The sequence below is a fragment of the Chiloscyllium punctatum genome, unplaced genomic scaffold (genome assembly GCF_047496795.1).
Source record: "Chiloscyllium punctatum isolate Juve2018m unplaced genomic scaffold, sChiPun1.3 scaffold_143, whole genome shotgun sequence".
In the NCBI taxonomy this organism is placed as follows: Eukaryota; Metazoa; Chordata; class Chondrichthyes; order Orectolobiformes; family Hemiscylliidae; genus Chiloscyllium; species Chiloscyllium punctatum.
The window spans coordinates 587,192-711,384 of NW_027309877.1; the positions used below are offsets into that span (position 1 = coordinate 587,192).

At 54.9% G+C, this 124,193-nt stretch overlaps 1 long non-coding RNA gene across 1 annotated transcript; it reads right to left on the reverse strand.

The window, feature by feature from the left end:
- Positions 1–13,688: 13,688 nt before the first annotated feature.
- On the reverse strand, positions 13,689–120,887 carry LOC140471649 (uncharacterized). The gene is made up of 3 exons (XR_011957142.1): positions 120,689–120,887; positions 69,215–69,436; positions 13,689–13,855 (listed from the first exon to the last, which is right to left on the reverse strand). It is a non-coding gene; the product is annotated as an uncharacterized lncRNA (long non-coding RNA).
- Between the last annotated feature and the right edge of the window lie 3,306 nt (positions 120,888–124,193).

Below are 124,193 nucleotides of genomic sequence, written 5' to 3' on the forward strand. Positions count from 1 at the left end.
ATCACGCTGACTTTAAACTTACACAATGTACATGCTGTGGGTCCTAAAATGTGATAGCAGATGTGTTATCGCGGATTTAAAGGAACAGGTGTTGATAAGATTTGACTTATCCCAGTGTTTTATATGTGTGCAAAATTAATATGAATGATATAACTGAGATTAATACTTTTGTATTTCATAATAATGGGATTAAGAATTAGAGGAAAGGAAACGAAGCCATCTTTTCATTCTGATGGTTCTTTTTTTTTCTGAAGGGGGGTGGTGTTATGAAGCCGAAAGCAGGTCAGGTCACTTTAAGACAGAACGGGTTTTGTTGAATGCAAAGTACAGCACAGATGCCAGCTAAATGTCTGATTGTTCCATATGTCACAATTAGCTGGGAAATGATACCTGGGCTTTGGTTGCTGTTTTGACAACAATTCAAATACAACCAAAGAGTTTAAATAACGTTCAGGATACCAGAAGCCAACGGAATTTGAATATTACTGTTTGGGTACCTGGAAAGCAATCAAATGTGAGAATTATTGTATCATTGGAAGTATATAAATCCAGCATTTTGAACACTCGAGGGAGAGCCACTGCCATCCAACAGCAGAGTAACTGCTGTAGAGCAGGAGTGCTAACTGACCATCCCAAACACTCTCTATCAAAGATACATGTTCATGTAAACCTACTTGCAATAAAAACATGACCCAGGGAGATCAGCAGCTGGAAGAGTGAACACAGCAGGGAAGATAGAGACTGTGTGGTCTTGAGATTGTAATGTTTCATATGTGGGTTGTTGGAACAGCAGATTTTGACAGAGTCAGAGTCAGATAGTAAGTAGCTAAGAAAAGAGGGGCTTGTATTTGTGAAGCCCCTCTAGTGTTCACTATTAAAGTTAAGAAACTAACTTGTTAATTTTTGTTTAAATAGTGGAATGTAGGAGATCGCTGTCGCTCATATTTTAACAGATTACGAGGTGAGGCGAGCTTTTCTGGGTGTTTGGTTTTAATTAACAGAGGGGTTCGAGTCCACCTTGTAAATATCCATCCACGCTAACCCCAATTCCCTGCAGTTGGCCAATATCATCCTAGACTTTTCCTATCCACATATTTATCCAAATGCTTTTGAAATGTTGTTAATGTACCCCCCTCAACCACATCTGCTGGCAGCTCATCCACGTCCCAGCCCTCTGTGTAAAGAAGTGGCCCCACAGGTTCCCTTTTATTCCTTCCCCTTTAACCTTAAACTGGTCCCCTCTAATCCTCGATTCTCTACACCTTGGAAAAAGACTGAGAGCATTAACCCTACCATCGTGATCTTATTCAGCTCTATAAGGACTCCCTCAGTCTCCTTCACGCTAAAGAAAAGGTGCTAGCTTGTCCAAACTCTCCCTATAACTCAGACCAATGGGTCCTGGCAACGTCCTTGAAAATTTCTTCTGCACTCTTTCTAATTTAATAGCATCCTCCCTATAACAATGTGACAAAACTGAACACAATACTCTAAGTGCAGCCTGACCAAAGTCCAGTATAACTGCAACATAACTTCCCAGCTTCTCTGTACTCAATGTCCTCCCTGATGAAGGCCACTGTGCAAAAAGCCTTCTTCACTGCCCTGTCTACCTGTGACTCCACTCTTAGAGAACCGTGCACCTGAACTCCAAGGTCTCTCTGCCCACTACACTCTTGAAGATCTTTCCATGCACCATGAAACTCCTACCTTGATTTGATTTCCCAAAATGTAAGACATCACCCATCTATATTAAATTCCATTTGCCATTTCTCGGCCCACTTCCCCACCTGATTAAGTCCCTGCTGCAATTTCTGATAAACTTCCTCACTGATCACGCTACCAGTTATTTTAGTGTCATCTGCAAACTTACTAATCATACCTTGTACATTCTCAACCAAATCATAGATAACAAACAGCAATGGGCCCAGCCTCCGGTCTGACAAACAACCTTCCACTAAACCCTCTGCTTCCGACCATCAACCCAACTGTGTATCCAATTGGACAGTTCCCCCACCATTCCACGTGATGGAACCTTCCTGAGCAGCCTGCCATGTGGAACCTTCTCAAAGGCCATACTGAAATCCATAGAGACTACGTCGACTGCTCTGTCCTCATCAACCTTCCTGGTCACTTCACCAAAGAACTCTAAGAAATTTGGGAAGCATGATCTCCCACTCACAAGTCTATGCTGACTGCTCCGAATCAAACCCTGTGTAAGTAATGGGTGCAGTCAATGGTATGCTGTGCTTCATTGTAAGATGATTCGAGTACATAAGTAAAGGCATCTTCCTGCTGTTGTAGAGCCTTGCTGAGAGAGCATTTGGGGCACTCTGTACAGATTTGATCTCCTTTGTAAGGAATGATCTCCTTACCACAGACATGGGTGATGGTAATATGAGGATAGAGTGAATAAGCTGAGTGTTTAATCTGTAGAGCTGTGAGAGACGAAGAAATGGTGATGCTGAAACACGAGGAGTGGCAGCGATCACTTATTTCCAAAAGAGACATTGATAGGGAGAGAAATTCCATACTTTACCCAGGATTGATTGGTTTGATTTATTGTCACGTGTACCTCAGTACAGGGAAACACGTTGTTTATGAGCAGTGGGGGAAGATCATATTAAGCAAGGCCAGACAAATCATAGGGTGGAAATAGACTTGGACAAAGTAAGGCACACAGGTTACACTGAACAGGACATGCACTAGACAAGGTCAACATGAACAAGATCACCATTATTTGAACTTAGAGAGTCCATTCATCAGTCTATCGTGACTTTCCTAATAGTTTATTTGCCTAAATTAACTCTCCCCACGTTATTGAGCAGTCGGCGTGTGAACCCTGTACTGAACATCAGGTTATTCACAATCCCCAACAGCAGCCACAATACCTTCCATCGGAAACAGGTAGCCATTCCCACCAGCTTCCACCCTACATAGAGAACACCAGGCAGCCTTCTCGGAGATGGTACATGCCTTCTTGAGATTTCACACAACACATATGATTTCCCTGCTCACCGTGAGTAACCCACGTTAAAGTCCCACATGTGTATCATGAGCGTTGGCGCCACGAGGTACAACGTGGAGCAGTCTGTTTGTGCAGCCTCTGCTCCAATTGTTCATCACGTTAGAGCATCTATTAGGAGACAGTGAGGACTGCCCATGCTGGAGATCAGAGTAGACAGTGGTTTGCTGGAAAAGCACAGCAGGAGAGTCGACATTTTGGGCATAAGACATTCATCAGGATCAGCATCAATTACCCTATTCTGCCCCCGTGTAAGTGCATTGAGGTGGAAATGGCCTTCTACTGTTCCTGTATAAGTGGCTCAACTGGCTGAATGGCCTCCTCTTGTTCATGTGTAAGTAACTCAAGGGGCTGAATGGCCTCGTTCCGTTTCTGTGTAATTGACTCAGGGGACTGAATGACTTCTTCCTTGTCCAATTGGACAGGGCCAAGGGCCTGACCTTTTACCCCTGGTTCCTGTTTGAAAGCTCGATGTACTGACAAGTGTGATGATGCTGCAGCTTTAAGAGGTTATTTTGTCCTGGTTTCTTTTAAGAGAGAGATTGAATGATCGTTACCAAGCTGGTTAGTTAAGACCACTTGAGTAAACAGCGAGGGAGGCCTTGGGTTTATTTTAATGCAGCCTGAATGGGTGTGACCAGCTCTCACAGATTAGGATCTTTGAGTTTGTGGCAATCTGTGACTGAATATTCAGTTTTGCCAAAGGCTGTCTTTATGGGATTTTCGTATATCGGAACAGTTCATTAGTAATATCTCCACGCTATATTATTCTGATAACTTGTCCTATAGAATTAAGTTATTCAAATTTCCTTTTTCTTTGGTTTCATTTTATCTTTCGTGTTTAAATAGTGTTGAGCTTCACACCGAGTATTTTGACCAGTCACATTGCATCTGGAACAGAGAATTTACATTCCCTTTAAAATAAGAAAACATTAGAGTCTAGGAGACTGCCTTCCAATATTTTCGAGGGGCTCTGGTGTGGCCCATCACACGAGACTCCTTCTCTTCCTGAGTAATAGGCTGGAGGCACTGAATGGGCTGTCCCTGTTCTTCTCCAATAGTGTCAATGGGCTGAATGGCTTCCTCATATTCCTGTGAAACTAGCGTGAGGTGCTGAATGAACTCTTGTTTTACTGTGGCAATGTGCAGTGCCAGGCAGTGCTGTTACATGAATGTTACTGATACTTTAACAGCACAAGTCTCAATGGAGTCAGGGTCTTGTTGCACATGAACACAGACCAGTTCAGGAGCTGAGAGGGGAACAAAATGTTCTGAACATAGTGGAATCTTCAGTGACCATCCCCACTTCTGATCTTATGTTGCGGAGGGTGAGGTTGGGGAGACATTGATGAAGCAGCTGAAGATGTTTGTGAAGAGGAAGCTACCCTGAGGATCTCCCACAGAGCTGACCCAGGACTGAGATGATGAACATCTTCCTTTGTGCCATGTTTGACCCCAAACACTGGAGAGTTTACTCTGATTCCCATTAAGTTCAGTTTTGTTAAGCTTCTAGACGTCAACAGAAGCCAACCACAGCCTTGATATCGGGGCCAGTCATTTTTACCTGAACCCTTGTCTCAACCTCTTTTGTGCACATCAATAAACCATGATATAGGAGCAGCAAGTGTTTTCTTCAAACAGGTGGGATTGAATGTCAGGATTTCTCTTCTCAAGAGTGTTCGGGGAGCGAGATGTCTGAAAGTATTTGAAGAGGATGTAGATGGATATTGATCTGACAGAGAGGTGAGGGCTATGAAGAGTTGGATATGAAAGAGGATTTGAGACCAAGAGCAGATCAGTCACGATCTTAGTGAAGGGCAAGGCAGGTTTGGGGAGTGAATGACCTGCCCCTGTTTCTGATGTTCTCCCATTCTGTTATTGGAGTGTTAGTGGGTGTTATTTTCATGAATGTGCAATTACTAAATATTGCAGTAAGGGAGACCAGATGATTTTGTGAGCCAACTCTGGTTGAGGTATGGGGGCTGTATTCACAGTGAATCTGGGTCTAACCATGACCAACAAATGAAGCTCAAGTTGCAGAGAGGGGAAGCTCTGTAAAGAGAGATGAGGGGCCTCTTTCATACCCGTGCCTGGGCTTTCCAATTACATTTCCCAAATCACCTCAAAGCATGTGTAACAGTCTTGAGAGGCTGAATGGTCTCCCCTGTTTCTGTGCAACAGGTTATAGGAGTAAATGGCCTCCAACTGCTCCTGTCTAGCAGGTTTGATGGGCTGAATGGAACACAGAAACATGGGACTGAGGAGCAGGCGTGGGTCATTAGATACTTTGAGCCTTCTCCACCAGGCACTAAGATTGTGGCTGATCAAGTTGGGGTCTCAGCCCCACTTTCCTGTCTGTGTCCCATTATCTGTGACTCACTTCTCTGTCAAATATTTAACTAATGCAGCTTTCAATCAATGTGAACATAGAGGCACGATAAAGTTCCACTGAAGAGAATTCCCACTTGAAAGGTCCTTTCAGAATTTTTCGTCATCCTTCTTATAGAATCAGACAGTCATGCAGAACAGAAACAGACCCGTTAGTCCAATCTGTTCACTACGATCAGACATCAAATCTGATCCAGTCCCATTTGCCAGAATTTGGCCAATATCCCCCTTCTTTCAGATACTTTTTAAATGTGCAATTTTAACCGCCATCACCACTTCCTCTGACAGCAATTTCTGTACACACACCACTCTCTGTGTGAAACATTTATCTTCAGGTCCCTTCTAAATCATTCGCCCTCTCCCCTCCAACCTCTGCCCTCTTGTTCTGGACTCCCCTATCCTTGGGAGCAGAACGTGGCTGTTCAGAATATCCATGCCCCTGATGGTTTTATAAACCTCTATAATGTCACCCTTCAGCCTCTGACACTCCAGGAGAAAGCACCTCAACCTAATCAACCTCTCCTTAAAGCTCAAACCTCCAGTCCTGGAACATCTGTGTGTCAGTCATTTCTGCAGACAACCAAGTTGTACGCAGCATTCTTAAAGTGGCCTCACCAACATCCTGTACAGATGCACCATACCACCACAACTCCTATACTCAATCCTCTGACTGATTAAGGCAAATGTGCCAAATGTGTTCTGCACCACACTGTCTATCTGCGACTCCAGTTTCAAGGAACAATGCACCTGCAGCCCTATGCCCCGTTGTTTCACAACATGCCCCAGGACCTTACCAACAATTGTATAATTCCTGCCCTGGTTTGCATTTACAAAATGCAAAACCTCGTATTTATCTAAATTAAACTTCATCTGTCCATCCATGCCCCTTTGTTCCATCTAATTGTGGTCTTGTTGTAATCTGAGATAATCTACTACACCACCTTTCTGATGTCATCTGTAACCTTTCGAACTATGGCCCCAATATTCACATCTAAATCCATTACATAAATGATGAAATGCAGTGAACTCAGTACTGATTCTAACAGCACACTGCTGCTCACAAGCCTCCAATCTGAAAAATATCCCTCTTCCTTCAAGCCAATTGTGACGAGCTTCCTCTGTATCCCATGTGACAGAAAGTTACTAATCTGTCTACCAATCGGAATGAAATACTAGCTATGAAGAGAGGCTGAGTAGGTTAGGTTTATTTTCACTGGAAAAAAGGAGATGGGGTGGGGGTACCTGATTGAGGTTTACAAAATCATGAAGGGTATAGACAGGGTGGATAGAGAGGGGCTTTTTCCCAGAGTGAAGGATTCAGTAACGAGAGGTCGTGCTTTCAAAGTGAGAGGTGGAATATTTAAGGGGGATACACGTGGTAAGTACTTCATACAGAGGGTGGTGGGCATTTGGAACGTATTGCCTGCAGAGGTGGTCGAGGCAGGCACGGTCGATTCATTTAAGATGCGTCTGGACAGATGCATGAGTCGGTGGGGAGCAGAGGGATACAGATACTTAGGAATTGGGCGACAGATTTAGACAGTACATTTGGATCGGCTCAGGCTTGGAGGGCAAAGGGCCTGTTCCTGGGCTGTAAATTTTCTTTGCTCTTTGTTCTTTAAATGAACACCTTGCTGAAGCCCATATAGACAATGTCTACCAAACTGCCTTCATCAATCTTCTTTGTCACCTCTTCAAAAAACTCAACCAAATTAATGAGCCATGATTTCCCATGCAGAAAGCCACGTTGTCTACTCTGAACAGCCCTTTCCTTCCCAAATGTATGTAAATGCTATTCCTCAGAATCCCCTCCAACAACTTACCCACCACTGACATCAGGCTCACCCGTCTATAGTTCCCCGGCTTTTTGGGGTCACTGTTTCCTTTTCTAGTCCCACTCCTCCACTGCTCACAACAAATGTTAAATGTAACCAGGTTGGTGATATGGCCGATGATATTGGTCTCAGACTGGGTCAGGGTCAGTTTTAGGAACAAGTCAGGCTAGTTTCTTTAATCTGCTCAAACAACACGTTTATGATCGAGAGCAATGTTACTCCAACTATGGTGGAAAGATTAATGGCAAAGTGTTTGGGTATTGCAAATATATAATCAATGGCTTAGAAAGGATGGATGCTAAGAAATTGTTTCCGTTAGGCGAGGAGACTAGGACCCGTGGATACAGCCTTAGAATCAGAGGGGGTCAATTCAGAACAGAAATGCGGAGACATTTCTTCCGCCAGAGAGTGGTGGGGCCTGTGGCATTCATTGCTGCGGAGGGCAGTGGAGGCCGGGACGCTAAATGTCTTCAAGGAAGAGACTGCTAAATTCTTGATGTCACAAGGTATTAAGGGCTACGGGGAGAATTCAGGTAAGTGGAGTTGAAATGCCCATCAGCCATGATTAAATGGCAGAGTGGACTCGATGGGTCCGATGGCCTTACTTCCCCTCCTATATCTTATGGTCTAATATTTCCCTTTCTAAACACACATACACAGACACAGACACACAGACACACACACACACACAGACACACACACACACACACACACACACACAAACACATGCATACACACACACACACACACAGATTAACAAAATTTCCGCAATTTTAACTTGAAACAACTTTGTCCAGATATTATTGTAACTCCTGATAAAAGTAAAAATTGAGATTGTCCAAAACGTTATTCTGCTTCTGAAGATATTGTACTCACACAGCTGCTAGCAATGGGATTTCATCCTGGGAGAGTTGAATTTGGCTGAATTCCCTTTGGTTTAGGCAGTGAGGAGATTCCAGTGAATTCGGCTCAGGGAGCACCCAAAGGGTAGCACGGTGGTTAGCACTGCTGCCTCCGAGCACTAGGAACTTGGGTTCAATTCCAGCCTTGGGTGACTGTCTCTGTGGAGTTTGCACATTCCCCCCTTATCTGTGTGAGCTTCTAATGGGTGATCCAGTTTCCTACCACAAACTGTGTAGGTTCGGTGGATTGGTCACGCTAAATTGTCTGTAGTGTTCAGGGATTTTTAGGTTAGCTTCATTAGTCAGGTGTAAATATAGGGCTATGGGTTGGGAAGGTTGGTATGGAGTTGCTGGGCCGAAGGGCCTGTTTCAACACTGCAGGGATTCTATAAAAATAAGAATGGTAACGATGACTGCAGATTTTTTTTTAGCTCACGCACGTTGCTGTGATGAGGAACCCCAAAGGAGAGAGTGCAAGAGGCCATTCTTTTTCGGGCAGATTACAGTTTCTCCCTCTCTGAGTTGAATCACACAATAATATCATCCTCTCCCAAACTGCACCATGTGAGGTCTCCTTGTACATTGTCAAAACTATGTCTCCATCACATTCCCTGTTCCATGTAGGTACATCATTGCTACTGTCATACACCGAGCCATATCCTTAGCAGAAAATGGTCTCGGCCGATTTGAAATATGTTTACATGGCCCTGCATCAATAAAAAATAAAATAATTAATGTATTCAGAATACCTGTGTTAAAATGCATGCATTTTGTAACAAATACAGAAATTTGCTGGAAAAGCTCAGCAGGTCTGTCAGCATCCAGATGCCTTTTACATGCAGTAGTCGGACCAGCCTCCATCACTTCCTCTGGCAGCTCATTCCATACGCACACCACCCTCTGTGTGAAAAGGTGCCCTTTAGGCCTCATCAAAACTTTTCCCCTCTGGTTCAGAGTCAGGGACACTACCCACTACACTACCATACCCAGACTTGGGTCATATTTTAGTGCCCACTTTCAGCTCAGTGTGGATTTATTATAATCAGGTTCCCATGACTGAACTACACAAAACACTTTGTATTGTTAAACAAATACAAGATATTTGTCTCAACTGTAGGATATTGAGTGTACTTGCTATGCTATCAAAGTTAACTATAAACATCTTTAATTGCTATTATCTGTAGTCTGCAATATTAAGGAAAGAAATCCTGCAAACACACTCTGCCCAATGAAGAGTCTTAAATAGATATTTATTACTGAACACCAGAGACGAAGGAAGAGCTTAATTTCTGACTCCAAAACACCGATCACTCTTACCCACCTCTAACGTGCGACTGCCCTCTTCCTAAAACCATGAAGTGACACCAGGCCGCTGATTACTGTCCAGCCTCTCCTCCCCACTGACTGTGTCTGCAATCTGTCCCTCCTCTCCCTAACCACACAAGGCAAACCAAGCTCAGGGTCTTTGTGATAATCAAGGCCGGAGTGTGCAAGCCTCCTGGAGAGGGAGATGGGCATTTTAAAATTGAAGGGTGAGGGGGAGGTGACAGTAATATCACACACTGGGCTGAGGGGTGGCAGATGGAGTTTAGTTTGGATTAATGCGAGGCATTGGATTTGGTAAATCAAACAAGAACAGGACCTATACAATTAAAAGTAGGGACTTTGTCAGTGTTGTAGAACAGAGGCCTAGGCCGTCAGGTTTAATTCTTTAAAATTTGCATCTCATATAAATATTGTGGTAAAGAAGGTGTTTAACACACTTTTCTTCATTGGTCAGACCCTTTGAGTATCGGAATTGGGACGTCATGTTGTGGTTGTACAGGACATTAGTGAGACCTCTTCTGGAATACAGTGTCCAGTCTGGTCATCCTGCCCGCTCATTCCATAGGCACACCACCCTCTGGGTGAAAAAGCTGCCCCTAAGGTCACTTTTAAATGTTTCCCCTCTCACCTTAAGTCTATGTCCTCTAGTTTTGGACTCCCTGTGCCCTAAGAAAATACCTTGACTCTTCACTTTAATATTATTGACCTTGATATTATTAAACTGGAGAGGGTTCAGAAGAGTTTAACCTGGATGTTGCTGGGAAAGGAGGGAGTGAGCTACAAGGAGAGGCTGGGTAGGCTGGGACTGTTTTCACTGAAGCATATGAGATTCTGCGGTAACTTTACACAAGGGCTGATGTCTTTTCCCTAGAGTTGGGGATTCAAAACTGAGGGATATTTTAAGATGTGAGGAAAAAGATTTACAAAAGTCAGGAGAGGTAATTATGTAAGACAGAATCTGGCTTGGGTGTGGAATGAACTTCTAGAGGAAGTGGTGAAAGCAGGGACAGTTACAACGTTTAAAGGACATTTAGATCAGTCCATGGATAAGACATCAGTTTGGATGGTGCTGTGAGCAGCTGCCTTCTCCCTCCCCCTCTCTGAATGAATCTCTGTTGGTTTTTACCCTCTGCCAATGTCTGTGCAGTGGCGTGGGGAGGCCAGCAGAGGGTGGCATTGCATCACTTTAAGCACCACAGAGACTGCCAGACCTGCCCCACACACAGACACACAGATACACACAGCAATTGTTAGGACACAACATTGAGCTCATCTGGTAATATAAACTAAACATAAAGAAACGCTCAATTTGCCTTGTAAACTGTTAAAATATGAGTGACAGAGAACTCCCAAATTCCACTGTTTAAACAAAAATATCAATTTATTTTTTAACTCTGAAAGTGAACATTTTACATCAACTGTTCACAACTCTGAGACCCCCTTTCTCTTAACTGCTTATTTCCCCATTCCAACTCTACAGCAATTACATAAACGTAATTTCAAAACCACACAGCAGCTGTTGTTTCATCTGACCTCACACCAAGATCCTTTTTTCCCATCTTTCCTGGGAAGACTGGCTCATGTTACAGGATGTTATCGAAGTGTCTACATTTCAGCATTCTGAAACCTGGGAACACATCCTTCCATGATACTGTCTCTCAGTTTCCCCCTCTCTGTCTATTTCCTAAACCCCTCCCATGTGGTGATATTTAAACTGAGTCCCCCGCCATCTCTCTCTGGCAGTGAGGTTCATACCCACAGCACACCCTTGTTAGGGCAACAATGGAGAGATGGAGCTGTAAATGGGTGGGAGCTGCACATCCTGTCACTTCCAGCCCGGGCTGCAAGTTTCCCCACACTGGGCAGGGATCTAACACAGTGTTACTGAGCAATGCCCTGGGGTGGGGTACAGAGCTCCACATGCTGGGAGGGTAACTGCTCCTGGGTTACAGATCAATGCACTGGGGTGGTGTACACAGTCCTACATGCTGGGAGGGTAACTGCTCCTGGGTTACAGATTAATGCAATGCGGTGGTGTACATAATCCTACATTCTGGGAGGGAAGCTGCTCCTAGTTTACAGATGAATCCATGGGTGATCACTGCACAGGTCGCTGTGCTGGTCAGACTATCTAGTTGAGGTTTATAGATAACACAATGATGTGGTTTGTGCAGCTCCCAATGCTGGATGGATATTTGTTTCAGGTTTAGACATGAGTGCCCTGTTCTGTTTTGCAAAGCTCCCCATCCTGGACAGATATCTTTTCTGGGTTTATAGATCAATGCACTGCTGTGGTCTGCACAGCTCCCCGTCCTGGACAGATATCTAGTCCGGGTTTATAGATCAATGCACTGCTGTGGTCTGCGTTGCTTCCCATGCTGAATACTTGCTGGAGGAACACCGCAATCCAGGCAGCATCAGGAGGTATAGAATTTGATGTTTCAGGTGTAGCCCTCCTTCAGGATCCTTACAGAATGGTTACACCTCCTGATGCTGGCAGCATTGCTGTGTTCTCACAGCTTCCTGCCTGTCTTCTTTGGACTCTAGCATCTGCAGCTTTTCTCTCTCTATCACAGCTTCCAAAACTGGACAGATGTCGAGCCTGCGTTTGAAGATAAGTGCCCTGATCTGATCTGTGTGTAGTGTTCCACTCTGGACAGATTGCTGGGTTGTATTGACCAGTGTAATGGATGAATCTGGACAGATTGCTGGGTTGTACTGTCCCAGTGTAATGGATGAATCTGGACAGATTGCTGGATTGTATTGACCAGTGTAATGGATGAATCTGGACAGATTGCTGGGTTGTACTGAGCAGGACACTGTCCTGGTCTACACAATGTTCCACGGTGAACAGATATCTCCCTCTGGGTGTATGGTTTCTGGGCTGGTTCTGTGAGGTGGATTGAGAATGTGGTATAACTAACCATTTCAGCTGATCTGGGAATGCCTTGAGTTCCCATTCCTGTGATTGGACCTTCCGTCTCTCACCCCATTAATGTTACAGTGTGTCCAGGCACAGGACATCATGTTTGTGGGGTGGATAGGGGGGAAAGGTCATGGACAGGTCAAGGGGTTAGCTAGAACGTTCTGTCCCCAACATTCTATAACTGACATTCCCCGGAACGTTCTGTACCAGACATTCTATAACTGACATTCCCCGGAACGTTCTGTCCCTGACATTCTATAACTGACATTCCCCGGAACGTTCTGTCCCCAACATTCTATAACTGACATTCCCCGGAACGTTCTGTCCCTGACATTCTATAACTGACATTCCCCGGAACGTTCTGTCCCCAACATTCTATAACTGACATTCCCCGGAACGTTCTGTACCAGACATTCTATAACTGACATTCCCAGGAACGTTCTGTCCCTGACATTCTATAACTGCCATTCCCCGGAACGTTCTGTCCCTGACATTCTATAACTGACATTCCCAGGAACGTTCTGTCCCCAACATTCTATAACTGACATTCCCCGGAACGTTCTGTCCCTGACATTCTATAACTGACATTCCCCGGAACGTTCTGTCCCTGACATTGTTTGTGAACGGCCGGATGTCAGTGAATTGAACAAACGATAATATCCCGAGGGAAGAGATCCCGTTCCAGGGAGAAGGAGACACTGTTCCGAAGGCCCCTCGGGCAGTTAAAGGGGTGAATACGTTTTCCCTGTGTTTACATTTCTCCACGACACAGGATCGACCACAATTTAGACCAAAATACAGGAATTCCCAAACTCCGTTTGTCTTCAGGAAACTGGGAGAGAATCCTTCAGGACAGCAACGTTTCCACCCTTCGTATTAGGAACTGGGAAGGAGTGACCTGTGTCTGCTCTCGAGTGATCGAGTGTGTGGGAATGTTCTAGAAACCATCTGTCCTTTTGGATGTGTCTCTGTGTGTTTGGGGAGGGAGGGTTTCTTGTGGTTTATGTCACATTTTTGTCAGTAATTCCGACCTTCCCATTTGTTATTCTAGCTCCAATTATTTTAATAAATCCCTGAATACAGGGACACATTTGAAAATCTCACTGGGTCCCCGATCAAACGGGTCCCTTTGCCTCCAGGCTGATGGATAATGGGTTTGTTTTCCTTCCTCACAGTTAACGTAGTGACCATCTACGTCCTGCTTTATAAAGATTGTGGATTGTCTCCATGTGTCAGACGTTACCTGGGGGCCATGGCAGCGGCGGATCTCCTGGTCATTATCCTCGACCTGATCCTGAGACACATTCCCATTGTCTATCGGGAACAGTTTTATTTCCTGAAGGACTCCGTCCCCGTGTGTAATATCCACGCCGTCCTGCTTTATGCAGCCACTGACTGCTCTGTCTGGTTCACCGTCACTTTCACCTTTGATCGGTTTGTGGCCATTTGTTGCCAGAAGCTGAAAAGTAAATATTGCAGTGAGAAAACGGCGGCTGTGGTTCTGGGAGCAGTGACTGTGCTGAGCTGTTTAAAGAACATTTCCTGGTATTTTATGCTCGAGGCTCGGTATCGGCTGATGAACTCCCCCTGGTTTTGTGATGTAACAGTCGCTGTTCTATTCTCCAGTGTCTGGGTCACAATCGAGTTCCTCCACCACATTCTAACCCCGTGTGTCCCATTTCTCCTGATTCTGCTGCTCAATGTTCTCACCGTCAGACACATTTTAGTGACCAGCCGAGCCCGCAGGAGACTCCGCACTCACACCAATGGGGACGCTCAGTCTGACACTGAAATGAGGAACCGAAAAAAATCCATCATTTTACTGTTTGTGATCTCGGCCAATTTCATCCTGTTATGGTCAATGTTAATGCTGTATTCTATATGGTACCGGATGTTGTTTATTGGGTATCGGTCTGTGTATCTCCATCCCTTTGTGCAGGATTTGGGCTTCATGCTGCAGCTCCTCAGTTGCTGCACAAACACCGCGATTTATGCCGTGACCCAGACTAAGTTCAGGCAGCAGCTGAAGAATGTGCTGAAATATCCCTTCACCCAAAACCATCCATCCATCAAATTCCCTCATTAATCAATCCATCCGGGATTTTCTCATTTCAGTTCAGTGTTTCAGCGATGAAGATCACTTCCACTTGTGAACAATAAAAATGTTGATTAAAGCGTGCCGAGCAGCAGAGTGACCGATGTTGTTGTGTGTCTTTGTGTTGGAGAAGCTGAGCTGGAGAGAGACAGACTCAGCTCCAAGTCCTGGTCCTCAGGGAAGGGGAGGGCACCGAGCCCTGAGCTCAGGAGCTGGGTTTAACTCCCTATGTCCCCTCCTCCCCAACCTGCACTCCCCATTTCATCTTCCCCACCACTTTCTACTCAATTCTCTCCCTTTCTCACATCACCCTCCTCTTCACACTCCCTCGTTCCCCCTCTCTCACACCCGCCAACCCCGGTTTCTGCACCTGCCTACACTCTTCCCATTCCCCTCACCCTCATTCTCTCTGTTCTGCCGTCTCTGCCTCCCTGAGCAGTTCCATCTACACCCCATTTTCCCCTCCTCCTACCTCCCACATCTCCCACCCTCCACCACAGGCAGCCTCAAGATCAACCACACCCCCACCCCCCAGTCTCTGGGTCAGAGGAAGTGGGAATAACCAGGGAAACAGAGTGTGTCTGAGAGAGAGGGAGGGAGGGTGAGAGATTCAGTCAGATAGAAACAGATGGAAGTGGGGAAAGCAAGAGAGGGAGAGAGAGACACTGATTGAGGGGGGTCAAGAGTGAGAAGGTGGAGAGAGAGTGAAGGAGTGGGAGGAAAGAGAGAGGGGGCAAGGGAGAGATAGGGTGAGATACTGGAGGGCGATAGAGGGGAAGGAGGGAGGGGAGGGAGAGACAGAGAGGGAGGGGGAGGGAAGATCAAGAGGGAGGGAGAGGGCTAGAGAGGGGATGGGAGACGGGTGGAGTGCGAGAGAGGGGGACGGCGAGAGACGGGGAGGGCGAGAGTGGGGGAGAGTGAAAGAGGGGGAGGGCGAGAAAGGGGAGAGTGCGAGGGAGGGAGGGGACGAGAGAGGGGATGGAGAATGGGGAGGGCGACAGAGGGGAGAGCTTAAGAGAGGGGAGGACGAGACAGGGGAGGGAGTGAAGGGAGGGCGAGAGAAGGGGAGCGCGAGAGAGGAGGATGGCGATACAAAGGAGGATGAGAGACGGTAGGGGGAGAGGGAAGGGCGAGAGAGGGGAGACCAAGAGAGGGGAGGGAAGGGAGGGGAGGGCGAGACGGGGTGAGTGTGAGAGAGGGGGAAGGCGAGTGGGAGGGAGAGGGCGAGAGAGGAGAGGGCGAGAGGGAGGGGGCGAGAGAGGGGATGGGAGAGAAGGGGAGTGCGAGAGAGGGGAGGGCGAGAGTGGGGGAGGGCGAGAGTGGGGGAGGGCGAGAGAGGGGAGGGAGGGAGGGAGGGGTGGGCGAGAGGGAGGGAGAGGGCGAGAGAGGGTAGTCTCAGAGAGGGGGAGGACGAGAGAGAGGGGAGGGAGAGGAGGAGGGCAAGAGAGGGTAGGGAAGGAAGGGCGGGAGGGAGGGAGACGGTGAGAGAGTGGAGGGAGGGGGAGTGCGAGAGGAAAGGACAGGATGAGAAAGGGGATAGGAAAGATAGGGAGCGCGAGTGAGGGGGAGGGCAAGCGAGGGGAGGATGAAAGAGGGGGAGACGGAGGGGAGGGCGAGAGGGAGGGAGAGTGCGAGAGAGGTGAGGGAGTGTGGGAAGGGCGAGAGAGGGGGAGAGGGAGGGGAGGGAGAGTGGGGAGAGGTTGAGAGAGGGGACGACGAGACCGGGGAGGGAGGGAGGGGAGGGTGAGAGACGAGGAGCGTGAGAGAGAGTAAGGCGGGAGAGGGGAGGGCAAGAGAGAGGGGAGAGCGAGAGAGGGGGACGGAGAGAGGGGGACAGAGAGAGGGGGGCAGAGTGAAGGGAGAGAGAGATGGGGGGACCGAGAAAGGGAGACTGAGAGAGGGGGACTGAGAAACGGGGACAGAGAGAAGGGGGACAGAGAAAGGTGGGACGGAGAAAGGTGGGACAGAGCGAGGTGGGACAGAGCGAAGGAGGGACAGAGCGACGGGGGACAGAGACGGGGGGATAGAGAGAGAGGGGACAGAGAGAGTGGGGACTGAGAGAGGGGGACAGAGAGAGGTGGACAGAGAGAGTGGGGACAGAGAGAGTGGGGACAGAGAGGGGGGTCAGCGAGAGGTTGACAGCGAGAGTGGGGAAAGTGAGGGGGGAACAGAGAGGGGGGGACGGAGAGAGGGGGGACCGTGAGAGAGGGGAGAGTAGGGGGGACAGAGAGGCGGGACAGAGAGGAGTACAGAGAATGGGGGGACAGAGAGTCGGGGACAGAGAGAGGGGAGACAGTGAAAGGGGGGACAGCGAGGGGGAACAGAGATGGGAACATAGAGAGGTGGACATAGAGAGGGGGACATAGAGAGGGGGACATAGATAGTAGGACATAGAGAGGGGGCATGGGGGGGACAGCGAGGGGGGACAGCAATGGGGGTTCAGGTAGAGCGGGAACAGAGAGGGTCACAGAGAGAGGGACAGAGAGGAGGGGGACAGGGGGGGGACAGCGAGAGGGGGACAGCGAGAGTGGGGACAGTGAGGGGGGATAGAGAAGAGGGACAGAGAGGGGGGACAGAGAGTTGGTTAAGACAGTGGCGATTGGGCGACAGAGAGAGTGGGGACAGAGAGGTGGCAGAGAGAGAGGGAGCAGAGGGAGACGGGGACAGTGAGACGGGGCCAGTGAGAGGGGGACAGAGAGAGTGGGGACAAAGAGAGGGGGACAGAGAGAGGGAGCACAGAGAGGGGGCACAAAGAGAGAAAGGGGGTCTTAGGGGGGCAGAGAGGGAGGTTCAAGGAAAGCGGGGTCAGAGCGAGGGGGGACAGAGAGATGGGGTGAGGCAAGGGGTGGAAAGAGAGAGGGACAGAGAGGAGGGGGACAGAGAGGAGGGGGACAGAGAGAGGGGCAGAGAGGGAGGGACAGAGTGAGGGAGCAGATAGAGACAGGGACAGAGAGTGGGGGACAGAGAGAGTGGGGATAGTGAGAGTGGGTCACAGAGTGGGGACAGAGAGAGGGGGGACAGAGAGGGGGGGACAGAGAGGGGGGACAGAGAGAGGGGAGACAGAGAGAGGGGGGACAGAGAGAGGGGGACAGAGAGAGGGGGACAGAGAGAGGGGGGACAGAGAGAGGGGTAATAGAGAGGGGGGGACAGAGAGAGGGTGTTCAGAGAGAGGGGAACAGAGATATGATGGACAGAGAGAGCGGGACAGAGAAAGGCACAGAGAGGGGGGCAGAGAGAGGGGATACTGAGAGTGGGTCACAGAGTGGGGACAGAGAGAGGGGGGACAGAGAGTGGGGGGCAGAGAGAGTGGGGATAGTGAGAGTGGGTCACAGAGTGGGGACAGAGAGAGGGGGGACAGAGAGTGGGGGGCAGAGAGAGTGGGGATAGTGAGAGTGGGTCACAGAGTGGGGACAGAGAGAGGGGGGACAGAGAGAGGGGGGACAGAGAGGTGGGGACAGAGAGAGGGGGGACAGAGAGAGGGGGGACAGAGAGAGGGGTAATAGAGAGGGGGGGACAGAGAGAGGGTGTTCAGAGAGAGGGGAACAGAGATATGATGGACAGAGAGAGCGGGACAGAGAAAGGCACAGAGAGGGGGGCAGAGAGAGGGGGATACTGAGAGTGGGTCACAGAGTGGGGACAGAGAGAGGGGGGACAGAGAGTGGGGGACAGAGAGAGTGGGGATAGTGAGAGTGGGTCACAGAGTGGGGACAGAGAGAGGGGGGACAGAGAGAGGGGGGACAGAGAGGGGGGGACAGAGAGAGGGGGGACAGAGAGAGGGGGACAGAGAGAGGAAGACAGAGAGAGGGGGGACAGAGAGAGGGGGAATAGAGAGGGGGGACAGAGAGAGGGTGTTCAGAGAGAGGGGGACAGAGATATGATGGACAGAGAGAGGGGGACAGAGAAAGGCACAAAGAGGGGGGCAGAGAGAGGGGGATACTGAGAGTGGGTCACAGAGTGGGGACAGAGAGAGGGGGGACAGAGAGAGGGGGACAGTGAGATGATAGACAGAGAGTGGGGACACAGAAAGGGACAGAGAGAGGGGGAAGAGAGAGGAGGATAGAGAGCGCAGGAAGTTAGAGTGAGCGGACAGAGAGAGATGGTCCAGAGAGTTGGGGCACAGAGATGGGGGACAAAGAGAGAGGGGCAGAGGAGGGGACAGAGAGAGCAGGATAGAGAGGGGGGTAGAGAGAGTGGGAACAGAGAGAGGGGGGTCAGAGAGACGGGGGACAGGGGACAGAGAGGGGGGACAGAAAAAGGGGGAACCGTGAGAGAGGGTACAGAGGGGGGTCAGAGATAGGGGGGACAGTGAGAGAGGGGACAGAGAAAGGGGGACAGAGAGACGGGAAAGAGAGTGGGGGAACAGGGGGTACAGAGAGAGGGGGACTGAGAAAGAGGGACAGAGAGAGGGGGACAGAGACACGAGGACAGAGACAGGGGACAGAGAGAGGCGGGACAGAGAAAGGGGGACAGAGAAAGGGGGACAGAGAAAGGGGGGACAGTGAGTGGGGACAGAGAGAGGGGGCAGAGAGAGAGTGGGACAGTGAGAGATGGACAGAGAGAGTGGGTCAGAGAAAGGGGGGACAGTGAGTGGGGACAGAGAGAGGGGGCAGAGAGAGACTGGGACAGTTAGAGATGGAGAGAGTGAGGGGGACACAAAGAGGGGGGACAGAGAGGAGGGGGGACAGAGAGAGACTCGGACAGTGAGAGATGGACAGAGAGGAGGGGGGACAGAGAGAGACTCGGACAGAGTGAGGTGAACAGAGAGAGGGGGGACAGAGAGAGGGGGACAGAGAGGAGGGGGACAGAGGGGGTGGACAGAGGGGGGGACAGAGGGGGGGACAGAGGGGGGGACAGAGTGAGAGTGGGTCATAGGGGGCACAGAGAGAGGTTCAGGGAGAGAGGGGACAGAGAGAGGGAGACGGAGCAAGGGGAGGACAGAGAGAGGGACAGAGAGAAGGGGGACAGAGAGGAGGCGGACAGAGAAGGGCAGTGAGTGGGGGGCAGAGAGAGGGGGACAGAGAGAAGGGGACAGAGAGTGGGAGACAGAGAGCGCGGGCAGAGATAGACTGGGACAGTGAGAGATGGACAGTGAGAGGGGTCAGGGAGAGTGGGGACAGAGATAGAGGGGCAGAGAGAGGGGGACAGTGAGAGGGGCGACAGTGAGAGGGGCGACAGTGAGAGGGGGACAGAGTGAGCGGGACAGAGAGATGGGGACAGAGAGAGGGGGACAGAGAAACAGGACAGAGAGAGGGAAGACAGAGAGAGTCTGGGACAGTGAGAGATAGACAGAGAGAGAGGGTCAGAGAGAGTGGGGGCAGTGAGAGTGGGACAGACATAGTGGGACAGAGAGAGGGGCGACAGTGAGAGGGGGGGAGAGAGATGGGGACAGAGAGAGGGGGACACAGAGAGAGGGGGGACAGAGAGACAGGACAGAGAGAGGGGGGCAGAAGAGACTGGGACAGTGAGAGATGGACAGAGAGAGGGGTAATAGAGAGAGGGGGGCAGGGAGAGGGGGGCAGAGAGGGGGGATAAGAGAGGGGGGACAGAGAGGGCGGTCATAGAGAAGGGGGAAAGAGACAGGGGACAGTGAGAGGGGGAGAGTGAGAGGGGGACAGTGAGAGGGGAGACAGAGAGAGGTGGACAGAGAGAGGGGGGACAGAGAGAGGGAGGACAGGGAGAGGGGGGACAGAGAGAGGGACACATAGAGAGGGGGACAGATGGGGCAGAGAAATGGGTGACAGTGAGACGGGGACAGAGAGAGGGGACAGAGAGAGGGGAGACAGAGAGAGGGGCGACAGTGAGAGGGGGACAGAGTGAGGGGGACAGAGAGATGGGGACAGAGAGAGGGGGCACAGAGAGAGGGGGTCAGAGAGACAGGACAGAGAGTGGGGGGCAGAGAGAGAATGGGACAGTGAGAGATGGACAGAGAGAGGTGTGACAGAGAGAGTTGTGACAGAGAGAGGGGGACAGTGAGAGTGGGACAGACATAGTGGGACAGAGAGAGGTGCGACAGTGAGAGGGGAGACAGCGAGAGGGGGACAGAGAGAGGGGGAAAGAGAGAGGGGGACACAGGGAGAGGGGGACAGAGAGACAGGACAGAGAGAGGGGGCAGAGAGAGACTGCGACAGTGAGAGATGGACAGAGAGATGGGTAATAGAGAGAGGGGGGCAGAGAGAGGGGTGAGAGAGAGGGGGGATAGAGAGAGGGGGGACAGAGAGGGAGGTCATAGAGAAGGGGGAGACAGAGAGGGGATTCATAGAGAAGGGGGACAGAGAGAGGGGACAGTGAGAGGGGAAAATGAGAGGGGGTCAGAGTGAGGGGGCACAGAGCAAGGGGCTACAGAGAGAGCGGGACAGAGAGAGGGCGACAGAGAGAAGGGGACAGAGAAAGAGGGACAGACAAAGGGAGACAGAGAAAGGGGACAGAGAGAGGGGGACAGAGAGAGGGGGGACAGAGCGGAGGGGACAGAGAGAGGGGGGAACGTGAGAGGGGAACAGTGAGAAGGGGACAGTGAGAGGGGGACAGACATAGTGGGACAGAGAGAGGGGCAACAGTGAGAGGGGAGACAGTGAGAGGAGGATAGAGAGAGGGGGACAGAGAGAGGGGGGCACAGAGAGAGGGGGACAGAGAGACAGGACAGAGAGAGATGGGCAGAGAGAGACTGGGACAGTGAGAGATGGACAGAGAGAGGGGAGACAGAGAGAGGGGTAATAGAGAGAAGGGGGCAGGGAAGGGGGACAGAGAGGGGGGATAGAGAGAGCGGGGATAGAGAGGGGTGTCATAGAGAAGGGGGACAGAGAGAGGGGACAGTGAGAGGGGGACAGTGAGAGGGGGACCGTGAGAGGGGAGACAGAGAGTGGTGGACAGAGAGAGGGACACATAGAGAGGGGGACAGACGGGGCAGAGAAATGGGTGACAGTGAGACGGGGACAGAGAGAGGGGACAGAGAGAAGGGAGACAGAGAGATGGGCGACAGTGAGAGGGGGACAGAGTGAGAGGGACAGAGAGATGGGGACAGAGAGAGAGGGGGTCAGAGAGACAGGACAGAGAGTTGGGGGGCAGAGAGAGAATGGGACAGTGAGAGATGGACAGAGAAAGGTGTGACAGAGAGAGGTGTGACAGAGAGAGGTGTGACAGAGAGAGGTGTGACAGAGAGAGGGGAGACAGAGAGAGGGGGACAGAGAAAGGGGGATAGAGAGAGGGGGACACAGGGAGAGGGGGACAGAGAGACAGGACAGAGAGAGGGGGCAGAGAGAGACTGCGAAGTGAGAGATGGACAGAGAGATGGGTAATAGAGAGAGGGGGCAGAGAGAGGGGTGAGAGAGAGGGGGGATAGAGAGAGGGGGGACAGAGAGGGGTGTCATAGAGAAGGGGGACAGAGAGAGGGGACAGAGAGAGGGGGTCAGAGTGAGGGGAGACAGAGCGAGGGAGTACAGAGAAAGCGGGAAAGAGAGAGGGCGACAGAGAGAAGGGGACAGAGAAAGAGGGACAGACAAAGGGAGACAGAGAAAGGGGACAGAGAGAGAGGGACAGAGAGAGGGGAGACAGAGAGAGGGGCAACAGTGAGAGGGGAGACAGTGAGAGGAGGATAGAGAGAGGGGGACAGAGAGAGGGGGACACAGAGAGAGGGGAACAGAGAGACAGGACAGAGAGAGATGGGCAGAGAGAGACTGGGACAGTGAGAGATGGACAGAGAGAGGGGAGACAGAGAGAGGGGTAATAGAGAGAAGGGGGCAGGGAGAGGGGGGACAGAGAGGGGGGATAGAGAGAGGGGGGACAGAGAGGGAGGTCATAGAGAGTGGGGACAGAGAGAGGGGACAGTGAGAGGAGGACAGTGAGAGGGGGACAGTGAGAGGGGAGACAGAGAGAGGTGGACAGAGAGATGGGGGACAGAGAGAGGGGGGACTGGGAGTGGGGGACAGAGAGAGGGACACAGAGAGGGGGACAGATGGGGCAGAGAAATGGGTGACAGTGAGACGGGGACAGAGAGTGGGGACAGAGGGAGGGGAGACAGAGAGAGGGGCGACATTGAGAAGGGGACAGAGTGATAGGGACAGAGAGATGGGGACAGAGAGAGGGGGACAAAGAGACCGGGGACAGAGAGAGACTGGGACAGTGATAGATGGACAGAGAGAGGGGATACAGAGAGAGGTGTGTCAGAGAGAGAAGGACAGTGAGAGTGGGACAGACATAGTGGGACAGAGAGAGGTGCGACAGTCAGAGGGGAGACAGTGAGAGGGGGACAGAGAGAGGGGAAAAGAGAGAGGGGGACACAGAGAGAGAGGGGCAGAGAGACAGGAAGAGGGAGGGGGCAGAGAGAGGGGTGAGAGAGATGGGGATAGAGAGAGGGGGACAGAGAGGGGGGTCATAGAGAAGGGGGACACAGAGAGGAGACAGTGAGAGGGGCCAGAGAGGGGGGAGACAGAGAGGGGATTCATAGTGAAGGGGGACAGAGAGAGGGGACAGTTAGAGGGGGACAGTGAGACGGGGACAGTGAGAGGGGGGACAAAGAGAGGGACACAGAGAGAGGGGGACAGATGGGGCAGAGAAATGTGTGACAGTGAGACGGGGACAGAGAGAGGGGACAGAGGGAGAGGGACAGAGGGAGGGGGACAGAGAGTGGGCGAAAGAGAGAGGGGGACAGAGAGAGGTGGTCAGACAGATGGGGTACAGAGAGAGGGGGTACAGAGAGAGCGGCAAAGAGAGAGGGTGACAGAGAGAGGGGGACAGAGAAAGGGGGACAGAGAAAGGGGGACAGAGAAAGGGTGACAGAGAAAAGGGGACAGTGGGAGGGGGGCAGTGTGAAGGGGACAGTGAGAGTGGGACAGACATAGTGGGACAGAGAGCGGGACGACAGTGAGAGGGAAGACAGTGAGAGGGGGACAGAGTGAGGGGGGACAGAGAGAGGGGGACACAGAGAGAGGGGGGACAGGAAGACAGGACAGACAGAGGGGGGCAGAGAGAGACTGGGACAATGAGTGATGGACAGAGAGAGGGGGGACAGAGAGAGGGGTGACAGAGAGGGGGGTCATAGAGAAGGGGGTCAGAGAGAGGGGAGAGAGAGAGATGGACAGAGAGAGGGGTAATAGACAGAGGGGGGCAGAGAGAGGGGGACAGAGAGGGGGGATAGAGAGAGGGGGGACAGAGAGGGGGGATAGAGAGGGGTGTACAGAGAGGGGGGTCATAGAGAAGTGGACAGAGAGAGGGAACAGTGAGAGGGGGACAGTGAGAGCGGGACAGTGAGAGGGGCACAGTGAGAGGGGAGACAGAGAGAGGTGGACAGAGAGAGAGAGGGGGCAGAGAGTGGGGATAGAGAGCGGGGGGACAGAGAAGTGGGGTCATAGAGAAGGGGGACAGAGAGAGGGGAGACAGTGAGAGGTGGACAGAGAGAGGGGGGACAGTGAGAGGGGGGACAGAGACAGAGGGACAGAGAGAGAGGAACAGAGAGAGAGGGGAACAGAGAGGAAGTGGGACAGAGAGAGGGGACAAATGGGGGGCAGAGTGAGGGGGCAGAGAGACGGGTGACAGTGAGAAGGGAACAGAGAGACGGGGACAGAGAGAGGGGGACACAGGGAGGGGGACAGAGAGAGAGGGGGACAGAGAGAGGGGGACAGAGAAAGGGAGACAGAGAAAGGCAGACAGAGAAAGGGGGACAGAGAAAGGGGGACAGAGAAAAGGGGGACAGAGAGAGGGGGCAGAGAGAGGGGGACAGAGAAAGGGAGACAGAGAAAGGGGGACAGAGAAAAGGGGACAGAGAAAAGGGGACAGAGAGAGGGGGCAGAGAGAGAAGAACAGAAAGAGGGGGACAGAGAGAGTGGGACAGAGAGAGTCTGGGACAGTGAGAGATAGACAGAGAGAGAGGGTCGCAGAGAGATGGGGACAGAGAAAGGTGGGACCGAGAGGGGGGGACAGAGAGGGGTGGACAGAGAGAGGGGGGACAGAGAGAGGGGGACAGTGAGAGAGGGACAGAGAGAGGGGGGACAGAGAGAGGGGGACAGTGAGAGGGGGACAGAGAGAAGGGGAAAGTGAGAGGGCGACAGTGAGAAGGGGACAGAGAGAGGCGGACAGTGAGAGGTGGACAGTGAGAGGGGGGCAGTGAGAGGCGGGACAGAGAGCGCGGGGGACAGAGAGAGGGTGTCAGTGAGAAGGGGAAAGAAAGAGGGAACAGAGAATCTGGGACAGAGAGACGGGGAGAGACATTGGGGACAGAGAGAGGGGGGACAGAGGGAGGGGGGACAGAGAGCGCGGGGGACAGAGAGAGGGGGACAGAGAGAGCGGGGGACAGAGAGAGAGTGTCAGAGAGAAGGGGACAGAAAGAGGGGACAGAGAGTCGGGGACAGAGAGAGTGGGACAGAGAGAGTGGGACAGTGAGAGGGGCGACAGTGAGAGGGGCGACAGTGAGAGGGGGACAGAGTGAGGGGGACAGAGAGATGGGGACAGAGAGAGTCTGGGACAGTGAGAGATAGACAGAGAGAGAGGGTCAGAGAGTGAGGGCAGTGAGAGTGGGACAGACATAGTGGGACAGAGAGAGGGGCGACAGTGAGAGCGGGCCAGAGAGATGAGGACAGAGAGAGGGGGACACAGAGAGAGAGGGGGGACAGAGAGACAGGACAGAGAGAGGGGGGCAGTGAGAGGGGGACAGAGAGGGGGGATAGAGAGGGGGGACAGAGGGGGGGGTCATAGAGAAGGGGGACAGAGAGAGGGGACACTGAGACAGGGACAGTGAGAGGGGGACAGTGAGAGGGGAGACAGAGAGAGGTGGACAGAGAGAGGAGGGACAGAGAGAGGGGGGACTGGGAGAAGGGGGACAGGGAGAGGGACACATAGAGAGGGGGACAGATGGGGCAGAGAAATGGTTGACAGTGAGACGGGGACAGAGAGAGGGGACAGAGTGAGGGGAGACAGAGAAATGGTTGACAGTGAGAGGGGGACAGAGAGATGGGGACAGAGAGAGGGGGACACAGAGAGAGGGGATCAGAGAGACAGGACAGAGAGTGGGGGGCAGAGAGAGAATGGGACAGTGAGAGATGGACAGAGAGAGGGGAGACAGAGAGAGGTGTGACAGAGAGAGGGGGACAGTGAGAGTGGGACAGACATAGTGGGACAGAGAGAGGTGCGACAGTGAGAGGGGAGACAGTGAGTGGGGGACAGAGAGAGGGGGAAAGAGAGAGGGGGGGACAGAGAGAGGGGGAAAGAGAGAGGGGGACACAGAGAGAGGGGGACAGAGAGACAGGACAGACAGAGGGGGCAGAGAGAGACTGCGACAGTGAGAGATGGACAGAGAGATGGGTAATAGAGAGAGGGGGGCAGAGAGAGGGGTGAGAGAGAGGGGGGATAGAGAGAGGGGGGACAGAGAGGGGTGTCATAAAGAAGGGGGACAGAGAGAGGGGACAGTGAGGGGGGACAGTGAGAGGGGACAGTGAGGGGGATACAGAGAGGGGATTCATAGAGAAGGGGGACAGAGAAAGGGGACAGTGAGAGGGGGACAGTGAGAGGGGAGACAGAGAGAGGTGGACAGAGAGAGGGGGACAGAGAGAGGGGGGAGATAGACAGGGGGACAGAGAGAGAAGGGAACAGAGAAGAAGGGGGACAGAGAGAGAGGGACAAATGGGGGTGCAGAGAGATTGGTGACAGTGTCAGTGGGACAGAGAGAGGTGACAGAGAGAGCAGGGACAGAGACAGCGGGGGACATAGCGAGTGGAGACCAGAGAGTGCAGGGTACAGATAGATCGGGGGAAAGAGAGGACGGGGGATCGAGAGAGGGGGTCAGAAAGAGGGGGTACAGAGAGAGGGGCTACAGAGAGAGCGGGACAGAGAGGGCGACAGAGAGAGGGGGACAGAGAAAGGGAGACAGAGAAAGGGATACCGAGAAAAGGGGACAGAGAGTGGGGGGACAGAGCGGAAGGGACAGAGAGAGGGGGCAGAGAAAGACTGGGACAGTGAGAGATGGACAGAGAGAGGAGAGACAAAGAGAGTGGGGCAGGGAGAGGGGGGACAGAGAGGGGGATACAGAGAGGGGGGACAGAGAGGGGGGTCATAGAGAAGGGGGACAGAGAGAGGGGACAGTGAGAGGGGGACAGGGAGAGGGGGGACAGAGAGAGGGACACATAGAGAGGGGGACAGATGGGGCAGAGAAATGTGTGACAGTGAGACGGGGACAGGGAGAGGGGACAGAGGGAGAGGGACAGAGGGAGGGTGACAGAGACAGGGCGAAAGAGAGAGGGGGACAGAGAAAGGTGGTCAGACAGATGGGGTACAGAGAGAGGGGGTACAGAGAGAGTGGCACAGAGAGAGGGGGACAGAGAAAGGGGGACAGAGAAAGGGAGACAGAGAAAGGGTGACAGAGAAAACGGGACAGTGGGAGGGGGAGAGTGAGAAGGGGACAGTGAGAGTGGGACAGACATAGTGGGACAGAGAGCAGGACGACAGTGAGAGGGAAGACAGTGAGAGGGGGACAGAGAGAGGGGGGACAGGAAGACAGGACAGAGAGAGGGGGCAGAGAGAGACTGGGACAATGAGAGATGGACAGAGAGAGGGGGGACAGAGAGAGGGGGGACAGAGGGGGATCATAGAGAAGGGGGACAGAGAGAGGGGAGAGTGAGAGATGGACAGAGAGAGGGGTAATAGAGAGAGGGGGGCAGAGAGAGGGGAGGCAGAGAGGGGGGATAGAGAGAGGGGGGACAGAGAGGTGGGATAGAGAGGGGTGTACAGAGAGGGGGGTCATAGAGAAGGGGGACAGAGAGAGGGAACAGTGAGAGGGGGACAGCGAGAGGGGGACAGTGAGAGGGGAGACAGTGAGAGGTGGACAGAGAGAGGGAGGACAGAGAGAGGGGGGACAGAGACAGGGGGACTGAGAGAGAGGAACAGAGAGAGAGGGGGGAACAGAGAGGAAGGGGGACAGAGAGAGGGGACAAATGGGGGGCAGAGAGATGGGTGACAGTGTGAGTGGGACAGAGAGAGGGGACAGAGAGAGCGGGGGAAATAGCGAGTGGAGGACAGAGAGATCGCGGTACAGATAGATCGGGGGAAAGAGAGGACGGGGGACCAAGAGAGGGGGTCAGAGTGAGGGGATACAGAGCGAGGGGGTACAGAGAGAGCGGGTCAGAGAGAGGGCGACAGAGAGAGGGGGACAGAGAAAGAGGGACAGACAAAGGGAGACAGAGAAAGGGGACAGAGAGAGGGGGACAGAGAGAGGGGGGACAGAGCGGAGGGGCCAGAGAGAGGGGGGAACGTGAGAGGGGAACAGTGAGAAGGGGACAGTGAGAGGGGGACAGACATAGTGGGACAGAGAGAGGGGCAACAGTGAGAGGGGAGACAGTGAGAGGAGGATAATGAGAGGGGGACAGAGAGAGGGGGGACAGAGAGAGGGGGGACAGAGAGAGGGGGGACAGAGAGACAGGACAGAGAGAGGGGGCAGAGAGAGACTGGGACAGTGAGAGATGGACAGAGAGAGGGGTAATAGAGAGAGGGGGCAGAGAGAGGGGGGACAGAGAGGGAGGATAGAGAGAGGGGGGACAGAGAGGGGGTATAGAAAGGGGTTTACGGAGAGGGAGGTCATAGAGAAGGGGGACAGAGAGAGGGGACAGTGAGAGGGGGAATGTGAGAGGGGGACAGTGAGAGGGGAGACAGAGAGAGGTGGACAGAGAGAGGGGGGCAGAGAGGAGGGATAGAGAGAGGGGGACAGAGAGGGGGGTCATAGAGAAGGGGGATAGAGAGAGGGGACAGTGAGAGGGGGACAGTGAGAGGGGGACAGTGAGAGGGAAGACAGTGAGAGATGTACAGAGAGAGGGGGGACAGAGAGAGGGGGGACAGAGACAGGAGGACAGAGAGGGAGGGGAACAGAGAGGAAGGGGGACAGAGAGAGAGGGACAAATGGGGGGCAGAGAGATGGGTGACAGTGTAAGTGGGACAGAGAGAGGAGACAGAGAGAGCAGGGAAAGAGAGAGCGGGGGACATAGCGAGTGGAGGACAGAGAGAGCGGATTACAGATATATCGGGGGAAAGAGAGGACGGGGGACCGAGAGAGGGGGTCAGAGTGAGGGGGTACAGAGAGAGGGGGTACAGAGAGACCGGGACAGAGATGGGCGACAGAGAGAGGGGTACAGAGAAAGGGGGACAGAGAAAGGGAGACAGAGAAAGGGGGACAGAGAAATGGGACAGAGAGAGGGGGACAGAGAGAGGGGGACACAGAGAGAGGGGGGACAGAGAGACAGGAGAGAGAGAGGGGGGGTGCAGAGAGAGACTGGGACAGTGAGAGATGGACAGAGATAGGGGAGCCAGAGAGAGGGGTAATAGAGAGAATGGGGCAAGGAGAGGGGGACAGAGAGGGGGGAAAGAGAGAGGGGGGACAGAGAGGGGGGTCATAGAGAAGGGGGACAGAGAGAGGGGACAGTGAGAGGGGGACAGTGAGAGGGGAGACAGAGAGAGGTGGACAGAGAGAGGAGGGACAGAGAAAGGGGGGACAGCGCGAGGGGGGACAGCGCGAGGGGGGACAGAGAGAGGGACACATAGAGAGGGGGACAGATGGGGCAGAGAAATGGGTGACAGTGAGACGGGAACAGAGAGAGGGGACAGAGGGAAGGGGAAAAAAGGGATGGGGACAGAGAGAGAGGGACAGTGAGAGTGGGACAGACATAGTGGGACAGAGAGAGGGACAACAGAGAGAGGGGAACAGAGAGAGGGGGACACAGAGAGAGGGGGGACAGAGAGACAGGACAGGGAGAGGGGGGCAGAGAGAGACTGGGACAATGAGAGATGGACAGAGAGAGGGGGGACAGAGAGGGTGGACAGAGAGAGGGGGGACAGAAAGGGGGGTCATAGAGTAGGGGGACAGAGAGAGGGGACAGTGAGAGGGGGACAGTGAGAGGGGACAGTGAGAGGGGAGACAGAGTGAGGAGGGACAGAGAGACGGTCACAGAGAGGGGGGAACAGATGGGGGCAGAGAAATGGGTGACAGTGAGACGGTGAGAGAGAGAGGGGGGGACAGACAGAGGGGGACAGAGAGAAGGGACAGAGAGAGCGGGGACAGAGAGAGGGGGGACATACCGAGCGGAGGACAGAGAGCGCGGGGGACAGATAGATCGGGGCACAGAGAGGACGGGGGACCGATAGAAGGGGTCAGAGAAAGGGGGTACAGAGAGAGGGGCTACAGAGAGCGCGGGACAAACAGAGGGTGAAAGAGAGAGGGAGTCAGAGAGAGGTGGACAGAGAAATGTGGACAGAGAAAGGGAGACAGAGAAAGCGGGACAGAGAAAAGGGGACAGAGAGAGGGGACAGAGAGAGGGGGGACAGAGAGGAGGGGACAGAGAAAGGGAGACAGTGAGAGGGGAACAGTGAGAAGGGGACAGTGAGAGGGGGACAGTGAGAGGGGGACAGTGAGAGGGGGATAGAGAGAGGGGGACAGAGAGAGGTGGACACAGAGAGAGGGGGGACAGAGAGACAGGACAGAGAGAGGGGGGCAGAGAGAGACTGGGACAGTGAGAGATGGACAGAGAGAGGGGTAATAGAGAGAGGGGGCAGGGAGAGTGGGGCAGAGAGGGGGGTCATAGAGAAGGGGGAGAGAGAGAGGGGACAGTGAGAGGGGGCCAGTGAGAGGGGGACAGTGAGAGGGGAGACAGAGAGAGGTGGACAGAGAGAGGGGGACAGAGAGAGGGGGGACAGAGACAGTAGGACAGAGAGAGGGGAACAGAGAGAGAGGGGAACAGAGAGGAAGGGGGACAGAGAGAGAAGGGGGACAAATGGGTGCAGAGAGATGGGTGACAGTGTGAGTGGGACAGTGAGTGGGGACAGAGAGAGCAGGGACAGAGAGCGCGGGGGTCATAGCGATTGGAGGACTGAGAGTGCAGGGTACAGATAGATCGGGGGAAAGAGAGGACGGGGGACCGAGAGAGGGGGGAACAGTGAGAAGGGGACAGTGAGAGGGGACAGACACAGTAGGACAGAGAGAGGGGCGACACTGAAAGGGGAGACAGTGAGAGGAGGATAGAGAGAGGGGGACAGAAAGAGGGGACACAGAGAGAGGGGGGACAGAGAGACAGGACAGAGAGAGGGGGGCAGAGAGAGACTGGGACAGTGAGAGATGGACAGAGAGAGGGGAGACAGAGAGAGGGGTAATAGAGAGAGGGGGCAGGGAGAGGGGGGACAGAGAGGGGGGATACAGGGGGGGGACAGAGAGGGGTGTCATAGAGAAGGGGGACAGAGAGAGGGGACAGTGAGAGGGGGACAGTGAGAGGGGGACAGAGAGAGGGGGCAGAGAGAGGGGACAGAGAGGGGGTCATAGAGAAGGGGGAGAGAGAGAGGGGACAGTTAGAGGGGGACAGTGAGAGGAGGACAGTGGGAGAGTGACAGTGGGAGGGGGGACAGAGAGAGAGGTGGACAGAGAGAGAGGAGGGCAAAGAGGGGGGGGGACAGAGAGAGGAGGGACAGAGAGAGAAGGGTCACAGAGAGAGGAGGACAGAGGGGGCAGAGAAATGGGTGACAGGGAGACGGTGACAGAGAGAGGGGGACAGACAGAGGGGGACAGAGAGAGGGGACAGAGGGAGGGGGGAAAGTGAGAGGGGAACAGTGAGAAGGGGACAGTGAGAGGGAACAGTGAGGGGGCAGTGAGAGGGGAGACAGTGAGAGGGGGACAGAGTTTTGGGGACAGAGAGAGGGGGACACAGAGAGAGGGGGGACAGAGAGACAGGACAGAGAGAGATGGGCAGAGAGAGACTGGGACAGTGAGAGATGGACAGAGAGAGGAGAGACAGAGAAAGGGGTGACAGAGAGAGGGGGGACAGAGAGGGGAGGACAGAAAGGGGGGACAGAGAGAGGGGGGACAGAGAGGGGGGTAATAGAGTGAGGGGGCAGGGAGAGGGGGGATACAGAGGGGGAGTCAGAGAGAAGGGGGACAGAGAGAGGGGACAGTGAGAGGGGGCAGTGAGAGGGGGACAGTGAGAGGGGGGACAGAGAGAGGTGGAGAGAGAGAGAGAGGGGTGACAGTGAGAGGGGGGACAAAGAGATGTGGACAGTGAGAGTGGGACTGACATCGTGGGACAGAGAGAGGGGCGACAGTGAGAGGGGAGACAGTGAGAGGGGGACAATGAGAGGGGGACAGTGAGAGTAGGACAGACATAGTTGGACATAGAGAGGGACGACAGTGAGATGGGAGACAGTGACAGGGGGACAGAGAGTGGGAACAGTGAAGGGGGACAGAGGGAGGTGGACAGAGAGAGGGGGACACAGAGAGGTGGGGACAGAGAGAGGAGACAGTGAGAGGCGGACAGTGAGAGTGGACAGAGAGAGGGGAGACAGAAAGAGGCGGATGACAGAGAGAGGGGGGACAGAGAGAGGAGGGACAGAGAAAGGGAGACAGAGAAAGGGAGACAGAGAAAATGGGACAGAGAGAGGGGGAAAGAGAGGGGGGGACAGCGTGAGGGTGGACAGAGAGGGGGGACAGAGAGGGGGGACAGAGAGAGGAGGGAGAGAGAGAGGGGACAGTGAGAGGGGGACAGTGAGAGGGGACAGTGAGAGGGGGACAGTGAGAGGGGACAGTGAGAGGGGGACAGTGAGAGGGGGACAGTGAGAGGGGGGACAGGGAGAGGGACACAGAGAGAGGGGGACAGATGGGGGCAGAGAAATGGGTGACAGTGAGACAGGGACAGAGAGAGGGGACAGAGAGAGGGGGAAAGAGGGAGGGGGACAGAGAGAGGGCGACAGAGAGAGGGGGACAGAGAGAGAGGGCCAGAGAGAAGGGATACAGAGAGAGGGGGTACAGAGATAGCGGAACAGAGAGAGGGGGCAGAGAAAGGGGGGATAAAGAGGAGGGGATAAAGAGAGGTGGAAAAGTGAGAGGGGAACAGTGAGAAGGGGACAGTGAGAGGGGACACAGTGAGAGGGGGACCGAGAGAGGGGGACAGAAAGAGGGGGACACAGAGATGGGGGACAGAGGGACAGGACAGAGAGAGGGGGGCAGAGAGAGACTGGGACAGTGAGAGATGGACAGAGAGAGGGATGACAGAGGGGGGGGGGACAGAGAGAGGTGGAACAGAGAGGGGGGACAGAGAGAGGGGGGAACGTGAGAGGGGAACAGTGAGAAGGGGAAAATGAGAGGGGGACAGACATAGTGGGACAGACAGAGGGGCAACATTGAGAGGGGAGACAGTGAGAGTAGGATAGAGAGAGGGGGACAGAGAGAGACTGGGACAGTGAGAGATGGACAGAGAGAGGGGAGACAGAGAGAGGCGTAATAGAGAGAAGGGGGCAGGGAGAGGGGGGACAGAGAGGGGGGATAGAGAGAGGGGGAACAGAGAGGGGGGTCATAGAGAAGGGGGACAGAGAGAGGGGACAGTGAGAGTGGGACAGTGAGAGGGGGACAGTGAGAGGGGAGACAGAGAGAGGTGGACAGAGAGAGGGGGGACAGAGTGATGGGGGACAGGGAGTGGGGGGACAGAGAGAGGGACACCTAGAGAGGGGGACAGATGGGGCAGAGAAATGGGTGACAGTGAGACGGGGACAGAGAGAGGGGACAGAGGGAGGGGGGCAGAGGGATGGGGACAGAGAGAGAGCGAAAGAGAGAGGGGGACAGAGAGAGGGGTTCAGACAGATGGGGTACAGAGAGAGGGGGTACAGAGAGAGCGGCACAGAGAGAGGGGAGACAGAGAGAGGGGCGACAGAGAGAGGGGGGACAGGGAGAAGGGGACAGAGAGAGGGACACAGAGAGGGGGGGACAGATGGGGGCAGAGAAATGGGTGACAGTGAGACTGGGACAGAGGGAAGGGGACAGAGAGATGGGGGAAGGTGAGAGGGGAACAGTGAGAAGGGGACAGTGAGAGGGGGACAGTGAGAGGGGGACAGTGAGAGGGGGGCAGTGAGATTGGGACAGACATAGTGGGACAGTGAGAGTGGAGACAGTGAGAGGGGGATAGAGAGAGGGGGACAGAGAGAGGTGGACACAGAGAGAGGGGGGACAGAGAGAAAGGACAGAGAGAGGGGGGCAGAGAGAGACTGGGACAGTGAGAGATGGACAGAGAGAGGGGTAATAGAGAGAGGGGGGCAGGGAGAGTGGGGCAGAGAGGGGGGTCATAGAGAAGGGGGAGAGAGAGAGGGGACAGTGATAGGGGGCCAGTGAGAGGGGGACAGTGAGAGGGGAGACAGAGAGAGGTGGACAGAGAGAGGGGGACAGAGAGAGGGGGGACAGAGACAGTAGGACAGAGAGAGGGGAACAGAGAGAGAGGGGAACAGAGAGGAAGAGGGACAGAGAGAGAAGGGGGACAAATGGGTGCAGAGAGATGGGTGACAGTGTGAGTGGGACAGTGAGTGGGGACAGAGAGAGCAGGGACAGAGAGCGCGGGGGTCATAGCGATTGGAGGACAGAGAGTGCAGGGTACAGATAGATCGGGGGAAAGAGAGGACGGGGGACCGAGAGAGGGGGACAGAGTGAGGGGGTACAGAGAGAGGGGGTGCAGAGAGTGCGGGAAAGAGTGAGGGCGACAGAGAGAGGGGGACAGAGAAAGAGGGACAGAGAAAGGGAGACAGAGAAAGGGGGACAGAGAAATGGGACAGAGAGAGGGGGAAAGAGAGAGGAGGGACAGAGCGGAGGGGACAGAAAGAGGGGGAGGGTGAAAGGGGAACAGTGAGAAGGGGACAGTGAGAGGGGGACAGACATAGTAGGACAGAGAGAGGGGCGACACTGAAAGGGGAGACAGTGAGAGGAGGATAGAGAGGGGGGACAGAGAGAGGGGACACAGAGAGAGGGGGGACAGAGAGACAGGACAGAGAGAGGGGGGCAGAGAGAGACTGGGACAGTGAGAGATGGACAGAGAGAGGGGAGACAGAGAGAGGGGTAATAGAGAGAGGGGGCAGGGAGAGGGGGGACAGAGAGGGGGGATACAGGGGGGGGTCAGAGAGGGGTGTCATAGAGAAGGGGGACAGAGAGAGGGGACAGTGAGAGGGGGACAGTGAGAGGGGGACAGAGAGAGGGGGCAGAGAGAGGGGACAGAGAGGGGGTCATAGAGAAGGGGGAGAGAGAGAGGGGACAGTTAGAGGGGGACAGTGAGAGGAGGACAGTGGGAGAGTGACAGTGGGAGGGGGGACAGAGAGAGAGGTGGACAGAGAGAGAGGAGGGCAAAGAGGGGGGGGACAGAGAGAGGAGGGACAGAGAGAGAAGGGTCACAGAGAGAGGAGGACAGAGGGGGCAGAGAAATGGGTGACAGGGAGACGGTGACAGAGAGAGGGGGACAGACAGAGGGGGACAGAGAGAGGGGACAGAGGGAGGGGGGAAAGTGAGAGGGGAACAGTGAGAAGGGGACAGTGAGAGGGAACAGTGAGGGGGCAGTGAGAGGGGAGACAGTGAGAGGGGGACAGAGTTTTGGGGACAGAGAGAGGGGGACACAGAGAGAGGAGGTCAGAGAGACAGGACAGAGAGAGATGGGCAGAGAGAGACTGGGACAGTGAGAGATGGACAGAGAGAGGAGAGACAGAGAAAGGGGTGACAGAGAGAGGGGGGACAGAGAGGGGAGGACAGAAAGGGGGGACAGAGAGAGGGGGGACAGAGAGGGGGTTAATAGAGTGAGGGGGCAGGGAGAGGGGGGATACAGAGGGGGAGTCAGAGAGAAGGGGGACAGAGAGAGGGGACAGTGAGAGGGGGCAGTGAGAGGGGGACAGTGAGAGGGGGGACAGAGAGAGGTGGAGAGAGAGAGAGAGGGGTGACAGTGAGAGGGGGGACAAAGAGATGTGGACAGTGAGAGTGGGACTGACATAGTGGGACAGAGAGAGGGGCGACAGTGAGAGGGGAGACAGTGAGAGGGGGACAATGAGAGGGGGACAGTGAGAGTAGGACAGACATAGTTGGACATAGAGAGGGACGACAGTGAGAGGGGAGACAGTGACAGGGGGACAGAGAGTGGGAACAGTGAAGGGGGACAGAGGGAGGTGGACAGAGAGAGGGGGACACAGAGAGGTGGGGACAGAGAGAGGAGACAGTGGGAGGCGGACAGTGAGAGTGGACAGAGAGAGGGGAGACAGAAAGAGGCGGATGACAGAGAGAGGGGGGACAGAGAGAGGAGGGACAGAGAAAGGGAGACAGAGAAAGGGAGACAGAGAAAATGGGACAGAGAGAGGGGGAAAGAGAGGGGGGCACAGCGTGAGGGTGGACAGAGAGGGGGGACAGAGAGGGGGGACAGAGAGAGGAGGGACAGAGAGAGGGGACAGTGAGAGGGGGACAGTGAGAGGGGACAGTGAGAGGGGGACAGTGAGAGGGGACAGTGAGAGGGGGACAGTGAGAGGGGGACAGTGAGAGGGGGGACAGAGAGAGGGTGGACAGAGAGAGCGGGGTCAGGGAGAGGGGGGACAGGGAGAGGGACACAGAGAGAGGGGGACAGATGGGGGCAGAGAAATGGGTGACAGTGAGACAGGGACAGAGAGAGGGGACAGAGAGAGGGGGAAAGAGGGAGGGGGACAGAGAGAGGGCGACAGAGAGAGGGGGACAGAGAGAGAGGGCCAGAGAGAAGGGATACAGAGAGAGGGGGTACAGAGATAGCGGAACAGAGAGAGGGGGCAGAGAAAGGGGGGATAAAGAGGAGGGGATAAAGAGAGGTGGAAAAGTGAGAGGGGAACAGTGAGAAGGGGACAGTGAGAGGGGACACAGTGAGAGGGGGACCGAGAGAGGGGGACAGAAAGAGGGGGACACAGAGATGGGGGACAGAGGGACAGGACAGAGAGAGGGGGGCAGAGAGAGACTGGGACAGTGAGAGATGGACAGAGAGAGGGATGACAGAGGGGGGGGGGGGACAGAGAGAGGGGGAACAGAGAGGGGGGACAGAGAGAGGGGGGAACGTGAGAGGGGAACAGTGAGAAGGGGAAAATGAGAGGGGGACAGACATAGTGGGACAGACAGAGGGGCAACATTGAGAGGGGAGACAGTGAGAGTAGGATAGAGAGAGGGGGACAGAGAGAGACTGGGACAGTGAGAGATGGACAGAGAGAGGGGAGACAGAGAGAGGCGTAATAGAGAGAAGGGTGCAGGGAGAGGGGGGACAGAGAGGGGGGATAGAGAGAGGGGGAACAGAGAGGGGGGTCATAGAGAAGGGGGACAGAGAGAGGGGACAGTGAGAGTGGGACAGTGAGAGGGGGACAGTGAGAGGGGAGACAGAGAGAGGTGGACAGAGAGAGGGGGGACAGAGTGATGGGGGACATGGAGTGGGGGGACAGAGAGAGGGACACCTAGAGAGGGGGACAGATGGGGCAGAGAAATGGGTGACAGTGAGACGGGGACAGAGAGATGGGACAGAGGGAGGGGGGCAGAGGGATGGGGACAGAGAGAGAGCGAAAGAGAGAGGGGGACAGAGAGAGGGGTTCAGACAGATGGGGTACAGAGAGGGGGGTACAGAGAGAGCGGCACAGAGAGAGGGGAGACAGAGAGAGGGGCGACAGAGAGAGGGGGGACAGGGAGAAGGGGACAGAGAGAGGGACACAGAGAGGGGGGGACAGATGGGGGCAGAGAAATGGGTGACAGTGAGACTGGGACAGAGGGAAGGGGACAGAGAGATGGGGGAAGGTGAGAGGGGAACAGTGAGAAGGGGACAGTGAGAGGGGGACAGTGATAGGGGGACAGTGGAAGGGGGTCAGTGAGAGTGGGACAGACATAGTGGGACAGAGAGAGGGGTGACAGTGAGAGGGGAGACAGTGAGAGGGGGACAGAGAGAGGTGGAAAGAGAGAGGGGGGCACAGAGAGAGGGGGAGAGAGAGACAGGACAGAGAGAGGAAGGCAGAGAGAGACTGGAACAGTGAGAGATGGACAGAGAGAGGGGAGGCAGAGGGAGGGGTGACAGAGAGAAGGGGGAAAGAGAGAGGGGGGACAGAGAGGGGGGGACAGAGAGAGAGGGGACAGAGAGGGGGGTCAGAGAGAAGGGCGATAGAGAGAGGGTCAGTGAGAGGGGGACAGTGAGAGGGGGACAGTGAGAGGGGGAATAGAGAGAGGGGGGACAGTGAGAGGGGGAATAGAGAGATGGGGGACAGGGAGAGGGGGTACAGAGAGAGGGACACAGAGAGAGGGGGACAGGTGGGGGCAGAGAAATGGGTGAAAGTATGATGGGGACAGAGAGAGGGGACAGAGAGAGAGGGGGACAGAGGGAGCGGGAAAGAGAGAGGGCGACAGAGAGAGGGGGACAGAGAGAGGGGGAAAGAGAAAGGGTGACAGAGAAAGGGAGACAGAGAAAGGGAGACAGAGAAAGGGGGACAGAGAGATGGGGACAGAGAGAGGGGGGAAAGAGAGGAGGGGACAGAGAGAGGGGGGAAGGTGAGAGGGGAACAGTGAGAAGGGGACAATGAGAGGGGGAAAGTCGGAGGGGGACAGTGGAAGGGGGAAAGTGAGAGTGGGACAGATATAGTCGGACAGAGAGAGGCGAGACAGTGAAAGGGGGACAGATAGAGGGGCAAAGAAAGAGAGGGACACAGAGAGAGGGGGGCAAAGAGAGACTGGGACAGTGAGAGATGGACAGAGAGAGGGGAGACAGAGAGAGGGGTGACAGAGAGAGAGGTGACAGAGAGAGGGGGGATGAGAGAAGGGGGAACAGAGAGAGAGGGGACAGAGAGGGGGGTCAGAGAGAAGGGCGTTAGAGAGAGGGTCAGTGAGAGGGGGACAGTGAGAGGGGGACAGTGAGAGGGGTGACAGAGAGAGGTGGACAGAGACAGGGGGGACAGAGGGGGGAGAGGGAGAGGGGGACAGAGAGAGGGACACAGAGAGAGGGGGACAGAGAGGGGGGTCAGAGAGAAGGGCGTTAGAGAGAGGGTAAGTGAGAGTGGGACAGTGAGAGGGGGACAGTGAGAGGGGGACGGTGGAAGGGGGACAGTGAGAGTGGGACAGACATAGGGGGACAGAGAGAGGGGCGACAGTGAGAGGGGAGACAGCGAGAGGGGGACAGAGAGAGGTGGACAGAGAGAGGGGGGGCACAGAGAGAGGGGGGAGAGAGAGACAGGACAGAGAGAGGAAGGCAGAGAGAGACTGGAACAGTGAGAGATGGACAGAGAGACGGGAGGCAGAGAGAGGGGTGACAGAGAGAGGGGTGACAGTGAGAGTGGGGACAGAGAGAGGGGATACAGGGAGAGGGGGTACACAGAGAGAGACACACAGAGAGAGTGGGACGGGGGGGCAGAGAAATGGGTGAAAGTGTGACGGGGACAGAGAGAGGGGACAGAGAGAGGGGGGATAGGGAGAGGGGATACAGAGAGAGAGACACAGAGAGAGTGGGACAGGTGGGGGCAGAGAAATGGGTGAAAGTGTGACGGGGACAGAGAGAGGGGACAGAGAGAGGAGGGACAGAGGGAGCGGGAAAGAGAGAGGGCGACAGAGAGAGGGGGACAGAGAGAGGGGGAAAGAGAAAGGGGGACAGAGAAAGGGAAACAGAGAAAGAGAGACAGAGAAAGGGGGACAGAGAGATGGGGACAGAGAGAGGGGGGACAGAGAGAAGGGCGTTAGAGAGAGGGTCAGTGAGAGGGGGACAGTGAGAGGGGGACAATGAGAGGGGGGCAGTGAGATTGGGACAGACATAGTGGGACAGTGAGAGTGGAGACAGTGAGAGGGGGTTAGAGAGAGGGGGACAGAGAGAGGTGGACACAGAGAGAGGGGGGACAGAGAGACAGGACAGAGAGAGGGGGGCAGAGAGAGACTGGGACAGTGAGAGATGGACAGAGAGAGGGGTAATAGAGAGAGGGGGGCAGGGAGAGTGGGGCAGAGAGGGGGGTCATAGAGAAGGGGGAGAGAGAGAGGGGACAGTGAGAGGGGGCCAGTGAGAGGGGGACAGTGAGAGGGGAGACAGAGAGAGGTGGACAGAGAGAGGGGGACAGAGAGAGGGGGGACAGAGACAGTAGGACAGAGAGAGGGGAACAGAGAGAGAGGGGAACAGAGAGGAAGAGGGACAGAGAGAGAAGGGGGACAAATGGGTGCAGAGAGATGGGTGACAGTGTGAGTGGGACAGTGAGTGGGGACAGAGAGAGCAGGGACAGAGAGCGCGGGGGTCATAGCGATTGGAGGACAGAGAGTGCAGGGTACAGATAGATCGGGGGAAAGAGAGGACGGGGGACCGAGAGAGGGGGACAGAGTGAGGGGGTACAGAGAGAGGGGGTGCAGAGAGTGCGGGAAAGAGTGAGGGCGACAGAGAGAGGGGGACAGAGAAAGAGGGACAGAGAAAGGGAGACAGAGAAAGGGGGACAGAGAAATGGGACAGAGAGAGGGGGAACAGAGAGGAGGGACAGAGCGGAGGGGACAGAAAGAGGGGGAGGGTGAAAGGGGAACAGTGAGAAGGGGACAGTGAGAGGGGGACAGACATAGTAGGACAGAGAGAGGGGCGACACTGAAAGGGGAGACAGTGAGAGGAGGATAGAGAGAGGGGGACAGAGAGAGGGGACACAGAGAGAGGGGGGACAGAGAGACAGGACAGAGAGAGGGGGGCAGAGAGAGACTGGGACAGTGAGAGATGGACAGAGAGAGGGGAGACAGAGAGAGGGCTAATAGAGAGAGGGGGCAGGGAGAGGGGGGACAGAGAGGGGGGATACAGGGGGGGGACAGAGAGGGGTGTCATAGAGAAGGGGGACAGAGAGAGGGGACAGTGAGAGGGGGACAGTGAGAGGGGGACAGAGAGAGGGGGCAGAGAGAGGGGACAGAGAGGGGGTCATAGAGAAGGGGGAGAGAGAGAGGGGACAGTTAGAGGGGGACAGTGAAAGGAGGACAGTGGGAGAGTGACAGTGGGAGGGGGGACAGAGAGAGAGGTGGACAGAGAGAGAGGAGGGCAAAGAGGGGGGGGACAGAGAGAGGAGGGACAGAGAGAGAAGGGTCACAGAGAGAGGAGGACAGAGGGGGCAGAGAAATGGGTGACAGGGAGACGGTGACAGAGAGAGGGGGACAGAGAGAGGGGGACAGAGAGAGGGGACAGAGGGAGGGGGGAAAGTGAGAGGGGAACAGTGAGAAGGGGACAGTGAGAGGGAACAGTGAGGGGGCAGTGAGAGGGGAGACAGTGAGAGGGGGACAGAGTTTTGAGGACAGAGAGAGGGGGACACAGAGAGAGGGGGGACAGAGAGACAGGACAGAGAGAGATGGGCAGAGAGAGACTGGGACAGTGAGAGATGGACAGAGAGAGGAGAGACAGAGAAAGGGGTGACAGAGAGAGGGGGACAGAGAGGGGAGGACAGAAAGGGGGGACAGAGAGAGGGGGGACAGAGAGGGGGGTAATAGAGTGAGGGGGCAGGGAGAGGGGGGATACAGAGGGGGAGTCAGAGAGAAGGGGGACAGAGAGAGGGGACAGTGAGAGGGGGACAATGAGAGGGGGACAGTGAGAGTCGGACAGACATAGTTGGACATAGAGAGGGACGACAGTGAGAGGGGAGACAGTGACAGGGGGACAGAGAGTGGGAACAGTGAAGGGGGACAGAGGGAGGTGGACAGAGAGAGGGGGACACAGAGAGGTGGGGACAGAGAGAGGAGACAGTGAGAGGCGGACAGTGAGAGTGGACAGAGAGAGGGGAGACTGAAAGAGGCGGATGACAGAGAGAGGGGGGACAGAGAGAGGAGGGACAGAGAAAGGGAGACAGAGAAAGGGAGACAGAGAAAATGGGACAGAGAGAGGGGGAAAGAGGCGTGGGAAGCGTGGACAGAGAGGGGGGACAGAGAGGGGGGACAGAGAGAGGAGGGACAGAGAGAGGGGACAGTGAGAGGGGGGACAGTGAGAGGGGACAGTGAGAGGGGGACAGTGAGAGGGGACAGTGAGAGGGGGGACAGTGAGAGGGGGACAGTGAGAGGGGGGACAGAGAGAGGGTGGACAGAGAGAGCGGGGTCAGGGAGAGGGGGGACAGGGAGAGGGACACAGAGAGAGGGGGACAGATGGGGGCAGAGAAATGGGTGACAGTGAGACAGGGACAGAGAGAGGGGACAGAGAGAGGGGGAAAGAGGGAGGGGGACAGAGAGAGGGCGACAGAGAGAGGGGGACAGAGAGAGAGGGCCAGAGAGAAGGGATACAGAGAGAGGGGGTACAGAGATAGCGGAACAGAGAGAGGGGGCAGAGAAAGGGGGGATAAAGAGGAGGGGATAAAGAGAGGTGGAAAAGTGAGAGGGGAACAGTGAGAAGGGGACAGTGAGAGGGGACACAGTGAGAGGGGGACCGAGAGAGGGGGACAGAAAGAGGGGGACACAGAGATGGGGGACAGAGGGACAGGACAGAGAGAGGGGGGCAGAGAGAGACTGGGACAGAGAGAGATGGACAGAGAGAGGGATGACAGAGGGGGGGGGGGGACAGAGAGAGGGGGAACAGAGAGGGGGGACAGAGAGAGGGGGGGGAACGTGAGAGGGGAACAGTGAGAAGGGGAAAATGAGAGGGGGACAGACATAGTGGGACAGACAGAGGGGCAACATTGAGAGGGGAGACAGTGAGAGTAGGATAGAGAGAGGGGGACAGAGAGAGACTGGGACAGTGAGAGATGGGCAGAGAGAGGGGAGACAGAGAGAGGCGTAATAGAGAGAAGGGTGCAGGGAGAGGGGGGACAGAGAGGGGGGATAGAGAGAGGGGGAACAGAGAGGGGGGTCATAGAGAAGGGGGACAGAGAGAGGGGACAGTGAGAGTGGGACAGTGAGAGGGGGACAGTGAGAGGGGAGACAGTGAGAGATGGACAGAGAGAGGGGAGGCAGAGGGAGGGGTGACAGAGAGAAGGGGGAAAGAGAGAGGGGGGGACAGAGAGGGGGGGACAGAGAGAGAGGGGGACAGAGAGGGGGGTCAGAGAGAAGGGCGATAGAGAGAGGGTCAGTGAGAGGGGGACAGTGAGAGGGGGACAGTGAGAGGGGGAATAGAGAGAGGGGGGACAGTGAGAGGGGGAATAGAGAGATGGGGGACAGGGAGAGGGGGTACAGAGAGAGGGACACAGAGAGAGGGGGACAGGTGGGGGCAGAGAAATGGGTGAAAGTATGATGGGGACAGAGAGAGGGGACAGAGAGAGAGGGGGACAGAGGGAGCGGGAAAGAGAGAGGGCGACAGAGAGAGGGGGGACAGAGAGAGGGGGAAAGAGAAAGGGTGACAGAGAAAGGGAGACAGAGAAAGGGAGACAGAGAAAGGGGGACAGAGAGATGGGGACAGAGAGAGGGGGGAAAGAGAGGAGGGGACAGAGAGAGGGGGGAAGGTGAGAGGGGGAACAGTGAGAAGGGGACAATGAGAGGGGGAAAGTCAGAGGGGGACAGTGGAAGGGGGAAAGTGAGAGTGGGACAGATATAGTCGGACAGAGAGAGGCGAGACAGTGAAAGGGGGACAGATAGAGGGGCAAAGAAAGAGAGGGACACAGAGAGAGGGGGGCAAAGAGAGACTGGGACAGTGAGAGATGGACAGAGAGAGGGGAGACAGAGAGAGGGGTGACAGAGAGAGAGGTGACAGAGAGAGGGGGGATGAGAGAGGGGGGAACAGAGAGAGAGGGGACAGAGAGGGGGGTCAGAGAGAAGGGCGTTAGAGAGAGGGTCAGTGAGAGGGGGGACAGTGAGAGGGGGACAGTGAGAGGGGTGACAGAGAGAGGTGGACAGAGACAGGGGGGACAGAGGGGGGAGAGGGAGAGGGGGACAGAGAGAGGGACACAGAGAGAGGGGGACAGAGAGGGGGGTCAGAGAGAAGGGCGTTAGAGAGAGGGTAAGTGAGAGTGGGACAGTGAGAGGGGGACAGTGAGAGGGGGACGGTGGAAGGGGGACAGTGAGAGTGGGACAGACATAGGGGGACAGAGAGAGGGGCGACAGTGAGAGGGGAGACAGCGAGAGGGGGACAGAGAGAGGTGGACAGAGAGAGGGGGGCACAGAGAGAGGGGGGGAGAGAGAGACAGGACAGAGAGAGGAAGGCAGAGAGAGACTGGAACAGTGAGAGATGGACAGAGAGACGGGAGGCAGAGAGAGGGGTGACAGAGAGAGGGGTGACAGTGAGAGTGGGGACAGAGAGAGGGGATACAGGGAGAGGGGGTACACAGAGAGAGACACACAGAGAGAGTGGGACGGGGGGGCAGAGAAATGGGTGAAAGTGTGACGGGGACAGAGAGAGGGGACAGAGAGAGGGGGGATAGGGAGAGGGGATACAGAGAGAGAGACACAGAGAGAGTGGGACAGGTGGGGGCAGAGAAATGGGTGAAAGTGTGACGGGGACAGAGAGAGGGGACAGAGAGAGGGGGACAGAGGGAGCGGGAAAGAGAGAGGGCGACAGAGAGAGGGGGACAGAGAGAGGGGGAAAGAGAAAGGGGGACAGAGAAAGGGAAACAGAGAAAGAGAGACAGAGAAAGGGGGACAGAGAGATGGGGACAGAGAGAGGGGGGACAGAGAGAAGGGCGTTAGAGTGAGGGTCAGTGAGAGGGGGACAGTGAGAGGGGGACAATGAGAGGGGGGCAGTGAGATTGGGACAGACATAGTGGGACAGTGAGAGTGGAGACAGTGAGAGGGGGTTAGAGAGAGGGGGACAGAGAGAGGTGGACACAGAGAGAGGGGGGACAGAGAGACAGGACAGAGAGAGGGGGGCAGAGAGAGACTGGGACAGTGAGAGATGGACAGAGAAGACTGGGACAGTGAGAGATGGACAGAGAGAGGGGTAATAGAGAGAGGGGGGCAGGGAGAGTGGGGCAGAGAGGGGGGTCATAGAGAAGGGGGAGAGAGAGAGGGGACAGTGAGAGGGGGCCAGTGAGAGGGGGACAGTGAGAGGGGAGACAGAGAGAGGTGGACAGAGAGAGGGGGACAGAGAGAGGGGGGACAGAGACAGTAGGACAGAGAGAGGGGAACAGAGAGAGAGGGGAACAGAGAGGAAGAGGGACAGAGAGAGAAGGGGGACAAATGGGTGCAGAGAGATGGGTGACAGTGTGAGTGGGACAGTGAGTGGGGACAGAGAGAGCAGGGACAGAGAGCGCGGGGGTCATAGCGATTGGAGGACAGAGAGTGCAGGGTACAGATAGATCGGGGGAAAGAGAGGACGGGGGACCGAGAGAGGGGGACAGAGTGAGGGGGTACAGAGAGAGGGGGTGCAGAGAGTGCGGGAAAGAGTGAGGGCGACAGAGAGAGGGGGACAGAGAAAGAGGGACAGAGAAAGGGAGACAGAGAAAGGGGGACAGAGAAATGGGACAGAGAGAGGGGGAACAGAGAGGAGGGACAGAGCGGAGGGGACAGAAAGAGGGGGAGGGTGAAAGGGGAACAGTGAGAAGGGGACAGTGAGAGGGGGACAGACATAGTAGGACAGAGAGAGGGGCGACACTGAAAGGGGAGACAGTGAGAGGAGGATAGAGAGAGGGGGACAGAGAGAGGGGACACAGAGAGAGGGGGGACAGAGAGACAGGACAGAGAGAGGGGGGCAGAGAGAGACTGGGACAGTGAGAGATGGACAGAGAGAGGGGAGACAGAGAGAGGGCTAATAGAGAGAGGGGGCAGGGAGAGGGGGGACAGAGAGGGGGGATACAGGGGGGGGACAGAGAGGGGTGTCATAGAGAAGGGGGACAGAGAGAGGGGACAGTGAGAGGGGGACAGTGAGAGGGGGACAGAGAGAGGGGGCAGAGAGAGGGGACAGAGAGGGGGTCATAGAGAAGGGGGAGAGAGAGAGGGGACAGTTAGAGGGGGACAGTGAAAGGAGGACAGTGGGAGAGTGACAGTGGGAGGGGGGACAGAGAGAGAGGTGGACAGAGAGAGAGGAGGGCAAAGAGGGGGGGGGACAGAGAGAGGAGGGACAGAGAGAGAAGGGTCACAGAGAGAGGAGGACAGAGGGGGCAGAGAAATGGGTGACAGGGAGACGGTGACAGAGAGAGGGGGACAGAGAGAGGGGGACAGAGAGAGGGGACAGAGGGAGGGGGGAAAGTGAGAGGGGAACAGTGAGAAGGGGACAGTGAGAGGGAACAGTGAGGGGGCAGTGAGAGGGGAGACAGTGAGAGGGGGACAGAGTTTTGAGGACAGAGAGAGGGGGACACAGAGAGAGGGGGGACAGAGAGACAGGACAGAGAGAGATGGGCAGAGAGAGACTGGGACAGTGAGAGATGGACAGAGAGAGGAGAGACAGAGAAAGGGGTGACAGAGAGAGGGGGGACAGAGAGGGGAGGACAGAAAGCGGGGACAGAGAGAGGGGGGACAGAGAGGGGGGTAATAGAGTGAGGGGGCAGGGAGAGGGGGGATACAGAGGGGGAGTCAGAGAGAAGGGGGACAGAGAGAGGGGACAGTGAGAGGGGGACAATGAGAGGGGGACAGTGAGAGTCGGACAGACATAGTTGGACATAGAGAGGGACGACAGTGAGAGGGGAGACAGTGACAGGGGGACAGAGAGTGGGAACAGTGAAGGGGGACAGAGGGAGGTGGACAGAGAGAGGGGGACACAGAGAGGTGGGGACAGAGAGAGGAGACAGTGAGAGGCGGACAGTGAGAGTGGACAGAGAGAGGGGAGACTGAAAGAGGCGGATGACAGAGAGAGGGGGGACAGAGAGAGGAGGGACAGAGAAAGGGAGACAGAGAAAGGGAGACAGAGAAAATGGGACAGAGAGAGGGGGAAAGAGAGGGGGGGACAGCGTGAGGGTGGACAGAGAGGGGGGACAGAGAGGGGGGACAGAGAGAGGAGGGACAGAGATAGGGGACAGTGAGAGGGGGACAGTGAGAGGGGACAGTGAGAGGGGGACAGTGAGAGGGGACAGTGAGAGGGGGACAGTGAGAGGGGGACAGTGAGAGGGGGGACAGAGAGAGGGTGGACAGAGAGAGCGGGGTCAGGGAGAGGGGGGACAGGGAGAGGGACACAGAGAGAGGGGGACAGATGGGGGCAGAGAAATGGGTGACAGTGAGACAGGGACAGAGAGAGGGGACAGAGAGAGGGGGAAAGAGGGAGGGGGACAGAGAGAGGGCGACAGAGAGAGGGGGACAGAGAGAGAGGGCCAGAGAGAAGGGATACAGAGAGAGGGGGTACAGAGATAGCGGAACAGAGAGAGGGGGCAGAGAAAGGGGGGATAAAGAGGAGGGGATAAAGAGAGGTGGAAAAGTGAGAGGGGAACAGTGAGAAGGGGACAGTGAGAGGGGACACAGTGAGAGGGGGACCGAGAGAGGGGGACAGAAAGAGGGGGACACAGAGATGGGGGACAGAGGGACAGGACAGAGAGAGGGGGGCAGAGAGAGACTGGGACAGAGAGAGATGGACAGAGAGAGGGATGACAGGGGGGGGGGGACAGAGAGAGGGGGAACAGAGAGGGGGGACAGAGAGAGGGGGGAACGTGAGAGGGGAACAGTGAGAAGGGGAAAATGAGAGGGGGACAGACATAGTGGGACAGACAGAGGGGCAACATTGAGAGGGGAGACAGTGAGAGTAGGATAGAGAGAGGGGGACAGAGAGAGACTGGGACAGTGAGAGATGGACAGAGAGAGGGGAGACAGAGAGAGGCGTAATAGAGAGAAGGGTGCAGGGAGAGGGGGGACAGAGAGGGGGGATAGAGAGAGGGGGAACAGAGAGGGGGGTCATAGAGAAGGGGGACAGAGAGAGGGGACAGTGAGAGTGGGACAGTGAGAGGGGGGACAGTGAGAGGGGAGACAGAGAGAGGTGGACAGAGAGAGGGGGGACAGAGTGATGGGGGACAGGGAGTGGGGGGACAGAGAGAGGGACACCTAGAGAGGGGGACAGATGGGGCAGAGAAATGGGTGACAGTGAGACGGGGACAGAGAGAGGGGACAGAGGGAGGGGGGCAGAGGGATGGGGACAGAGAGAGAGCGAAAGAGAGAGGGGGACAGAGAGAGGGGTTCAGACAGATGGGGTACAGAGAGAGGGGGTACAGAGAGAGCGGCACAGAGAGAGGGGAGACAGAGAGAGGGGCGACAGAGAGAGGGGGGACAGGGAGAAGGGGACAGAGAGAGGGACACAGAGAGGGGGGGACAGATGGGGGCAGAGAAATGGGTGACAGTGAGACTGGGACAGAGGGAAGGGGACAGAGAGATGGGGGAAGGTGAGAGGGGAACAGTGAGAAGGGGACAGTGAGAGGGGGACAGTGATAGGGGGACAGTGGAAGGGGGACAGTGAGAGTGGGACAGACATAGTGGGACAGAGAGAGGGGTGACAGTGAGAGGGGAGACAGTGAGAGGGGGACAGAGAGAGGTGGAAAGAGAGAGGGGGGCACAGAGAGAGGGGGGAGAGAGAGACAGGACAGAGAGAGGAAGGCAGAGAGAGACTGGAACAGTGAGAGATGGACAGAGAGAGAGGAGGCAGAGGGAGGGGTGACAGAGAGAAGGGGGAAAGAGAGAGGGGGGACAGAGAGGGGGGGACAGAGAGAGAGGGGACAGAGAGGGGGGTCAGAGAGAAGGGCGATAGAGAGAGGGTCAGTGAGAGGGGGACAGTGAGAGGGGGACAGTGAGAGGGGGAATGGAGAGAGGGGGGACAGTGAGAGGGGGAATAGAGAGAGGGGGGACAGGGAGAGGGGGTACAGAGATAGGGACACAGAGAGAGGGGGACAGAGAGAGAGGGGACAGGGAGAGGGGGTACAGAGAGAGAGACACAGAGAGAGTGGGACAGGTGGGGGCAGAGAAATGGGTGAAAGTGTGACGGGGACAGAGAGAGGGGACAGAGAGAGGGGGACAGAGGGAGCGGGAAAGAGAGAGGGCGACAGAGAGAGGGGGACAGAGAGAGGGGAAAAGAGAAAGGGGGACAGAGAAAGGGAAACAGAGAAAGAGAGACAGAGAAAGGGGGACAGAGAGATGGGGACAGAGAGAGGGGGGACAGAGAGAAGGGCGTTAGAGAGAGGGTCAGTGAGAGGGGGACAGTGAGAGGGGGACAATGAGAGGGGTGACAGAGAGAGGTGAGCAGAGAGAGGGGGAACAGAAGGGGGACAGGGAGAGGGGGGAAGGTGAGAGGGGAACAGTGAGAAGGGGACAGTGAGAGGGGGAAAGTAAGAGGGGGACAGTGGAAGGGGGACAGTGAGAGTGGGACAGACATAGTCGGACAGAGAGAGGGGCGACAGTGAGAGGGGAGACAGTGAGAGGGGGACAGAGAGACAGGACAGAGAGAGGAAGGCAGAGAGAGACAGGGACAGTGAGAGATGGACAGAGAGAGGGGTGACAGAGAGAGGGGTGACAGAGAGAGAGGGGGACAGAGAGAGGGCGAACAGAGAGAAAGGGGACAGAGAGAGGGGGGACAGAGAGAGGTGGGATCAGAGAGAAAGGGGACAGAGAGGGGGGTCAGAGAGAAGGGCGTTAGAGAGAGGGTCAGTGAGAGGGGGACAGTGAGGGGGGACAGAGGGGGGACAGGGAGAGGGGGGACAGAGAGAGGGGGACAGGGAGAGGGGGTACAGAGAGAGGGACACAGAGAGAGGGGGACAGATGGGGGCAGAGAAATGGGTGACAGTGTGATGGGGACAGAGAGGGGGGACACAGGGAGCGGGACAGAGAGAGGGCGACAGAGAGAGGGTGGTCAGAGAAGAGGGGAAAGAGAGAGGGGGGAAAGTGAGGGAAACAGTGAGAAGGGGACAGTGAGAGGGGGACAGTGAGAGGGGGACAGACATAGTGGGACAGAGAGAGAAGTACAGAGAGAGAGGGGGGAGACAGAAAGACAAGATAGAGAGATGGGGGCAGAGAGAGACTGGGACAGTGAGAGATGGACAGAGAGAGGGGAGACTGATAGAGGTGTGACAGAGAGAGAGGGACAGTGAGAGTGGGACAGACATAGTGGGACAGAGAGAGGGGCGACAGTGAGAGGGGAGACAGTGAAAGGGGGACAGAGAGAGGGGCAAAGAAAGAGGGGGACACAGAGAGAGGGGGGCAAAGAGAGACTGGGACAGTGAGAGATGTATAGAGAGAGGGGAGACAGAGAGAGGGGTGACAGAGAGAGGGGGGACAGAGAGAGGGGGGGACAGAGAGGGGGACAGAGAGAGGGGGACAGAGGGGGGTGGCAGAGAGAGAGTGAGTGTGAGAGATGAAAATAGAGAGGGGGGAACAGAGAGAGTGAACAGAGATAGGGGCTGAGAGAGGGGGCAGAGAGAAGGGGACAGAGAAATGGGGGACAGAGAGAGCGGGGAAATAGAGAAGGGGGACAGAAAGAGGGGGCAGAGAGGTAGTACAGAGAGAGGGGACAGAGAGAGGGGGGGTACAGAGACCGTGGGAACAGAGAGATGGGGACAGAGGAACGGGGTACAGAGAGAGGGGGAAGAGAGAGGGTGCAGAGAGAGAGGCGGACAGTGAGGGTGGACAGAGAGAGGGGGACAGACGGGGTGGCAGAGAGAGAGTGAGAGTGAGAGATGGAAATAGAGAGGGGGGACAGAGAGACCGAACAGAGATAGGGGCAGAGAGAGGGGGCAGAGAGAATGGGACAGTGAGAGGTGGACAGAGAGCGGGGGACAGAGAGCGGGGGACAGAGTGTGGGGGACAGAGAGGAGGGGACAGAGAAAGTGGGGACTGAGAGCATCGGGACAGAGAGATGGGGTCAGAGAGATGGGGGACAGAGAGGGGGGCAGAGAAAGGGGGGGACAGAGAAAGGGAGCCAGAGAAAGGGGGACAGATAGAATGGGGGCAGAGAGAGGGTTGACAGAGAGGGGGACAGAGAGAGGGGGGACAGAGAGAGGGGGGGAAGGGAGAGGGGGGACAGAGAGAGGGACACAGAGAGAGGGGGGACCGATGGGGGCAGAGAAATGGGTGACAGTGAAACGGTGACAGAGAAAGGGGACAGAGAGAGAGGGACAGAGGGAGGGGGACAGAGAGAGGGGGAGACAGTGAGGAAGGGGGGACAGATGGGGGGCAAAGAGATGCGTGACAGTGAGAGTGGGACAGAGAGAGCTGACCGAGAGAGCGGCGACAGAGAAGCAGGGGACAGAGAGAGCGGGGGGCCGAGAGCGTGGGGGACAGAGAGAGTTGGGGACAGTGAGAGAGGGGGACAGATAGATCAGTGGACAGAGAGGACGGGGGACCGAGAGAGGGGGACCGAGAGATGGGGACAGAGAGACGGGGACAGACAGAGGGGGACAGAGAAAGGGAGACAGAGAAAGGGGGACAGAGAAAATGGACAGAGAGAGGGGACAGATAGAGGTGGTCAGAGAGACAGGGACAAAGAATGGGGGACAGAGGAGGGGGACAGAGAGAGGGGGACAGAGAGGGGGGGACAGAGAGAGGGGGACAGTGAGAGGGGTGACAGAGAGAGGTGGACTGAGAGAGAGGTGACAGAGAGAGGTGGACAGAGAGAGTGGGGACAGAGAGAGTGGGGGACAGAGAGAGGGGGACAGAAAGAGGGGGCAGAGAGGCAGGACAGAGAGAGGGGACAGAGAGAGGGGGTACAGAGACCGTGGGAACAGACAGATGGGGACAGAGACGCGAGGTACAGAGAGAGGGACAGGAGAGATGGTGCAGAGAGAGAGGCGGACAGTGAGGGGGGACAGAGAGAGGGGGATAGCCGGGGTGTCAGAGAGAGTGAGAGTGAGAGATGGAAATAGAGAGGGGGGACAGAGAGTGCGAACAGAGATAGGGGCAGAGAGAGGCGGCAGAGAGAAGGGGACAGTGAGATGTGGACAGAGAGCGGGGGACAGAGAGCGGGGGACAGAGAGTGGGGGACAGAGAGGAGGGGACAGAGAGAGAGGGGGGACAGTGAGAGGGGGACGGTGAGAGGGGGACAGTGAGAGGGGGGACAGAGAGAGGTGGACAGAGAGAGAGGTGTTCAGAGAGAGTGGGGACAGAGAGAGGCGGAGAGAGAGTGGGGACAGAGAGAGAGGGACAGTGAAAGGGGGACAGCGAGGGGGGACAGTGATAGGCGTGACAGAGAGAGGTGGACAGAGAGAGAGGTGACAGAGAGAGAGGTGGACAGGGAGAGGTCGTCAGAGAGACAGGGACAAAGAATGGGGGACAGAGAGAGGGTGTACAGAGAGAGGGGGGACAGAGAGTGTGGGGGCCGGGAGAGGGGGCACAGAGAAAGGGGGGGACAGTGAGACGGGGACAGTGAGAAGGGGAGAGTGAGAGGGGGGACAGTGAGAGGGGTGACAGAGAGAGGGGGACAGTGAGAGGGGGACAGTGGGAGGGGGACAGTGAGACGGGTGACAGAGAGAGGTGGACAGAGAGAGAGGTGACAGCGAGAGAGGTGGACAGAGAGAGTGGGGACAGAGAGAGTGGGGACAGAGAGAGTGGGGACAGTGAGAGGGGGACAGAAAGAGGGGGCAGAGAGGTAGTACAGAGAGAGGGGACAGAGAGAGGGGGTACAGAGACCGTGGGAACAGAGAGATGGGGACAGAGAAACGGGGTACACAGAGAGGGGGAAGAGAGAAGGTGCAGAGAGAGAGGTGGACAGTGAGGGGGGACAGAGAGAGGGGGACAGAGGGGGGTGGCAGAGAGAGAGTGAGTGTGAGAGATGAAAATAGAGAGGGGGGAACAGAGAGAGCGAACAGAGATAGGGGCTGAGAGAGGGGCAGAGAGAATGGGACAGTGAGAGGTGGACAGAGAGCGGGGGACAGAGAGCGGGGGACAGAGTGTGGGGGACAGAGAGGAGGGGACAGAGAAAGTGGGGACTGAGAGCATCGGGACAGAGAGATGGGGTCAGAGAGATGGGGGACAGAGAGGGGGGCAGTGAAAGGGGGGACAGAGAAAGGGAGCCAGAGAAAGGGGGACAGATAGAATGGGGGCAGAGAGAGGGTTGACAGAGACAGGGGGACAGAGAGAGTGGGGACAGAGAGAGGGGGACAGAGAGGGGGGACAGAGAGAGGTGGACTGAGAGAGAGGTGGACAGAGAGAGTGGGGACAGAGAGAGGGGGAGAGAGAGTGGGGACAGAGATAGGGGACAGTGAAAGGGGGACAGCGAGGGGGGACAGTGATAGGAGTGACAGAGAGAGGTGGACAGAGAGAGAGGTGACAGAGAGAGGGGGGACAGAAATAGTGTCACAGAGATATGGGTGACACAGAGAGGGGGACAGGTGGGGGCAGAGAGATGGGTGACAGTGAGATGGGGACAGAGAGACGGGGACAGAGAGTGGGGAACAGAGGGAGGGGGCAGAGAGAGCGGGACAGAGAGAAGGGGGACAGAGAGAGGGGGGATAGAGAGAGGGGGGATAGAGAGAGAGGGGACAGTGAGAGGGGGGACAGAGAGAGGGGGACATAGAGAGGGGGACTATGAGAGGGGGACTGTGAGAGGGCGGACAGAGAGAGGGCGGACAAAGAGAGGGTGGTCAGAGAGAGTGGGGACAGAGAGAGGGGGGACAGTGAGAGGGGGGCAGAGAGAGTGGGACAGAGAGAGTGGCAGAGAGAAAGGGGTGACAGAGAGGAGGAGGACAGAGAGAGTGGGGCAGAGAGAGAGGTGGACAGTGAGGGAGGGGCAGAGAGAATCAGGGACAAAGAATGGGGGACAGAGAGAGGGGAAAGAGACACGGGTACAGAGAGATGGAGGACAGAGAGAAGGGGACAAAGAGACGGGGGACAGAGAGAGGGGGGACAGAGAGAGCAGTGACAGAGAGAGGGGGCAGAGAGAGGGGGACAGAGAGAGGGGGGACAGAGAGAGGAGTGACAGAGAGAGAGGGGGCAGAGAGAGGGGGACAGAGAGAGAGGGGGCAGAGAGAGAGGTGGGGACAGAGAGAGGGGAACAGAGAGAGGGGACAGAGAGAGGTCGTCATAGTGAGGCAGGGAAAAGGGGTTCAGGGAGAGAGGGTACACAGTGACGGGAACAGAGAGAGGGGGCAGAGTCACAGTGACAGAGATGAGAGGAGGACAGAGGTGGGGGGGACAGAGAGCAGGGCAACCGAGAGATTTGGTGGACAGAGAGAAGGGGAAATAGAGAGGGGGACAGAGAGAGGGGGAACAGAGAGAGAGGGGGGAGACAGAGAGACAAGATAGAGAGAGGGGGGCAGAGAGAGACTGGGACAGTGAGAGATGGACAGAGAGAGGGGGGACAGAGAGAGGGGGACAGAGATGGGGACAGAGAGACGGGGACAGAGGGAGGGGTCATGGGGGGAGAGTGAGGGACAGCGAGGGGAGACAGAGAGATGGAGACAGAGAGAGGGGAACAGAGAGAGGGAGACTGGGGGGACAGAGAGAGGGGGTACAGAGAGAGGGGGGACAGAGAGAGGCAGACAGACGGGGGGGACAGAGAGAGGAGGACAGAGTGAGAGGGATAGAGAGATAGGGGGACAGAGAGAGAGGGACAGAGAGAGGGGGACAGAGAGAGAGGGTGACAGAGAGAGAGGGGGACAGAGAGAGGGGGACAGACGGGGGGTACAGACAGGTGGGACAGAGAGAGGGGGGCAGAGAGAGGGGGACAGAGAGAGGGGTGCGGAGAGAGGGGGACAGAGTGAGAAGAACAGAGAGAGTTGGACAGAGTGTGGGGGACAGAGAAAGGGGGACAGAGAGAGAGGGAGGAGAGAGTGAGTGCGAACAGAGGGGGGGGGACAGAAAGAGTGGGGACAGAGGGGGGACAGAGAGCGGGGCACAGAGTGGGGGCGACAGAGTGTGGGGGACAGGGGGGAACAGAGAGAGCATGGAAAGAGAGAGGGCGGACAGTGAAGGGGCCAGAAAGAGGGCAACAGAAAGAGGAGGGACGGGTGGACAGAAATGGGGGACAGAGAGAGAGGGGGAGAGAGAGAGGGCAGAGAGGGGGGAAAGAGATACTGGGGTCCAGAGAGAGGGGGGCAGTGTGAAGGGGCACAGAGAGAGGTGTGACAGAGCGAGGGGGCTACAGAGTGAGGGGGAGACTGAGAGACAGGGGGATAGGGAGGGTGGACAGAGCGAGGGTGGGACAGAGAGAGGGGCAGAGAGTGGAGGACAGAGCGGGGGGGGACAGTGAGAGAGGGACAGTGAGAGGGGAACAATGAGGGGGACACAGAGAGGATGGTCAGGGGGGCAGGGAGCGGGGGACGGAGCGAGGGGTGGACAGAGAGAGGGGGAGTCAGAGAGTGGGGGACAGAGAGAGGGGGACAGAGGGGGGGTGTCAGAGAGTGGAGAACAGTGAGAGGGGGGACAAAGGGGGGGGGACAAAGAGAGGGGGGACAGAGGGGGAGGGGAAAAAGAGGGGGCTGGCAAAGAGAGGGGGGACAGAGAGAGGGAGACAGAGAGAGTGGTGTACAGAGAGAGATGAACAGAGAGTGGGAGACTGGGGGTCAGATGGGGAACAGGACGAGGGGGCCAGAGAGAGGGAGACTGGGGGGAGCAGAAAGAGGGGGACAGAGAGAGTGGGGCAGAGAGAGAGAGGGCAGAGAGGGGGGAAGAGGTTGTGGGGTTCAGAGAGAGGGGGGCAGTGTGAGGGGGTACAGAGAGAGGTGTGATAAAGCGAGGGGGCGACAGAGTGAGGGGGAGACTGAGAGACAGGGGATAGGGAGGGTGGACAGAGCGAGGGTGGGACAGAGAGAGGGGGACAGTGAGAGGGGCACTGTGAGGGGGACACAGAGAGGGTGGTCGGGGGGCAGGGAGAGGGGGACGGTGCGAGGGGTGGACAGAGAGAGGGGGAGTCAGAGAGTGGGGAACAGTGAGAGGGGGGACAAAGAGGGGGGGCAGAGGGGGTGGGGAAAAAGAGGGTGGTGGCAAAGAGGGGGGGGCAGAGAGCAAGGGACAGAGAGAGTGGGGGACTGAGAGAGATGAACAGAGAGTGGGAGACTGGGGGACAGAGGGGGGACAGGAAGAGGAGGACAGAGAGAGGGAGACTGGGGGATTGAAAGAGGGGGACAGAGAGAGGGGGGCAGAGAGGGGGGCAGAGAGAGGTGAGCGGGAGGGCAGAGAGGGATGGGCAGAGAGAGGGGAGAGAGAGGGGGGACGGGGGGGCGACAGAGAGAGGGGTACAGAGAGATAGGGGGACAGCGAGAGAGGGGGACAAAGAGAGATGAACAGAGAGTGGGAGACTGGGGGACAGAGGATGGACAGAAAGAGGGGGACAGAGAGAGGGGGACTGGGGGTCAGAAAGAGGGGGACAGAGAGAGGGGGAGAGAGAGAGAGAGGAAAGAAAGGGGGTGCAGAGGGAGGGGACAGTGAGAGGGGAACAGAGAGAGTTGGACAGACAGAGGTGGACAGAGAAAGAGGGACAGAGAGAGAGGGTGGAGAGAGGGAGTGCGAACAGAGAGGAGAACAGAAAGAGGGGGGACAGAGAGCGAGGCACAGAGAGGGGGCGACAGAGTGTGGGGGATGGGGGGGACAGAGAGAGCGCGGACAGAGAGAAGGTGGACAGAGAGGGGGCCAGAAAGAGGGTAACAGAAAGAGGAGGGATGGGGGGACAGAGAGCCGGGGGCAGAGGGTGGGGACAGAGAGGGGGGACAAAGAGAGGGGGAGAGAGAGAGAGGGCAGAGAGGGGGGAAGAGATAGTGGGGGGCAGAGAGCAGGGGGCAGTGTGAGGGGGCACAGAGAGAGGTGTGACAGAACGAGGGGGAGACAGAGTGAGGGGGAGACTGAGAGACGGGGGATAGGGAGGGTGGACAGAGCGAGGGTGGGACAGAGAGAGGGGCAAAGAGAGGGAGGACAGAGCGGGGGGGGACAGTGAGAGGGGGACAGTGAGAGGGGGACAGTGAGGGGGACACAGAGATGGTGTTCAGGGGGGCAGGGAGAGGGGGATGGAGTGAGGGGTGGACATAGAGGGGGGAGTCAGAGATTGGGGGACAGAGAGAGGGGGGTGGTCAGAGAGAGGGGAACAGAGAGGGGGGTGCAGAGGGGGGGGGGAAAGAGGGGGGTGGCAAAGAGAGGGGTGACAGAGAGAGGGGGACAGAGAGTGTGGGTGACAGAGAGAGATGAACAGAGAGTGGGAGACTGGGGGACAGAGGGAGCACAGGAAGCGGGGGACAGAGAGGGAGAGTGGGGGGACAGAAAGAGGGGGACAGAGAGAGGGGGCAGAGAGAGGGGGCAGAGAGAATGGGGCGGGGGGGCATAGAGGGAGGGGCAGAGAGGGGGGACAGAGGGGGGGACAGGGAGATAGGGCGACAGAGCGAGAGGGGGACAAGGAGAGATCAACAGAGATTAGGAGCCTGGGGGACAGAGGGGAGACAGAAAGAGGGGGACAGAGAGAGGGAGACTGGGGGGACAGAAAGAGGGGGACAGAGAGAGGGGGTACAGAAAGAGGGGGGACAGACGGGTGGGACAGACAGGTGGGACAGAGAGAGGGGGATAGAGAGAGGGGGACAGAGAGAGAGAGGGTGACAGAGACAGAGGGGGACAAAGAGAGGGGGACAGACGGGGGGCGTACAGACAGGTGGGACAGAGAGAGGGGGACAGAGAGACGGGGACAGAGAGAAGGAAAGAGAGAGAGTTGGACAGAGACAGGAGGACAGAAAAAGGGGGACAGAGAGATAGGGCGGAGAGGGAGAAAGACATAGTGGGGAACAGAGGGGGGACAGAGAGAGGTGGGACAGAGCGAGGGGGGCAACAGAGTGAGGGGGAGACTGAGAGACAGGGGGATGGGGAGGGTGGACGGAGCGAGGGTGGGACAGAGAGAGGGGCAGAGGTGGGAGGACAGAGCGAGGGGGACAGTGAGAGCGGGACAGTGAGAGGGGGGAACAGTGAGAGGGGGACAGTGAGGGGGGACAAAGAGAGGGGGGGTCGGGGGACGCAGACAGAGGGGAATGGAACAAGGGGTGGACAGACTGAGGGGAACGAGGGGACAGGGAGAGTGTGACAGAGAGAGTGGGAGTCAGAGATTGGGGGAAAGAGAGACGGGGACAGAAAGACGGAGGTGGTCAGAAAGTGGGGAACAGAGGGGGGACAAAGACAGGGGGGACAAAGACAGGGGGAACAGAGGGGTTGGGGAAAAAGAGGGGTCTGGTAAAGAGAGGGGCGACAGCGAGAGGGGGACAGAGAGAGTGGGGGACAGAGAGAGATGAACAGAGAGAGGGAGACTGGGGGACAGAGGGGGGACAGAGAGTGGAGGGGAACAGAGAGGAAGAATGGACAGAGTGGACTTCAGAGAGTAGGGGGACAGAGCGAGGGGAGACAGAGCGACAGGGGGCGGGGGGAAGAAATAGTGGGGAACAGAGAGAGGGGGAAGAGTGGGTTGTGGGGGAGAGAGCGGGCAGAGAAAGGGAGAGAGAAAGGGGCAGAAAAAGGGGAGAGAAAGAAGGGGAGTGAGATTGGGTGAGAGAGTGGGGAGAGATTGAGGTAGAGAGGGGGGAGAGTGAGAGGGGTGAGAGAGGGAGGGGGAGAAAGAGGGTGGAGGGGGACAGGGAGGGGAGAAAGACGGTGGAGGGGAGAGAGAGGGGAGAGATGGGGAGAGAAAGAAGGGGAGTGAGAATGGGGAGAGAGTGGGGAGAGATTGACGGGGAGAGAGGGGGAGAGTGAGAGGGTGAGAGAGGGAGGGGGAGAGATAGGGGAGAGAGATGGCGGTGAGAGTGGGGGAAGATATTCGGGAGAGATTGGGGAAAGACAGTGGGGAGAGAGGGGAGAGTGAGAGAGGGAGAGAGGGAGGGAGTGAGAGAGGGAGGGAAAGAGAGGGGAGAGATTTAGGTGACAGAGTGGGGGAGAGAGTTAGTGAAGAGAGAGAGGGGAGAGAGCGATTGAGGGGTAGAGAGAGGGGTGAGCGGGGTGGAGAGAGGGTCGAGAGAGAGGGGTGATGGAGGCGGGTAGAGGGGGAGAGAGGGGGAGAGAGAGGGGAAGAGAGGGGCGCGAGAGAGGGACTGAGAGAGAGGAGTGAGTGGGAGAGAGAGAAGGGAGTGAGTGGGGTTGAGACAGGGCAGTGAGTCGGGGTGAGACAGGGGAGAGTGAGAGGGAGGGAGGGAGTGAGAGAGGGAGGACGTGAGAGAGGGAGGGAGAGTGAGGTGACAGAGTAAGGGGAGGGAGCTCGTGAAGAGAGAGATGGAGAGAGAGGCTTAGAGAGAGCGGGTGAGATAGAGAGGGGGAGGGAAAGGGGAGAGAGAGAAAACGACGAGAGACAGGGTGAGATGGGGATAGACGGGGCAAGAGGGAGGGGGCGAAAGAGGGGGGCAATAGAGTGCGGCGAGAGAGAGGGGGTTGAGAGAGGTTGCAGAGAAAGGGGGTGAGAGAGGGAGAGGCAATAGAGGGGGGAGAGAGGGGGTAGAGAGGGAGAGAGTGTGTTTGGGAGAGAGGGGGAGAGAGAGGTTGGGGAGAGAGGGGGAGAGAGGGGCCAGAGAGGGGGAGAGAGGGCGCGAGAGGAGGGGAGAGAATGGTTAGAGACAGAGGGGCTGGGTAGAAGGGGTTGGGACGGAGAAAGAGAGGGGAGAGAGAGAGGAGAGAGAGCGGGGAGAGGGGGAGAGAGAGTGAGAGAGAGATGGATGGAGAGAGATGGGTGGAGAGAGATATGTGGAGAGAGAGGGGGTGAGGCAGATGGGGTGAGGGAGAGGCGGTGAGGGAGCGGGGGTGAGAGAGAGGGGATGAGAGTGAGGGGGTGAGAGTGAGGGGCAAGAGAGAGGGGGAAAGACAGGGCAAGAGTGGGGTCAAGAGAGGTGGAGAGGGGGGAAGAGAGTAGGGGAGAGTGAGAGGGAGGGAGTGAGCGAGGGAGCGTGTGAGAGGGGGAGGGAGAAGAGGTGACAGAGTAAGGGGACAGAGCTAGTGAAGAGAGAGAGATGGGAGAGAGAGGGGTAGAGAGAGGGGAAGAGAGAGAGGTGAGCAAGGGAGGGGGAGGGAGAGGGGAGTTAGAGTGGGGCAAGACAGAGGGGAGATGGAGGTCAGAGGGTGCGAGAGAGGGGGGCAAGAAAGAGTGGGGTGAGAGGGTGGACGAGAGAGAGGAGGCCAGAGAGAGTGGGTAGAGAGAGGGAGGAGAGGCGGGAAAGAGAGGGGAGAGAGAGGGGGGAGAGAGGGGGGGAGAGAGACGGAGAGAGAGGGGAGAGAGGGGGAGAGTGTGGGGATAGAGAGGGGGATGGGGAGAGAGGGGAGAGAGAAGGGGAGAGAGAGAGGGGAGAGAGAGAGGGGAGGGAGAGGGAAGAGTGAGGGGAGAGAGAAAGGGGAGAGAGAGAGAGGGAAGAGAGAGAGAGTGGAGAGAGAGGGGGGACAGAGGGGGGAGAGAGGGGAGAGAGGGGGAAGAGAGAGGGGGAGAGAGGCGGGGGAGAGAGAGAGGGGGAGAGCGACGGGGAGAGAGAGAGACGAGAGAGGGGGCAGAGAAAGAGGGAGAGAAAGGAGGAGAGAAAGGAGGAGAGAAAGGAGGAGAGTAAGGAGTAGAGAGAGAGTTTGGGGACAGAGAGGAGGGGAGAGGAGGGGAGAGGGGAGAGAGAGGGTGAGAGAGAGAGTGAGTGCAGAAAGAGTGGGGGCAGAGAGAGTGAGGGGAAGATTAGGGGAGACAATGGGGGTGAGAGTGAGGGGGAGAGTGGGGAGAGAGAGAGTGGGGAGAGTGTGGGGAGACAGTAGGGAGAGAGTGGGAGGAGATTGGGGGAGGGAGAGTGTTAGGGAGGGAGGGAGAGAGAGGGAGCGAGTTGGTTGACAGAGTGGGGGAGGGAGTTAGTGAAGAGAGAGAGGAGAGAGTGGGGGTCAGAGAGAGAGAGGTGAAGAGAGAAGGGTTGAGAGAGAGAGACGGTAGAAAGAGAGGGAGAGAAGGGGAGAGAAGAGGGGAAAAGGATGGGGAGAGAGAGTGGGAGAGAGGAGTGGAGAGTTGGTGAGAGAGGGGGCGAGAGAGGGAAGTGGAGAGGGGGGAGCGAGATAGAGAGTCTTGGAGAGGGGTGAAGTGAGAGGCGGTAGAGCAAGATAGATACTGGGGAAGAGGGACGGGGAGAGGGGAGAGAGAGAGGGGGATAGAGGCTGAAGAGAGAGGCAGAGAGAGGGAGAGAGAGAGGGGAGAAAGAGAGGGGGTGGTGGAAGGGAAGTGGAGAGGGGGAGTGTGGGTGTGAGGGGGAGAGAGAGAGAGGGGGGAGTGAGTGGGGGAAATAGAGGATCGTGAGTAACAGTGTGTGAGAGAGTGGGAGGAAGACAGGGAGTGAGTGAGAGAGGTAGGCAGAGTGATGTGACAGAGTGAGGGGAGAGAGAGAGAGGGTCAGAGAGAGGTGCAGAGCGAGAGGGGCGAGAGAGGGAGGATGAAAGAAGGGAGGGAGATGAGGCAAGGGAGAAGGGGCAAGGGAGAGGGGAGAGAGACTCAGAGAGAGGGGAGAGAGACAGGCGAGAGAGAGGGGCAAGGGAGGGGGAGAGAGAGGGGGGAGGGGGAGAGGGGAGGGGAGAGAGAGATTGGAGAGATAGAGAGGCAGTAGAGAGTGAGAGGGGGAGAAGGGGCAGAGAGCGTGGGGTGAAAGAGGAGGAAGAGACAGGGGGTGAGAAAGAGAGGGAGAGAGAGAGGGGAGAGAGCGGAGGTGAGAGAGCGGGGGTAGAGTGTGCGGGAAGAGAGAGAAGGAGAGAGTGGTGAGAGAGTGGGGAGACAGGGGTGAGAGAGTGGGGAGACAGGGGTGAGAGTGTGGAGAGGGGGGTAGAGCGTGGGGGGGGAGAGAGTGAGGGTAGAGAGTGAGGGTAGAGAGGGAGGGTAGAGAGAGGGAGGAGAGAGACCGAGAGAGATACGGGGAGAGAGACGGAGGAAGGAGAGGTGGGGGAGAGGGAGGGGGAGAGAGACGGGGACAGAAAATGTGTTGAGAGGGGGACCATGAGAAGAGAGGGGGGAGAGAGATGGGGAGAGAGATGGGAAGAGAGAGGGGGAGAGACAGAAGTGCAAGAGGGGAGAGAGAAGGGGAGGGGGAAGAGACAGAAAGGGGCAGAGAGAGGGGAGAGAAATCGGAGAGAGTGGGGTAAGATGGTGGGAGAAGAGAGTGGGCGAGAGAGTGAGGGAAAAGAGTGGGGGAAAAGAGTGGGGGAGAGGGAGGAGAGATTGAGAGGGTGAGAGAGGGAGGGAGTGAGAGAGGGAGAGAGAGGGGAGAGATTTAGGTGACAGAGTGGGGGAGAGAGTTAGTGAAGAGAGAGAGAATGGAGAGAGAGAGTGAGGGTTAAAGAGAGGGGGTGAACGGGGTAGAGAGAGAGGGTGGAGAGAGGGGGTGAGAGAGGGCGGAGAGAGAGAGAGCGAGGAAGAGCGAGGCGGTGAGATGGAAAGGGGAGAGATAGGGGAGAGTGGTGGAGAGATGAGAGTGAGGGGGACGGAGGGAGGGAGACAGAGGGGGAACAAAGAGTGGAGGGAGAGAGAGGGGGACAAAGGGAGGGGTAGAGAGGGAGGAGAGAGGTGGGGGAGAGAAGGGAGAGAGAGGGGAGAGAGAGGGGAGAGAGAGGGGGATAGAGAGGGGGAGAGAGGGGGTGGAGAGAGAGGGGGAGAGAGATGGAGAGAAATGGGGAGTAGAGAGAGTAGGGGAGAGAGCAGAAGAGTGTGGGGATGTGAGTGGGCAGTAAGTGTGGGGGGAGAGAGTGGGGGAGAGAGTGGCGAGGGAGCGGGTTAGGGAGGGAGTGAGAGAGAGGGGAGAGAGTTAGGTGGCAGGGTCCAGGAGAGTTAGTTAAGTGAATGAAAGAGGGGAGACAGTGAGTGCAGGGTAGAGAAAGGGGTGAGAGAGACGGTAGAGAGAAACGGTAGAGAGAGGGGAGAGAGGGGTAGATAGGAGGCAAGAAAGGGGGATTGAGCGCTTAGACAGTGGATGAGAGGGGGCAAGGCAGCAGAGAGAGAGGGAGGAGAGTGAGAGGGGCAGAGAGAGGAAGAGAAAGAGAGGGGAAGGGAGATGGGGTAGAGTGACGGGGAGAAAGAGGGGGAGAGAGACGGGAGAGAGAGGGGAGAGAGAGAGAGGGTTGGTGGGAGAGAAGTGGAGAGACGGGGGAGTGTGGGTTTGAGAGAGGTGGAGAGACAGGGGGACGTGAGTGGGAGAGAGAGAGGATAGTGAATGACAGGGTGAGAGAGGGAGGGGTGAGAGAGGGGAGGGAGAGTGAGGTGACAGAGTGAGGGGAGAGAGAGGGGCAGAGACAGGGGCAGAGAGAGAAGGGCGAGAGAGGGAGGGTGAAAGATGGGAGGGAGAGGAGACAAGGGAGAAGGGGCAAGGGAGAAGGAAGAGAGAGGCCGACAGAGGGGGCAAGGGCGGGGGAGAGAGAGGGAGGGGCGAGAGGGGGAAGGGAGGAGGTAGAGGAGGGGCAGAGATAGAGAGGCAGTAGAGAGAGGGCAGAGAGAGGGGGTAGAGAGCGGGCGAGAAAGAGGGGAAGAGAAATGGGGAAAGTTAGGGGAGATTGAGGGGTGTGACAGAGAGAGGAGAGAGGGGGCGAGAAAGCGGAGGTGAGAGAGCAGGCGTGAGAGAGCAGGGAAGAGAGTGGGGGAGAGAGAGTGGGAGAGACAGGGAGTGAGGGGGGGAGAGTGAGGGTGGAGCGAGAGGGCGAGAGAGAGGGGGATATAGTCGGGGAGAGAGACGAAGAGAGAGGGGGAAGCAGAAGTGGGGAGAGGGGTTGGGGGAGAGAGAGAGGCAGAAAATGGGAGTGAGAGGGGGAGAGAGTGGGGGAAGAGAGTGGGGGAAGAGAGAGAGGGTGAGAGAGGAAGTGAGTGAGAGATGGAGACAGAGGGTGAGAGAGGGGAGAGATTTAGGTGACAGCGAGGTGGAGAGAGTTATTGAAGAAAGATCCGGGAGACAGAGAGAAGGAAGGGGAGAGAGAGGGGAGAGTGGGGAGAGAGAAGTGGGAGACGGAACAGAGGGAGGGGGACAGAGTGGGGACAGAGAGTGGAGGGAGAGATGGGGGAGAGAAAGGGGAGAGAGAGAAACGGGTAGAGAGATGGGGAGAGAGAGAGGGGAGAGAGACAGGGGAGAGTGAGGGGGGAGAGAGAGAGGGAGAGAGAGGGGGGAGAGAGAGAGACGGGGAGAGAGAGAGGGAGAGAGAGGGGGAGAGAGATGGGGAGAGGGAGGGTGAGAGAGATGGGGAGAGGGAGGGTGAGAGAGAGGGGGAGAGAGAGGGGGAGAGAGATGGGGAGAGGGAGGGTGAGAGAGAGGTGGAGAGAGAGGGGGAGAGAGAGGGGGAGAGCGAGGGGGAGAGCGAGAGGGAGAGCGAGGGGGAGAGAGAGAGGGCGGAGAGAGAGGGGGAGAGAGATGGGGAGAGGGAGGGTGAGAGAGAGGTGGAGAGAGAGGGGGAGAGAGAGGGGCAGAGCGAGGGGGAGAGCGAGAGGGAGAGCGAGGGGGAGAGAGAGGGGGGGAGAGAGGCGGGGAGAGAGAGAGGGGAGAGAGAGGGGGGAGAGAGATTGTGGAGAGAGAGTGGGGGAGAGTGTGGCCGGTGGGAGTGGGGGGAGAGAGTAGGGAGAGAGTGAGTGAAAGAGAGAGGGGAGACAGTTAGGTGACAGGATGTGGGAGACAGTGAAGAGAAAGTGAGGGGGGAGAGAGTGAGGGGTAGAGAGACGGAGTGAGAGAGACGGTATAGAGAGATGGGAAAAGAGGTGGTGAGAGGAGGAGAGAGAGGGAGAGAGGGGGGTAGAGAGGGGGAGAGACGGGGAGAAAGAGAGGGGAGAGCGATGGGGAGAGTGAAGTGGAGAGAGAGGAGAGACAGAGAGGGTAGAGCGAGAGAAGTAGTTTGTCCAATGTGTGCAGGAGGGTTTCCTGACACAATATGTAGATAGGCCAACAAGAGGTGAGGCCATACTGGATTTGGTTCTAGGTAATGAACCAGGCCAGTTGTTAGACTTGGAGGTAGGTGAGAACTTCGGGGGCAGTGACCACAACTCGGTGACTTATACTCTAGTGATGGAGAGGGATAAGTGTGTACTGCAGAGCAACAGTTATAGCTGGGGGCAGGGAAATTATGATGCGGTGAGGCATGAATTAGGATGTGTGGTTTGTAAAAATAGGCTTCAAGGGAAGAACACAAATGATATGTGGAGATTGTTCAAGGAACAGCTAATGGGTGTCCTTGATAAGTATGTACCAGTCAGGCAGGGACGAAAGGGTCTTGTGAGGGAGCCGTGGTTTAATAACGAATTGGAATCCCTTGTGAAAGGGAAGAGGGCGGCCTATGTAAAGATGAGGCGTGAAGGTTCAGTTGGGGCGATTGAGAGTTATAAGGTAGCCAGGAAGGATCTAAAGAGAGAGCTAAGAGCAGCAATGAGGGGACATGAAAAGTCCTTAGTTGGTAGGATTAGGGAAAACCCAAAGGCTTTCTATAGGTATGTCAGGAATAAAAGGATGACTAAGGTAGGTATCGGTCCAGTCAAGGACAGTAATGGGAAGTTGTGTGTGGAGGCGGAGGAGATCGGTGAGACACTAAATCAATACTTTTCGTCAGTATTCACTCAGGAACAGGACATTGTTGCTGATGTGAATATTGAGTCACAAGTGATTAGAATGGATGGCCTTAAGGTACGTAGGGAAGAGGTCTAGGGAATACTGGAAAGGATGAAAATAGATAAGTCCCCTGGGCCTGATGGCATTTATCCTCAGATCCTCTGGGAAGCTAGGGAGGAGATAGCGGAGCCATTGGCCTTGATTTTTAGGTCGTCGTTGTCTTCGGGGACAGTGCCAGAAGACTGGAGGATAGCAAATGTGGTCCCCTTGTTCAAGAAGGGGAGTAGGGATAGCCCGAGTAACGAGAGGCCAGTCAGTCTCACTTCTGTTGTGGGCAAAGTCTTAGAGAGAATCTTAAGGGATAGGATTTATGAACATCTGGATTGGAATAATGTGATCAAGGATAGTCAGCATGGTTTTGTGAAGGGCAGGTCGTGCCTCACAAACCTTATTGAATTCTTTGAGAAGGTGATCAAGGAAGTGGACGAGGGTAAAGCAGTATATGTGGTGTATATGGATTTTAGCAAGGCGGTCGATAATGTACCCCATGGCAGGCTAATGCAAAAACTACGGAGGTATGGCATTGAGGGTGCATTAGAGGTTTGGATTAGGAATTGGCTGGCTGGAAGGAGACAGAGGGTAGTAGTTGATGGTATAGGTTCATTTTGGAGCGCAGTTACTAGCGGTGTTCCACAAGGATCTGCTTTGGGACCATTGCTGTTTGTCATTTTTATAAATGACCTGGAGGAGGGGCTTGAAGGTTGGGTGAGCAAGTTTGCGGATGACACGAAAGTCGGTGGAGTTGTGGACAGCGAAGAAGGATGTGGCAGGTTACAGCGGGATATAGATAAGTTGCAGAACTGGGCAGTAAGGTGGCAAATGGAATTCAATGTAGCTAAGTGTGAAGTCATGCACTTTGGTAGGAGTAACAAGAAGATGGATTACTGGGCTAATGGTAGACTACTTGGTAGTGTGGATGAGCAGAGGGATCTTGGTGTCCATGTACACAGTTCTTTAAAAGTTGCCACCCAGGTAAATAGTGCGGTGAAGAAGGCATATGGTGTACTGGGCTTTATTGGTAGAGGAATTGAGTTCCGGAGTCCTGAGGTCATGTTGCAGTTGTATAGGACTCTGGTGCGGCCTTATCTGGAGTATTGTGTGCAGTTTTGGTCGCCATACTATAGGAAGGATGTGGAGGCATTGGAACGAGTGCAGAGGAGGTTTACCAGGATGTTGCCTGGTATGGTAGGGAGATTGTATGAGGAAAGGCTGAGGCACTTGGGGCTGTTCTCATTTGAGAAAAGAAGGTTTAGGGGAGATTTGATAGACGTGTACAAGATGATTAGGGGTTTAGATAGGGTTGGCAGTGACAACCTTTTTCCGCGTATGGAGTCAGCTGTTACTAGGGGACACAGCTTTAATTTAAGGGGAGGTTGGTATAGGACAGATGTTAGGGGTAGATTTTTTACTCAGCGGGTTGTGAGGTTCATGGAATGCCCTGCCAGTAGCAGTGGTGGACTCTCCCTCTTTATGGTCATTTAAGCGGGCATTGGAGAGGCATATGGAGGTTATTGGGCTAGTGTAGGTTAGGTGGGCTTCGGTCGGCGCAACATCGAGGGCTTAAGGGCCTGTATTGCGCTGTATTTTTCTATGTTCTATGTTCTAAGTAAAGAGACGGGGGAGTGTGGTTCGAGAAAAGGGAGAGAGGGGGCAGTGAGTGGTGGAGAGGGAGGATAGTGAATGACAGGGTGAGAGAGGGAGGAAGGGAGAGAGGGAGGGGAGTGAGAGAGGGTGGGGAAAGTGAGGTGACAGAGTGAGGGGAGAGAGAGGGGCAGAGAGAGGGGCAGAGAGACAGGGGCAAAAGAGAGGAGAGAGAGGAGGCAAGGGATAAGGGGCAAGGGAAAGGGGAGTGATGGGGAGAGTGGGGGAGAGAGGGAGAGGGAAGACGGGGGAAAGAGAGTGGGGAGAGAGAGGTGGAAAATGTGGGGGGAGAGTGAGGGGGGAGAGTGAGGGAGAGAGTGGGAGAGGGGGGAGAGAGTGGGAGAGAGTGCAGGAGAGAGGGTCAGAGAGCGGGGAGAAAGAGTGGGAAGAGAGAGGGGAGAGAGTGGGGAGAGGGCAGGGGAGAGTGAGAGGTTGAGAGAGAGAGGGGGAGAGAGTGAGGAGAGACAGGGGGAGACAGACTGGGAGAAAGAGGTAGAGAGAAGGGAGAGATAGAGTGGGAGAGGGGGCAGATAACGGGCTGAGAAAGAGGGAGAAGAGCGGCGGTGAGAAAGTGTGTGGAGAAAGGCGGGGGAGAGAATGGTGGGAGAGTGAGGGGGAGAGAGAGAGGGGGAGAGAGAGTGGGGAGAGGGAGAGGGATAGAGATGGCGAGAGAGGGGGGGGGTGAAGGGTGGAGAGACAGGGAGAGTGACGGGGAGACAGGGGGAGTGAAAGGGGAGGGTGAGTAAAGGGGAGAGGGAGTGGGGAGAAAGGGGACTGAAAGGGGCTGAGGGAGAGAGAGCGGGAAGTGAGCGGGGGGGCCGAGTGAGGGCGCTCCAGTGAGGGGGTTTGAGTGAGTGGGGGGTTGAATGAGGGGGGTTGAGAGAGGGGTAGAGAGGGGAGAGAGAGAGAGGATATAGACAAAGGGTGGTCAATAGAGTGGGTCGAGTGAGGGGGCCGAGTGAGATGGGGTTGAGTGAGGGGTTGGAGTGAAGGGGTCGAGTGGGGGGGGGTTGAGTGAGGGGGTCGAGAGAGGGGGTCAAGAGAGGGGGTTCGAGGGTGGTCGCGAGTGAGGGGATCGAGGGGGGGAAAGAAAGGGGGAGAAAAGGGATCGAGAGGGGGCAAGAGAGGGATGGGGGAGAGGAGGAGAAGGTGAGAGAGAGGTGGAGAGAGAGGGGGTTCAAGTGAGGCGGTTCGAGTGAATGGGTCAAGAGGTGGGGTCGAGAGTGGCGGGTCCTGAGAGGGAGTCGAGAGATGGTGTAAAGTGAGGGGGTTTGAAAGAGGGGGTGTCGAGAGAGGGGGGTCGAGAGAAGGGGGGCGCTAGAGAGTGGGATCGAGTGAGGGGTGTCGAGTGAGAGGGAGAGACAGGGGGAGAGGGACTGGAGAGAAAGGGGGAGAGAGGGGTGGAGAGACGGGGAGAGCAACGGGCTGAGACGGGGAGTGACAGGATTAGTGAGAGGGGGAGGGTGAGGAAGGGGAGAGGGAATGTGGAGAAAGGGGGACAGAAAAGGAGTGAATGGGGAGAGAGAGTCAGTCGAAAGAGGGGGAAGAGTGAAGGGGAGAGAGGGGTGAGAGAGGGAGTCGAGCGAGTGGGAGTCGAGAGAGGGGGAGTCGAGAGAGGGTGATGAGTGAGGGATCGAGTGAGGGGTCTTGAGTGAGGGGGTTGAGTGAGGGGGAGGGGGAGAGATGGGGAAACGAGGTATGAGAGAGGGAGTCGAGAGAGGGGGTAGAGTGAGGGGGGTTGAGAGAGGGGCAGAGAGGGAGGCGGAAAGGGGGGTGGAGGGGGGATGGGGATGGGAGAACAAGAGGAGTCGAGAGAGGGTGTTGAGAGAGGGAGTCGAGAGAGAGGGTCGAGTGAGGGGTACGAGAGGGGGAGAGATGGGGAGAAAGGGGGAGAGAGAGTGGGGAGAGAGGGGGGTGGAGTGAGGTGGGTAGAGAGAGAAGGGTCGAGACAGCGGGGTCGAGAGAGATTCGAGAGAGGGGGTCGAGTGAAGGGGTCAAGTGAGGGGGTCGACAGAGTGGATCGAGAGAGGGGGTGAGAGAGAGGGGTGAGGGTGGGGAGACAGAGGAGAGAGAGGGATCGAGAGAGGGGGTCAAGAGACGGGGTCCAGTGAGAGGGTCGATAGAGTGGGTGAGAGAGGGGGCGAGAGAGGGGGCGAGAGAGGGGCGCGAGAGGGGCGGGAGAGACTGGGGCAGAGACGGGGGAGAAAGTGGGGGGAGAGGGGCGGAGGGAGAGAGGGGGCATAGAGAGGGGGCAGAGAGAGGGGAAGAAAGTGATAGAGAAGGGAGCGAGAGTGAAGGGAGAGAAGGGGTGATCGAAGTGTGAGCAAGGGAGACGGGCGAGAGATGGGGCGAGCGAGAGAGAGAGTGAGTGAGGGGACAGAAATGTGAGAGAGTCTGGGAGATCGAGAGAGAGAGAGCATGATAAGGGGATGAGAGAGAATAGAAAGAGAGTAAGATAGAAAGAGGGGAGAGCGAAATAGGGAGAGATACAGGGCGAGCCAGAGAGAGAGGGGGACTTGAGGGAGAGGCATGCGAGGGAGAGAGAGAGGTGCAAGTGGTGAGTGAGCGAGGGGACAGAAATGAGAGAGAGAGTCTGAGAGATCGAGAGAGAGCGCGATAAGGGGAAGAGAGAGAATGAGAAAGAGAGTAAGATAGAAAGAGGGGGAGAGCGAGCTAGGGAGAGATACAGGGTGAGCCAGAGAGAGAGAGGGATGTGAGGGAGAGGCACGCGAGGGAGAGAGAGAGAGTGCGTTGAGAGACAGGGATGAGATGGAGAATAAGTGAGGGGGTGGGAGCAAGAGTGAGTGAGAGGGTGAGAGAGAGAGAGTGAGTGAGGGGAAGAGAGATAGAGAGAGAGGGTGAGAGGGGGGTGAGAGAGAGAATGAGAGTGGGTGGGTGAGAGAGGGGATAAAGAAAAAGAGACAGAAAGTCAGAGAGAGAGAGAGAGAGAAAGAGATGTCCCAGGGAGGACTAGTACAGCGGAGGTGAAAGCAGGACCCTCACAAGATGGTGGGAATGAAGTCTAGAATGTTGCTGCACCTTGCCCAGCTCTGTATCTATGTCCTGTCTTCCGTGTCTGAATATAGAAGGCCACGACCTCCTTGCTGTGCTGTTTCCTGTGAGTGATCTTTCCGTCTGCAGGATTTACTGAAGGCTCCAGATCTCCCTCTCCGTCTATCTCTGGTTGACCAAGCGACTTTGATGTGGTTATGGACGAGACAGGAGTTAGGAATTCGGCTAAGACAGGAACATCCTGATTACCTGCAGGAGACAGAGAAATAGACAGAATGGGAAGTTAAACTGCTACAGTGAGGTAAAAACAATGACTGCAGATGCTGGAAACCAGATTCTGGATTAGTGGTGCTGGAAGAGCACAGCAGTTCAGGCAGCATTCAAGTAGCTTCGAAATCGATGTTTCGGGCAAAAGCCCTTCAGAAGTGAGGGTTACACAAGGAGAATGGCACTGAGTCCCACATAGATCTGGAAAATTTCAGTCTCCATCTCTGGCCTGTGCTGTTTTTCTCTCTGGAGTGGAGAATTCTGTTAGCTCAGAATCTGGATTAACTGCAAGAGTGAGAGACATAACAGAGGCAGCAATTAGACCCATACAGTGAGCGGTATCACATGGAGGGAGACTGAGTGATATCACCAGAGTGCAGGAAGATATCAGGAGCAAACAATGGTCATGGTGAAAGGGGTTTGATTCATGCTGCATTGGGATCAGTACTCACTGACGGTTGAACTACGATTGGGACAGGTGATGGCCTCGTGCTATTCTCACCCGACTGTTCATCCAAACCTTAATACTGGAGTGCAGTATACCCATCTAACTGCCTCATATCCTTTCAGGAAGGAAATCTGTTATGGGCAGCGGGTCTGGCCTACATATGAATCCAGACCCAGAGCAATGGGGTTGACTCTCAACTGCCCCCTGAAATGATCCAGCAAGGCACTCAGCTCAAGAGCAGCTCGGAGTGGGCATGCGATGCTGGCTAACCAGAGACAGCAACATCCCATGAGTGAATTAAACACAACACTGCTGGGAACAGTGTCCTGGTCAACCGTGTCGGTAAGCTTATGGGCAGGACTTTAAACTGACAGAGAGGATGCAGGGCCAGGGTTCAGGTGAAAGGACCTATCCAAATCCAAAGAGAAAATGGTGATGTAGCTGAAGACAAGCAGAAAGGAACAGGGAGAGACAGAGTTTAACTGAAACTGTACATCAGTGAATTGGACTGTGACAAGAAATTGTGGAAAGAGTCAATCTTAATGTTCTTTTTTTGTACTGGATAATGTCTCTGCAATAAGGTGGATGGATTGTGGCACAGAGATAAATGAGATTTAGTGGTGACAGGGTGAACAAAAGGTGGATCATGAATATTCTATTGTCCACCTCCTTGAGGGGTGTCAGGGAGTGCAGGATGGGTATCCCTGACAGTAATGGGTAACAAAGGCATTACAGAGAAAGCATTTGGCCTCAGATGATGCAGCTGAATCAGTCTGAATGCAGATTCTGGGTAACACGTGTCAAAAACACAAGCAGGAGAACAGTTTTTAGGTGACCTAACAGTATTTCAATGCTCAACCCTGTTACACATTCCTGTGTAATACAAAGCCACTGTGATAATTCTGGGAGACTTCAGTCTTTGTATAATCTAGGGCAGTCACATCGGCAAAAGTGATGTTCTCCGAACTCCTCTTTGAATGTTTGTGTCAGTGTTTCTTTGAATAACACGTTGTGCAAACGGCCAGGGAGGTGACTATCTCAGATCGACCGTTGGGTGATGACGCTGAGGGAAGGAGTAATGTCCCACTGAGATATCCTCTGGGAAATTGTCGTGTAGTGAAATTCAGTGAGATGATGGATTGTTAAAGTGACCATAAAGCACACCCGACAATCACAACCAAAGCCATTGACATGTGTTTGAGAGGAGAACTGACCAAGGTAAACAGGGGAAACAGTGAAGTGTGTGGCTGGAAATGGACAGTGCAAAACATTTACAGTCATAGAGATGTACAGCACAGAAACAAATCATCCACGCCACCAACATATCCTATCACAATCTCGTTTTATTTGCCATCAGTTGGCCCAAATCCCTCTCAACCCTTCCTGTTCGTATACCCATCCAAATGCCTTTTAAATGCAGTAATTGTACCAGTCTCCACAACTTCATCTGGCAGTTAATTCCATACACGCAACACCCTCCACATCAAAACGTTGTCCCTTACGTTCCTTTTATATCTTTCCCCTCTCACCCTCAACCTGGGCCCTCCAGTTCTGGACTACCCCACCCTAGGGAAAAGAACATGTCTGTTATACCTATCGATTTGTCTCATGGTTTTATAAACCTACATATGGGTGCCCCTCAGCCTCAGACATTCCAGGGAAAACAGGCCCAGTGCATTTCACCTCTCCCTGTGGCTCAATTCCTCCAATCCTATCTTCATCTTTGTAAATCTTTTCTGAACCCTTTCAATTTATACAACATCCTTCCGATAGGGAGGAGACAAGAATTGCACACAATATTCCAAAAGTGGCTTATCCAATGTCCTATACAGCCACAACATGACCTCCCAACTCCTCTACTCAATGCACTGATCAGTAAACACAACCATACCAAACTCCTTCTTCACTATCCTATCGACACACAATTCTCTTTTCAAGGAACAATGAACCTGCACTCCAAGGTCTCTTTGTTCAGAAACACTCCCTGGGACCTTAACATTAAGTGGATCAGTCCTGCGAAGAGTTGCTTTTCCAAAATGTAGCACCTCCCATTTATCTAAATAAAGCTCCATCTCCCACTCCTCAGCCCATTGGCCCATCAGTTCACCATCCCGTTGTAATGTGATGTAACATTCTTCACTGTCCACTACAACTACAATTTTGGTGTCATCTGCAAACTTACTAACTATACCTGCTGTGTTCACATCCAAATCATTTATATCATTAATGGAAAGTAGTGGACGCAGCACCGATCCTTGTGGCACTCCACTGGGCACAGGTCTCCAGACTGAAAAAAACACCCTCCACAACCACCCTCTGTCTTATACCTTCCTGCCAGATCCATATCCAAATGGCTGGTTTACCCTGTGTTCCATGAGATCTATCCTTGCTCTCCAATCTCCCATGTGGAAACATTTCGAGCACCTTACTGAAGTCCATGTCGCTTCCATCCACCGTGCTGCCCTCATCAATCCTTTTGGTACTTCTTCAAAAAACTCAATATCTTGAGCCATGATTTCCCACGTACGAAGCAATGCTGACTATCCCTAATTAGACATTGCCTTTCTAAATACATGTAATTCCTGTCCCTCATGTATCCATCTTTCCACGTGCCCACGACTGACGTCAGGTGAACCAGTCTGCAGTTCCCTGGCTTGTCCTTACCAGCCTTCCTAAACAGTGGCACCACGTTAGCCCAACCTGCAGTCTTCTGGTACCTCACCTGTGTCTATCGATGATACAAATATTTCAGCAAAGGGCACAGCAATCACTTCTCTAGCTTCCGAGAGATCGAGAGTATACCTGAAAAGGTCCTGGGGATTTATCCACCTTTAACCATTTCAAGACATCCAGCACCTCCTCCTCTGTAATATGGACATTTTGCAAGATGACATCATCTATTTCCCAATGCTATTTCCCAAACCATCATTCTATTCTACATCATCCATGTCCTTCTCTACAGTAAACACTTGTTCAGTTTCTCCCCCATCTCCTGCAGCTCCACGTGCAGGCTGCCATGATCTTTGAGGGCTCTATACTCTCCCCAGTGACCCTTTTGTCCTACATGGATTTATACAAATGTTTTGGATTCTCCTTAAATCTATTTGCCAAAGCAATCTCATGTCCCCTTTTTGCCCTCCTGATTTTCCTCTATCCCGACACAACACTACACTGACCCCCTCCCTGATTGATCCCTTCACAACACTGCAATCTCCCCCTCCCTGACTGATCCCTACCCAACACTGCAATCTCCCCCTCTCTGACTGTTCCCTACCCAACACTGCACTCACCCACTCCCTGACTGATCCCTACCCAACACTGCAATCTCCCCCTCCCTGACTGATCCCTACCCAACACTATAATCTCCCCCTCTCTGACTGATCCCTACCCAACACTGCAAACTCCCCCTCCCTGACTGATCCCAACCCAACACTGCAGTGTCCTCCTCCCTGACTGATCCCTACACAACACTGCAATATAACCCATTCCCTGACTGATCCCTACCCAACACTGTAATCTCCCCCTCCCTGACTGATCGCTACCCAACACTGTCATCTCCCCCTCGCTGACTGATACCTACCCCGCATTAAATAAAGCCCCTCACTGACTGATCACTACCCATCACTGCAATCTCCCCTCACTGACTGATCCCTACCCAACACTGCAATCTCCCCCTCCCTGACTGATCCCTATCCAACACGGCAATCTCCCCCTCCCTGAATGATCCAATCCCAACACAACAATATACCCCTCCCTGACTGATCCCTCCCCTACACTGCAATCTCCCCCTCCCTGAATAATCCATTCCCAACATTGCACTCACCCCCTCCCAAATTGGTCCCTACACAACACTCCAATCTCCCCCTCCCTGACTGATCGCTATCCAACACTGTCATCTCCCCCTCCCTGACTGATACCTACCCCGCATTAAATAAAGCCCCTCACTGACTGATCACTACCCATCACTGCAATCTCCCCTCACTGACTGATCCCTACCCAACACTGCAATCTCCCCCTCCCTGACTGATCCCTATCCAACACGGCAATCTCCCCCTCCCTGACTGATCCAATCCCAACACAACAATATACCCCTCCCTGACTGATCCCTCCCTAACACTGCAATCTCCGACTTCCTTACTGATCCCTACCCAACACTGCAATCACCCCCTCCCTGGCTGATCTCCACTCAACACTGCAATCTCCCCCTCCCTTACAGATCGCTCCCCAACACAGCACTCACCCACTCCCTGACTGATCCCTACGCAACACTGCAATCACCCCCTCCCTGACTGATCCCAACCCAACATTGCACTCACCCAATCCCTGACTGATCCCATGCCAACACTGCAATCTCCACCACCCTGACTGATACCGAACCAACACTGAAATCTCCCTCTCCCTGACTGATCACTTCACAATTGCAATCTCCCCCTCCCTGACTGATCCTTATCGAAAACTGCAATCCCCCTTCCTGAATGCTCCTGACCCAACACTGCAATATCCCCCTCCCTGTCTGATCCCTGCATAACACTGCACTTACCCTCCCTGACTAATCCCTATCCAACACTGCAGTCTCCCCCTCCCTGACTGATCCCTCCCCAATACTGCACTAACCCCCTCCCTGGCTGATTCCTACCCAACTTTGCAATCTCCCCCTCCCTGACTGATACCTACCGAACACTTCAATCTCACCCTCCCTGACTGATCCCTCCCCAACACTGCAAACTCCCCCTCCCTGACTGATCCCTCCCGAACACTGCAATCTCCCCCTCCCTGACTGATCCATCCCTAATACTGCAATCTCCGACTTCCTTACTGATCCCTACCCAACACTGCAATCTCCCCCTCCCTGACTGATCCAATCCCAACACAACAATATACCCCTCCCTGACTGATTCCTCCCCTACACTGCAATCTCCCCCTCCCTGAATAATCCATTCACAACATTGCACTCACCCCCTCCCAAATTGGTCCCTAACCAAAACTGAAATCTCCCTCTCCCTGACTGATCACTTCACAACATTGCAATATCCCCCTCCCTGACTGATCCCTCCCCAAGACTGCAATCTTCCCCTCACTGGCTGATCCCTCCCTAATACTGCCATCTCCGACTTCCTTACTGATCCCTACCCAACACTGCAATCACCCCCTCCCTGGCTGATCTCCACTCAACACTGCAATCTCCCCCTCCCTTACAGATCGCTCCCCAACACAGCACTCACCCACTCCCTGACTGATCCCTACGCAACACTGCAATCACCCCCTCCCTGACTGATCCCAACCCAACATTGCACTCACCCAATCCCTGACTGATCCCATGCCAACACTGCAATCTCCACCACCCTGACTGATACCGAACCAACACTGAAATCTCCCTCTCCCTGATTGATCCCTACCCAACACTGCACTCACCCAATCCCTGACTGATGCCTACAAAACACTGCAATCTCCCCCTCACTGACTGATCCCTATCCAGCACTGCAATCTGTCCATCCCTGACTGATCCCTACCCAATACTGCACTAACCCCCTCCCTGACTGATCCCTGCCCAACACTGCACTCACCCCAATCCCTCACTGATGCCTACAAAATACTGCAATCTCCCCCTCACTGACTGATCCCTATCCAGCACTGCAATCTCCCCCTCCCTGGCTGATTCCTACCCAACTTTGCAATCTCCCCCTCCCTGACTGATAACTACCGAACACTTCAATCTCACCCTCCCTGACTGATCCCTCCCCAACACTGCAAACTCCCCCTCCCTGACTGATCCCTCCCCAACACTGCAATCTCCCCCTCCCTGACTGATCCCTATTCAACACTGCACTCACCACATCCCTGCCTGATCCCTACCCAACACTGCAATCACCTCCTCCCTGACAGATTCACGCCCAAAACTGTAATCCCACCTCCCTAACTGATCCCTAACCAACACTGCAAACTCCCCCTCCCTGACTGATCCCTCCCCAACACTGCAATCTCCCCCTCCCTGACTGATCCTTAACCAACACTGCAATCCCCCCTCCCTGACTGATCCCTACCCAACACTGCACTCACCCCCTCCCTGACTGATCGCTGCCCAACACTGCACTCACCCCCTCCCTGACTGATCCCTGCCCAATACTGCACTCACCCCCACCCTGACTGATCCCTACCCAACACTGCACTCACCCCGTCCCTGACTGATCGCTGCCCAACACTGCACTCACCCCCTCCCTGACTGATCCCTGCCCAACACTGCACTCACCCCCACCCTGACTGATCTCTACCCAACACTGCAATCTCCCACTCCCTGGCTGATCCCTAACCAACACTGCAATCTCAACCTCCCTGTCTGATCCCTACCCAACACTGCAATCTCACCCTCCCTGACTAATACCGACACAACACTGCACTCAACCCCTCCCTGAGAGATCCAGACCTAACACTGTAATCACCCCCTCGCTGAGTATTCCCGACCCAACACTGCAATCTCCCCCTCCCTGACTGATCCCTAATCAACACTGCAATCACCCCCTCCCTGACTGATCTTTATCCAACACTGCAATCACCCCTCCCTGATTGATCCCTCCCCAACACTGCAATCTCCCCCGCCCTGACTGATTCCTACCCAAGAGTGCACTCACCCATTGCTTGGCTGATCCCTACCCAACACTGCAATCTCCCCCTCCCTGACTGATCCCGACCCAACACTGCAATCCCCCCCTCCCTGACCGATCCCTATTGAACACTGCAATCCACCCCTCCCTGACTGGTCCCTATTCAACGCAGCAATCACCCCCTCCCTGACTGATTCCGACCCAAGAGTGCACTCACCCGTTTCTTGGCTGATCCCTATACAACACTGCAATCTCACCCTCCCTGACTGATACCGACACAACACTGCAATCTCCTCCTCCCTGATTGATCCACACCCAACACTGCAATATACCCCCACCCTGACTGAACCCTACCCAACACTGCAATCTGCCCCTCCCTGACTGATCCCTCCCCGGCTGATCGCTATCCAGCACTGCAATCTCCCCCTCCCTGACTGATCCCTACCCAACACTGCAATCTCCCCCTCTATGACTAATCCCTACTGAACACTGCAATCTCCTCCTCCCTGACTCATCCTTAGCCGACACTGTACTCACCCCCTCTCTGACTGAAACCTACCAAACTCTGCACTCACTCACTCCCTGACTGATCACTTCACAACTCTGCAATCACCCACTCCCTGACTGATCCCTACCCAACACTGCAATTAACCCCTCCCTGACTGATCACGACACAACACTGCAAACAACCCTCCCTGACTGATCCGTATTCAACACTGCAATTACCCCCTCCCTGAGAGATTCCTAACCAACATTGCACTCACCGCATTCCCTGGCTGATCCCTAACCAACACTGCAATCTCCCCCCTCCCTGTCAGATCCCTACAAAACACTGGAATCTCCCCCTCCCTGACTGATCACGACCCAACACTGCAATCTCCCCCTCCCTGACTGATTCCTACCCAACACTGCAATCTTCCCCTCCCTGACTGATCCCTACCCAACACTGCAATCTCCCCCTCCCTGACTGATCCCTACCCAACACTGCCATCTCCCCCAGCCTGACTGATCCCTACCCAAAACTGCAATCACTCCCTCCCTGACTGATCCCCACTCAACACTGCAATATACTCCCACGGTGACTGATCCCGACCCAACACTGCAATCTCCCGATCCCTGACTGATCCCTACACAACACTGCAATCTCCCCCTCCCTGAATGATCCCTACAAAACACTGCAATCTCCCCCTCCCTGACTGATCACGAACCAACACTGCAATCTCCCCCTCCAGGACGGATCCCTATTCAACACTAAATTCACCCACTCACTGACTAATCACTAGCCAACACTGCAATTACCCCCTCCCTGACTGATCCCTTACCAACACTGCAATCTCCCCCCTCCCTGACTGATCCCTATTCAACACTGCAATTACCCCCTCCCTTATTGATTCCTTCCCAACATTGCACTCACCGCATTCCCTGGCTGATCCCTAACCAACACTGCAATCTCCCCCCTCCCTGACTAATCCCTACAAAACACTGGAATCTCCCCCTCCCTGACTGATCACAACCCAACACTGCAATCTCCCCCTCCAGGACGGATCCCTATTCAACACTAAAGTCACCCACTCACTGCCTAATCACTAGCCAACACTGCAATTACCCCCTCCCTGACTGATCCCTTACCAACACTGCAATCTCCCTCCTCCCTGACTGATCCATATTCAACACTGCAATTACCCGCTCCCTTACTGATTCCTTCCCAACATTGCACTCACCCCATTCCCTGGCTGATCCCGAACCAACACTGCAATCTCCCCCCTCCCTGACTGATTCCTACAAAACACTGGAATCTCCCCCTCCCTGACTGATCACGTCCCAACACTGCAATCTCCCCCTCCAGGACGGATCCCAATTCAACACTAAATTCACCCACTCACTGACTAATCCCTAGCCAACCCTGGAATCACAGCCTCCCTGACTGATCCCGACGCAACACTGCACTCACCCCCTCCCTGACTGATCCCTACCCAACACTGCAATCTCCCCCCTCCCTGACTGATCCCTACCCAACACTGCACTCACCCCCTCCCTGACTGATCCCTACACAACACTGCAATCATCCCCTCCCTGACTGATCCCCACCCAACACTGCAATCTCCCCCTCCCTGACTGATCCAGAACCAACACTGTAATCTCCCCCTCCCTGACTGATCCCTAAACAACATTGCAATCTCACCCTCCCAGACTGATTCCCTACACAACACTTCAATCTCCCCCTCCCTGACTGATCCCTACCCAACACTGCAATCACCCCCTCCCTGACTGATACCGCACCAACACTGAAATCTCCCCCTCCCTGACTGATCACTTCACAATTGCAATCTCCCCCTCGCTGACTGATCCCCAACCAACACTGCACTCACCCAATCCCTGACTGATGCCTACAAAACACTGCAATCTCCCCCTCACTGACTGATCCCTATTCGGCACTGCAATCTCTCCATCCCTGACTGATCCCTCCCCAATACTGCACTCACCCCCTCCCTGACTGATCGATGCCCAACACTGCACTCACCCCATTCCCTGACTGATGCCAACAAAACACTGTAATCTCCCCCTCACTGACTGATCCCTATCCAGCACTGCAATCTCCCCCTCCCTGGCTGATTCCTACCCAACTCTGCAATCTCCCCCTCCCTGACCATTCCCTCCCCAACACTGCAATCTCCCCCTCACTGACTGATCCCTATCCAGCACTGCAATCTCCCCCTCCCTGACTGATCCCTACCCAACACTGCAATCTCCCCCTCCCTGACTGATCCCTCCCCAACACTGCAAACTCCCCCTCCCTGACTGATCCCTAACCAACACTGCAAACTCCCCCTCCCTGACTGATCCCTCCCCAACACTGCAATCTCCCCCTCCCTGACTGATCCTTACCCAACACTGCAATCCCCCCTCCCTGACTGATCCCTACCCAACACTGCACTCACCCACTCCCTGACTGATCCTTACCCAACACTGCACTCACCCCCACCCTGACTGATCTCTACCCAACACTGCAATCTCCCACTCCCTGACTGATCAATAACTAACACTGCAATCTCACCCTCCCTGTCTGATCCCTACCCAACACTGCAATCTCACCCTCCCTGACTGATACCGACACAACACTGCACTCAACCCCTCCCTGGGAGATCCCGACCTAACACAGTAATCACCCCCTCGCTGAGTATTCCCTACCCAACAGTGCAATCTCCCCCTCCCTGACTGATCCCTAACCAACACTGAAATCACCCCATCCCTGACTGATCTCTATCCAACACTGCAATCACCCCTCCCTGATTGATCCATCCCCAACACTGCAATCTCCCCCGCCCTGACTGATTCCTACCCAAGGGTGCACTCACCCCATTCCCTGGCTGATCCCTTACCAACACTGCAATCTCCCCGCTCCCTGACTGATCCCTACAAAACACTGGAATCTCCCCCTCCCTGACTAATCACGACCCAACACTGCAATCTCCCCCTCCAGGACGGATCCCTATTCAACACTAAATTCACCCACTCACTGACTAATCCCTAGCCAACACTGTAATCACAGCCTCCCTGTCTGATCCCAACGCAACACTGCAATCTCCCCCTCCCTGACTGATCCCTACCCAACACTGCAATCTCCCCCAGCCTGACTGATCCCTACCCAACACTGCAATCACTCCCTCCCTGACTGATCCCCACTCAACACTGCAATATAGTCCCACGGTGACTGATTCCTACCCAACACTGCAATCTCCCGCTCCCTGACTGATCCCTACCCAACACTGCAATCTCCCGCTCCCTGACTGATCCCTACCCAACACTGCAATCTCCCCCTCCCTGACTGATCCCTACCCAACACTGCAATTACCCCCTCCCTGACTGATCCCTTACCAACACTACAATCTCCCCCCTCCCTGACTGATCCATATTCAACACTGCAATTACCCCCTCCCTTACTGATTCCTTCCCAACATTACACTCACCCCATTCCCTGTCTGATCCCTACCCAACACTGCAATCTCCCCCCTCCCTGACTGATCCCTACCCAACACTGCAATCATCCCCTCCCTGACTGATCCCTACCCAACACTGCAATATACGCCCACGGTAACTGTTCCCTACCCAACACTGCAATCACCCCCTCCCTGACTGATCGCAAACCAGCACTGCACTCACCCCCTCCCTGACTGATCCCTAGCCAACACTGCAATCACCCCCCTCCCTGACTGATCCAGAACCAACACTGTAATCACCCCCTCCCTGATTGATCCCTACACAGCACTGCACTCACCCCCGCCCTGATTAATTTCTACCCAACACGCCAATCACCCCCTCCCTGACTGATCGCAAACCAGCACTGCACTCACCCCCTCCCTGACTGATCCCTAGCCAACACTGCAATCACCCCCCTCCCTGACTGATCCAGAACCAACACTGTAATCTCCCCCTCCCTGATTGATCCCTACACAGCACTGCACTCACCCCCGCCCTGATTAATTTCTACCCAACACGCCAATCACCCCCTCCCTGACTGATCCCTAGTGAACACTGCAATCGCCCCCTCCCTGACTGAACCAGAACCAACACTGTAATCTCCCCCTCCCTGATTGATCCCTACACAGCACTGCACTCACCCCCGCCCTGATTAATTTCTACCCAACACGCCAATCTCCCGCACCCTGATTGATCCCTACCCAACAATGCAATCACCCCCTCCCTGACTTATCCAGACACAACACTGGAATCACCTCCTCCCTGACTGATCCCCAACCAACATTGCACTCATCCCCTCCCTGACTGCTCCCTACCCAACACTGCCATCACCCCCACCCAGACTGATCCATACCCAACACTGCAATCTCCCCCTCCCTGACTGATCCCCACACAACACTGCAATCATCCCCTCCATGACTGATCGCTACCCAACACGGCAATCTCTCCCTCCCTCACTAATCCCTACCCAACACTGCAATCTCCCCTCATTGACTGATCCCTATCCAGCACTGCAATCTCTCCCTCCCTGGCTGATTCCTACCCAACTCTGTAATCTCCCCCTCCCTGACTGAGCCCTGCACAACACTGCAATCTCCCCCTCACTGATTGATCCCTATCCAACAGTGCAATCTCCCCCTCCATTACTGATCCCTCCCCGACTCTGCACTCACCCCCTCCCAGACTGATCCCGACCGAACACTGCACTCGACCCTCCCTGACTGATCCCTACCCAAAACTGCAATCACCCATCCCAGACTGATCTCTACCCAATAATGCAATCACCCCCTCCCTGAGTGATCCCTACCCAGCAATGCACTCATCACCTCCCTGACTGACCCCCACCCTGCACAGCAATCACCCCCTCCCTGACTGATCCCTTAACAACATTGCAATCTCACCCTCCCAGACTGATCCCTACGCAACACTGCAAACACCCCCTCCCTGACCGATCCCAACCCAACACTGCACTCACCCAATCCCTGACTGATGCCTACAAAACACTGCAATCTCCCACTCCCTGACTGATCATTACCCAACACTGCAATCCCCCCTCCCTGACTGATCCCTACCCAACACTGCACTCACCCCCTCCCTTACTGATCCCTAACCAACACTGCAATCTCACCCTCCCTGTCTGATCCCTACCCAACACAGCAATCTCACCCTCCCTGACTGATACCGACCAAACACTGCACTCAACCCCTCCCTGAGAGATCCCGACCTCACATTGTAATCACCCCCTCGCTGAGTATTCCCTACCCAACACTGCAATCTCCACCTCCCTGACTGATCCCTACCCAACACTGCAATCCCCCCCTCCCTGACTGATCCCTATTGAACACTGCAATCCCCCCTCCCTGACTAATCCCTATTCAACGCAGCAATCACCCCCTCCCTGACTGATTTCTACCCAAGTGTGCACTCACCCATTCCTTGGCTGATCCCTACACAACACTGCAATCTCACCCTCCCTGAATGATCCCGACACATCACTGCAATCTCCTCTTCCCTGACTGATCCACACCCAACACTGCAATATACCCCCACCCTGACTGAACCCTACCCAACACTGCAATCTCCCCCTCACTGACTGATCCCTCTCCGACTGATCGCTATCCAGCACTGCAATCTCCCCCTCCCTGTCTGATCCCTACCCAACACTGCAATCTCCCATCTCTGACTGATCCCTACTGAACTCTGCAATCTCCTCCTCCCTGACTGATCCCTAGCCAACACTGTACTCACCCCCTCTTTGACTGAAACCTACCCAACTCTGCACTCACTCCCTCCCTGACTGATCACAACACAACACTGCAATCACCCCCTCCCTGACTGATCCCTACCCAAAACTGCAATCAGCTCCTCCCTCTCTTATCACTACTCAACACTACAATTCCCCCTCTCTGACTGATCCATACACAACACTGCAATCTCCTCCCTCCCTGATTGATCACTGCCCAACACTGCAATCTCCCCCTCCCTGCCTGATCCCACCGCAACACTGTAATCACGCCCTCCCTGATTGATCGCTACCCAACACTGCAATCACCCCCTCCCTGACTGATCCCTACCCAACACTGAAATAACCCGTCCCTGACTGATCCCTGCACAACACTGCTATCTCCCCATCCCTCTCTCATCCCGACTCAACACTGCAATCTCCCCCTCGCTGACTGATCCCTTCCCAACACTGCAATCTCCCCCTCCCTGACTGATCCCTACTGAACACTGTAATCTCGCCTTCCCGGACTGATCCCTACACAACACTACTCACCCCTTCCCTGACTGATCCCTACTGAACATTGCAATCTGCGCACTCCCTGATTTATCCCGAACCAACACTGTAATCTCGCCCTCCCGGACTGATCCCTACACAACACTGCACTCACCCCATCCCTGACTGATCCGTCCCCAACACTGTAAACTCCCCATCCCTAACTAATCCCTACACAACACAGCAATTCCCCCTCCCTGACTGATCCCTGCCTAACACTGTAATCACACCCTCCATGACTGTGCCCTACCCAACACTGCAATCTCCCCCTCCCTTCCTGATCCCTCCGCAACACTGTAATCACACCATCCCTGACTGATCGCTACCCAATACTGCAATCACCCCCTCCCTGACTGATCCCTGCCCAACACTGCACTCACCCCCTCCCTGACTGATCTCTACCCAACACTGCAAACTCCCACTCTCTGACTGATCCTTACCCAACACTGCAATCCCCCCTCCCTGACTGATCCCTACCCAACACTGCAATCTCCCACTCCCTGACTGATCCTTAACCAAAACTGCAATCCCCCCTCCCTGACTGATCCCTACCCAACACTGCACTCACCCCCTCCCGGACTGATCGCTGCCCAACACTGCACTCAGCCCCTCCCTTACTGATCCCTAACCAACACTGCAATCTCACCCTCCCTGTCTGATCCCTACCCAACACTGCAATCTCACCCTCCCTGACTGATACCGACACAACACCGCACTCAACCCCTCCCTGAGAGATCCCGACCTCACACTGTAATCACGCCCTCGCTGAGTATTCCCTACCCAACACTGCAATCTCCCCCTCCCTGACTGATCCCTACCCAACACTGCAATCCCCCCCTCCCTGACTGATCCCTATTCAACACTGCAATCCCCCCCTCCCTGACTGATCCCTACCCAACACTGCAATCCCCCCCTCCCTGACTGATCCCTATTCAACGCAGCAATCACCCCCTCCCTGACTGATTCCTACCCAAGTGTGCACTCACCCATTCCTTGGCTGATCCCTACACAACACTGCAATCTCACCCTCCCTGAATGATCCCGACACAACACTGCAATCTCCTCTTCCCTGACTGATCCACACCCAACACTGCAATATACCCCCACCCTGACTTATCCCTACCCAACACTGCAATCTCCCCCTCCCTGAGTGATCCCTACCCAACACTGCAATCTCCCCCTCCCTGACTGATCCCTACCCAACACTGAAATAACCCGCCCTGACTGATCCCTGCACAACACTGCAATCTCCACCTCCCTGACTGATCCCGACCCAACATTGAAATCTCCCCCTCCCTGACTGATCCCTACCCAACACTGCAATCTCCCCCGCCCTGACTGATCCCTGCCAACATTGCAATCTCCCCCTCCCTGACTGATCCCCACCCAACACTGCAATCTCCCCCTCCCTGACTGATCCCTACCCAACACTGCAATCTCCCCCTCCCTGACTGATCCCTACCCAACACTGCAATCTCCACCGCCCTGATTGATCCCTACCCAACACTGAAATAACCCGTCCCTGACTGATCCCTGCGCAACACCGCTATCTCCCCAACCCTCTCTCATCCCGACTCAACACTGCAATCTCCCCCTCGCTGACTGATCCCTTCCCAACACTGCAATCTCCCCCTCCCTGACTGATCCCGACTGAACACTGTAATCTCGCCTTCCCGGACTGATCCCTACACAACACTGTACTCACCCCTTCCCTGACTGATCCCTACTGAACATTGCAATCTTCGCACTCCCTGACTAATCCTTAGCCAACACTGTAATCACAGCTTCCCTGACTGATCCCTACCCAACACATTTATCTACCCCTCCCTGACTGATCCCTACCCAACACTGCAATGTCCCACTCCCTGACTGATCCCTACCCAACACTGCAATCGCCCCCTCCCTGACTGATCCCTACCCAACACTGCAATCTCCCCCTCCCTGACTGATCCCGACCAAACAATGCAATCTGCCCCTCCCTGACTGATCCCCACACAACACTGCAATATACGCCCACGGTAACTGATCCCTACCAAACACTGCAATCACCCCCTCCCTGACTGATCGCAAACCAACACTGCACTCACCCCCTCCCTGACTGATCCCTACCCAACACTGCAATCTCCCCCTCCCTGACTGATCCCTACCCAACACTGCAATCTCCCCCTCCTGACTGATCCCTACCCAACACTGCAATCTACCCCTCCCTGACTGATCCCTACCCAACATTGCACTCTCCCCCACCCTGACTGATCCCAAACCGACACTGTAATCTCCTCCTCCCTGACTGATCCCTACACAACACGGTACTCACCCCCTCCCTGAACTAATTCCTACCCAGCACTGCCCTCTCCCCCATCCTGACTGATCCCGAAACATAACTGCCGTCTCACCCACCCTGACTGCTTCCTACCCATCACTGCAATCTCACCCTCCCTGTCTGATCCCTACCCATCACTGCAATCTCCCCCTCCCTGACTGATCCCTACTCAACACTGCAATCTCCCCCTCCCTGACTGATCCCTACCCAACACTGCAAACTCCCCCTCCCTGACTGATCCCTACTCAACACTGCAATCTCCCCCTCCCTGACTGATCCCTACCCAACACTGCAAACTCCCCCTCCCTGACTGATCCCTACCCAACACTGCAATCTCCCCCACCCTGACTGATCCCTACACAACACTTCAATCACCTCCCCCCTGACTGATCCCTCCCCAACACTTCAATCTCCTCCTCCCAGACTGATACCTAACCAACACTGCACTCATCCCCTCCCTGACTGATCCCTAACCAACACTGCAATCACCCCCTCCCTGACTGATCCCCACCCAACACTACAATATAAGCCCACGGTAACTGATCCCTTCCCAACACTGCACTCACCCACTCCCTGATTGATCCCTACCCAACACTGCAATCTCCCCCTCCTGACTGATCCCTACCCAACACTGCAATCTCCCCCTCCCTGACTGATCCCTACCCAACACTGCACTCTCCCCCACCCTGACTGATCCCAAACCGACACTGTAATCTCCTCCTCCCTGACTGATCCCTACACAACACGGTACTCACCCCCTCCGTGAACTAATTCCTACCCAGCACTGCCATCTCCCCCATCCTGACTGATCCCGAAACATAACTGCCGTCTCACCCACCCTGACTGCTTCAACCCATCACTGCCATCTCGCCCTCCCTGTCTGATCCCTACCCATCACTGCAATCTCCCCCTCCCTGACTGATCCCTACTCAACACTGCAATCTCCCCCTCCCTGACTGATCCCTACCCAACACTGCAAACTCCCCCTCCCTGACTGATCCCGACCCAACACTGTAATCTCCCCCTCCCTGACTAAATCCTACCCAACACTGCAATCTCCCCCACCCTGACTGATCCCTCCCCAACATTTCAATCTCCTCCTCCCAGACTGATACCTAACCAACACTGCACTCATCCCCTCCCTGACTGATCCCTAACCAACACTGCAATCACCCCCTCCCTGACTGATCCCCACCCAACACTACAATATACGCCCACGGTAACTGATCCCTTCCCAACACTGCACTCACCCCCTCCCTGATTGATCCCTACCCAACACTGCAATCTCCCCCTCCCTGACTGATCCCTACCCAACACTGCAATCTCGCCCTCCCTGACTGATCCCGACCAAACACAGTAATCTCCCCCTCACTGACTGATCCCTACCCAACACTGCAACCCCCCCCTCCCTGACTGATCCCTACCGAACTCTGCAATCTCCCCCCTCCCTGGCTGATCCCGACCCAACACTGCAATTGCCCCCTCCCTGACTGATCCCTACCCAACACTGCAATCACTCCCTCCCTGACTGATCCCTACCCAACACTGTAATCTCACCCTCTCTGACTGATCCCTACCCAACACTGCAATCACCCCCTCCCTGACTAATCCCTACCGAACTCTGCAATCTCCCCCCTCCCTGGCTGATCCCGACCCAACACTGCAATTGCCCCCTCCCTGACTGATCCCTGCCCAACACTGCCATCTCCCCCAACCTGACTGTTCCTGACCCAACACTGCAATCTCACCCTCCCTGACTGATCCCTACCCAACACTGCAATCTCCCCCTCCCTGACTGATCCCTACCCAACACTGCAATCTCACCCTCCCTGACGGATCCCTGCCCAACACTGCCATCTCCCCCACCCTGACTAATCCCTACCCAACACTGCAATCACCCCCTCCCTGACTGATCCCTACCGAACTCTGCAATCTCCCCCCTCCCTGGCTGATCCCGACCCAACACTGCAATTGCCCCCTCCCTGACTGATCCCTGCCCAACACTGCCATCTCCCCCACCCTGACTGTTCCTGACCCAACACTGCAATCTCACCCACCCTGACTGATCCCTACCCAACACTGCAATCTCACCCACCCTGACTGATCCCTACCCAACATGCAATCACCCCCTCCCTGACCGATCCCTACCCAACACTGCAATCTCCCCCACCCTGACTGATCCCTACCCAACACTGCAATCTCACCCTCCCTGACTGATCCCTGCCCAACACTGCCATCTCCCCCACCCTGACTGATCCCTACCCAACACTGCAATCTCCCCCTCCCTGACTAATCCCTACCCAACACTGCAATATCCCCCACCCTGACTGATCCCTACCCAACACTGCAATCACGCCCTCCCTGACTGATCTCCACCCAACACTGCAATTTACGCCCACCCTGACTGAACCCTACCAAACATTGCAATCACCCCCTCCCTGACTGAACGCAAACCAACACTGCAATCACCCTCTCTCTGACACATCCCTAACCAACACTGCACTCATCCCCTCCCTGACTGCTTCCTACCTAACACTGCAATCTCACCCTCCCTGACTGATCCCTGCCCAGCACTGCAATCTCCCCCACCTTGACTGATCTCTACCCAACACTGCAATATACACCCACCCTGACCGATCCATACCCAAAAATGCAATCATCCCTCCCTGACTGATAGCAAACCAACACTGCACTAACCCCATCCCTGACTGATCCCTACCCAACATTGCAATCACCCCCTCCCTGACTGATCCCTGCTGAACACTGCAATCTCCCCCTCCCTGACTGATCCCAAACCGACACTGTAATCTCCTCCTCCCTGACTGATCCCTACACAACACGGTACTCACCCCCTCCCTGAACTAATTCCTACCCAGCACTGCCCTCTCCCCCATCCTGACTGATCCCGAAACATAACTGCCGTCTCACCCACCCTGACTGCTCCCTAACCATCACTGCAATCTCGCCCTCCCTGACTGATCCCTACCCATCACTGCAATCTCCCCCTCCCTGACTGATCCCGACCCAACACTGCAATCTCCCCCACACTGACTGATCCCTACCCAACACTGCACTCATCCCCTCCCTGACTGATCCCTACCCAACACTGCAAACTCCCCCTCCCTGACTGATCCCTACCCAACACTGTAATCTCCCCCACCCTGACTGATCCCTACACAACACTTCAATCACCTCCCCCCTGACTGATCCCTCCCCAACACTTCAATCTCCTCCTCCCAGACTGATACCTAACCAACACTGCACTCATCCCCTCCCTGACTGATCCCTAACCAACACTGCAATCACCCCCTCCCTGACTGATCCCCACCCAACACTACAATATACGCCCACGGTAACTGATCCCTACCCAACACTGCACTCACCCCCTCCCTGTCTGATCCCTACCCAACACTGCAATCACCCCCTCCCAGACTGATCCCTGCCCAACACTGCCATCTCCCCAACCCTGACTGATCCCTACCCAACACTGCAATCACCCCGTCCCTGACTGATCCCTACCCAACACTGCAATATCCCGCTCCCTGACTGATCCCGACCAAACACAGTAATCTCCCCCTCACTGACTGATCCCTCCCCAACACTACTATTTCACCTCCCTGACTGATCCCTACCCAACACTGCAATCTCACCCACCCTGACTGATCCCTACCCAACAATGAAATCTCACCCACCCTGACTGATCCCGAAACAACATGCAATCACGCCCACCCTGACTGATCTCCACCCAACACTGCAATACACGCCCTCCCTGACTGATCCCTACCGAACTCTGCAATCTCCCCCCTCCCTGGCTGATCCCGACCCAACACTGCAATTGCCCCCTCCCTGACTGATCCCTGCCCAACACTGCCATCTCCCCCTCCCTGACTGATCCCTACCCAACACTGCAATCTCCCCCGCCCTGACTGATCCCGACCCAACACTGCAATCTCCCCCGCCCTGACTGATCCCTACCCAACACTGCACTCACCCCCTCCCGGACTGGTCCCTACTGAACATTGCAATCTGCGCACTCTCTGATTTATCCCGAACCAACACTGTAATCTCGCCCTCCCGGACTGATCCCTACACAACACTGTACTCACCCCTTCCCTGACTGATCCCTCCGCAACACTGCACTCACCCCATCCCTGACTGATCCCTCCCCAACACTGCAATCTCCCCATCCCTAACTAATCCCTACACAACACAGCAATTCCCCCCTCCATGACTGATCCCTACCCAACACTGCAATCAGCCCCTCCCTCTCTTATCAGTACCCAACACTACAATTCCCCCACTCTGACTGATCCATACACAACACTGCAATCTCCTCCCTCCCTGATTGATCACTGCCCAACACTGCAATCTCCCCCTCCCTGCCTGATCCCACCGCAACACTGTAATCACACCCTCCCTGATTGATCGCTACCCAACACTGCAATCACCCCCTCCCTGACTGATCGCTACCCAACACTGCAATCACCCCCTCCCTGACTGATCCCTACCCAACACTGAAATAACCCGTCCCTGACTGATCCCTGCGCAACACTGCTATCTCCCCATCCCTTTCTCATCCCGACTCAACACTGCAATCTCCCCCTCGCTGACTGATCCCTTCCCAACACTGCAATCTCCCCCTCCCTGACTGATCCTGACTGAACACTGTAATCTCGCCTTCCCGGACTGATCCCTACACAACACTGTACTCACCCCTTCCCTGACTGATCCCTACTGAACATTGCAATCTTCGCACTCCCTGACTAATCCTTAGCCAACACTGTAATCACAGCTTCCCTGACTGATCCCTACCCAACACATTTATCTACCCCTCCCTGACTGATCCCTACCCAACACTGCAATGTCCCACTCCCTGACTGATCCCTACCCAACACTGCAATCGCCTCCTCCCTGACTGATCCCTACCCAACACTGCAATCTCCCCCTCCCTGACTGATCCCGACCAAACAATGCAATCTGCCCCTCCCTGACTGATCCCCACACAACACTGCAAAATACGCCCACGGTAACTGATCCCTACCAAACACTGCAATCACCCCCTCCCTGACTGATCGCAAACCAACACTGCACTCACCCCCTCCCTGACTGATCCCTACCCAACACTGCAATCTCCCCCTCCCTGACTGATCCCTACCCAACACTGCAATCTCCCCCTCCCTGACTGATCCCTACCCAACACTGCACTCTCCCCCACCCTGACTGATCCCAAACCGACACTGTAATCTCCTCCTCCCTGACTGATCCCTACACAACACGGTACTCACCCCCTCCGTGAACTAATTCCTACCCAGCACTGCCCTCTCCCCCATCCTGACTGATCCCGAAACATAACTGCCGTCTCACCCACCCTGACCGCTTCCTACCCATCACTGCAATCTCGCCCTCCCTGTCTGATCCCTACCCATCACTGCAATCTCCCCCTCCCTGACTGATCCCTACCCAACACTGCAAACTCCCCCTCCCTGACTGATCCCGACCCAACACTGTAATCTCCCCCTCCCTGACTGATCCCTACACAACATTTCAATCACCTCCCCCCTGACTGATCCCTCCCCAACACTTCAATCTCCTCCTCCCAGACTGATACCTAACCAACACTGCAATCTCCCCCTCCCTGACTGATCCCTAACCAACACTGCAATCACCCCCTCCCTGACTGATCCCCACCCAACACTACAATATACGCCCACGGTAACTGATCCCTTCCCAACACTGCACTCACCCCCTCCCTGACTGATCCCTACCCAACAATGAAATCTCACCCACCCTGACTGATCCCGAAACAACATGCAATCACGCCCACCCTGACTGATCTCCACCCAACACTGCAATACACGCCCTCCCTGACTGATCCCTACTGAACTCTGCAAACTCCCCCCTCCCTGGCTGATCCCGACCCAACACTGCAATTGCCCCCTCCCTGACTGATCCCTGCCCAACACTGCCATCTCCCCTATCCTGACTGTTCCTGACCCAACACTGCAATCTCACCCTCCCTGACTGATCCCTACCCAACACTGCAATCTCACCCTCCCTGACGGATCCCTGCCCAACACTGCCATCTCCCCCACCCTGTCTAATCCCTACCCAACAGTGCAATCACCCCCTCCCTGACTGATCCGTACCCAACACTGCAATCTCACCCACCCTGACTGATCCCTACCCAACATGCAATCACGCCCTCCCTGACTGATCCCCACCCAACACTGCAATCACCCCCTCCCTGACCGATCCCGACCCAACACTGCAATCTCCCCCACCCTGACTGATCCCTACCCAACACTGCCATCTCACCCTCCCTGACTGATCCCTGCCCAACACTGCCATCTCCCCCACCCTGACTGATCCCTACCCAACACTGCAATCACCCCCTCCCTGACTAATCCCTACCCAACACTGCAATATCCCCCACCCTGACTGATCCCTACCTAACACTGCAATCACGCCCTCCCTGACTGATCTCCACCCAACACTGCAACTTACGCCCACCCTGACTGAACCCTACCAAACATTGCAATCACCCCCTCCCTGACACATCCCTAACCAACACTGCACTCATCCCCTCCCTGACTGCTTCCTACCCAACACTGCAATCTCACCCTCCCAGACTGATCCCTGCCCAACACTGCCATCTTCCCACCTTGACTGATCTCTACCCAACACTGCAATATACACCCACCCTGACCGATCCATACCCAAAAATGCAATCATCCCTCCCTGACTGATCGCAAACCAACACTGCACTAACCCCATCCCTGACTGATCCCTACCCAACATTGCAATCACCCCCCCCTGACTGATCCCTACTCAACACTGCAATCTCACCCTCCCTGACGGATCCCTGCACAACACTGCCATCTCCCCCACCCTGACTAATCCCTACCCAACACTGCAATCACCCCCTCCCTGACTGCTTCCTACCCAACACTGCAATCTCACCCTCCCAGACTGATCCCTGCCCAACACTGCCATCTTCCCACCTTGACTGATCTCTACCCAACACTGCAATATACACCCACCCTGACCGATCCATACCCAAAAATGCAATCATCCCTCCCTGACTGATCGCAAACCAACACTGCACTAACCCCATCCCTGACTGATCCCTACACAACATTGCAATCACCCCCTCCCTGACTGATCCCTACTCAACACTGCAATCTCACCCTCCCTGCCGGATCCCTGCCCAACACTGCCATCTCCCCCACCCTGACTAATCCCTACCCAACACTGCAATCACCCCCTCCCTGACTGATCCGTACCCAACACTGCAATCTCACCCACCCTGACTGATCCCTACCCAACACTGCAATCTCACCCACCCTGACACATCCCTAACCAACACTGCACTCATCCCCTCCCTGACTGCTTCCTACCCAACACTGCAATCTCACCCTCCCAGACTGATCCCTGCCCAACACTGCCATCTTCCCACCTTGACTGATCTCTACCCAACACTGCAATATACACCCACCCTGACCGATCCATACCCAAAAATGCAATCATCCCTCCCTGACTGATCGCAAACCAACACTGCACTAACCCCATCCCTGACTGATCCCCACCCAACACTGCAATCACCCCCTCCCTGACCGATCCCTACCCAACACTGCAATCACCCCCTCCCTGACCGATCCCTACCCAACACTGCAATCTCCCCCACCCTGACTGATCCCTACCCAACACTGCAATCTCCCCCTCCCTCACTGATCCCTACCCAACACTGCAATCACCCCCTCCCTGACTAATCCCTACCCAACACTGCAATATCCCCCACCCTGACTGATCCCTACCCAACACTGCAATCACGCCCTCCCTGACTGATCTCCACCCAACACTGCAATTTACGCCCACCCTGACTGAACCCTACCAAACATTGCAATCACCCCCTCCCTGACTGATCGCAAACCAACACTGCAATCTCCCCCTCCCTGACTGATCCCTACCCAACACTGCAAACTCCCACTCCCTGACTGATCCCTACTCAACACTGCAAACTCCCACTCCCTGACTGATCCCGACCCAACACTGCAATCTCCCCCACACTGACTGATCCCTACCCAACACTGCAATCACCCCCTCCCTGACTGATCCCTACTGAACACTGTAATCTCCCCCTCACTGACTAAATCCTACCCAACACTGCAATCTCCCCCACCCTGACTGATCGCTACACAACACTTCAATCACCTCCCCCCTGACTGATCCCTCCCCAACACTTCAATCTCCTCCTCCCAGACTGATACCTAACCAACACTGCACTCATCCCCTCCCTGACTGATCCCTAACCAACACTGCAATCACCCCCTCCCTGACTGATCCCCACCCAACACTACAATATACGCCCACGGTAACTGATCCCTACACAACACTGCACTCACCCCGTCCCTGACTGATCCCTACCCAACACTGCAATCACCCCCTCCCAGACTGATCCCTGCCCAACACTGCCATCTCCCCCACCCTGACTGATCCCTACCCAACACTGCAATCACCCCCTCCCTGACTGATCCCTACCCAACACTGCAATATCCCGCTCCCTGACTGATCCCGACCAAACACAGTAATCTCCCCCTCACTGACTGATCCCTCCCCAACACTACTATTTCACCTCCCTGACTGATCCCTACCCAACACTGCAATCTCACCCACCCTGACTGATCCCTACCCAACAATGAAATCTCACCCACCCTGACTGATCCCTACCCAACAATGAAATCTCACCCACCCTGACTGATCCCTAAACAACATGCAATCACGCCCACCCTGACTGATCTCCACCCAACACTGCAATACACGCCCACCCTGACTGAACCCTACCCAACATTACAATCACCCCCTCCCTGACTGATCGCAAACCAGCACTGCACTCACCCCTCCGTGACTGATTCCTACTCAACATTGCAATCACCCCCCCCGACTGATCCCTGCTGAACACTGCAATCTCCCCCTCCCTGACTGATCCCAAACCGACACTGTAATCTCCTCCTCCCTGACCAATCCCTACACAACACTGTATGCACCCCCTCCCTGAACTAATTCCTACCCAACACAGCCCTCTCCCCCACCCTGACTGATCCCGAACCAACACTGCCCTCTCCCCCACCCTGACTGCTCCCTACCCAAAACTGCAAACTCCCCCTCCCTGACTGATCCCTATCCAACATTGCAATCACCTCCTCCATAATTGCTCCCTACCCAACACTGCAATCACCTCCTCCATAACTGATCCCTACCGAACACTGCAATCTCCCCCTCCCTGATGGATCCTGACCCAACATTGCAATCATCCCTCCCTGACTGATCGCAAACCAACACTGCACTAATCCCCTCCCTGACTGATCCCTACCCAACATTGCAATCACTCCCTCCCGGACTGATCCCTGCTGAACACTGCAATCTCCCCCTCCCTGACTGATCCCAAACCTACACTGTAATCTCCTCCTCCCTGACTGATCCCTATACAAAACACTGCAATCACCCCCTCCATAACTGATCCCTACCGAACACTGCAATCTCCCCCTCCCTGATGGATCCTTACCCAACATTGCAATCTCCCGCACCCTGACTGATCCCTACCCAACACTGCAATCACCCCCTCCCTGACTGATCCCTACTGAACACTGTAATCTCCCCCTCCCTGACTAAATCCTACCCAACACTGCAATCTCCCTGACCCTAACTGATCCCTACACAACACTTTAATCTCCTCCTCCCAGACTGATACCTAACCAACACTGCACTCATCCCCTCCCTGACTGATCCCTACCCAACACTGCAATCAACCCCTCCCTCACTGATCCCCACCCAACACTGCAATATACGCCCACGGTAACTGATCCCTACCTAACACTGCACTCACCCCCTCCCTGACTGATCCCTGCCCAACACTGCAATCACCCGCTCCCTGACCAATCCCTAGTGAACACTGCAATCTCCCCCCCCTGACTGATCCAGAACCAACACTGTATCCTCCCCCTACCTGACTGATCCCTACACAGCACTGCACTCACCCCCGCCCTGATTAATTCCGACCCAACACGGCAATCTCCCGCACCCTGATTGATCCCTACCCAACACTGCAATCGCCCCCTCCCTGACTGATCCCTACCTAACACTGCACTCACCCCCTCCCTGACTGATCCCTGCCCAACACTGCAATCACCCGCTCCCTGACCAATCCCTAGTGAACACTGCAATCTCCCCCCGCCTGACTGATCCAGAACCAACACTGTATCCTCCCCCTACCTGACTGATCCCTACACAGCACTGCACTCACCCCCGCCCTGATTAATTCCGACCCAACACGGCAATCTCCCGCACCCTGACTGATCCCTACCCAACACTGCAATCACCCCCTCCCTGACTGATCCAGACACAACACTGCAATCACCCCCTCCCTGACTGATCCCCAACCAACACTGCATTCATCCCCTCCCTGACTGCTCCCTACCCAACACTGCCATCACCCCCACCCAGACTGATCCCTACCCAACACTGCCAATACCCCCACCCTGACTGATCCCTACCCAACACTGCAATCACCCCCTCCCTGACTGATCCAGACACAACACTGCAATCACCCCCTCCCTGACTGATCCCCAACCAACACTGCATTCATCCCCTCCCTGACTGCTCCCTACCCAACACTGCCATCACCCCCACCCAGACTGATCCCTACCCAACACTGCCAATACCCCCACCCTGACTGATCCCTACCCAACACTGCAATCACCCCCTCCATGTCCGATCCCTACCCAACACTGCAATCTCCCGCACCCTGACTGATGCCTACCCAACACTGCAATCACCCCCACCCTGACTGATCCCTACCCAACACTGCAATCACCCCCTCCATGACCGATCCCTACCCAACACTGCAATCTCCCGCACCCTGACTGATGCCTACCCAACACTGCAATCACCCCCTCCCTGACTGATCCCGACCCATCACTGCATTCTCCCCCTCCCTTCCTGATCCCTAGTGAACACTGCAATCTTCCCGTCCCTGACTGATCCCGAACCAACACTGTAATCTCCCCCTCTCTGACTGATCCCTACACAGCACTGTAGTCACCCCCGCCATGACTAACTCCTACCCAACACTGCACTGATCCCCTCCCTGACTGCTCCTTACCCAACACTGCTAACTCCCCCTCCCTGACTGATCCCTACCAAACACTGCAATCTCCCCCTCCCTGACTGAACCCTACGCAACACTGCAATCTCCCCCTCCCTGACTGATCCTGAACCAACACTGTAATCTCCCCATCCCTGCCTGACACGTACACAATACTGTATTCACCCCCTCCCTGACTAATTCCCACCCAACACAGCAATCTTCCCACCATGACTGATCCCGACCCAACACTGCAATCACCCCCTCCCTGACTGATCCAGACACAACACTTCAATCACCTCCTCCCTGACTGATCCCGACACAACACTGCAATTTCCCCCTCCCTGAATGATCCCTGCCCAAATCTGCCATCACCCCCTTCCTGACTGATCCCTACACAACACTACACTCACCCCCTCCCTGACTAGTCCCGAACCAACACTGCAATCACGCCCTTGCTGACTGATCCCTGCCCAACACTGCAATCTCCCCTCCCTGCGTGATCCCGACCCAACACTGCAATCTCCCCTCCCTGACTGATCCCTCCCCAACACTGCAATTTCCCCCTCCCTGACTGATCACTACCCAACACTGCAATCACCCCTTCCCTGACTTATCCCAAACTGGAACTGCAGTATACCCCTTCCCTGACTGATCCCTCAAGCAACAATGCAATCTCCCCCTCCCTGACTGATCCCTATCCAACACTGCAACCAGCACCTCCCTAACTGATCCCTCCCCAACACTGTAATCACCCCCTCCCTGACTGATCCCGACACAACTCTGCAATCACCCACTCCCTGACAGACCCCTACCCAACACTGCAATATCCCCTCCCTGACTGATCCCGACCACAATAATCTTCCCCTCACTGACTGATCCCTAACCAACACTACTATCTCAACCTCCCTGAATGATCCCTACCCAGCACTGTAATCTCCCCCTCCCCGACTGATAACTACACACCACTCTAATCTCCCCCTCCCTAAGTGATCCCTACACAACACTAAATTCACCCACTCACTGACTAATCCCTACCCAACACTGCAATCTCCCCCTCACTAACTGAACGCAAACCAACACTGCAATCACCCTCTTCCTGACTGATCCCTAACCAACACTACACTCACCTGCTCCCAGACTGATCCCTACGGAATACTGCAATCACCCCCTCCCTGACTTATCCCTATCCAACACTGCGCTCACCTACTCCCTGACAGATCCCTACCCAACACTGCAATCACCCTCTCCCTGGCTGATCCCTACCCAACACTGCAAATGCCCCCTCCCTGATTGATCCCTACCCAACACTGCAATCACCCCCTCCCTGACCGATCCCTACCCAACACTGCAATCTCACCCTCTCTGACTGATCCCTACCCAACACTGCAATCACCCCCTCCCTGACTGATCCCTACCCAACTCTGCAATCTCCCCCCTCCCTGGCTGATCCCTACCCAAGACTAAAATTGCCGCCTCCCTGACTGATCCCTGCCGAACTCTGTCATCTCCCCCACACTGACTGATCCCTACCCAACACTGCAATCACCCCCTCCCTGACTGATACCTACCCAACACTGCAATCTCCCCCACCCTGACTGATCCCTACCCAACACTGCAATATACGCCCACCCTGACTGAACCCTACCCAACATTGCAATCACCCCCTCCCTGACTGATCACAAACCAACACTGCACTCAACCCTCCCTGACTGGTTCCTACCCTACACTGCAATCTCACCCTCCCTGACTGATCCCTGCCCAACACTGCCATCTCCCCCACCCTGACTGATCTCTACCCAACATTGCAATATACGCCCACCCTGACCGATCCAAACCCAAAAATGCAATCATCCCTCCCTGACTGATCGCAAACCAACACTGCACTAACCCCCTCCCTGACTGATCCCTACCCAACATTGCAATCACCCCCTCCCTGACTTATCCCTGCTGAACACTGCACTCTCCCCCACCCTGACTGATCCCAAACCGATACTGTAATCTCCTCCTCCCTGACTGATACCTACACAACACGGTACTCACCCCCTCCCTGAACTAATTCCTACCCAGCACTGCCCTCTCCCCCATCCTGACTGATCCCGAAACATAACTGCCGTCTCACCCACCCTGACTGCTCCCTAACCATCACTGCAAACTCCCCCTCCCTGACTGATCCCAACCCAACACTGCAATCATCCCCTCCCTGACTGATCCCTGCCCAACACTGCCATCTCCCCCACCCTGACTGATCCCTACCAACTCTGCAATCTCCCCCCTCCCTGGCTGATCCCTACCCAACACTACAATTGCCCCCTCCCTGACTGATCCCTACCCAACACTGCAATCACCCCCTCCCTGGCTGATCCCTACCCAACACTGCAATTGCCCCCTCCCTGACTGATCCCTACCCAACTCTGCAATCACCCCCTCCCTGACTGATCCCTACCCAACACTGCAATCTCACCCTCTCTGACTGATCCCGACCCAACACTGCAATATACGCCCACCCTGACTGAACCCTACCCAACATTGCAATCACCCCCTCCCTGACTGATCGCAAACCAACACTGCACTCAACCCTCCCTGAATGCTTCCTACCCTTCACTTCAATCTCACCCTCCCTGACTGATCCCTGCCCAACACTGCCATCTCCCCGACCCTGACTGATCTCTACCCAACATTGCAATATACGCCCACCCTGACCGATCCATACCCAAAAATGCAATCATCCCTCCCTGACTGATCGCAAACCAACACTGCACTAACCCCCTCCCTGACTGATCCCTACCCAACATTGCAATCACCCCCCTCCCTGACTTATCCCTGCTGAACACTGCAATCTCCCCCTCCCTGACTGATCCCAAACCGACACTGTAATCTCCTCCTCCCTGACTGATCCCTACACAACACGGTACTCACCCCCTCCCTGAACTAATTCCTACCCAGCACTACCCTCTCCCCCATCCCGACTGATCCCGAAACATAACTGCCGTCTCACCCACACTGACTGCTCCCGAGCCATCTCTGCAATCTCGCCCTCCCTGACTGATCCCTTCCCATCATTGCAAACTCCCCCTCCCTGACTGATTCCTACCCAACACTGCAATCTCCCCCTCCCTGATGGATCCTTACCCAATATTGCAATCTCCCGCACCCTGACTGATCCCGACCCAACACTGCAATCACCTCCTCCCTGACTGATCCCGACCCAACACTGCAATATCCCCCTCCCTGACTGATCCCAAACAAACACAGTAATTTCCCCCTCCCTGACTGATCACTGCCCAACACTGCCATCTCCCCCACCCTGACTGATCCTTACCCAACACTGCAATCACCCCCTCCCTGACTGATCCCTACTCAACACTGCAATATGCCCCTCCCTGACTGATCCCGAACAAACACAGTAATTTTCCCCTCCCTGACTGATCCCTGCCCAACACTGCCATCTCCCCCACCCTGACTGATCCTTACCCAACACTGCAATCACCCCCTCCCTGACTGATCCCTACTCAACACTGCAATATCCCCCTCCCTGTCTGATCCCGAACAAACACAGTAATTTCCCCCTCACTGACTGATCCCTCCCCAACACTACTATTTCAACCGCCCTGAATGATCCCTACCCAACACTGTAATATCCCCCTCCCTGACTGATCCCGACACAGCACTGTAATCTCCCCCTCCCTGAGTTATTGCTACACAAGACTAAATTCACCAACTCACTGACTAATCCCTACCCAAGACTGCAATATCCCCCTCCCTGACTGAACGCTCGCTAACGCTGTAATTACACGATCCCAGACTGATCCTTACGCAACACTGCAATCACCGCCTCCCTGACTGATCCCTATACAACACTTCAATCTCCCCCTCCCTGACTGATCCCAATCCAACACTTCAATCTCACCCTCTCTGACTGATCCCTACCCAACTCTGCAATCTCCCCCCTCCCTGGCTGATCCCTACCCAACACTGCAATCTCACCTCCCTGACTGATCCCTACCCAACACTACAATTGTCCCCTCCCTGACTGATCCCTACCCAACACTGCAATCTCACCCTCTCTGACTGATCCCTACCCAACTCTGCAATCACCCCCTCCCTGACTGATCCCTACCCAACTCTGCAATCACCCCCTCCCTGACTGACCCCTACCCAACACTTCAATCTCACCCTCTCTGACTGATCCCTACCCAACTCTGCAATCACCCCCTCCCTGACTGATCCCTACCCAACTCTGCAATCTACCCACTCCCTGGCTGATCCCTACCCAACACTACAATTGCCCCCTCCTGACTGATCCCTACCCAACACTGCAATCACCCCCTCCCTGGCTGATCCCTACCCAACACTACAATTGCCCCGTCCCTGACTGATCCCTACACAACACTGCAATCTTCCCCTCCCTGACTGATCCCTACCCAACACTGCAATCTCACCCTCCCTGACTGATCCCTATTCAACACTGCAATTACCCCCTCCATGACTGATTCCTACCCAACATTGCACTCACCCCATTCCCTGGCTGGTCCCTTAGCAACACTGCAATCTCCCTCCTCCCTGACTGATCCCGACCCAACACTGCAATCACCTCCTCCCTGACTGATCCCGACCCAACACTGCAATATCCCCCTCCCTGACTGATCCCAAACAAACACAGTAATTTCCCCCTCCCTGACTGATCCCTGCCCAACACTGCCATCTCCCCCACCCTGACTGATCCTTACCCAACACTGCAATCTCCACCTCCAGGACGTATCCCTACCCAACACTGCAATCTGCCCCCTCGCTGACTGATCCCTACCCATCACTGCAATCACCCCATCCCTGACTGATCCCTACATTTCACTGTACTCATCCCCTCCCTGACTGATCCCTCCCAACACCTGAAACTCCCCCTCTCTGACTGATCCCTGCCCCACACTGCAATCTCCCCTCCCTAACTTATCCCTACCGAACACGACAAACTCCCGCTCCAAGACTGACCCATCACCAACACTGCAGTCACCCCCTCCCTGAATGATCCCTACCCAACACTGCAATCTCCCCCTCCCTGACTGATCCCTACCCAACACTGCAATATCCCCCCTCCCTGACTGATCCCTACCCAACACTGCAATCACCCCCTCCCTGACTGATCCCTACCCAACACTGCAATCTCCCCTCCCTGACTGATCCCTACCCAACACTGCAATCACCCCCTCCCTGACTGATCCCTACCCAACACTGCAATATCCCCCCTCCCTGACTGATCCCTACCCAACACTGCACTCACCCCCTCACTGACTGATCCCTACCCAACACTGAAATCTGCTCTCCCTGACTGCTCCCTTCACATCATTGCAATCTTCCCCTCCCTGACTGATCCCTACCCATCACTGCACTCATCACCTTCCTGACTGATCCCTACCCAACAGTGCACTCACCCCCTCCCTGACTGATCCCTACACAACACTGCAATCTCCCCCTCCCTGACTGATCCCTCCCAACACCTGAAACCCCCCTCCCTGACTGATCCCTACGCCACACTGCAATCTCCCCTCCCTGACTGATCCCTTCCCAACACTGCAATCAACCCTTCCCTGACTGATCCCTACCCAACACTGCAATCTCCCCCTCCCTGACTGATCCCTACCCAACACTGCAATCTCCCCCTCCCTGACTGATCCCTACCCCTCACTAAATCCACCCCCTCACTTTCTCATCCTTATACATCACTGAATCAAACACTCCGTGACTGATGTGGACACAATAAAGTAATCACCCCCTTCCTGACTGATCCCTACCCACATTGAAATCTCCCTCTTCTGTTGTGATACCGACACACCTCTGCCCTCACAACTCCCCCCTGGAAGGTTACATCGAATGGAATCCAGGGGGCGTTGGTAAACTGCTACACAGTTGGCCTGATGGAAGGAAGCAGTGGATAATAGTCAGACTGGAGGCCTGTGACTCGTGGTGTGCCTCAGCGGTCATAGGATCATAGAATCTCTCCTCTGTGGAAACAGGCCCTTCGGCCCAACAAGTCTACTGGTCCTCTGAAGATTATTCCACCCAAACCCATTCCCCTACTTTATTACGCTACATTAACCCTTGACTAACGCAACTTACTTACACATCCATGAACACTATAGGCAATTTAGCATGGCCAATTTACCTGACCTGCACATCTTTGGATTGTGGGAGGAAATCGGAGCACCCGGAGGAAACCCACGCAGACATGGGGAGAATGCACAAACTCAGTTGATGTAGCATGGAGGCTCAGTGGTTGGCACTGCTGCGTCACAGCGCCAGGGACCCGGGTTTGACCCCAGCCTCGGGTGACTGTCTGTGTGGAGTTTACACATTCTCCCTGTGTCTGCGTGGGTTTCCTCTGGGTGCTCCGGTTTCCTCCCACAATCCAAAAATGTACAGGTCAGATGAATTGGCCAGGCGAAATTGCCCATAGTGCTAGGTGCATTCGTCAAGGGTAAATATGGGGCAGGGAGAATGGCTCTGGGTGGGTTACTCTTCAGCAGGTCGGTGTGGACTTGTTGGGCCAAATGGCCTGTTTCCATACTGTCGGAAATCTAACCCTAACAGGATCTAATCCACACAGAGCACCCTGTGAGGTTGGAATTGAATCCAGATCCACGGTGCTGTGAGGCAGCAGTGCTCACCACTGTGCCACTGTGCCACTGAGCTGGTCAGTGCTAGGCCCATTGCTGTTTGCCATCAATATCAATGATTTGGATGCGGGTGTTTAAGGCATGAATAGTAAGTTTGCAGATTACACTAAAATAAGTGAGGAAGGTTCTCAGCAATTGCAACAGGGCCTTCATCAGCTGGGGAATTGGGCTGAGAAATGGCAAATGGAGCTTAATATAGACAAGGACGAGATCTTGCACTTTGGAAAGTAACATCAAGACAGGGGTTTCATGGGGAATGGTAGGGCCTGAAGGAGTGTAGAGGAACAGAGGGACCTTGGATTCCAGGAGCACGGCTCTCTGAACTCAGGGAAACAGGGCAGTGAAGAAGTCTTTTGGCACATTGGGCCCTTCACCAGTCAGGGCATGGAATATCGAAGTTGGGAAGTTCTGTTGTAGTTGTGCAGGATGTTAGTGAGGCCGCACTTGGAATATTGTGATCAGTTTTGCCCACCTTGCTATCGGAAGGATGTTATTAAACTGGAAAGCGTGCAGAAGAAACTTATTAGGATGTTGCCAGAACTCAACTAGACAGATATAGAGAGAGGTTGAACAAGCAAGGACATTTTCTTTAGTGTGTAGGAGACTGAGGGGTGTCCTGAAAGAGTTGTACAAGATTATGGGAGGCATGGATAGGGTGAATGCACTCAGTCTTTATCCAAGGCTTGGGGAATCGAGGACAAAAGGGCATCAGTTTAAGATGAAAGGGGAAGATTAAAAGGGAACCTGAGGGACAATGCTTTTACCCAGAGGGTGGTACACATACGGAATGAACTACCAGTGCAAGTGGTCGAGGAGGATACATTTAATAACATTTAAAATGCACTTGGACAAATACATGGAGAGCAACGCATTGGAATGATATGGGCCAAGTGCAGGGAAACGGGGTTAGTGTGGATGGGCCAGTTTGGACCAAAGAGCCTGTCTCCATGCTGTCGAACTCTATGACTCTATGAACATACCCAGGTGTCCCATAATACAGAAGCGACCAAAGCAATAGGAACAAGAACCGGTGCAAATGTGAAACAGTCCTGCAGAATTTCACAGGAAGCCAGCCTAGCCTTGCAGTGAAGGGTTCCTGGTACAGGAGCTGTGGTGAGATGTCCATAGAGAACCGGGGAAGGAAGCTGGAAAGCTCACTCCACTGCCGATAGCCTGGAGGACCCCCGGCTGGGATAAGGCAGCTGGGAACACTCACCCCAGGGAAACCTACAGGCTGTGACCGAGCTTGGTCTCCGACACAATGAGCAGGACAGAAGGTTGCAGGAACATGGGACTACTCCAGTTCCAATTGGGAAGAGCCCAATCCAGTGAAAGGAGGGTCTCTGGGGATGGGGAAGCAGCCTCAGGTTACATTGACAATCTGGAAGGACAGTGTATGATCTCCAAGCAGCTGCATGTGTCCTGTACACCTGCAACACGGAGCAACACACATCAGGCCCCAGTAGGGGGTGTCAAGAGCAAATACAATCCCTAGGGAACCAGGACTCCTCCCAGAATGGGATGATGTGTGCCTTTGGGGTTCTACCTCCCCAGGGATATAACGACAGTCCCCACACTGACACATCCACACCCGCTCACAGATGGGGACTCCCACCGCCTTTCTCCCAGGTAACTGCACCTTTTGCCCCCAGCCCTGACCCACAGCCGAACTCAGAGTCCATTAATCCTGTGGTTACCCAGAGTCAAACAGCTGATGGTCTCACTCCATACACAACAGCCATTCCAGCCACCCAGCTGGTGGGCAGCACCAAAAAGGCCACTCTGTTTGATCCTGTCTCAAACACAGATACATTTTTGGATGAGACAGACTGACAGTCTGTCATACACGGACTGGATGCTGACAAACAAATTAAATTAATCACCCTGTGACTTTGTCCACCAGGCCATTCAGCCCTCCCTGAGGGACAACAGTGAGGGAGGGGCATCCATGATGAAATGAAGGCAGAGGTCCTCACTGCTCGAGAAAAGTCCCATTCCGGGTTAGTGACAAACAACGTAAATATTTGTTCCAGGAGAACACCCACACTAACATGTCTCACTGTCAGTTACAGCAGCTCACCAAGGGCTGGGTTAATGACAGCTGTAAGGATACTTTCGGTGGAGCACTGGCCTTGGTGCGAGAGATTCCAATTATCCCAAGTGACAATGTTAGGATGGGGATCTTTGATGTCGAAAGTATCAGAATTACATTAAAGAAGGTATTTGGATGGGTTATCATGCTTCCCTCCCACATGCTGTGGAGATAGAGGGGACATTGACAGGGACCACACTTACGTAAATGTGAAGGAACAGGCCATACCATGGCATTCCCATCGCCTGTCATTAACGAATTCGGCTCCTCTCACATCAAGCTGTGGTCCTAACTGCACTCACCTTGATATATCTCGGGATCCCGGTGGTTAGGATTGCAGGCTGTAACAGATGGGTACGATCATGGTGAATAATGCCTGGATACACCCCCAGGGACTGGAAGGTAGATGGAACTCCCCGGGTGATCACCTTAGTTTCATTCATTTGCAGTGTTTGAGTGTTCCTGGCTGGGCCCAGTATTGATTGCCTGTCCGTAGCTGCTCGGGAGCTGGTTTTGATGGTGAGCTGCCTCCTGGAACTGTTGCAGGTGGTGGACCCACAATGTCCTTCGGGAAGGAATTCCTGGAGTTTGAGCCAGCAGGTCTCATTCACTTGCATTTATTCTGCTCAGTGGATGTTGGCTATGCATCACAATTCTGTATGGATTCTCAGAACGGAATATGTTTTGTCGAAACAGTTTGGAGAGCCACAGTCACTCGGTGGTTAGCACTGTCACCTCACAGCGCCAGAGACCTGGGTTTGATTCCACTCCTGAGCGACTGTCTGTGTGGAGTTTGTACATTCTCCCTACATCTGCATGGGTTTTCTCCCACTGTTCAATGGTGGGCATTTTTGACAGATTGCCCGTAGTGTCGAGTGATATTCAGGTTAGCTGGAATAGCCATGGGAAATGTAGGGTTTCACAGATATCATCAGGGGATAGATCTGAGTTGGATTCTCTTCAGAGGGTCATTGTGGACTCAATGGGCTGAAGGGCCTGTTTCTGCTCTGTAGGGATTCTATGGTATCACTTATCAGCCATATGACAATCAGTTTGACCAATGTACAAAATGGTTTTCGCTCAAATAGCAGGCTACTCTGACAACAAACATAACCAGCTTTTAAAATTAGGTTTGTAATTCATTGTATAAGCTTCTTTCTATTCAAAAGACTGGGTGGGGGAGGGGGAATGGGTGAAATGTTGCGGCCTCCTTGCTAAAACACAGATAGACAGCCAGGAGATGCTGGGTATATTGGACAAGTTATACTCCCAAATCACAAAAGCCAGACAGCAGCCAGATGGTTATCCCATCAGCATAATGTCAAAGGCAACAGTTCCCCTGGGCAGACATATCCCTAATAACGTCTCCACCAAACAAAGGAGGGCCCAAACAGGAAGGTACCGGGTCCTGCTACACAAAGAAACTGACAGGAACAAGCCATCCAAATGATTAGCAACGCTTCAAACTATTAACTGATTCTTTGAATTGGCCAGAAGTATAGAAAGTTCTGGGAAACCATCCAGAAATGAACAAAACCAGGGATCACATGCAGACTGATCTCTTGAATTTTCTGGAGGTTTTCTGAGGTGACCAACATGGCAAGGGACAGAGACCAGCTCACCATCCAGAGAGAGGGAGAGAGAGAGGGAGAGAGAGACAAGCTGAAGGAAACCTCAGGAGCATGGGACAGAGGGAGTGTGAAAAACCATTGAGAGAGAGAGAGCTGGAACCAACTGGAATACTGAGTGTCACCCCTCCAGTCTGTCCATGCTTTAACGCCTGTTTGTCTCAGTCTGACTTCCCCTTCTCTCTTTGTCCTTCTCTCTCCCTGTCTGTCTCTTTCTCTCAATCTGCCTTTCTCTCACACCCTCCCTCTCACTGTCTGTCTCTGCCCCATCTTTCTCTCATCCCCCTTCTCCATCCCCACTCGCTCTACCTCTCTCTCTTCTTCTCACCCTCCCTTTCTCTTTTTCTTTATTTCAGACCTGAAAGTGCTCACCCAATTTTGACCCCGCTAAAAACATTTGCCCCTCATTTTAACTCTCCTCAGAAATTTATTCCCTTCCCCAAAAACCTTCCCTCCCAAATACCTACCTTACCAACTGTGACCCCCTCAAATATTTTGCTGCCCCCAACATTGCTGTGATCCCCACTCCCTGGGGCAGAGGGAAATGAGTGGAAAAGTGTGGAGCTGGAAAAGCCCAGCAGGTCAGGCCTGACCCATCGACTCTCCTGGCTGACCTGCTGTGATTCCCCAGCTCCACACTTTGTAACTCTGACTCTCCAGCATCTGCAGTCCTCACTTTCTCACACAGGTAAATGAGTCTGGGTTGACTGACTCGCCTGTAACGATTTTAATGTACAGGAAGATCCCAGTCCGAGAATTACAGAAGGTTTACATCACAGATGGAGTCCTTTCTGCCCATCATCCCCCCTCCCCCATTAAATGATCCTGGACCGGTTCAGGATCCTCAGGATTGGCCCCTGAATGGCCTCATTGACTATCCTTCCTGTGGAGACCTCTTCACAACCCTGTCTCAGATTTTGCATCACATGTTATCCCTCCCTCCATCTCTCTCTGACAACAGCCCCTCCTTTCTCCAGCAACCCCAAAACTCCATCAAACCCTCCCCCTGTCTCTGGCTGTCCCACTCTCTCCTTGTCTCCCACTCTCCCCCTTCCAATGCAGACTCACAGTCCCTGGGCTGGAGGACATAGTGCAGAGACTAACTCACCTTTTGACTGACTGCAGTAATGCACAACAAGATCCCACTCTGAAACCGTCGCCAAGTACACACACTGTCCTTCTCCCTCCATATATGCCCTTCTCACTTTCTGTCTCTCCCTGTCTCTCTCACTCTGTCCTTTTCTCACTCCACCTCCCTGACTCTTACTGCCCATTTCTCTCTCTCCACTTTCTCCATCTCCACTCTCTCCATGTCTTTCTCTCTTTTTATCACTCTCCCTTTCTCTTTCTCTTTTTCTTTATTTCAGACACACTCAGAAAAGTACTTCATGTTCCTTCCACTCACCCCCTCCCCACAGTGGGTGTAAAACCTAGGAGAGACCAGGCACTGAGGCAAGCTCTTCCCAATGCCCCTTCCCCCAGTCGCTAGGACAGAGCAGAGGGGTCCAGGGAGAAAGAGGGAGAGCAACTACACGAGAGAAAGAGAGATGGATGTACAGACAGTGAGAGGGAGGGAGAGAACAAGAGAAAGACAGACAGGCAGAGGGGGGTAGAGGAAGTGAGAAGAACTGGGAGAGAGCAGACAGAGACAGAGAGAGAGAGAGAGAGAGAGAGAGAGAGAGAGAGAGTTAAACTCCAGGAAGAGAAATACAATGTCAGACAGATACAAGGAGAAAATGGGAGGAGAAAGACAGGGAGAGTTCAGGCAGACAGCAAGACAGAAATCCCAGGGAGAGATATAGGACAGAGAGAGAGAGGAGTTACAACAGCAGAGAGATAGAGCTGAGAGAGTGGGGTGGTAGTGGGGGCTATGATGTTGCTAGAGTGATGTACAGACAGGAATAGCAAGATCCCACAGAGCTGAGAGACAGATGCAGAGAGAGATGAGTTTTGTGAAAGACTGAATGATTAAGCATTCCTGAAAAACCTGGTGAGGTGACAAAGGGGGAAGGGAATCTACTGGGAAATGTAAACAGGACAGAGATGTGAAGGATGGTGAGGAATAGAGATTGAAGGAAAGATGTGGGAGAGAGAACTGGGAAAAACAAAAACAGACATGAGAGCTGCAGAGAGAGAGGGAAGGAGTGAAATCTGTGGGATCAGATCCCTCTCTAGCATTATGCTCCTTTGTCTCTCCCCGTTTCCACAGACGGCCTGAATCCCACAATTTGTGTGTATGTGTATGTGTATGTGTGTGTGTGTGTGTGTGTGTGTGTGTGTGTGCTCTCGTCTGATAATTCCTTATCGCAGAATAATTTGATTCTCTGTCTCTGTACTGTCCAGGTTTCAGCTCCCAAATCAATACTAAATCATTCACGATTCTATTGAATAGTAGAGCAGGCTCGAGGGGCAGAATGGTCTCCTCCTGTTCCTATTTCAGATGGTCTTATGTTCTTAACACCACCTCCCAGCTCTTGGTCCCCACACTGGAGGTTACGACTCCACAAGGCCCTGATCTGTAGAGTGCTGCACTCTTCCGTGAGTCTCGGAGGGAACCAGCCTGATTTCGATTGGAGTTGCAGCCTCTCAGTGAGAAGTGAAATCTCCTCGAGGTTCCCCTCAGTCTCTCACTGTAAGGTGGAGCAGGCCAGTCTCGGGGAAGCAAACAGCAGGCCCGGTCTACCCTGTCCTCCAGCTCCATTTCAGAAGGCCACATGGGAGGGGCTTGTTTCCTTCATCAGCTTCCCGTGCTCTCCCTTCTGGGTTAAGGTGGGGGCCGAATGGCCTTGCTCCTGGCTCTTCTTGAGGTGCAGGCTGGCAATGATTGGGTTATACACGGCATGCCCCTGGAGTGAGGTTGGTTAGCTCAGTTGGCTGGTCAGTTAGCTTACCACACTAGCTAAAGTTACTCTGAAGGACTCTCCTTCCCAACCTCTCCCCTCAGTTGGGCCATAGTGACCCTCTGATTAAATCCCCACCAGACCCCACTCTGTAATGAGGAGCTGTCCCATGCTCTGGTAAGACTACGGTGACATTACATTGGTTTGTACCTGGAGCACTGTGTGCAGGACTAGTCACTGCATTGCCAGAGGGATGTTAGTGTGTGGGGAAGGTTTACTGGATGAATCCCCACTGGAATGAACAGCACTCTCTTTCCCCCAGTTAATTCACTCTTGCAGCCTTTGTGTCTTTGGAGACACGAGGACCACCTCACCTGAAATAGCAGCTGGATTTTATATTCATGGGCACCTGATAAGATTGGCTAGTTTACACACACACACACACACACACACACACACACTCTCTCTCTCTCTCTCTCTCTCTCTCTCTCTCTCTCACAAACACTCACTCTCTCAAACATACACACACTCTCACTCCCTCAAACACATACACACACACTCTCTCACAAACACACACTCAGACAGACACGTACAAAAACACATAATCCCTCTCTCACACACACAGACACACAGAGATACGCACACATGCACTCTCTCTCACACACACGGACAGACACTCGCTTTCTGTGTCTCTCTCTCACAGAGATAAGCACACAAAACCACGGTTACTGTACAAACGTGGAGGAAGGTTCAATGGAGAGGTCACTTTCCAAGGACTGAACCCTGATCTCGCATGATGACTGCTCCAGGGAGACAAACAGCAACTGCAAATGAATTGTTGGATCTTCCTGTGCACCGCATCTTGCATCGATAGCATTGGTCTGTTTGGGTGCCTGCTTTTCTAGAGAGTCTCCAAGCATCAAGTGACCATACATTGACAACAGTTTTTCTCCAATCCATGTTTAAGACACATGGTGATGTTATTTTTCACTGATTGTTTAAAAAGATCTGAATCTTTTAAAATGGACGTGGCCTCCATCCCAAACCATTTCCACAAGCCACGCTGACCATCCCTAATCAATCCTTGCTTTTCCAAATCCATGTAAATTGTCTCTCAGAATGCTCTCCAACAGCTTACCCACCACTGACCTCAGGCTCACAGCTCCATAGTTCAATGGCTGTTCCTTGCAGCCTTACTTCAATAATGGCCCATCATTAATCACCCTCCAGTCTTCAGGCACCTCACCCGTTGTCACTGATCGGTCCATCTGACAAGCCCATCTCCATCCTTCTGTAATCTAAGGCTATCATCCTCAGTATTTATCACCCAACCAATCTTCATATCATTCATGAACCCAATGATTAACCCTCCACCATTCAAATCTAAATCTTTTCTATCAACCACATCAGTAAGACCCCAACAGTGAGACATGAACAGACAGAGATTTCTAATTGGGCCATCACTGTCTGTTTCCTGCCACTCAGCATTCTGCGCCAAATTCCTTGGATCTTGAGTTTTTATGTTCACTATCAGTTTCCAGTATGGATCCTGATAAAAGCCTTACTGACCTCCAAGCAGGCGACAGGAAAGTATTGCCCTTATTTAAACACCTGGTCACCTCCTTAAAAAGTGCAATCCCATTGGTCAGACCCGACCCCTCCTTAACACAACCATTCTGACTGGTCTTCATGAACTCCAGTCTCTTTAAATGCTGATTAATTCTATCTCCCAAAATTGCTTCCAACAGACGTCCCACCCACGATATTAGCCTGACTGGCCTGGAGCTGCCTGATATATCTCATGCTCCTTCTTGAATAACAGTACCACATGGTCAGTCCGACGACACCTCTCCTGTGGCCAGAGGGGATTTGAAAATGTTTGCAAGTGTACCTGCTCCTTCCTCCATCACCTCATTTGGTAAACTGAGATACATTTCCACCGTCTTTGGAGATTTATTGGGTTGGAAGAAGGCCAGACCACTCAGAATCATCTCTCTCTCTATATATGCTAATTCATTTAATTGTATCAAGGAGCATCTTCACAATTTCATATCAACCCTGTCCCAATGAGCACTGACAAAATGAATCCATTCACTGTAGCCTCTGGGTCCATGCACAAATTCTCACTGTGTTCCACAACTTACTCTTTCTGTCATTATCAATTCACCATTAATGTCACTGTAAGGTACTTTCAGATTTTTATTTCCTCTCTTAGCACTCCTCTGTCCCAGGTAATTCGCCTGCGATACGATTTGGAGGAGTGTGGATTAGCATTGGGAAGCTAAGAAATGAGGAACACCCGACTGTGCTGAGTGTGGGGCAGTGGGATTCATTTGGGATGAGCACATGGAAGCTGAGGAATAAACCTCAGTCCTGCAGCATGAAAATATACAATTGAGCTGGCAGGTCAGTCACACGAAACGAAAACTTGATCCCTGGGAAAAGAGGGTGGTAACCAAATGAAGGCGGTCTGTTTGAACACAGCCTCTGGAATCTGAACGTGGGGATCATTGCTGAGCAGGGTTTGTAGGAAGCAGAGGCAGAAATATACTGAACAATTTCAGATATTCCTCTTAGACCACAAGACATGGGAGCAGAAATTAGCCCATTCAGCCCATCTGATAGTGTGGCACTCACTCAGTCCTGCCTCTCTTACGATGCAGGTATCCCCCAGACTGATGCGCTGACAGTGCAGCACTCCCTCAGTCATGATCCTCTGTTAGTGCAGCACTCCCTCAATACTGACTCTCTGACACTGCAGCACTCCCTCAGTACTGACCCTCTGACAGTGCAGCACTCCCTCAGTACTGACTCTCTGACACTGCAGCACTCCCTCAGTGCTGTCTCTCTGACACTGCAGCACTCCCTCAGTACTGACCTTCTCACAGTGCAGCACTTCCTCAGTACTGACCTTCTCACAGTGCAGCACTGCCCCCAGATTGACCCTCTGACATTGCAGCAATCCCCCATTACTGACCCCCCTGATAGCGCAGCACTCCCTCAGTAGTATCCTCTGACAGTGCAGCATTTCCACAGTACTGACCTTCCGACAGTATGGCACACCTGCAGTGCTGACTCTCTGACAGTGCAGCCCTCCCTCAGAACTGACCTTCTGACAGTGCAGCACTGCCTCAGTACTGACCCCCTGACAGTGCATATCTCCTACAGTACAGTCCCTCCGACAATGCAGCTCTCAACAGTACAGACCCTCCGACATTGCAGCACTCCCTCAGTAATGACCCTCTGACAGTGCAGCACTCCCTCAGTACTGATCCTCTGACAGTGCAGCACTCCCTCAGTACTGACCCTCTGACAATGAAGCACTCCCTCCGTACTGACCCTCTGACATTGCAGCACTACCTCAGTCCTGACCCTCTGACAGTGCGGCCCTCCCTCAGAACTGACCCTCCGACAGTGTGGCACTCCCGCAATACTGAGCCTCTGACAGTGCAGCGCTCCCTCAGTACTGATACTCTGACAGTGCAGCACTCCCTCAGTACTGACCCTCTGACAGTGCAGCACTCCCTCAGTACTGGCCCTCTGACAGTGCAGCACTCCCTCAGTACTGACCCTCTGACAGTGCAGCACTCCCTCAGTACTGACCCTCTGACAGTGCAGCACTCCCTCAGTACTGATCCTCTGACAGTGCAGCACTCCCTCAGTACTGACCCTCTGACAGTGCTGCACTCCCTCAGTACTGACCCTCTGACACTGCAGCACTCCCTCAGTACTGACCCTCTGACAGTGCAGCACTCCCTCAGTACTGACCCTCTGACAGTGCAGCACTCCCTCAGTACTGATCCTCTGACAGTGCAGCACTCCCTCAGTACTGACCCTCTGACAGTGCAGCACTCCCTCAGTACTGACTCTCTGACACTGCAGCACTCCCTCAGTACTGATACTCTGACAGTGCAGCACTCCCTCAGTACTGGCCCTCTGACAGTGCAGCACTCCCTCAGTACTGACGCTCTGACAGTGCAGCACTCCCTCAGTACTGGCCCTCTGACAGTGCAGCACTCCCTCAGTACTGACCCTCTGACAGTGCAGCACTCCCTCAGTACTGACCCTCTGACAGTGCAGCACTCCCTCAGTACTGACTCTCTGACACTGCAGCACTCCCTCAGTACTGGCCCTCTGACAGTGCAGCACTCCCTCAGTACTGACTCTCTGACACTGCAGCACTCCCTCAGTACTGACCCTCTGACAGTGCAGCACTCCCTCAGTACTGACCCTCTGACAGTGCAGCTCTCCTACAGTACAATCCCTCCGACATTGCTGCACTCAACAGTACAGACCCTCCGACATTGCAGCACTCCCTCAGTAATGACCCTCTGACAGTGCAGCACTCCCTCAGTACTGATCCTCTGACAGTGCAGCACTCCCTCCGTACTGACCCTCTGACATTGCAGTACTCCCTCAGTCCTGACCCTCCGACAGCGCCGCCCTCCCTCAGTACTGACCCTCCGACAGTGCGGCATTCCCTCAGTACTGACCCTCTGACAGTGCAGCGCTCCCTCAGTACTGACTCTCTGACAGTGCAGCACTCCCTCAGTACTGACACTCTATCAGTGCAGCACTCCCTCAGTACTGACCCTCTGACAGTGCAGCACTCCCTCAGTACTGACCCTCTGACAGTGCAGCACTCCCTCAGTACTGGCCCTCTGACAGTGCAGCACTCCCTCAGTACTGACCCTCTGACTGTGCAGCACTCCCTCAGTACTGACACTCTGACAGTGAAGCACTCCCTCAGAAATGACCCTCTGACAGTGCAGCGCTCCCTCAGTACTGATCCTCTGACAGTGCAGCACTCCCTCAGTACTGACCCTCTGACAGTGTGGCACTCCCTCAGTACTGACCCTCTGACAGTGTGGCACCCCCTCCGTACTGACCCTCTGGCAGTGCAACTCTCCCTCAATACTGTTCCGATGACAGTGCAGCACTCCCTCAGTACTGACCCTCCGACAGTGCGGCACTCCCTCAGTACTGACCCTCTGACAGTGCAGCGCTCCCTCAGTACTGACTCTCTGACAGTGCAGCACTCCCTCAGTACTGACACTCTATCAGTGCAGCACTCCCTCAGTACTGACCCTCTGACAGTGTGGCACTCCCGCAATACTGAGCCTCTGACAGTGCAGCGCTCCCTCAGTACTGATACTCTGACAGTGCAGCACTCCCTCAGTACTGACCCTCTGACAGTGCAGCACTCCCTCAGTACTGGCCCTCTGACAGTGCAGCACTCCCTCAGTACTGACCCTCTGACAGTGCAGCACTCCCTCAGTACTGACCCTCTGACAGTGCAGCACTCCCTCAGTACTGATCCTCTGACAGTGCAGCACTCCCTCAGTACTGACCCTCTGACAGTGCAGCACTCCCTCAGTACTGACCCTCTGACACTGCAGCACTCCCTCAGTACTGACCCTCTGACAGTGCAGCACTCCCTCAGTACTGACCCTCTGACAGTGCAGCACTCCCTCAGTACTGACCCTCTGACAGTGCAGCACTCCCTCAGTACTGACTCTCTGACACTGCAGCACTCCCTCAGTACTGATACTCTGACAGTGCAGCACTCCCTCAGTACTGGCCATCTGACAGTGCAGCACTCCCTCAGTACTGACGCTCTGACAGTGCAGCACTCCCTCAGTACTGGCCCTCTGACAGTGCAGCACTCCCTCAGTACTGATCCTCTGACAGTGCAGCACTCCCTCAGTACTGACCCTCTGACAGTGCAGCACTCCTTCAGTACTGACTCTCTGACACTGCCGCACTCCCTCAGTACTGGCCCTCTGACACTGCAGCACTCCCTCAGTACTGACTCTCTGACACTGCAGCACTCCCTCAGTACTGACCCTCTGACAGTGCAGCACTCCCTCAGTACTGATCCTCTGACAGTGCAGCACTCCCTCAGTACTGACCCTCTGACAGTGCAGCACTCCCTCAGTACTGACTCTCTGACACTGCAGCACTCCCTCAGTGCTGACCCTCTGACAGTGCAGCACTCCCTCAGTACTGACCCTCTGACAGTGCAGAACTCCCTCAGTACTGACCCTCTGACAGTGCAGCGCTCCCTCAGTACTGACCCTCTGACAGTGCAGCACTCCCTCATTACTGGCCCTCTGACAGTGCAGCACTCCCTCAGTACTGACACTCTGATAGTGCAGCACTCCCTCAGTACTGACTCTCTGACACTGCAGCGCTCCCACAGTGCTCTCTCTGACACTGCAGCACTCCCTCAGCACTGACCCTCTGACAGTGCAGCACTCCCTCAGTACTGACTCTCTGACACTGCAGCACTCCCTCAGTACTGACCTTCTCACAGTGCAGCACTGCCCCCAGATTGACCCTCTGACATTGCAGCAATCCCCCATTACTGACCCCCCCGATAGCGCAGCACTCCCTCAATCGTATCCTCTGACAGTGCAGCATTTCCACAGTACTGACCTTCCGACAGTATGGCACACCTGCAGTGCTGACTCTCTGACAGTGCAGCCCTCCCTCAGAACTGACCTTCTGACAGTGCAGCACTGCCTCAGTACTGACCCTCTGACAGTGCAGCTCTCCTACAGTACAATCCCTCCGACATTGCTGCACTCAACAGTACAGACCCTCCGACATTGCAGCACTCCCTCAGTAATGACCCTCTGACAGTGCAGCACTCCCTCAGTACTGATCCTCTGACAGTGCAGCACTCCCTCCGTACTGACCCTCTGACATTGCAGTACTCCCTCAGTCCTGACCCTCCGACAGCGCCGCCCTCCCTCAGTACTGACCCTCCGACAGTGCGGCACTCCCTCAGTACTGACCCTCTGACAGTGCAGCGCTCCCTCAGTACTGACTCTCTGACAGTGCAGCACTCTCTCAGTACTGACACTCTATCAGTGCAGCACTCCCTCAGTACTGACCCTCTGACAGTGCAGCACTCCCTCAGTACTGACCCTCTGACAGTGCAGCACTCCCTCAGTACTGGCCCTCTGACAGTGCAGCACTCCCTCAGTACTGACCCTCTGACAGTGCAGCACTCCCTCAGTACTGGCCCTCTGACAGTGCAGCACTCCCTCAGTACTGACACTCTGACAGTGAAGCACTCCCTCAGAAATGACCCTCTGACAGTGCAGCGCTCCCTCAGTACTGATCCTCTGACAGTGCAGCACTCCCTCAGTACTGACCCTCTAACAGTGTGGCACTCCCTCAGTACTGACCCTCTGACAGTGTGGCACCCCCTCCGTACTGACCCTCTGGCAGTGCAACTCTCCCTCAATACTGTTCCGATGACAGTGCAGCACTCCCTCAGTACTGACCCTCTGACAGTGAAGCACTCCCTCAGAACTGACCCTCTGACAGTGCAGCACTCCCTCAGTACTGACCCTCTATCAGTGCAGCACTCCCTTTTTAGTGACCCTCTATCAGTGCAGCACTCCCTCAGTACTGACCCTCTGACAGTGCAGCACTCCCTCAGTACTGACCCTCTATCAGTGCAGCACTCCCTCTGTACTGAACCTCTATCAGTGCAGCACTCCCTCAGTACTGACCCTCTGACAGTGCAGCACTCCCTCAGTACTGACCCTCTGACAGTGAGGCATTGCACGTATACTGACCCTCCCACAGTGTGGGGCACCTTCATACTGACTTTCAGATGATGCGGCACATTCTCTGATCATTCAGTACTCCCTCAGAACTGACCCTCTGACACTGCAACAGCCCCTTGGCCCTGCGCCCCTGACGGTGCTGCAATCCCTCAGTACTGACCCTCTGACAGTGCAGCACACCTTCAGCACTGCTCCTTTTACACTGTAGCACACCCTCAGAAATGACGCCCTGACACAACAGCATTCCCTCAGTACTGACACTCTGACACTGCAGCACTCTCTTTGCACTGACATTTCTACAATGTGGCATTCCCTCAGTACTGACCCTCCGACAATGTAGCCCTCCCTCAATACCGATGCGCTTACAGTGCAGCACTCCCTCGATACCGACCCTCCGATAACGTGGCATTTTCTCAGTACTGACTCTCCGACAGAGCAGAACTCCCTCAGTACTGACCCTTTGGCAGTGCAGCACTCCCTCAGTACTGACCCTCTGAAACAACACTCCCTCAGAACTGACACACTGACCGTGTAGCGCTCCCTCAGTAATGACCCTTTGAGTGTGCATCACTCTCTCAGTACTGACCCTCTGGCAATGCAGAAATCACTCAGTACTGACTGTCCGACACATAGTGTGGTGCTCCCTCAGTACTGACCCCCTCACAGTGCGGTGATCCCTCAGTACTGACCCTCTCACAGCGCAGTGATCCCTCAGTACTAATCCCCTCAGAGTGTGGTGCTCCCTCAGTCCTGACCCCCTCACAGCGCGTTGATCCCTCAGTACTGACCCCCTCAGAGTGTGGTGCTCCCTCAGTACTGACCCCCTCACAGTGTGGTACTCCCTCAGTACTGACCCCCTCACATCACGGTGATCCCTCAGTACTAATCCCCGCAGAGTGTGGTGCTCCCTCAGTACTGACCCCCTCACATCGCGGTGATCCCTCAGTACTAATCCCCTCAGAGTGTGGTGCTCCCTCAGTACTGACCCCCTCACAGCGCGGTGGTCCCTCAGTACTAATCCCATCAGAGTGAGGTGCTCCCTCAGTACTGACCCCCTCACATCGCGGTGATCCCTCAGTACTGACCCCCTCGCAGTGCGGTGATCCCTCAGACTGACCCCCTCACAGCGCGGTGATCCCTCAGTACTGACCCCCTCACAGCGCGGTGATCCCTCAGTACTAATCCCCTCAGAGTGTGGTGGTCCCTCAGTACTGACCCCCTCACATCGCGGTGATCCCTCAGTACTAATCCCCCTCAGAGTGCAGTGCTCCCTCAGTTCGAACCCTTTCACAGTGCGGTGCTCCCTCAGTAGTAACCCTCTCACAGTGCGACACTCTGACAGCATGGCCATCCATTAGTACTGACCATCAGAGAGTGCGCACTTCATCATTACTGACCCTCTCACTGCACAGCAATCCCTCCGTCCTGACTCACTGACAATGCAGCACTCCGTCCATACTGACCCTCTGACAATGCAGCACTACCTCCACACTGATCCTCTGTCAATACAGCACTCCCTCCACACTGACCCTCTGACAATGCTGCACTCCCTCCACACTGATCCTCTGATAATGCTGCACTCCCTCCACACTGATCCTCTGATAATGCTGCACTCCCTCCATACTGACCCTCTGACAATGTAGCACTCCCTCCACACTGATCCTCTGACAATGCTGCACTCCCTCCACACTGATCCTCTGACAATACTGCACTCCCTCCACACTGATCCTCTGTCAATACAGCCCTCCTTTCACACTGACCCTCTGACAATGCTGCACTCCCTCCATACTGATCCTCTGACAATGCTGCACTCCCTCCACACTGATCCTCTGATAATGCTGCACTCCCTCCACACTGATCCTCTGATAATGCTGCACTCCCTCCATACTGACCCTCTGACAATGCAGCACTCCCTCCACACTGATCCTCTGACAATACTGCACTCCCTCCACACTGATCCTCTGTCAATACAGCCCTCCTTTCACACTGACCCTCTGACAATGCTGCACTCCCTCCATACTGATCCTCTGTCAATACAGCACTCCCTCCACACTGACCCTCTGACAATGCTGCACTCCCTCCACACTGATCCTCTGACAATGCTGCACTCCCTCCACACTGATCCTCTGATAGTGATGCACTCACTCAGTACTGACTCTCTGACAGTGTGGAAGTGGCCCTATACTGACCCTCCGACAGTGTGGCCCAATCTCAGGACAAAACCTCTGACAGTACAGCACTCCATCATAACTGATACTCTGACAGTACAGCACTGCCTCAGTACTGACTCATTGACAGTGTCGCACTCCCTCAGTACTGACTCATTGATAGTGAAGCACTCCCCCAGTACTGACCCTCAGGCTCGGTCCTGCTCCTCTGACAGTCCAGCAGTGCCTCAGTACTGACCCTCTGACAGTGTAGCACTCTCTCTGTACTGACCCTCTGACAGCGTAGCACTCTCTCTGTACTGACCTTCTGACAGTATGGTGCTCCCTCAGTACTGACCCTCTGTAATTTTTGACCCACCCTTAGCTTCTTCATTACGCTGATTTGAACAGAGGTAAAGAAACAGAGTTAGTGACCATCCACCGTCACCCTGTAATAAAACTTATTTTCAAATGTGGCTTGTATGTGATTCCCACAGCCTCTAATAGTTGCCTGGAAGGTGGGGGTGGGGTGTACTCTCCTGCTGCAGTCCTTGGGTGTCCCACAGTGATGTTAGGGAGGGAGCTCCAGGAGTTTGACCTGAACCATGTAAAGAGCTCTCTTACTGGAGTGCCCTTTTTAAAGTTGGGAAGTTATTATAGACCAGGAGGACCCGAGAGCTGCTGTCTTGTCAGGGAGAGAGGCTGGTGGGTCACACACCTCAGGTGAGAGGCGAGGTTGAGAAGCTGGGGCCTTCATGGTAATTTCAGACATGATAGAGATTGAACCAACAATGTTGGCATCACGAACCTGTTAGCTGTGGTAACAGACCCCCCTTTGTAGCAGAGGGATTCAATCCCTTTAATAGAGCAAGCTGGAGAATTCAACACTAAAATCAATCTGTACGGACGCACTAGAGACCTGAAACATCAATACAGAGATTGCTGAAGAAGCTCAGCATGTCCAGCAGCATCTCTGAAGGGAGAGGGAGAAAGAGACAGAGAGAGAGTTCACCTTTCAATCCAGTGATTTCTGCGGGAAAGTTCCTTCAGAACAGACCGTTTTGAGGAAGAGTCACTTGGAATGCGAATTGTTCCTCTCTCTCTTCACCGTTGCTACCTGCTGAATTGTGCTGAATTTCCCCACCATCTGTTTACTTGAGAACTTGACCTGATCCAAGCGTCACTGAGTAATTCAGTCTGTGTTCAATGCCCTGAGGCTGCTTCTGCTGAAAGTTGACAAACAGGTTTAAGGCTGTGTAAGGTATTGTATTCGGAGGGCGGGCTACATGGGAGAACAGATACAGAACAAAGGCACACGGAAATGTTAGGTCTGAGCTGTTCCTTCTGAACTAATATCACAAAGTTACATTGATCAGGATCTTTGTGAAGTGCCTTTGTCAAGTGACCCTTCCTCAAAACCCTGAGATTGGGCCACACTGTCAGAGGGTCAGTATCGGGCCACTTCCACACTGTCAGAGAGTCAGTACTGAGGGAGTGCTGCACTGTCAGAGGGGTCAGTACTGAGGGAGTGCTGCACTGTCAGAGAGTCAGTACTGAGGGAGCACCACACTGTCAGAGGGTCAGTCCAGACGGCAAGCCTCCCTATCAGAGGATCTGCACTGAGAGAGCACTGCACCATCAGAGGGTCAGTACTGAGGGAGTGCCTCATTGTCTGAGGGTCAGTACTGAGGGAGCACTGCACTGTCAGAGGGCCAGTACTGATGGAGCGCTGCACTGTCAGAGGGTCAGTACTGAGGGAGTGCTGCACTGTCAGAGGGTCAGTACTGAGGGAGTGCTGCACTGTCAGAGAGTCAGTACTGAGGGAGCACCACACTGTCAGATGGTCAGTCCAGACGGCAAGCCTCACTATCAGAGGATCTGCACTGAGAGAGCACTGCACCATCAGAGGGTCAGTACTGAGGGAGTGCCTCATTGTCTGAGGGTCAGTACTGAGGGAGTGCTGCACTGTCAGAGGGTTAGTACAGAGAGAGTGCTACACTGTCAGGTAGACAGTACCCTGAGGCACTGCTGGACTGTCAGAGGTGCAGGACCGAGGCAGAGGGTCAGTACTGAGGGAGTACTACACTGTCAATGAGTCAGTACTGAGGGAGTACTACACTCTCAATGGGTCAGTACTGAGGGAGTACTACACTGTCAATGGGTCAGTACTGAGGGAGTGCTAAACTGTCAATGGGTCAGTGCTGAGGGAGTACTACACTGTCAATGGGTCAGTACTGAGGGAGTGCTACATTGTCAATGGGTCAGTACTGAGAGAGTACTACACTGTCAATGGGTCAGTGCTGAGGGAGGACTACACTGTCAATGGGTCAGTGCTGAGGGAGTGCTACACTGTCAATGGGTCAGTACTGAGGGAGTACTTCACTGTCAATGGGTCAGTACTGAGGGAGTGCTACATTGTCAATGGGTCAGTACTGAGAGAGTACTACACTGTCAATGGGTCATTGCTGAGGGAGTGCAGTACTGTCAGAGGTTTTGGCCTGAGATTGGGCCACACTGTCAGAGGGTCAGTATAGGGCCACTTCCACACTGTCAGAGAGTCAGTACTGAGGGAGTGCTGCACTGTCAGAGGGTCAGTACTGAGGGAGTGCTGCACTGTCAGAGAGTCAGTACTGAGGGAGCACCACACTGTCAGAGGGTCAGTCCAGACGGCAAGCCTCCCTATCAGAGGATCTGCACTGAGAGAGCACTGCACCATCAGAGGGTCAGTACTGAGGGAGTGCTGCACTGTCAGAGGGTCAGTACTGAGGGAGTGCTGCACTGTCAGAGAGTCAGTACTGAGGGAGCACCACACTGTCAGAGGGTCAGTCCAGACGGCAAGCCTCCCTATCAGAGGATCTGCACTGAGAGAGCACTGCACCATCAGAGGGTCAGTACTGAGGGAGTGCCTCATTGTCTGAGGGTCAGTACTGAGGGAGTGCTGCACTGTCAGAGGGTCAGTACTGAGGGAGTGCTGCACTGTCAGAGGGTTAGTACAGAGAGAGTGCTACACTGTCAGAGGGTTAGTACAGAGAGAGTGCTACACTGTCAGAGGGTCAGTACAGAGAGAGTGCTAGACTGTCAGATAGACAGTACCCTGAGGCACTGCTGGACTGTCAGAGGTGCAGGACCGAGGCAGAGGGTCAGTACTGAGAGAGTACTACACTGTCAATGAGTCAGTACTGAGGGAGTACTACACTGTCAATGGGTCAGTACTGAGGGAGTGCTACACTGTCAATGGGTCAGTGCTGAGGGAGTACTACACTGTCAATGGGTCAGTGCTGAGGGAGTACTTCACTGTCAATGGGTCAGAGCTGTGGGAGTGCTACACTGTCAATGAGTCAGTACTGAGAGAGTACTACACTGTCAATGGGTCAGTGCTGAGGGAGTACTACACTGTCAATTAGTCAGTACTGAGGGAGTCCTACACTGTCAATGGGTCAGTGCTGAGGGAGTGCAGTACTGTCAGAGGTTTTGGCCTGAGATTGGGCCACACTGTCAGAGGGTCTGTATAGCGCCACTTCCACACTGTCAGAGGGTCAGTACTGAGGGAGTGCTACACTGTCAGAGGGTCAGTACTGAGGAAGTGCTACACTGTCAGAGGGTCAGTGTGGAGGGAGTGCAGCATTGTCAGAGGGTCAGTGTGGAGGGAGTGCAGCATTGTCAGAGGATCAGTATGGAGGGAGTGCAGCATTGTCAGAGGATCAGTGTGGAGGGAGTGCAGAATTATCAGAGGATCAGTGTGGAGGGAGTGCAGCATTATCAGAGGGTCAGTGTGGAGGGAGTGCAGCATTGTCAGAGGATCAGTGTGGAGGGAGTGCAGCATTGTCAGAGGATCAGTGTGGAGGGAGTGCAGCATTGTCAGAGGGTCAGTGTGGAGGGAGTGCAGCATTATCAGAGGGTCAGTGTGGAGGGAGTGCAGCATTGTCAGAGGATCAGTGTGGAGGGAGTGCAGCATTGTCAGAGGGTCAGTGTGGAGGGAGTGCAGCATTGTCAGAGGATCAGTGTGGAGGGAGTGCAGCATTGTCAGAGGATCAGTGTGGAGAGAGTGCAGCATTGTCAGAGGGTCAGTGTGGGGGGAGTGCAGCAGTGTCAGAGGTTCAGTATGGAGGGGGTGCAGCATTGTCAGAGGATCACTGTGGAGGGAGTGCAGCATTGTCAGAGGGTCAGTGTGGAGGGAGTGCAGCATTGTCAGAGGATCAGTGTGGAGGGAGTGCAGCATTGTCAGAGGATCAGTATGGAGGGAGTGCAGCATTGTCAAAGGGTCAGTATGGAGGGAGTGCAGCATTGTCAGAGGATCAGTGTGGAGGGAGTGCAGCATTGTCAGAGGATCAGTGTGGAGAGAGTGCAGCATTGTCAGAGGGTCAGTGTGGGGGGAGTGCAGCAGTGTCAGAGGTTCAGTATGGAGGGGGTGCAGCATTGTCAGAGGATCAGTGTGGCGGGAGTGCAGCATTGTCAGAGGGTCAGTGTGGCGGGAGTGCAGCATTGTCAGTGGGTCAGTGTGGAGGGAGTGCAGCATT